At 41.5% G+C, this 144179-nt stretch overlaps 1 protein-coding gene across 1 annotated transcript; it reads left to right on the top strand.

Moving 5' to 3' along the window:
- The first annotated feature begins 69109 nt into the window (after window positions 1-69109).
- On the top strand, window positions 69110-138425 carry hcrtr2 (hypocretin (orexin) receptor 2). Its single transcript, XM_060855008.1, has 7 exons — window positions 69110-69308; window positions 97845-98023; window positions 109421-109664; window positions 116886-117001; window positions 117088-117311; window positions 119250-119371; window positions 138205-138425. Exons 1-7 carry the CDS (start codon window positions 69110-69112, stop codon window positions 138423-138425), a joined length of 1305 nt encoding a protein of 434 aa, XP_060710991.1.
- The last annotated feature ends 5754 nt before the right edge of the window (window positions 138426-144179 follow it).

The raw sequence follows: 144179 nt of genomic DNA, 5'->3' as shown, positions 1-144179 counted from the left end.
CTCAGTGGGTGAGGTGTTTTTGCTAGAGTAATATGATGATTCCAGCAATTAAGAAGGACACGAAACATCATCATCATCATTGCAAAACAACTTCAAGAAAAGTGCACACAGCAGCAGTAAACTGTATATGGCATTTTCAATGTCACACTCTGTCAACCAGAAGGAATTATGGAGCATAGTCCCCTGACTTGACTGCTCATGGAAATTCATCGTCATTGTCTCCTGCTGCACAATAATGTGGAAGCAGTGATCTTCACCAACAGATCCACCACATATCCAATATGTGTACAATCAAGTAAATGCTCTTTGCCGTCTTCCTTCCAGAGCACAGCTTCTGATAAGACAAGTGGAAACTGTTCAACTTTCATCAGCTCCAGATCCTAACCAAGACCATCCCGATGCCTGTCCTTGAGCTGCAGTATGTAATGCTTTGGCATGCATGCAGTCAGAGGCCAAGCTCCATACCATTGACAACATATTCACAGAGACAAGCAAGACAATGGTCCTCAGGCTCAGAATAGTTGGCATGGCAATGCTGGTTACCAGCTTTAGGAATACAGTGAATGGGCCAGCTCTCACGGTGGATCAATGCTTTCGGCATCAATTATTGTAAAAGTACTAACAGCACGAAGGTCAAAGACCTTGTCCAATGATTAGATTAGATTACTTACTTACAGTGTGGAAACAGGCCCTTCAGCCCAACAAGTCCACACCGACCCACCACCCATCTTTACATTTGTCCCTTACCTAACAATACAGGCAACTTAGCATGGCCAATTCACCTGACCTGCGCATCTTTGGACTGTGGGAGGAAACTGGAGCACCCGGAGAAAACCCACGCAGACACAGGGAGAACATGCAAACTCCACACAGTCAGTCGCCTGAGGCAGGAATTGAACCCGGGTCTCTGGCGCTGTGAGACAGCAGTGCTAAACACTGTGCCACCGCGCTGCCCATGTACTCTGAATCGTACCCAGGGGCACAAGTTTGAAGGGTACTGTCAACTGACCTTTTATTGGGCACACACCCTCTCCACATCAAAACTCTGCCCAGCCTGTGCTCAATCCCACAACCAGTTTCAACCAGGAATTTTCAGAGAGATGGTTGAAATAGTTAGCATTGTCTTGGATGCACATTGTCTAGTCTGGATCCCAGGATGGAAGATGCATCTAAATGGACGAAGGAGTGGCAAATGGAGTTTAATTTAGATAAATGTGAGGTGCTGCATTTTGGAAAGGCAAATCAGAGCAAGACTTATACACTTAATGGTAAAATCCTTTGGTGGTGGGGTTCCTTTGAGTGCAGGTTCATTATTCCTTGAAAGTGGAGTCGTAGGTAGATAGGATAGTGAAGAATGCGTTTGTTATGCTTTCCTTTCTTGGTCAGAACTTTGGGTATAAGAGTTGGGAATCACATTGTGGCTGTACAGAACATTGGTTAGTCCACTTTTGGAATATTGTGTGCAATTCTGTCAGAATGATGTTATGAAACATGAAAGGATTCACAATTCCTTGAAAGTGGAATCGCAGGTCAAAAGATAATGAAAAAGGCATTTGCTATGCTTTCCTTTATTGATCAGAGCATTGAGTACAGGAGTTGGGAGATCACTGCATGGCGGTACAGCACATAGATTAGGCTACTTTTGGAATATTATGTGCAATTCTGTTCTCCCTCCTATCGGAAGGATGTTATGAAACTTGAAAGGGTTCAGAAAAGATTTAGAAGGATGGTGCCACAGTTGGAGGATTTGAGCTATAGGGAGAGGCTGAATATGCTGGAGCTGTTTTCCATGGAGTGTCAGAGGCTGAAGAGTGATCTTATTAAGGTTTATAAAATCATGAGGGGCATGGACAGGGTAGATAGACAAGGTCTTTTCCCGGAACTGTAAGGCATAGGTTTAGGGTGAAAGGGGAAAGATATAAAAGAGACCTAAGGGGCAGCTTTTTCATGCAGAGGGTGGTGCGTGTATGGAACGAGCTGCCAGAGGAAGTGTGGAGGCTGGTATAATTGCAATATTTAAAAGGCATCTGGATGGATATATGAATAGGAAGGGTTTGGAGGGATATGGGCTGGGTGCTGGCAAATGAGACTAGATTAGGTAAGGATATCTGGTTGGCCTGGATGAATTCGATTGAAGGGTATGTTTCCACGTTGTACATCTGTATGAAGCTATGACTCTGAGCTCCTGTGAAGGAACCGAGTGGCAGGTTTAATAAATTTGATCTGGAGAAAATGCTGCAAAAGGTGACCACCCATAAAGATGTCCTGTTTCTTCAAGGGCCCAACTGCCTTGCAAGATGACTGATTAGTGAAGGTAGCAGAGATAGTGAACAGAGTAGGGGTGACATCTGAGCTGTCACGCAATGGTGAGTGAGATGGCGCTATGGAGCTTGTTGTCTGGCCCTACTGTACTGGCCCGGGGTGTACACAGGACCTGTGATATTCACCCATGTTGCACACACGTGGAGACAAATCCTCGCAGTGGTAAAAGCAGTGGCTGACTGATCCAGGCTTGGAGGTCGCAATGGAGTCCTTTGTCTGACAGCTCTGCAGCTGTGCTATGTGTGGCCTGTACAGACTCTTCTGTGCTCTCAAAAGCAAACCTTCCTGCTCAACCAGCAGATAACGTCTACCCCAGCTGGCAATGCTGACTTTTAAGTACTGGTCATTCTGCTATAACACGCATTTCATCAATGTGTGTTGGCTATAACACGATTGAATGGATTGGGGATGCTGTTTCTAAAGTGTGAACTTTTAAAATGTCTGTTGGCTGTAACGTGACTACGCCAATGCTGATTGGGCTGTTTCTAAAGCACAATTTTTCTATAATGCAGAGTTGTGCAAGAACACACCCATCACGTTGTAGAAGAACCGACTGTAGTGAAAAGCTGCCTGCAAACTTTTGTAAACCTCTTTAGTGTACCCTTCCCAAACTCTTACCCAGCTGGTGGAGGGAATCATGACTCCATGGTGGGGAGATGGTTAAGGTTTACAAAACGTGCTTGAGCAGATGGACATCTGGATTTGCTGCACATTTTATGACAGTGTAAGTGTACGGAGCCATGCATCATGATAAGTGTTCTCCCTAATGTTCTTCCTGCTTGGACACTGATTTTAGAGGGAATATTGATCATGACACAAGGGCCTCCTGACCGTTGAAAAGGCCTCGCAGACATTGTGCAGAATCATTTGATACAGGATGGGGTTGATGTTTATTTGATGTCTTCTATTTTAAAGTAGTTTGTGTTAATCACAGGTGGTTTAATATGGTCTGCCTTTGATTAGATTAGATTACTTACAGTGTGGAAACGGGCCCTTCAGCCCAACAAGTCCACACCGACCTGCTGAAGCGCAACCCATCCCCCTACATTTACTCTTTCACCTAACACTACAGGCAATTTAGCATGGCCAATTCACCTAACCTGCACATTTTTTGGACTGTTGGAGGAAACCGGAGCACCCAGAGGAAACCCAAGCAGACATGGGGAGAATGTGCAAACTCCACACAGGGAATTGAACCCCGGGTCTCTGGCTCTGGGAACAATAGAACTACATATGGCCTACAGATTGGTCTTTGATTGCCATCAAATAAATACACAAAAAAACCCTCACTTATTTAAACATGCAGGCAGTTGTTCAATTCTAAACTGCCAATTAAAAAATGGGTCAATGTCAACCAAGCCTCCCCCTGCTGCAGTTATAAAGTCAAACTTTGTAGGTTGCTAATGGTGCAAACTCTATCTCTTGATGCTATGTTGATTTCTCTGCGCATTGATGGAGAAGCTTCATTGACATTCCATCTGGAAAGGGTGATAACTGACATTATATCCCTCAAAAATATTTTACTGAGGTATTATCCTTTGTAATTGATAAGGAGGGTTGGTTAACTCATTTAGCTTGATGGTAGGTGCGCTTTACAGAATGATAACCACAGCATACAAAACCTCTAACAATTGTGGGAATTCGGGAAAGCAGGCTAACAGCGAGTTATAAGATCTCAAGGTACACACAGCCAGTTGTATAATGGAACAAGCAATCCATGGTTCTTTGTGAACTATAACTAAACACCTAAGTTATCGACATGGTATTGAAAGCTCCCATATAAATCTAGGCCAACCTCCAAATGGACGCTGTGGCTTATTTCTTTGAAATGTATCCTATATTTTGTCAAGTTTTGACAGCAGCTGCTTTGTTTAATGTAATGTTCCTTTGCTGTTCTTCAAAAACTGAATTTACACAGAAACCTTTTTGTAGTTATATCTGATCTGCTATGTGACCATTTCCATGGAAACTATTATTGAACAACGCTGTCAAGATCCAGGATTTTTGATTATTCGCCCTCACAAGATTTCACATAAATAAATTACCTTTAAATGTGATGTTCAGAAAGGGGACTGTATGCTAATTGGTCTTGTAGAGTTCAATGTGGAGTTTGCACGTTCTCCCCGTGTCTGCGTGGGTTTCCACCGGGTACTCCGGTTTCCTCCCACAGTCCAAAGATGTGCAGGTCAGGTGAATTGGCCACGCTAAATTGCCTGTAGTGTTAGGTTAGGGGTATGGGTGGGTTACGCTTCGGCGGGTCGGTGTGGGCTTGTTGGGCCGAAGGGCCTGTTTCCACACTGTAAGTAATCTAATCTAATCTAATGTTTAATTGATTTGTATTGATCTGATCATTCATCGATGTGCACTTGCTTGATTATTTAAACCTGGATGCAGTTTTAGAAACTAAACTAAACAAAAGACTCATGAGGCTGAGCTGTGAACATCTGCAGAGATATTGTGGAGAATTAAAGATAGGAGCACCGTAATTAAATTTACTATGGATGGAAACTGGTGTTATTCTTGCATTTCTCTGAGATAAATTGGATGTGTAAAGCATACAACAAAACCAGCAAATACCTAACAGTTGCTTAAATGCCAATGAGTTCTAACAAGCCATAATTAACAAACAAATCATTAAAATTGAATTTCAAAGAAAGGTTATATTGGACTCAAAATGTTAACTTTTTTTGCTCTCCAGAAAGTTTCTCCAGCACTTTCTGTATAATTCATATTAAAAATCTCACTAATAATATTAAAAAATCCTTCAGCTATGTTAGGCTGTGAACAACAGAGCATAAAGCACTTACAAGTAGACAGTGATGACTTAAATAAAATCTGGATGGCCCTTATAGAAGATAAAGGAAAGTGCTGATTGACAGTAAATATGATTTTCTAGGAGAAAGTGAGGACTGCAGATGCTGGAGATCAGAGCTGAAAATGTGTTGCTGGAAAAGCGCAGCAGGTCAGGCAGCATCCAAGGAGCAGGAGAATCGACGTTTCGGGCATGAGCCCTTCCTGAAGAAGAGCTCATGCCTGAAACGTCGATTCTCTGCTCCTTGGATGTTGTCTGACTTGCTGCGCTTTTCCAGCAACACATTTTCAGTAAATATGATTTAGACAGTAAATAATTATTCTATTTAAATGATGAAAAATGATCTACAGAACTGATGTGGAATGCTGGGCTGGTTATGTGGAAATGAAACAGACTGAATTATGTGAGTCTGATGCTGACTACAGTTCTTCATGCTTACCTTCCTGTGAAATAAAGCATGTAACTGATTTGTATCCAGCTTCAACTCTTCAAATGCCTGACACTTCCATCTCCAGAAAGATCAAAGAAGTTTATGGGCGGCACGGTGGTACAGTGGTTAGCACTGCTGCCTCACAGCGCCTGAGACCCGGGTTCAATTCCCGACTCAGGCGACTGACTGTGTGGAGTTTGCATGTTCTCCCCGTGTCTGCGTGGGTTTCCTCCGGGTGCTCCGGTTTCCTCCCACAGTCCAAAAATGTGTGGGTCAGGTGAATTGGCCATGCTAAATTGCCCGTAGTGTTAGGTAAGGGGTAAATGTAGGGGTATGGGTGGGTTGCGCTTCGGCGGGTCGGTGTGGACTTGTTGGGCCGAAGGGCCTGTTTCCACACTGTAAGTCTAATCTAATCTAATCTAAACTTCCAAAAGGTGATACTAATATTATTTTCCTCATAGATATTAAGTGCTGCTGACCTACATTAATCTTACAGTATCATAACTTTAAAACTTGCAACATGTTTAAAGTCCTTCCCTAATATCGCTCCCCCCTCCCTATTTCTGTAATTTCTTTTCACTCCGCAGCTCTTCCTAGAAGTATGGCAATTAGGCTAATTAGGAGACATCCTCTTCATTCTCTGTCCAATCAGGGATGCTGGGTGGCACTGGGATACTAGAGGGTCAATTGGAAGGCTGAAGAGCAGATCCATCGGACCAATAAGTGTTGCTCAGGCAAAGAGAACACGGGGCACCTCAAAAGAGAGACATCCATGAGAATGTGCAGTTGGTATGTTTCCAAAGAGGGTCCCAATCTGTCAGAGCTATCAATTGTGGTAAACATCTCAACACTAACCTGAGAATGCAACTTTAAAAAGAAGGGTTTTGTAATTTACGCATGAAAGAAATGAAATATCACTGTGTTCTAACAGATTAAAGGCTTAACAGACAATCAATTTTTCAATATATAATTTCAGTTACATCATATTGCAAATTTTTGCTATAAATTCTGTGTTACGATCGAGCTCTCCACAATCACCTGATGAAGGAGCGTTGTTCCAAAAGCTAGTGTGCTTCCAATTAAACCTGTTGGACTATAACCTGGTGTTGTGTGATTTTTAACTTTGTACACCCCAGTCCAACACCGGCATCTCCAAATCATGAACACTAACATGTTTATCTGTGGATGTATCACTGTTGGCCTTTGGGAGCATTCAGACCAATGTATGTCTAACCGATTGCCCTTAGTTTCCACTGTAATCAATGGGTAAGATCCACTCCCTCTTGCGTGGGCTCAACCACATTCAACAGTTCCTAGAACCCAGAAGGTTCTGGCTGGACTGTCACAGATAATATTTAGATTTAGAAGAATTTTGTCCATTATATCAACCATTTCAACTGGTTGAATTACTGCTGCAAAAGAAAGTTAGTGCTGGTGGTAGTAACAATAGCATTAATTCCTGATCGCTCCTTTGCTGGACTCCCAGTAGGATGAAAGGTGAAGTTAAATTATTACAGAAGGGCTCTGCATAGTTTGGACAATGTGAATTGGCATCCTCTGGCTCAAACTGTCACACAGTAAATTAGAATGAAGGTTTAATGCCTGATTTAAGTTAGCTGAAATCCATTTGTGAAAGCTGTTAGCAACATATTAAATGAAAAATACACAAGCTGTGAAGAAAATGTAACTTTGGCTAGAAATCATGACAGAATGATGCAGCAAAATAAATCTTGAATCTAAGTTCCTTGTAATGGAAAAAAAAATCTCATCATAGATTTGGCCAACTGAAATTATTATTACTGCAAGTATTTTGCAAGATGCTTAATATTTACATGATTGTTCTCAGTCTCAGAGTTTCTTTCAGTTTCAAACATCAGTCTGGAGCTAATACATTTGAGGTGGTAACCAGTTCATTTGTTACAGGGTGACTTATTTCTAGTTAAGGTGCTGAGCTTTGAATATCATTATTTTGCTTTAATTAGATTCCTAAAGTTAACCACCAGAGGTATTAGAGGGATTTCCAGTATTAGCTCATAATGTGATACTTAACAGAAATTGCATTGGAAACAAAATTCTTGAAATTGCACGGAACACAATACCATTGGACCCTTTAAGCCTCCAATCAATCAGATTGTGGTTGAACTGTATTTTAATTTCAACAATCCATCTTAGCTCCATGCCCTTGCCTAGCAAAAATCTAACATCTTTGATTTGCAATTTCAAACTGATTTGATTCAAAATAGCTTTTTAGACAGAAACTCACAGATTTCTAATGCTCTCTCTGTGAAGAGATACATTTAATCATCACCTCTGAATGATCTTAGCTCTAATTTCGGAGTTATGCCTCCTTAGTTTGGTCTCCTCCACCAAAATGCATCGAACAATGCAAGGATGCTATTATCAGTCTTGAGGTACCCTTGCGGTAAGCAGTAGGATGCCAAGAGTGGGCGATGATAACCATTATTGCTGATGTTTTCCTGGCAAGACCACTAAATCTGAAATCAGCTTAACAATAGAATTGGTAGTCAAAACAAAACCCTTACAGAAGCAACAGACATACATACCCATTGGACATCTGAGATAATCCTGTGTAAAGCTTGTGGGACTCAAGCTGATTAGACGATTGTGGATTAATTAACTTTCTCTTCATCATGATTTTCACTTAAGTGAATAGTTAAATCTTATAACTATGACAGATTGTGAATACATTTCAATTGTGCAATGCCTTTGAGTAGAAGTCAGAATAGAAGAGGCAATAAAATATCAGCACTGCCTTTGGGGGCTCAGTGATTAGGTTTGGACAAAGGTTCATTCACAGATTTAATTCACACTTCCTTGTAACTTTCGGCCCATTGAAAGAGTGTATTGTGTGGGCCTTTCCTTCCACCTGTAATAATCCTTCTCAATCATCTCCAAATCTCATATATAATGTAACCATGGCAGAATATAACTTAATACAGTGCTCTTAATAAATTAATCCACAGAATATAATTCATATGTATCAAGCAAGCTCATAAATGAGAGAGAAAATTAGAAGTGGAGAGAATGGAATCTCATCTGAGACAATTTCCTTGGCCTTTAATGAAGGGTTGGCCTACTGGTTGACTGAGACTGTGTTTACACTAATCGGAAATAGATTCCCATTTGTAGTGATTACATTTTGTTCTGATAGACTCCATTTCCAATACTACCTCCAAAGGCACGGTGAATCACATGGCAGCACTAGGTACATGCCAATCTTCCAACGTTAATGGCACAGTCTCTGTTTAATGCCTCAGTCAAACTGTTAGAGTTAATAGATGTGAAGCTGGAAGAACATGGCAGGTTAGACAACATCCAAGGAGCAGCAAGGTCAATATTTTGGCCTGAAATATTGATTTTCCAGCTCCTCGGATGCTGTCTGACCTGCTGTGCTCTTCCAGCTTCAGATCTACTGACTCTGACTTCCAGCAACTGCAGACATTACTGTCTCCAAGCTATTGTTTACCTGGAAATGTGTAGGCTAAGAGTGCATGAGATAGAATCTTATTATTTTATTTCTGACTTTCCCTTGCCATATCATAAAATTTTTATGGACACTCATAATGCTAGATAAGAATCCTTTACGTATGTAAATGAGTTATAATTAAACATGTATTTATTACTTGCTACTTGTGCTGGGAACCCAACTGAAAAATATAAATTCTTGAGATGTTTGACAGCGTAGATGTCAGAAATCTCCGTGGTTGACAAGTTGAGGACAAAGTGTCACAGTCCTTGAATATTTTCATAAGAGGAGACCTCTTAACTTCAAGTCTTTCGGAATCTGTGTCCCAGAGAGCTATGGTTGCTCAGTGGTTCAGCATAGTCAAGCTAGATGTTGATAGAATTTAGGATCGAAAGAAATGTAGAGAAGCTGGGCTGCATGGTGAAGTTGAGGTTGATCAGACATGATCCTGTTAAAATATGGAACAGACTTGAGGGTTTGAATCACCCCCCTAAACCTGATCATTCTAATGTTGCTCAGTTGGCTGGATGGTTGGTTGTGTTGCCAACAGTCAACAGCACAGTTCGATGTGTGTACTGGCTGAGATTACCACGAAGGTCTTGCTTCTCAACCTCACCTCTCACTGAAAATGTTGTGACCCTCAGGTTAAACTCACCACCAGTACCCTCTTCTATTGAGACCAAGCCCTCTAGTCATCTGGGACTATGACAATTTGATCCGTGTAGCTTTGCAAATAGGAAAAGATTAACAAAAGTAAATGTGAACCCATTACAAGCTGAGTCAGCAGTTTATAATGGGGAATTATGACATGACAGAAAAGTCAAGCAAACATTTTGTGTCAGTCTTTAGGAATGAAAATTCTAAAAACTGCTCAGAAATACTGATGGAACTAGGATGTATCTATTAGCTATGAATGAGATACCACAATCACAGAATTGTTAGGGTACAGGAGGAGACCAATTCAGCCCCACTATGCCTACAACAGCTCTTCAAAAGACCATCATCATCCAGTGCCAATCTCTTGCTTTTCCATCATATCCTTGCAACCTATATTTATCCAAAATCATCCAATGCCCCTTTGAATGCCTCAAGATATTAATAACACTAAAAAGAAAATAGCAATAGAGAAATTAATGGAATATATTTAAATAAATTCTTTAGACTCAATCTTTAAGGGGCACTTTTCTCTTTCTAGTTATCCTTTTGTCATTAATGTATTTGTAGAATCCCTTTGGATTCTCCTGAACCTCATTTGCTAAGGAAAAACATTGGAATATGTAATTGAGGATATGATAACATGAAATTTAGTTAAGAATGAAATGATTGGGCAGAGACAATGTGAATTTATGAAAAGAAAATCATGTTTGACAAACATGTTGGAGCTTTGTGACGATGTTATGAGCAGTACAGATAAGAGGAGACTGGCACATGCAGTATATTTCAATTTTCAGAAGGCTATTGATAAGGTCTCACACAAGAGGTTAGCAACAAAATTAGAGCACATGGGATTCAGGAGAACATACTGGAATAGTTGAAGAACTGGTTAATGAATAGAAAACAGAGAGTTGAAACAAATGTATCACTTTCAGGTTGGAAAGTTATGACTAGTGGGGTAAGGCAATCAATGATTTGACTATGGGATTAACTGAAATGTTTCCAAGATTGTAGATGACACAATAAGCAGTAGAAGTGGGAGCTGTCCTGAGGCTGAAATGATACTGTCTGCTGATTGGAGAGCCTAAGAGAATGGGCAAAAAATTAGCAGATAGAACCCAATGTGGAAAAATGATAGGTTATTCATATTGGTAGAAAAAGCAGTATTTTTGAAATGGTAAAAAGCTGGGGAGTGTTAAACCTCAAAGAGAGTTATGTACTCTTGTTCATGAGTCATTTAGCATGAACATACAGGAACGTCGGGCAATTCAGGAGGCAAATGGTACTTTGTCTTTTGTTACAAGATGATATGAGTTTAGGAATAAAGTTGTCTTACTGCAATTATGTACAGCCTTGTTGAAACCACATTTGGAGTACTGCGTGAGTTTTGATCTTCTTATCGAAGAAAATATATACTTGCCATAGAGGGTGTTGGGATCCATTATTAAGGTTAGGTAGTGTAAGAAACTTTATTGTTAGGTAGTGCTCACGTAAGGTAGTATTAGCAAGTCTGGAACTTGTTAGCTTCACTAGACAACAGTAAGCCATTATGTTACACTAAGAACAGACCGAAAAGCTGATGGCATAGCCTGAAGAGGCCCCAGGGAGGGTGAGAGATAACAGGACATTAGAGCCGTGTCTATATACACGTAGCTCAAACTGAGGTAATAGAACGTTATCAGGCGAGACCCAATCACATACGAAAATTCTGCGTTTTACCAAATAAGGATGTAACTCTGGAATGTGAGAGAACAAAAGGATAGACAAATTTAAAAAATAGTCAGAACGCCTTCTCCAGCAAGCCTGATACCTTGCTGTAACTCGATTCTCTCTCAAATAAAGCAGTCTGTTTCTTAGAATCTGACCCGGTGTCTCATTCCTCCGAAACGAACACGGGGACGGTAGAACCGTCTTAACAGATGGTGACCCCTGACGTGCGGAGGGAACGGAGACACGCTTGTTGGCAGGGGTTGAGAGCCGCCGGGCGGCCGGCCATTCTGAACCGGGTGCGGGGACGCCTTTTGCATAAAGGTCTCCAGTAGACATTGACCACTCTAAATTAGTAGTTGTTCCAACGTCTCGAATACCTTTGCCAACCTAAATTGCAGACGTGAGTAGACGACAGAGAATCGCTTGTTCTAAGTGCGAGTCCTTTAGGTGTGTTGGTCGTCCCGGAAAAGCCGGAGGTATTGGACACGGTGAGTTCTTTTTATTTGTTGCTTTCTATAGTGAGAAGAGTAAGTCCTCCAGGTGTGCTTTGGAACACCCCTGCAATTTCAAAAGTCCTGGAGACGGTGAGTGTTATATTTTGTGGTCTCTTATCGTTAGAGAAGTGAATTCTCCAGGTGTGCGTTGAAACACCCCTGCAATCCCAAAAGTCCTGGAGACAGTGAGTTATTTATTTTTGATCTCTTATGGTTATAAAAGTGAATCCTCTAGGTGTGCGTTAAAACAACCCTGCAATTTGAAAGTCCTAGAGTGGATGAATTCTCCAGGTGTGCGTTGGAACACCCCTGCAATTTTAAATTCCTGGAGACGGGGAGGCATATGTTTATAGTCTCCTATCGTTAGACAAGTGAACCATCTAGGTGTGCATTGGAACATCACTGCAGATTGAAAGTCCTGGAATCGGTGAGTAATATTTTTTTCATTCACTTTCTCTCCTGGTGGTGAGTCGGTGATTTCTCCAGGTGTGCGTGGAAACAACTTGGCAATTTCAAAATCCTGGAGGTAGGAGGCGAGGCGATTGTGTCTTACGGACCGCACGGCTCCTGGAACGGGAGTTGGGTCGGGGGATAGTGTAAGACGCGGGTACTGGGGTTACGGGAGTATAAACCCACGCGCTGACGGACTTGGGGACTGGGAAGCTTCCACTGCGCTGACATAATAACGGACGTAACGGTACGAGGGGACGGCGTATTACCTAACGGGACGGTTAGACAGGGTGGTTGACATGATTTTTATAACAGTCAGAGACAGAGACAGACACAGAGTTCCGGACAGAGCGACTGTGTGTGTGTGAGAGGGAGTCTGTTTATGAGAAAGATAGAGTCTCTGAGTGTGTAAAAATCTCTGTGTGTGTGTGTGTGTGTGTAAGTATTTCTGTGTTTGTAAAGGTCTGTGGGAGAGAACAGAGAGAGAGAGAGAGAGACAGTGCGAGACACTAACAAAGGACTGCTCGGCCAGCAGACAGTTTAACACTTTGTGTTCCGGCTTAAATTCATCTGCTTGTTAGTGAATGAATGTCTGAGTGCTATCACCTAGAGCTTGAGTCCCTGGATTTTTTTTTGAATGTGATTTTTTATGAATGCTTAACATGATTTTTTCAGGTTGGAGATTTTATTGACATTGAGTGGAGATGGGAAAGATTAGTTGGTAACTGATATAATAATCTGAGTGGGTCTGTGGAATTAAGAAATTGTGTGTCATATCCCAAGGAGAGAGAGAATGCGAATGCTGCTGAGCACTAGCAGACCGTGTCTGTGAGAGAGATAGATAGAGAGAGTAGGGCAGCACGTTTGAAGTAAACATTTCGGGAGTACAGCCTGCAAAGACTTTAACCCTTCGTGAACTGATTCAGATGCATCTGTTTGTTTGGTGATTATTTTCTTGGTTTTGTTTCTAGAGCCTGAGTTCCAGGACTGCTGTTTAAAGTGATTTCTTTTTATGTGAGCTTAACATGATTTTTTAAGGCTAATAACTTCTGTTCTTTTATGAGTCATGACTCCCTAACTACTTTTCTTACTAACCTCGTTTATTTTTACATAAAAGCAATATATGAAGGACAGTCGAAGTTTTGTTCGACAGTGGGTAGTTGTAAAAAACGAAAGTTTCCATGGTTATTATCTGTGACCTTGGATTCGACAATTGTGCATGCGTTAGAAGTTTTTAACTTGAATTGACAAACTGTTGTAAGACAGCTCTGATTATTTTTACGACCTAAAGTATTGTAATTGAGAAATGATTGGCCAGGAGTACATAAGAAAACTAATTTTGGATCTAAATTAGGGTACTAAATCTGGACGATTACAGTGGATTTCAAAATTGGTAACTGTATACATTTTACATTTCAAATATTAAACACTGAATAAATGGACGTAAATATATAAATATGTTTACAAGTTAGGAACAGGCCTTAAAGTTAGTCAAGCATGAATTGATAAATTGGTGTTTGAGCATATGGGAAGATAGGAACATTGGAAAATTTCTTAAAAGAAAGAAACAGGGAAGAACATAACGACTTGTCCCCTTCGGGAAGTGTTGATAGGGGACAAGGAGATTGGGTTTGTGTGTGACCCCCTCACCAGTGGGGAGGTCGGAACATTTAAAGGGAAATGACGGTCCTAGTTGAGAATCCGATAGGATTGTCAGAACAAATTAATTTATTTTTGAGGCCCAGTCTGTATTTGTGGGCTGAGTTAATGTCTATTTTGAATATACTATTTACTGCGGGAGAAAGGAGACTTATATGGGGATGCTGGATAGGGAAAGATACGGAAGATAGAAGGGTGAAGTGGGATAAATCCATTAAATGAATTGTTAGGAGGGGCACATAAAGTGTTTGTAAAGAGAGAAAGGGCGAGTGACAGGAGCAGAATGCGTAAATGATGGTAGCTGCGGTTGATGAGGTAATTAGGAGAAGAATGCAGCCAAAAGTGAGCAACCGGAGCGGCGAGTGATAGCATGTAGGGCAGAGAAGAAAGGGGATAGGGAGAGACAAGGAGGAGCTTTTGATAGAGAGTTTGAGCGACAGGGGCAGAGATGAAGGTCTCCACAGGCAGGATGCCATTATTGTGGAAAGATAGGGCATTTTGGGCGGGAGTGTCCTGATCTATAAAGGGAAGAAAGAGCCATTCCGCTTATGATTTTGATAACAACAGGGAGGGGAACAACAACTGGCATCATTTCTGAGCAGTCAGGGGTTAAAAAACCCAGTCATAGATTGGCTGAATAGCACATTCGGTAGATGGGGAACTGTGCTGGGACAGCTGGCCCTTGGTTTATGCATCTCTGTTGCTATCTTTATTACCTGTGGTTGTTGTTGTATACCATGTATCAGGACGCTTGTGACACGAACGATCGACCATGCCCTGACGGGAAAGGATAACCCCCCACCCGCATACCAGGCAGCGGGGCTGGAGGAGCCTGTGATGGGGGCATCCCAAGGAAAGATTACGGGATCGGTATCAGAGGGAATGGAGGAGATATGCCTGAGAGAGAAGCGCGGGACAACTTATGATTTTACTTTATAACTGTATCTCTCATTTCTAATCCTTCCCATTTCGGGCCTCAGAATGTGAGGGCTGAGGTGCAGAGACCCCCTAGTTGTGTATTTTTTTTTCTTTCCCATTCAAATTGACAACAGGTAAATTTGTGCTTTTATGCTGCAGTTAGAGATTGTGAAGTGCTATATGCCTCGAGACTCAAGTGACTATTGTTCACTCAAGAGATTCCTAGCCATCATCTGGTATTCCTAAATGGCTTCGATTGGTCTCGACGGCCACGGTTCACAATGATAAGCCAGTTACCACTGCCCGTGTCCGTACTTGACAGCTGTAAAATGGATGTGGGTTTTTATTGGTCAAGTGAAGGTGACTGGTTAGCCAATGACGGGTAAGATTCCTCGAGCGAGGGACAACCTAAGACAGGCACAGTCGTGCATTGACCTTCAGAATAATGGCCTGTGGTCATGTGGTTTTAACAGATGCCTGGCTTTTGTATCCGTGTCGGGAATCTGGTCAAGTTTCTGGCTTGCAAAGCAGCTTGATATAAGCAAAATCGTGGACCCAGCAGTTTGACATTGTATTCACTGTATTTTTGACAAAGGAAAATGCCAGTTTTGTGGCATCTTCCAGAACCGACTTAACAACAAACCTTTGGGAAGGAAGGAGAGCTCATTGAATCCTATTACAAAAAAGATTTGACACTATGTCAGTAGTTTGATGTCATGGTATAATACGACCGATTTTACTGGGAGGTTGTACAATTGGGTGTTCTTTGGACAGCAGACCTTCATCCTGCAGGCGTCCTAACTCATCCACTTTGTGTTTTCCTCTGGTTCTCTTCGCTTTTGTTATCATACTCAGTAATCGTTTTGTTGGTTTTGAGATAGCTTTTTGTAGATGTTTACGACTTTTGAGTGCTTATGTCTGTTATGTATTATTTCACTGCTTCTCGTGCCTTAACGATTGTATGCGAACTGGAGAGGCGCCTAGAGTAGGGATTTTTTGCGACACGGATTGCTTTGTGAGGTTGTATGCTGCTTAGGGACTCCTATTCCCTATAATTATGTCTCCCTAGAGTCAGACAAGCCGGGTTAAGCTAATTGGTCGGTCTTGCAAAGGAGCGACGGAGGGGCGCTCACCGACCGTCCGGGTCCTGACTGCTGCGTGCGAACTGCTGTATTTTGTGTGGCCTCTTTCGAGGCCAAGGGAGGGAGTGTTGGGATCCATTATTAAGGTTAGGTAGTGTAAGAAACTTTATTGTTAGGTAGTGCTTACGTAAGGTAGTATTAGCAAGTCTGGAACTTGTTAGCTTCACTAGACAACAGTAAGCCATTATGTTACACTAAGAACAGACCGAAAAGCTGATGGCATAGCCTGAAGAGGCCCCAGGGAGGGTGAGAGATAACAGGACATTAGAGCCATGTCTAGATACACGTAGCTCAAACTGAGGTAATAGAACGTTATCAGGCGAGACCCAATCACATATGAAAATTCTGCGTTTTACCAAATAAGGATGTAACTCTGGAATGTGAGAGAACAAAAGGATAGACAAATTTAAAAAATAGTCAGAACGCCTTCTCCAGCAAGCCTGATACCTTGCTGTAACTCGATTCTCTCTCAAATAAAGCAGTCTGTTTCTTAGAATCTGACCCGGTGTCTCATTCCTCCGAAACGAACACGGGGACGGTAGAACCGTCTTAACAAGGGGTACAATGAAGATTCAACACACTGATCCTTAGGATGAAGAACTTGCCATATGAGGGAAGGTTAAATAGTCTGAGCTAAAATTCTTTGGAGTTTAGAAGAATGAGAGGTGAACTCATTCAAACAGATCAAGTGTTTACAGGGCTCGATTGGGTAAGTTGGGCAGTTTAAAACCAATGGGCACAGTCTCAGAATAAGAGGTAAGTCATTTAAAACTGAGATGAAGAGGAATTCCTGCACTCAAAGATTGGTGAATCTGTGGAATCCTCTGTCCCAGAGGACTTTAGAGAGTCAGTTTCTGAATATGTTGAAAACTGAGCTTGAATATCTTCCTCAGATTAAACACGTCAAAGGATCTGGTGATAGTGCAGGAAAATGTTTTTCAAGCAGAAGCTAATTCATAGGCTCACTGAATGGCAGGGCGGGCTTGACTGGCTACTGTAGTAGGTGGACTGGACAGAGGACTCCTCACTTGTAACAACCATTTATTTCACATGTTTGTAAAGGAAAAACTTTAACACATGGGATTAACACATAATTATAACTCATACACTTCATTTGCTTCCCAAGTCTTTGTAGGTAATATCTGTTGCTATCTATAATTTTTACGAGCTATGAACCTCGACAGTGCAGATGTCTTTCATTGTTAGTTCCCATGTACTTTGCCTGTTTGTTTATTTCTGACTGCATCAGCTAAAGTTTGAACTGTTATTAATTTAGTCGTGTTACCAATTCCTGCTCCTATTCTTTATGTCTTTATTCCAGCTTCTTTTTCTGTAATAGGAGTTTTATTCAATGCTTTGAAACCATCTTCTCTCTCATGCTCACAACGCAAAGTTTACTCTATATGAATATCCTTCCATCAGTGTTTTACATGATGTGGTGATGCTAATGTTGTTCATCAATAATGTGAGAAACTGTGTGGCTGTTGTGATATTGAATAATCCATTTATTAAAGCCAACTATTATGTACAAATGTTACATTCATAGACATAAATGTCTGGGCCAACATTAAATGTCTAGAGTACAAACAGCAACATGCTTCCAGTGGAGAGTCATGCTTTAAATGATCACAGGCAAGATGGAGTATGAGATATTTATATACCCCGGTCAAATGCTAAGATACAGTGATGATATAATGAGTCTACCTCTTAACGGTATACAGACATACTGATCGTGAAACACAATACAATGTAACTAATCATATACAGGAAACAATCATAGACTCAGAGAGTCATAGAGACGTACAGCATGGAAACAGACCCTTCAGTCCAACTCGTCCATGCTGACCAGATGTCCTAAATTAATCAGTCTCATTTGCCAACACTTGGCCCAAATCCTTTGAAACACTTCCTATTCATATACTCATCTAAATGGTTTTTAAATATTGTAATTATACCAGTCTCCACCACCTTCTCTGGCATCTCATTTCAAACACTCACCACCCTCTGCATGAAAAAATTGCCGCTGAGGTCCTTTTTAAATCTTTCCCCTCTCACCCTAATTCTATACCCTCAGTTCTGGACTGCCCCACCCCAGGAAAAAGACCTTGTCTATTTACCATATCCATTCCCCTCATGATTATATAATCAAACATAAAAAAATTGAACAACAGAATACCACCCATAGTCTCGTGATTCACACCTGTGAACTGGATTTAAAATGAAATAAGAGAGATGCTGTTTTTCCCACATACTATAGACAGAGGCTAATGATTGGACACATTCTTTCACATGATCTTCTGCCTCACCTCCACACACCCACCATTGCTTGTCTACTATGTCCATTTGAAAGTCACTTGCCAACATCAACAGATATCACCTATTTTACAATGTCAGTTGGCAAGCACTTCTCCTACATTGTCCTCAACATCTGGAGATTCCATGACATTGCACAGGAAGCTGGCTATCTATGATATCGCATATTTGTGAACCCTGCACATTCCTTTCACGTTGTAATTGTGTACAAATCTTTGTCGCAGGCGTAAGGTTGTGGTCGGAATCCTATGGAGAGGCAGCTTCCCACGTGTAGCATATACATGAGATGCATGGATCAGTGCTCACAGTTCAGTGCAATCAGTAATGTTTGTCTGAAATGCGGGCGTGTTTGTCAGAAAGACAGGCAAGTTCATTGTAGCTTCAATGTGGGGCATTGACTGTTTGGTATTATTGTTGCGACAAATGAAATACTGTATTTCTGGCTTCAAATATATTTGCTATCAGCAACTATGTTATCACAGAGAAGCAATAATACAACTATTATTGTCATCCAAACGTGTGCAGATTAGGTGGATTTGCCATGCTAAGTTGTCCATTGTGTCTGGGGATGTGCAGGCTAGGTGGATTAGCCATGGAAAATGCAGGGTTACGGGAAGAGGGTGGTGGGGGTGGGTATGGGAGGGATGCTCTTCAGAGTTTCAGTACGGATTTGGTGGGCCAAATGGCCTGCTTCCACACAGTAGGGATTCTATAATTCTGTTATTTGTCAAGTGCATGAATTCATCACTGAGCATGTTACCTAGGGTGACCTCTGGCCGGAGAAGCCTCTCACACTGTAAGGATAAAATCAGGATATTTCCGCCATTTAAAATAATTTCAGCATTCCACGGAAAGTATGAAAAATGGAAGAAATACATCTTAGAAGTAAGTGCACTCTAATGAATTGTTGTCATTGCAGCCAGAGTAAAACATAGAGCACATACACCCAGAGTGGACACAAACTGAATATTTGAAAGAAGCAGACAATTATTTCTAGTAGTAGGTAAGTGTTAAAACAGCAACTTGCGACACAGCCTCTTTGTTGGCAATATGCTGAACTGGGAATTGAATAGGATTTTATAAAAATGTGTTACAACAGATGTAAGATGACACCTTAGAAATTAGTAATAAAAGTTAATACAAGTATATTTTAACAGGAATGAACCTTGAACTCCCCAAGGGTATACATCATCAGAAATGATTGAAGAGAAGTCTTGTACAAGGCATTGGAAGCAGACCAGAGAATATTAACCTCTGATTGCTGTAGGCCAAATAAGAGAAAGACCTCGAAAGCAAGATTGTCTATATTGTCCAAGAACGATATATAGACAGTGCTTGTGCATATGATCGAGGAGTATGGAGTTTGACGGTTTCTTAGGTGTATTGGACAGAGATAGGATCAGAAAGATATCCGACAGAATGGGACACAGCCTCCCGTTGAGTGTCTGAAGTTAGCCAGAATACCTGAGTCTTCCAGTGGCCTGTGTAAGAAATTAACCATAACGCTACAACTTAACAGACTACAAAAAGACCTTGGATAGTGTTTGCGAGTTGGAGCAGGTTACTGACAGATGTTCATGCTCCAGACGTGACTGTTAGGCCTGGAAATCCAGGGATGCTGCCTACAGTGAGCCCAACATAAAATCTGAAATGCATAGAGTCCTAGTGTCCTAGAGATGTACAGCATGGAAACAGACCCTTCGGTCCAACGGGTCTATGCCAACCAGATATCCCAACCCAATCTAGTCCCACCTGCCAGCAGCTCGCCTGTATCCCTCAAAATCCTTCCTATTCATATACCAATCCAGGTGCCTTTTAAATGTTGCAATTGTACCAGCCTCCACCACATCCTCTGGCAGCTCATACCATGCACATACCATCCTCTGCGTGAAAAAGTTGCCCATTAGGTCTCTTTAATACCTTTCCCTCTCACCCTAAACCTATGCCATCTAGTACTGGACTCCCCCACCCCAGGGAAAAGACTTTGTCTATTTATCTTATCCTCATGATTTTATAAACCTCTATAAGGTCCCCCTCAGCCTCCGACACTTCAGGGAAAACAGCCTTAGCCTACCCAACCTCTCCCTATAGCTCAAATTCTCTGGCACCATCCTTGTAAATCTTTTCTGAACCTTTCCAAGTTTCATAACATCTTTCCGATAGGAAGGAGAATTGCATGCAATATTCCAACAGTACTGTGATGTTTCTGTTAATTAAAATGGATTGTCAGAAAGTCTCAGGTTACCCCTTTATGATTTGTTGAAATGTACTTTTTTTATAATGCTCGCTTCTGACTTGTCCTTGAGCCCAGACTGTGGAGTTGTGAAGGCATTATCTTATGGTATTGATCTCCAAGGATGAATTCATATCTGCCTGAATTAAGCTTCAACTTTTATTGCTGCATTTATTCTTCACAGACTTGCTGCAGTGAGAATGCCCTAATAATAAAGAACAGTGCTGACCATGCAGAGGTGGACAATCCAATTGTGGTTCCATTCTTTACACTATTCAAAATGTTGTTAACTTTTTAGTGGTCAAGGTCTTGCCACTGAATGCAGCTTCAATAACTGTAAGTTGGGGCAAACATTCCTATCAACCTGGACTAAAACTGTCTGAACTTGAGACGTAAGTTTGTGGATTTCATATTTGAACTCAAAGTCACTGAGCCCTCAGGCTGAGACAGACTAGACAACATGCAAGCCTAGGGGCAGCTGGCTGCAATTGGAGTTTGGCTTTTATAGCTAAAGGAAGACCTCCACAAATGCCTCAGCTAAAAAACAATGAATACCAGCCTGCAGAGCAAACAACCAAGACGTTCTGCCTACAAAATTATGAAATTATTCAACTTTGAACTGAACATTCCACACCATTGTACAACATGCAAACCTGCTTGCCTTGAATGGGAAGGCCCTCACACTATCAGCTACACCTTAACCAACACCCATCTCAGAGGAATAATGGATATTCAAAACTATCAGAAACCCACTCACTTTAATTGGAGTACCATTTGCATCTCATCTAACATTCATTTTCTTATCGAAAAGACAGGGAGGTGGGCAGAGGGGGTGGGATTGCCTTGTTAGTTGAGAACAAAATTAAATCTATGGCATTGAATGACATAGCGTCGGATGATGTGGAGTCTGTGTGGGTGAAATTGAGGAACCACAAAGGCAAAAAAACCATAATTGGAGTTGTGTACAGACCTCCTAACAGTGGTCAGGACCAGGGGCGCAACATGTAACGGGAAATAGAGAAGGCATGTAAGAAAGGCAAGGTCACGGTGATCATGGGAGACTTCAATATGCAGGTGGACTGGGTAAATAATATTACTAGTGGATCCAAAGAAAGGGAATTCATGGAATGTTTACAGGATGGCTTTTTGGAACAGCTTGTGATGGAGCCCACAAGGGAGCAGGCTATTCTGGACCTAGTGCTTTGCAATGAACCAGACTCTATAAAAGATCTTAAAGTAAGGGAACCCTTAGGAAGTAGTGATCATAATATGGTAGAGTTCAGTCTGGAGTTTGAAAGAGAGAAGGCAAAATCGGATGTAATGGTGTTACAGTTAAATAAAGGTAATTATGAGGGCATGAGAGAGGAACTGACAAAAATAGACTGTAAGCAGAGGCTAGCGGGGAAGACAGTAGAGCAAAAGTGGCAGGAGTTTGTGGGTATAATTGAGGACACTATACAGAGGTTCATCCCCAAGAAAAGAAAGATTATCCGGGGAGGGATTAGACAACCATGGCTGACAAAGGAAGTCAGGAAATGTATTAAAGAAAAAGAGAGATCCTATAAAGTGGCCAAGAACAGTGGGAAATCAGAAGATTGGGAAGGCTACAAAAACAAACAGAGGATAACAAAGAGTGTACTAAGAAATGAGAGGATCAAATATGAAGGTAGGCTAGCCAGTAATATTAGAAATGATAGTAAAAGTTTCTTTCAGTACATAAGAAACAAATGACAGGCAAAAGTAGACATTGGGCCACTTCAAACTGATGCTAGAAGCCTAGTGATGGGAGATAAGGAAATAGCAGGAGAACTTAACAAGTACTTTGCATTAGTTTTCACAGTGGAAGACATGAGTAATATCCCAACAATTAAAGGGAGTCAGGGGGCTGAGTTGAGTATCGTTGCCATTACAAAAGAGATAGTGCTAGAAAAGTTAAAAAGTCTTAAAATTGATAAATCTCCTGGCCCCGATGGGATACACCCTAGAGTTCTGAGAGAGGTGGCTAAGGAAATAGCGGAGGCATTGGTTGAGATCTTTCAAGAGTCACTGGAGTCAGAAAAGGTCCCGGATGATTGGAAGATAGCTGTTGTAACCCCTTTTTTCAAGAAAGGATCAAGACAAAAGATGGAAAATTATAGGCCAATTAGCCTAACCTCGGTTGTTGGTAAAATTCTAGAATCCATCATTAAGGATGAGGTTTCTAAATTCTTAGAAGAGCAGAGTCTGAATAGAACAAGTCAACATGGATTTAGTAAGAGGAGGTCATGCCTGAAAAACCTGTTGGAATTCTTTGAAGAGGTGACAGGCAGGTTAGACCAGGGAAACCCAGTGGATGTAGTCTATCTAGACTTTCAAAAGGCCTTTGATAAGGTGCCACACAGGAGGCTGCTGAGCAAGATGAGGGCCCATGGTGCTCGAGGTGAGCTGCTGGGATGGATTGAGGATTGGCTATCTGACAGAAGGCAGGGAGTTGGGATAAAAGGTTCGTTTTTGGAATGGCAGCCGGTGACGAGCGGTGTCCCGCAGGGTTCAGTGTTGGGGCCACAGTTGTTCGCATTATATATTAATGATTTGGATGAAGGGACTGGGGGCATTCTAGCGAAGTTTGCAGATGATACGAAGTTAGGTGGACAGGCAGGTAGTACTGAGGAAGTGGGGAGGCTACAGAAGGATCTAGATAGTTTGTGAGAGTGGTCCAGAAAATGGCTGATGGGATTCAACGTGAGCAAATGCGAGGTCTTGCACTTTGGCAAAAAGAATAAAAGCATGGACTACTTTCTAAATGGTGAGAAAATTAGTAAAGCCAAAGTACAAAGGGATCTGGGAGTGCTAGTCGAGGATTCTCTAAAGGTAAATATGCAGGTTGAGTCCGTGATTAAGAAAGCGAATGCAATGTTGTCACTTATCTCAAGAGGGTTGGAATATAAAAGCACCGTTGTGCTGCTGAGACTTTATAAAGCTCTGGTTAGGCCCCATTTGGAGTACTGTGTCCAGTTTTGGTCCCCACACCTCAGGAAGGACATACTGGCACTGGAACGTGTCCAGCGGAGATTCACACGGATGATCCCTGGAATGGTAGGTCTAATATATGAGGAACGGCTGAGGATCCTGGGATTGTATTCATTGGAGTTTAGAAGATTAAGGAGAGACTTAATAGAGACGTACAAGACAATACATGGCTTGGAAAGGGTGGATGGTAGGAAATTGTTTCCATTAGGTGAGGAGACTAGGACCTGTGGACACAGCCTTAGGATTAGAGGGGGTCAATTCAGAACAGAAATGCGAAGACATTTCTTCAACCAGAGCGTGGTGGCCCTGTGGAATTCATTGCCACGGAGTGCAGTGGAGGCCGGGACGCTAAATGTCTTCAAGGCAGAGATTGATAGATTCTTGTTGTCTCGAGGAATTAAGGGCTACGGGGAGAACGCTGGTAAGTGGAGTTGAAATGCCCATCAGCCATGATTGAATGGCGGAGTGGACTTGAGGGCCGAATGGCCTTACTTCCACTCCTATGTCTTATGGTCTTAAGCTTATGCAACCCTGAAAGGAAGAACAACAGCTCAGTGATCAAACCCAGATTTGGCAGGAGATAAGGGAAACCGACAGTCAATATAACTGGGGACCCCTGATCTCTGGTGTTGTTTATAAGAGGTCCAGCCAGCATTAAGAGAATTGACCACAACTAGTCACAGACTCAGGAAAAGAAGGAGAACGAGCAATCTTCTCATCCATGGACCTCCACATACTGACGAGAAGTGATTAGAGAGCTGAGAGACTGACTGGGGGAAGTGCCAGTGACAATCACCACAGTAGAAGTCAACAGAAGCCACTTCGGAGATCAACATAAGGTCATTGAGACCCTCTGTCCCAGCTCAGTAAGATAGGTTTGGAGGGGTGGGCTTAGAGGCTGACGGTGCAGGGCAATCCCTAGGAAAGGGAAACAAGATAGGTCCCCAGGATTCGCATTTATTCTCTCTCTCTCTTTTCCCCTGTCATCCAGTAATTAACAGCTCTCTGTAATCCAAACCCCATTGTGCCAAGTTGGGGCTGCAAGGGTTAACTGGGTGTTAGTAGCTGTCAGACAAGTCTCATTTCACTTTGTGAGAGGCGCTTGCAAATGTTGTTTCTGCAAATATCACAAGGCTGAATCATGAGGGGGTGTATGTGAAGCTAGATATACTTGCACAAACAGCTACAAGTAGCTACATCTTGCTTCTGCAGAAATCGCAAGATGGAATCAGGAGGGTGTATACCAAAAAATAACTAACCGAAAAGGGAGGTGGTCAATTGGTAGAAACAGATGTTTGACATGACAGTTGCAATTGTCATGTACATAGGGAGTTAGTATGAACAAGATAATCAAATAAGACCCAGTGTTGCATCAGCAAAAGTAATAAGACCCAGCTATCAAGGGGTGGGGAGGGGGGGTGGGAGTTGCACGCTAACAACAGGCCACAAATAGATGTGGTAAACCGATTAGATTAGCAGCTGCACAGAGTAATACAACTGTCACATATGAAATAAAAGGGGAGTACCAAGAGACTCAACTGAACTGTATAAATTGTAATGTAACCTCCTGATTGGAATGCCTACTTTGTGCTCCCCCGGGCTTGCAAGAATGTATGAATAAAGACTGCTTCAGAATTTGACTCGGACTGAAATTATTGAACAGTGAGCTTTGTTTCTCACACTTGATGCAGAGCATTGTTTATTTCTCAATATTTATTCTCTTTCAGGAATTATATATGTTCTCAATTTTGTTTAGTTTTTAATTAAATCAGAGTTTTCTTTGCCTTTGAAGCACCTGCCTCCTGTGCTTTTCACCACATCACATCTCATGACATAAGCCTAGTGTCAGAACCAGGGAGATTTTGGACAATAAACCGACCAGCACTCCCTACAATAACAAAAAAACACTGATTCTGACATCCTTACTTTTGCCTTTTTATCACCCAGAGTTGAAGTGATCTCCTGCTAGCTAGCCTCCAGTTTTCCACTCACTCTCAAGACATCAACTCATTTAAAACTTCCTCCCTGATACACTAACCCATATAATATTCTGATCATGTCTGTCTTTGGTGATCTGAATCACTTCCTAGTAACTGCATTCAGTTTCAAATTCAAATCTCTAGATCTCTTCATGACTTTGTACTTTTTAGAATTCACTGGGGTGTGAATGTCACTGGCTAGTTCAACATTTATTGCCACCCGAATTACTTTGGTGAAGGATGTGCTGGGCTGCCTTCTTGAACTGCTGTAGTGTTTGCAGTGTAAGTAACTCATGATGCAGTTAGGGAGTGCCAGGATTTTAATTTACAGGCAGTGAAAGAACAGTAATATATTTCAACGTCAAGATTGTGTGTGCATTGGAAAAAATTTGCATGTGATAGTGCTCCCATGCATCTCCTGCCCTTGGCTTTCTAGGTGGTAGTATTTGCAAGGTTAAAGCAGCCTGCATGAGTTGCTGCATTATATCTTGTCAATGGTGCACATTGTGCATTGATGGTGAAGGAATTAAATTTCGAAGCTGGCAAATGTGGTATCAGTAAAGCGATTTGCCTTGTCCTGTATGGTGTCAAACTTCTTGAGTGTTGTTGAAGTGACACTCACTCAGGCAGGTCAAGGGTAATCTATCACACCCCTGACTTGTCCTTTGTAGATGATGGACAGATACTGAGGATACAGGAGGTGAGTTACTCACTTCAGAATTCCTAACCTCTGAGCTGATGTGTAGTTATTGTATGTATATGGCTGACCCTGTTCAGTTCTTGGTCAATGGTAACCATTAAGATGTTGATATTGGGAGTTTTCAGCAGTGGTAATGCCATTGAATATCAAAGGGATATAGTGAAATTGTATCTTTGTGGAGATGCTTATCATCTGGTACCTGTGTAGTGCAAATGTTACTTGCTATTTTTAAACAAAGCTTGGATATTGTCTAGTTTTGCTGCATTGAGATGTATCCTGCTTCAGTATCTGAGGAGTCACAAATGGTGTTGAAAATTATGCAATCATCAGAAAATCTCCCCACCTCTGACCTTTGATAAAGGGAAGATCATTGGTGAAGCAGCTGAAGATGTTGGGCTCAGACATAACCCTAATAAAATATTGCAAAGATATCCTAAAGCTGAGATGATTGACCTCCAACAATAATAACCATCTTGCTTTATGCTTGGTATGAATCCAGCAGTGTAGAGCTTCCCCCACATTTCCATTTACTCCAATTTTGCAAGGGCTTGTTGACACCACACTGCTAAATGCTGCATTGATGACAAGGCCAGTCATTCTCAACTCACCTGCAGTGTTCAGCTCTTTTGTCCATGCTTGGCTGTAATGAGATTAGGAGCTGAGTGGTCTCCTGGCAGAACCCAAACAGAGCATTAATATTGTTCAAGTGTGCTGATGACACTTTCCATCACTTTGTTGATGATTAAGAGTAGACTAATGAGGTGATCATTGATCATACTGAATTGTGGTGTTATCTCAAATGGTTTATTTTTGTACTTCACAGTATTTGCCACCTCCACTGGTTTGTAGTGCTGGGTAAAAGTTGGTTGTGATGGTTTCTTGCCATGAATCCTCCTTTGTTTTGCGTCTATCTATAGATTAGTGGGAGAGGATATACTACAGTGAAACATCTATAGAAGAGTTTTGTCCTGTAACTTCTGATTCTTCAGCTATGCTAATTGGCCTGTTGGATTCCAAAACCTGCTCCTGTATTCAGCCCTAAATCAATTGGAAATCCATTGACATGACCAGAGCCTGCATCTTCTGGCTTGACTGAATTAGCTACTTCCTCTGAAGCTGACACTGTTTTTAGCACAAAGTGTTTGCCTTGTCCTCTGTGTGTAGGCTTGGCATGCAAATTTTTAGAGTGTCAATACCTCATAGATTGAATAGAAGGCATTTTCCACTTGAGGTCGTGATGGTTTACTCTCTCAGGATCTGACTATGAATCTTTTTGGTTTCTGCCTCCAGTGTGATTTGAGCACCTTCCTCCAGTGCTAAATGAACCTTTGACTATAAGAAAGCTGGCAAAGATACATTAAGATTGACAACAATAATTCAATTTCTTAGGGATTCTGATTAAAAGACTTAACATTTGCAATTTCCCATTAATATGGTGAAATTATAAATGGAGGTCATGAAAGGACTTGTATGGAAGGTGAAGCCTTCTGCTACAATCACACTCATTTATGAATTTTATTGATTCATAAATAAAGATTTCACAAGGCTTTAGGGAACATTTAAGAGTGTTTGTATTCTCTTTGATATCTGTTAATAACATCAGTTACAACCAGACCCACTGACTATCATGGTGTGTTAATTTGCTCAACTTCAGTCTTTGTGCTTGAGGCAATAATATTTGAGATAAGACTGTTTCCTCTTGTCTCGAGTCCAATTTGATGTTCGTATTGTGATTTTCTGACCTTGAATTTGCTAAGAAATATAATATTGCTTTCAATTTCAGTTGTTTTCAATGAGTTAAATTAATGTTGTCACTGTAAATATATTTTAAATTTGTATCATTTCAAGATTGATTTAAATCTGTTGACCGCTGGAGCTTCTATCACTGTATTCCTCAACACAGATTTAAATCAAATGACAACAGGGCTCCTTGGGTTCTGTACCACAATAACCTTGCAATATTTATTTTATTTGCAAGTATCTTTAACTCTATACTTCTGTAATCTGTTTTGAATTGTTTGATTAAACTTCAATTTGCTTTACTGACTGCTCTCCAGTAATTTTCTCTTTTTATATATACTTGAAATATGTTTCTTTATGGAAAAGTGCAGCAGGTCAGGCAGCATCCAAAGAGCTTTTTGGATGCTGCCTGACCTGCTGCGCTTTTCCAGCAACACATTTTTCAGCTCTGATCTCCAGCATCTGCAGTCCTCACTTTCTCCCATATATTTCTTTGTAACAATATATCGCTGAATTGCCTATTGTGTTTCTCTCCATTTCAGACTTTTTATCAAAATAGTTGAAACAGAGAGTACTAGTTGAAGGGAGTTTCTCGAAATGGAGAAAGGTGGCCAGTGATGTTCCACTGGGATCAGTGCTGGGGCCACTTTTATTTGTAATATATACAAATGGTCTAGTAGAGGGCATTGGTGGTCTGATCAGTAAGTTTGCAGATAGAGTCATAGAGATATGCAGCATGGTAACAGACCCTTCGGTCCAACCCGTCTATGCTGACCAGATATCCCAACCAATCTAGTTCCACCTGCCAGCACCCAGTCCATATCCCTCAAAACCCTTCCTATTCATATATCCATCCAGATGCCTTTCAAATGTTGCAATTGTACCAGCCTTCACCACTTCCTCTGGCAGCTCATTCCATACACTCTGTGTGAAAGAGTTGCCCCTTAGGTCTCTTTTATATCTTTCCCCTCTCATCCTAAATCTATGCCCTCTAGTTCTGGACTCCCTGACCCCAGGGAAAAGACTTTGTCTATTTACCTACCCATGTCGCTCATGATTTTATAAATCTCTATAAGGTCACCCCTCAGCCTCCGACGCTCCAGGGAAAACAATTCCAGCCTGTTCAGCCTCTCCCTATAGCTCAAATCCTCCAACCCTGGCAACATCGTTGTAAATCTTCTCTGAATCCTTTCAAGTTTCACAACATCTTTCCGATAGGAAGGAGAGCAGAATTGCACCTAATATCCCAACAGTGGCCTAACTAATGTTCTGTACAGCTGCAACATGACCTCCCAACTCCTGTACTCAATATTCTGACCAATAAAAGAAAGCATACCAAACACCTTCTTCACTATCCAATCTACCTGCAACTCCACTTTCAAGGAGCTATGAACCTGCACTCCAAGGTCTCTTTGTTCAGTAATGCTCCCTAGGGCCTTACCATTAAGTGCATAAGTCCTGCTAAGATTTGCTTTCCTAAAATGCAGCACCTCGCATTTTTCTGAATTAAACTTCATCTGCCACTTCTCAGCCCATTGGCCCATCTGATCAAGATCCTATTGTAATCTGAGGTAACCTTCTTCGCTGTCCACTATACCTCCAATTTTGGTGTCATCTGCAAACTTACTAACTATACCTCTTATGCTCGCATCCAAATCATTTATGTAAATGACAAAAAGTAGTAGATCCAGCATCGATCCTTATGGCACTTCACTGGTCACAGGCCTCCAGTCTAAAAAACACCATCATCCTCTGTCTTCTACCTTTGAGCCAGTTCTATATACAAATGGCTAGTTCTCCCTGTATTCCATGAGATCTAACATTGCTAAGATTGATGGAGTAGCAGAAAACATAGGGGACTGTCAAGAATACAGGAGAATATAGATGGACTGGAGAGTTGGTCAGTAAATGAACCTTTGACTATAAGAAAGCTGGCAAAGATACATTAAGATTGACAACAATAATTCAATTTCTTAGGGATTCTGATTAAAAGACTTAACATTTGCAATTTCCCATTAATATGGTGAAATTATAAATGGAGGTCATGAAAGGACTTGTATGGAAGGTGAAGCCTTCTGCTACAATCACACTCATTTATGAATTTTATTGATTCATAAATAAAGATTTCACAAGGCTTTAGGGAACATTTAAGAGTGTTTGTATTCTCTTTGATATCTGTTAATAACATCAGTTACAACCAGACCCACTGACTATCATGGTGTGTTAATTTGCTCAACTTCAGTCTTTGTGCTTGAGGCAATAATATTTGAGATAAGACTGTTTCCTCTTGTCTCGAGTCCAATTTGATGTTCTTATTGTGATTTTCTGACCTTGAATTTGCTAAGAAATATAATATTGCTTTCAATTTCAGTTGTTTTCAATGAGTTAAATTAATGTTGTCACTGTAAATATATTTTAAATTTGTATCATTTCAAGATTGATTTAAATCTGTTGACCGCTGGAGCTTCTATCACTGTATTCCTCAACACAGATTTAAATCAAATGACAACAGGGCTCCTTGGGTTCTGTACCACAATAACCTTGCAATATTTATTTTATTTGCAAGTATCTTTAACTCTATACTTCTGTAATCTGTTTTGAATTGTTTGATTAAACTTCAATTTGCTTTACTGACTGCTCTCCAGTAATTTTCTCTTTTTATATATACTTGAAATATGTTTCTTTATGGAAAAGTGCAGCAGGTCAGGCAGCATCCAAAGAGCTTTTTGGATGCTGCCTGACCTGCTGCGCTTTTCCAGCAACACATTTTTCAGCTCTGATCTCCAGCATCTGCAGTCCTCACTTTCTCCCATATATTTCTTTGTAACAATATATCGCTGAATTGCCTATTGTGTTTCTCTCCATTTCAGACTTTTTATCAAAATAGTTGAAACAGAGAGTACTAGTTGAAGGGAGTTTCTCGAAATGGAGAAAGGTGGCCAGTGATGTTCCACTGGGATCAGTGCTGGGGCCACTTTTATTTGTAATATATACAAATGGTCTAGTAGAGGGCATTGGTGGTCTGATCAGTAAGTTTGCAGATAGAGTCATAGAGATATGCAGCATGGTAACAGACCCTTCGGTCCAACCCGTCTATGCTGACCAGATATCCCAACCAATCTAGTTCCACCTGCCAGCACCCAGTCCATATCCCTCAAAACCCTTCCTATTCATATATCCATCCAGATGCCTTTCAAATGTTGCAATTGTACCAGCCTTCACCACTTCCTCTGGCAGCTCATTCCATACACTCTGTGTGAAAGAGTTGCCCCTTAGGTCTCTTTTATATCTTTCCCCTCTCATCCTAAATCTATGCCCTCTAGTTCTGGACTCCCTGACCCCAGGGAAAAGACTTTGTCTATTTACCTACCCATGTCGCTCATGATTTTATAAATCTCTATAAGGTCACCCCTCAGCCTCCGACGCTCCAGGGAAAACAATTCCAGCCTGTTCAGCCTCTCCCTATAGCTCAAATCCTCCAACCCTGGCAACATCGTTGTAAATCTTCTCTGAATCCTTTCAAGTTTCACAACATCTTTCCGATAGGAAGGAGAGCAGAATTGCACCTAATATCCCAACAGTGGCCTAACTAATGTTCTGTACAGCTGCAACATGACCTCCCAACTCCTGTACTCAATATTCTGACCAATAAAAGAAAGCATACCAAACACCTTCTTCACTATCCAATCTACCTGCAACTCCACTTTCAAGGAGCTATGAACCTGCACTCCAAGGTCTCTTTGTTCAGTAATGCTCCCTAGGGCCTTACCATTAAGTGCATAAGTCCTGCTAAGATTTGCTTTCCTAAAATGCAGCACCTCGCATTTTTCTGAATTAAACTTCATCTGCCACTTCTCAGCCCATTGGCCCATCTGATCAAGATCCTATTGTAATCTGAGGTAACCTTCTTCGCTGTCCACTATACCTCCAATTTTGGTGTCATCTGCAAACTTACTAACTATACCTCTTATGCTCGCATCCAAATCATTTATGTAAATGACAAAAAGTAGTAGATCCAGCATCGATCCTTATGGCACTTCACTGGTCACAGGCCTCCAGTCTAAAAAACACCATCATCCTCTGTCTTCTACCTTTGAGCCAGTTCTATATACAAATGGCTAGTTCTCCCTGTATTCCATGAGATCTAACATTGCTAAGATTGATGGAGTAGCAGAAAACATAGGGGACTGTCAAGAATACAGGAGAATATAGATGGACTGGAGAGTTGGTCAGAGAAGTGGCAGATGGAGTTCAATCCAGGCAAATATGAGGTGATGCATTTTGGAACTCTAATTCTCGAGCGATCTATACTGTAAAAGGAAGAGCCTTGGGAAAAGTTGATGAGCACAGAGATCTGGGAGTTCAGGTCCATTGTACCCTGAAGGTGGCTGCACAAGTGTATAGAATGGTCAAGAAGGCATATAGTATGCTTGCCTTCATTGGGCAGGGTATTGAGTAAAAGAGCTAGCAGGTCATGTTAAGATTTTACAAGACTTTTGTTCGGCAGCATTTAGAATACTGTACAGTTCTGGTCACCACATTACCAAAAGGATATGGACACTTTGGAGAGGGTGCAAAGAAGATATACCAAGATGTTGCCTGATATGGAAGGTGCTAGCTACAAAGAGAGGTTGAGTAGGTTCGGATTGTTTTCATTAGATAAAAGGAGAGTGAGGGGAGACATGAGGTCTACAAAATCATGAAGGGTATAGAGAGGGTAGATAGAGATAAGCTTTTTCCCGGGGTGAAGGATTCAATATCGAGAGGTCACGCGTTCAAGGTGAGAGGTGAAAAGTTTAAGGGGGATGTACGTGGCAAGTACTTTACACAGAGGGCAGTAGGTTCTGGAACGTGTTGCCTGCAGAGGTAGTAGAGTCAGACATGATAGATTCATTTAAGGTGCGTCTGGACAGATGCATGAGTAAGTGGGGAGCAGAGGGATACAGATGCTTTGGAATTGGGTGATAGGTTTAGATTACATTACTTACAGAGTGGAAACAGGCCCTTCGGCCCAACAAGTCCACACCGACCCGCTGAAGTGCAACCCACCCATACCCCTACATTTACCCTTTACCTAACACTACGGGCAATCTAGCATAGCCAATTCACCTGCCCCGCACATCTTTGGACTGTGGGAGGAAACCAGAGCACCCGGAGGAAACCCACGCAGACACGGGGAGAACGTGCAAACTCCACACAGTCAGTCGCCTAAGTTGGGAATTGAACCCGGGTCTCTGGCGCTGTGAGGCAGCAGTGCTAACCACTGTGCCACCGTGACAGTGGATTTGGATCAGTTCAGGCTTGGAGGGCAAAGGACCTGTTCCTGGACTGTAAATTTTCTTTGTTCTTTGTTCTAAAATGTTGGCCATCCACTTTTTCGAGGGTTTCCCTACTTCTGAGGCAAATGTTTCCTACTTCTGCATGTTTTCTCACCTTTCACACTTGTAAACACTAAATACTAAATGGACACAAAATTTTAAATAAAGTTTTCTGGCTGCAGTTTTTTTTATAAATCTCTTTTTTTATTCTTTCCTGGTTTTCCTTCTTCTGGATTTCTTTAAATTTACATTCTGAATCCTTCCCAGTCCTCGTCAAAATTCCTTTTCTTGTCCTTTCACTTTTCCTTTAGTTAAGGGTCATGTAGCCTAACGTCAATGAAGGTAATGGTCATTGTGAGAGCTAAGAATTCTCTTTTAAACTCCCTTGTTTCCCTAAATGGTCAATGTGCCCTTTTCAGAAAGTTATCTCTTTTTTCCTTAGAGATCTCTAACTTTATTTGCTGGACACTTTAAGTTGTTCTTACACTGTCGCCTCAATTGGGCATTTGTATTTTTAAAGTGGTTTGTCTTTCTTTTCTCACATTCTTGACCCAGTACTATTTACCAGGTTCTGAATGAAATTCTTTCTCTCATGTGTGAAGCTTGCCTCGTTGCTTCCACAGCCGCTGCTATCCCTATCTATTTCTCTGTCAGTTACCATATTTTAGCTGCTGAAAGCCCCTCTGTATTTTTGAAATGGTTGTGTGCTGAACATGATAAGCTCAAATGGTTTTAACTTCATTTTCTTTTCTTTTTGGGCTCCCAGGTTTTTCCCCTTGCAGTGGGATCAGATCTGAACCGCCGTAGCCATGTGATATTTTCCCAGATGACCACACTTGGTACTTTGTGATATTCTCCATCTTTGATAGGTGATACTGGGTCAGCATTGTTTGAAGTCTCCTTTGTCTGTCCTTTGTCTTGGAGCTATGTGGAGATGATTGGTATAGAATATAGCATCTACAGAAGAGGCACTTTTTTTCGATAACAAGAAGGTTAATTGATGACAGCAATAAATGCAATGCTATTTGGTCAGATGTAATTATGAAGTCCTTACACAACTAGTACACATCGTATGCTTCTTCTGAAAGCTAAAGCAGAATTTCCTGTCTCCCCCCCACAGATGGCTGTGTTAAATCAGTAAAAAGGTGGCACCACTGTATCCTGACAATTAACCCCTTCAGAAACAGCTCTGTTGTGGACTGGATACGCCTGGTGGCTCTACCTGAACAGTTTGGCTAGGATGAAGCTAGTTTTGAAGCACAGGTCTTCAGTAGTCCAGTGGGAATATTGTTAAGAGTCATAGCCATTGGCTTTAGCCATTTCTTGCTCTGATGGTGCAGTGAATCCAATTGGCTAAGGCAAGAATCAGTCATGCTGCAGTCCTCCAGAGGAGGACCAGGTGGATCAGCCTTTATATCAATGTTCTGGGCTCCCTCATCATAATGATAGGAATATTTGTAGAGCCTGCTCCTCCACAAGTGAGTAATTTTGTTGTCTGTACGTGGCAGGACAGCAGAGCTTCGATCTGGTCTGTTGTTTGTTGGCCTTGGACAGTAATATTGTCTGTCATATCAATGATCATGACTCACTCTGGGCACTGTGCTGCATTTTAAGCCCACCATTCTGGAAGTCATCAGGAATGTGAAAATTTGATTAAGTCCCACAGTTCTATAAATTTATCTCATTATCTAATTTAGGTTCAAAGAATGTGCACACCAGGTTTTGATTTCCATTAACAAGAAAATAATTGTTTATTGCAATTAAACTGTTTTTAATTAATGGTAACAAGCAGTCAAATTGAATCATTAACTTATAACCACATAATTTAAACTTTAAATTTCCATTCACACAGGCAGAAAAAAGATGCACAGGCCATGAATACTATGAGTGGATAAAAGGAAAAATCAGGGAAATGCAGTTTGACAACATCAGTTTGGACTATAGACATCTACCAGTTTCTTTCAATTCCTTCCAACATTTTGCTGATGGCATGAAGTTTTGGATTTACTAATTTTCAGTCTTTCATTCACTGGTTGAAGATTGGTGTCTTAAGTGACTCTGAAGTTGGTTTCTCCCCTTTCCTTGTGACAGGAAATTTGTAGAGAGAGCAGCTCAAAGAAGAAGGTAACAAAGAACAGCAAGTTGCTAGAGATTTTCTTCTACTTTTGTACACAGAAGGAAGAGAGAGAGAGAGAAGAAAGAGAAATGCAAGTTAGACGTTTCTGCTATAATGTTCACATACAAGACAATAGTTACCTGCCCAGGAACCATTCAAGAAGTTTTAACTGTGATATGCATTTTAAAACCCACAACAATTACTAGCAACTGAAAAGCCAATGAAAAGACTGTCTTTGGGTAGAATTGCCCTGAACACATGCAGGTAGTGCTGATTTGTTTGGAATTCTCCTTCACTTTCCAATAATGCGACAGTGTGTATATATAATGTACTACAGTAACCTGTTTTTTAAAACTGAAAACACCTTTGTACGCAGCTTTAAAGCAGTATCTTTTCCCATTTTTGGTCCATAGTCCAAAAAAATTGATTTTTCAACACTAACTGCTAACTAAAAATAAATGATATCTTGTTAACTAGATGAGATCCTTCTAGTTATAGAGTCATAGAGATGGAAACCGACCCTTCGGTCCAACCTGTCCATGCCGACCAGATATCCCAACCCCAAGGTAGTTCAGCAGTAGTTTTCCTCCACCAGACTAGATCAAGCAGGGCCTGTAGTTTCCTATACGTGAAGGGGTTAGGTCAGCAATCTTCATGACGGACAGTCCATATGGTGTAGTGGGCTGGCATTCTGAGGCAAGAGCAGCCAGACTCCACTTCTACCTGTGTATGCCAAATGTTGTTAGAAATGAATGTAATTTGGCTTCTGCCTGATAACAATGCAAAAGAAAAACATAGGAGAAAATCAGCAAACTGGTGAATTGTAGAAGCAATTAAATCTCCCTTGGGATTTCAAAGTTAAAGTTTAATTCCATTTGTTTTGCTGGTGAGTGAAATTGTTCCTTCAACAAATGACACCTAGATTCAATATACTTTGCAATCAATTTTAGCAAAGGTAGTCATGCATTATTTGGAAATGATTCATGATAAACTGACAATTGAAAGGGTCAGTACTGACATTTGCAAGTTTGGAAAGTTTCCAGGGTTTTTGCAATGCCTTGTCCGATGCCGGGTGCATTCGTATTATCCAAGCAAAATATTTTTACAACGCACAATCATCAACTGTCCATCTGGGCTCCACCCCAGCCAGATGTTCCACATGCAGAACCATTTATCTTGCATTTTCAGATTTGTTTTCCTTCTAATTTATCAAATCTGTTTTAAATGATTAATGCATCTATTGTCTGCTACTCAGTGATTCATAATAGTAGCCTAAAGCTTTGGAGCTTTAAGCAGGATCAGTTAATTACAGTCATAGTTATATCAAAATTGCTGAACTGTGGCAATAAAGCATATCATAAATAATAATTTTACGTGATACCTGTAGGGAAAAAAATACCTTGAGCTGTTTCACAGAGATGCATGCATAAACGAATGCATGCCAGAGAAAGAGATACAAGGAATGGTGGCTAAGAGTTTGAATTAGTGGGTTTTAAGGGAAGTCTGAAAAGAGGAAGCTAAGGCCACAATGGTGAACTACAAAGGTCTAAGTTGAGAAGTTACTGCTTCTCAAACTTATCCCATTGCCTGTAATCACATTTTGAGTCTTGAAAATGAGCATGACCCTGAGTAAGGAGGTGTTTGGGGGTGAGGGGGTGGGTAGAGTCCTGTGGCAGTGGGTGGGGAGGGGTAATACATTGTTGGGGGGGGGGGAGGAGAGAAAGAGAGACCTGTGAGAGCAGTGGAGAGGGGAAGAGCCTCGAGCAGTCATTGGTGTCTCTGAGGTGGAAACCACAGAATTTCTCTCCTTGACCCCACCTGTGATTCTAAATACCTTCCCTCCCACCAACATCCCATTTTGTACAGCTTGGATTTAAGTAGCTAAAGTTGTAAGTGGTGAAATTAAGGCAAATGCATGATAGGGGACGGTGGGCCTGGGGGACACACAAAGACAAAAGAGCTAAGGCTGTGGTGGGTGGGGCAGAAAGGGATTTAGATAGTGAGATCACTGTCAATGTACAGTCACTTACTCCAATACCACCTTTACAATAGCAAATCAATTCACTCCAATACTAAACAAAAACAAAATTGTATACGTGCATGAGGTTATGTACAATTTTGACTTTTCATTCTGAAAAGAAGAACTTGAGTGATGAATATTTGGAGATGACCAAGACAAGACTGGAAATTAAATTCAAATTATTACTTTATATTAAATCCATGAGAGTGAGATAGGGTTCATGAGTTAAAAGTAGTGAAGAAATCATTTTAGGGATGATTAGGACACTCTTTTCTCTCACCATTGTGAGCAGAATTGATACTTGTTGGACAGAAAAGGCACAGACAGCGTGGATATACAATTAAAGAGTTAAATATGGGCAGAATAGTCCCTACCTTGGTGTGGTATGAGTAATGGTGAGAAAAGTATGAAAGTACAATGAAAGCAAAAGAAAATCAGATTCTTGTCATTGAGAAGCACTTTCCATTTTTGACTCCAAGCCTTTAATAATAACTTCAGAATCTCATCATTGAGTGGTGACATCTCTATTTGCATACATTAGCATCTCATTAAAGACCCAATCTGTCCTAGTTAACATCACACTTCTAATTCCACTCTCCTCAACTGAGAAACTAGATGCTGCAAGTTACTGACAAGTAAATTAGATTGGGGACGTTGTGGCTGTAACTTGCTGAGTGCTTGTCTTGGTAGTCATCCAACTGATTCCTCAGCATAATATCCCTACATGCTCTGTGGCCACTATCTTCCTCAGCTCATCATCTGCACTGACTAACCATCAGTCTCACTACATGATCACGCCAGCGGTTGGACTGACTGAACCAACACTTCAACCCTTCAACAGTCTATTTTGAAGCTTAAAGGCTTCCATGACTTGTGTGCTTCTGCCAAGTTGCTTTGCACTCAGGGACAGACCTGTACATCATGCAACTACACATCATGCTTTATGCTGATCTCAATACCTACCATTGAATAGTGGGGGCTGGTTAGCTGCAATGCAGAGTGCTGCCAAAAGTGTACGTTCAATATCTGCTCTGGCTGAGGTTGCCAGGAAGGATTTTCCTTCCCCACCTTTCCCCTTGCCTGGGATATGGTGACCCTCTGCTTATACCATCACCAGTTATCTCTCACTCTCTCTCTAATGAGACAGCAGTCTATGGTCCTGCCGAACTCTGGTAATTTTACCTTTTTATGACTCTTAGCTTGCTTTCTTAGTACCAACTCGCTGAACAACTTATTTGGAGGCAATTGCCTCTTCTTACTTCACATTGTTATCTTAGAACATGCTGAGTTACTTCAGCAATGACTGACAACTCTGTGAGACTCACAATGCTATCCTGATGCATTAGGTCATTAGTACTCAGTTACAGGCGACCAGCCTCTATGGTTTGCATTGCTTTTTAACGCAGATGGAGAGGCAGGTAGATTATCTATTCATCAGATATGGAGTGGCATGTCATTGTGGAGCCTCATACTACATCAATGTCAGACTTGAACTGTGTGCCAGCAGTTTAGTCCAACGGGTTTATTTGGAAGTACAGGTTTTCAGACCACTGCTCCTTCATCAGGTAACTAATGGAGCCGGATCATAGGACACAGAATTTGTCATAAAAGATCAAACTGTCATACAACTGATGCAATGTATTGAACACACCTAGATTGTTGTTAAGCCTTTAATCACTTAGAATGGAGATACAGGTTATGATTGATTAATATGTAAATTCCAGACCTTCTTTCAAATCACAATCCCAAGATAACTAGGTTTTCTTGAAAAAAGGTGACACTTCAGCTTAGACAATGCAGTAAATGTGTGAAGTTAGAATCTGCATGTATCCCAGCCTTGAGTCAGACTGGTTCTATTTCCAAAGTAGGAATTTATAAAATGTGACATGGACTGACTGCCTACAGATTGTGTGATTTTTTTAACAAAGTAGAGTGTATCTGCAGTAGATTTATATATGTGTCTGTGTTTGCAAGAGAGAGAGTATTTATGTGTATTTGGGAGAGAGGGAGAGAGAGTGTGTGTGTGTGTGTGTGTGTGTGTGTGTACGCGCGCGCATGTGCATGTGCGTATGCGCATGCTTGATAGTTTGTGCATGAGTGTGATGGAGTACATGCCTGTGAGAGAGTGTGTGTTTTGAGATAGAGCATGTGAATGAGAGAGAGTCTGTGTGAGTATGTGAGTGTAAGAGTGTTTGTGAGTGTGTGTGAGAGTATATAGTGTAGGGGGTTCACCTGTAGTGTGACATGAACCCATGATCCTGGTTGAGGCCATCCTCATGGGTACTGAAATTGGCTATCAGCCTCTCTGCGTTGTCACGTATCCTGAAGTTCACCTGGGAGAACAGTCACCCAAAGATCCAAGGCTGAAAGTCCTTGACCATGAAGTGTTCACCAACTGGGAGGGAACATCCCATCTGGCAATTGTTGTGTGGTGTCCATTCATCCATTGTCGTAGCCTCTGCTCGGTCTCAACAATGTACCATGCCTCAGGGTATGTCTACTGTGCGTCAGATAGACAGCGTTGGCTGAGTCACATGAATACCTGCCGTGTATATACTCAGTAATGTCCCACACGTAATTGTGTTATCTGTGTCAACACTCTGACACGTCTTGAAGTGGTTGCCAGGACAGGGTTGTATGGTGTTGTGGTTGATGCTGAACTGAAGGCTGGGCAGTTTGCTGTGAACAACGATATGTTTAAGGTTTGGCGGTTGTTTAAAGGCGAAAAGAGGAGGTGTAGGGATGGTCTTGGTGAGGTGCTCATCCTCATCGATAATGCGTTGTAGGTTGCATAGAACATCGCATAGTTTCTCCATTCCTGGAAACTTAACGTCAATTTAGGTTTGTTGAATACATCATGTCGGTTGTCTGACACTTTGATCTTTTAATATAAATTCTGTGTCCTATGATCCTGCCCCACTAGCTACCTGATGAAGGAGCAGCCCTCCGATAGCTGATACTTCCAAATAAACCTGTTGGACTATAACCTGGTGTTGTGTGACTTTTAACTTTCTCCACCCAGTCCAATACCAGCACCTCCACAACACTACATCTATGAAAGATTATGAGGAACTTACAGACTTGTACAACAGCAGTGGTTGTTTATGAAGAAACCACTCCCAGATATTACATCACATTATGAATGAGAGGAAACTGAAGCTCTGTAAGGGGGCATTGAAAGAAGTCACAGTAACTCCTGTCTCTTGATGGTGAGGGTGTAATGACAAAAACGATATTGAACTTCCAAACTCAATGACTCAGGGGTACAATGGCTACATTGAGAGTTATTTGAAAGAAAATGACTGAACTGCAGAGGCAGGAAGGTTATAAAGGCAACAGGGATAGCAATTTGAAAGAGAATATGAAGGATGTGGGGAAATCTTTGGGTCACAGGCAGAGCCTGCAACTCACACACACTGAAACAATGTTAAAAATCACACAACACCAGGTTATAGTCCAACAGGTTTAATTGGAAACATTAGCTCTCGGAGCGTTGCTCCTTCATCAGGTGGTTGTGGAATTGTGAAGAAGCGGCGCTCTGAAAACTAGTGCTTCCAATTAAACTGGTTGGACTTTAGCCTGGTGTTTTGTGATTTGTAACTTTGCACACTCCACTCCAACACCGGCATCTCCAAATCATGAACCAACGTTGGAACCTAGCTATAAAAACAGGAAGTGCTGGAGAAACTCAGTAGGTCTGGCAGCATCTGGGGAACTTCTTTGGAACTGAAGTAAAGTCATATCAGACGAAGAACATTCTGTTTTTATTGCTGATCTCCAGCACTTGCTTTTTTTTTTGCTTTTATTGGAATCTTGCCATTTTGGATTGAAAGTCAATTGCATGATAACTGAATAACACGGCTATCACCGAGTGCAAGGTGGGTAGTGAGAGCTACTGACTTTATCTACAAAATTCTTGGAATTGGAGGCCCTTCAGAAACAATTATAATCCTACCTCCACTGATTTAATCATACCACCATCTGGCTTCAATTAAACTTTATCAGAAGATCCAAGAATGCAATAAAAAAGGGTCTCAAGAACTCATAAGCATTAATTGTCTCCTTATCATGGCAGATAAATAAATGTAACTAACACTTCAACCAGGGCTATAGTGGAATAGACAATACACTTGGAGAATACTTCAGAAATGATACCACAATCACAGTGGGAAGCTGTGTCCCTCACAACTGGAGCCAGGAAAGGAAAAAGACTAGAGCAATAGCCTTCTGAGGATGAAGATAAGGATAAGAATTAGAGCATTGACTGGGAGGGCTGTCCAAGACAGCATGACAGAGCAATGTATCCCAGAGCCCAGGAGGTCAGAGAAAACTTTATGAAAACTTGCATCCAAGGTGGATGATGTGCTGGATTTGGACTTTGACTGTTTATGATTCTGTTGCTACTCTGGCAAGCAGCCCTTGCTGATTACAAATGACAGGTAAACCTTGTTACTTATACAGACCATGGACTTTTGTGTTCCAGAAAGCATGTCTCATTATCCATGTGATTATGTGCTTGATATCTTCCAGTGACCCCATTGTAAAGTAAATGTATTTAACTGATCCTTGAGGAAGAAACAGCAATCAGTGAGATAGTGCACTAAAATCAAGGTTAAGGTTAGTTCACTCTTAATACAGTCATCAGGAAATCATATCTGCGAGCTGTGTAGTTCAGTTCCAGGTGATAATGAGAAGGTTGAGAGGGTCCTTATGCTTGGTACAATTTTCCAAATGTAAGTAGACTGCTGAGTTGCCCTGAAATGTTTGATCTTCCTTTAGGACTGTGTGGAACCTGTGAGAGGTTTTGCAGCTTTTCTTGCAAACCAGTGAACTATGAGGAACCGTGGACAATAAAAACTACCCAGTGTAAGTCTCACAATCTTGCATACTCCTTTGAACAACTCATACACTCTCCCCTGAAGAGTGTGTGGAATTACCAATTATTCTATACTTTCACATAGAAGAGCGGGTGTAATTGTGGAATAATGAGTATAGCACAGGCCGGAGCATAGCCCTGCAAATTGTGTTTAGCTTGAATATCATTCAAATCAACATCTGCAATCCTCAACTTCATGATCCCAGCATCCCTGACATTTGAGATTCTCTTCAATGCAGGAGTGAAGGAGTTGCGTGTTTGTGAGAAATGAGGAATGTTGGAAATTAAAAATCCTTTCACGAAAACAGAATTTGCCAGAAAAAGTCAGCATGTCTGGCCACATCTGTGGAAAGAAACCAGCTAATGTTTCTGGATGTGAACATAGGAAGTATAGTTAGTAAGTTTGCAGATGACACCAAAATTAGAGATGTGGTGGATAGCGAAGAAGGTTACATCAGAGTACAACATAATCTTGATCAGATGGGCCAATGGGCTGAGCAGTGGCAAATGGAGTTTAATTTAGATAAATGTGAGGTGCTGTATTTTGGAAAGGCAAATCAGGGCAGGACTTAGACACTTAATGGTAAGGTCCTGATGAGTGTTGCTGAACAAAGACATCTTGAAGTGCAGGTTCATAATTTCTTGAAAATGGAGTCGCAGGTAAATAGGATAGTGAAGGAGGTGTTTGGTATGTTTCCCTTTATTGATCGGAGCATTGAATATATGAGTTAGGAGGTCATATTGAGGCTGTACAGGGCATTGGTTAGGCCACTTTTGGAATATTGCATGCAATTTTGGTCTCCTTCCTATTGGAAGGATGTTGTGAAACTTGAAAGTGTTCAGGAAAGATTTACAAAGATGTTGCCAAGGCTGAAGGATTTGAGCTATAGGGAGACACTAAATAGACTGGGGCTGTTTTCCCTGGAGCATTAGAGGTTGAGGGGTGAACTCATAGAGGTTTATAAAATCATGAGAGGCATGATTGGATAAATAGACAGTCTCTTTCCTGGGGTGCAGGAATCCCGAACGAGAGGTCATAGGTTTAGGGAAGAGAGCGGAAAAATTTAAAAGAGACCTACTGGGTGAAGTTTTCACATAGAGCGTGGTTTGTGTATGGAATGAGCTGCCAGATGAAGTGGTAGAAGCTGGTCCAATTACAACATTTAAAAGACATCGGGATGGTTATATGAGTAGGGAGGGGTTTAGAAGGATATGGTCCAAGTGCTGTCAAATGGGACTAGATTAATTTAGGATACCTGGTCAGCATGGACGAGTTGGACTGAAGGGTCTGTTTCCGTGCTGTACATCTCTATGACTCTAAGTCTGGTGGCGATTCATCAGAACTTAATTCATCCTTGGTATGCTTGAGGAGGCTGCTCATCACTCACGTGAGTATGATGCAATTGGGTCTAACAGTCATACCACAGCTAGTTGAACAGTATGAGTTAACATGCTGTCATAAAAGTGAAACGTTCTTTATGATGATGGAAACATCGAGCTCCCTCATTCCTCTCCACTACTTGCCATTGATACTAACCACAAATGATCAGAGCAATGGATTGCACGTCAGTTTACATATCTGGCATGCAGTGATAATGCTGGATCTAGCTAATGTGTCCACAGAGACAGTCAGATGCAGGCACACTGAATGTGGCACAGAAGAAATAATAGTGTTTGACCCCTCCATCCTTCAATTCAATTTACTGAGTGTCCCTGACAAACCTGCCAGCTGCTCCTGTGCCTGTCTGTGCAGGTTATCTAAGTCCTTAATGGTGGAGAATAGGGTCTTGTCTTTAGCCTGGGGCTGAACTGGTGCCTGGTCTTTGGCACTCCTCTGAGCATCAGACACCTGGGACATTTTTTTCTTCAACCAACTGCAGATGTATCAGTGATATGCTCATCAGATGCACTCCCATGTCTAAAGTAGAAACAATACCCACTGAGCTGAAAGCCTCGGAGCTGGTGGATGGAGTCAGTGAATGTCTTACTGGTGCATCTTCTCAGGGATGAGGTGGGGCCAGAGGTAGAGGTGAAGCTGAGAGTCTCAGAAATTGACCTTTTTGTGGAGGTTCACTGGATACTGCTAGTATTTGCATAAGACAAGAAATAGGGTTAGAGTTAGGGTTGCATTAGAATTAGGGGTAGATTTAGGGTTAGGATTAAGGTTGAGATTAAGGTTAGGGTTAGGTTTAGGATTAGGATTCAGATTAGGATGAGTGTTAGGCTTCAGATTAGGGTTAGTGTTAGGTTTAGGATTAGGACTAGGGTTTGGATTCAGTTTAGGGTTAGGTTTAGGATTAGGATTAGCTAAAGAGCTATAAAAGTTTGTGCTGATTAAATATACAGTGTTGGTGATGACAGGAATACAGTGCATTTCACCACAATACAGTTCACTGAGTTAGTTAGCTACTGAGGTCTTCCTGTCTCAACAGACTTGACCAGCAAAATCTGAAATTTTCTCCTCATAGACAATGAAGATAGTGAAGTCTACCAACTCCCTACGGTGACCTCACCCATCCCATCACCTCCCACCTCCACCAGTCCCAATCGTGCACCCTCAGCCTGTTTCTGAGCAAAGTTTTCTGCAATGAGACAAAAGGTGACGCAGTTGGCCGAAAGAACAATTAGTGGTGAAGCTGGATCAGATGAGATAGTGAGGTTTCCAGTGAGAGAATAGGAATTGCAGAGGGCTAGTTGTATTCGTAGTTTGGGAGGGTAAGGTTGTTGAGGGGACATAATGCACACAATTCTCATGGAGAATTGTAATCCATGAGTCTTAATGAGAGACAAGGGCAGTCAGAGTTAAAGTGAGGTGTGAGGTCACAGAGAGAGCATAGTGACACTTACTGTTGCGGAAACGGGAAGACCACTGACTTTCTTTCTATGATGCTGGGCATCTTACCTCATCCAGGCAATAGCACTGATGTGAGCTACAATCTGCACGAGTCTGGCTGTGTCTGGTAGCATAGATTCCTGTGGGGAAAGAACTATCCTGCTGTCTAACATCCAAACTGCCAGCGCCTTCAGGTTCTTACCAGTGAGGCGAGGAGCAAGCTTGGCTTCCTTCGGAGTCATGTCATGTCTTCAGTGAATTGGCTGAAACAACACCATATGAAATGAAGTTCCTGGCGTGCAGCATCTGAAGGTGGCTGGGTTTTAAGTGTGCTGAAATGCAAGCATTTCTACCTCTCTGACTGCACAATTCCATGAGACTGTGCCCAACAGCTTGACAATACATTCAATGAGGTGCAATTTTGCAGGTTTCAGGATAAGTTGATAAAATAATTGAAAAGCACCAAAGATTTTTGGCTGCGTAGATCATAGTAAGATGCATTCTGAATCCAAGAATAAGGAGGTTTTGCTGAATCTTTATCATTCACTGACTAGACTTGAGGTAATTTATTGTCAGCACTGCACTTTATAGATTTGGAAGGGTATGAAATGTTTTGGGGAGGGTGTAGAAGAGACTTCCTCATTTGTACCAAAGGTTAGTATATTCGGTTATGTGAAGAATAGCTAATAGGGCAGTTCTCTTCAGAACCATGAAGAGTAAGGATGATTAATATTAGTGCTCAAATTTAATTAGAGACTAAAAGGACAATCCAGTGGCTCGATGGATCTTAAATTAATGATCTTTGACAATGCTCTCAATTTCTGTCTCTATATTTTTGCAACTGTTTCTGCATGTCAGAGAAGTAAGAATTAATGAACCCACTTGAGATTTCATAGAAGAAGGATTAGATATTAATATTCTCTGATCTTCCTACTCTGCTACATCTAACTAGTCCACAAGCAAAATTCGAACAATGTAATCTTTCTAACAGAAGTGTAAGGCAAGAAATAGATTCACAGTTCCCACTTTGGTTAATAGTTGATCTAGATATCAATTGTTTTCAAGGGGCGCACTGAGACCCACTTGACCCTAAGCTAGTGAAGAAACAAACAAAATAAATGAAGCATCATATTTGAGGTGGTAGATTTGTGGCATACCCTAAGAGGGCAAAACACTTAGCCCAACGCCTCAGACCAAGATTATAAAATAGGAACGTATGCCAAAACAGTGAAATTGTGATGGGTCAAATCATAGGCAAGCCTGCAGCAATTGCTGAACGTGGTCTCGCCTATGTCCTGAATGAATATGCACCAAGAGACACCTTTTATGCAGATGGAACAGAACTGTTTGATTATCTCACACAAGATTACACATGAAATTTCAGAGACAAAACTTGTGATCATGGAAAGGAAAGCAAGGAAGTTGTAATTGCTGTGATCTGTGCGAAAATGGATGGCACCAAAAAAGCTACTATTTCTTGTGACAGGAAAATCATGGAAGCCATGTTGCCTCTGCAGTCTCTCACATCATACGAAGTTAGTGAAATCTCCTGGATGATCTGCAGAATTTTTTAAGCATCTTCTCTGTCTTTACCTTTGACTGTGTCTAAGTCAGTTTTATTCCTCAATTAAGATTGAAATCATTCCATCATGTCCTTTCGAAGCATCCTTTCATCCATTAATCCATGGGGCCAGACTTTCTCTAAGATTCCCTCCACGACAGCCAGTGTACTGTGCACAAGTAGATAAAGGGTGATTTGGTGACAGGATACCAGCCTCTGTGTGGTACTTCAGTGGCGATGAGAGTGGGAAGACAGTACGTGCCTGAAAAACATTCACTTGCAACAGTCATCCTGGAGTTGGAATAAGCATTTCTGGCATCATGCCTTTATTTGGGAAGCTTGTCTCATTCAATCCTGTTGTCGGAGACTGGGCCCAAAATGTGGAAAGATTGAGATTATTTTCCAGGAGAATGACAAGGGGAAATGTAAAGCAATGAGTAATCCTTCTAACTGCTTTCAGACTGGCAGCACTTTTGGTTATAAGGGGCTTAACTTTCCCAGAGGCACCAAACACTAAAACCTTCCAAGAGTTGATGGAGTTGGTTATGTTGGGCCTAGCTGCTTAGGCTGTTGGCCGCTTAGCCACTAAAGCAAACCAAATCAGTACAATAAAACGATTACAAACCCTGACTTTATAATATGTGAGGTCAATGGAAATACAAACTGATAATGGGTCAGACATGGAAGGGCAATCAAGACGGTAAAATAGGCAATTGAAAATGGACACTTATTGAATGACCATGAGGGGGGAAAGGAGTCAACTGTCTGTAATGGGAGTGAGGTATGGATCCACTATCCCAACCAGCCAGTCATTCCGTGGAGGTGTTAGCACATGGATAGAAAGACACTTATTGGATGTTATCATAGGGTAAAGATATCCCTGGTGTGTCTAGATGGGAACCACTGTTGTTTCTGATATATTTAATAATGTGGAGGAAGGTTTTGGTTGCCTGATTATAAGTTTGCAGATGAGACCAACATTGGTAGAGTAATAAATAGTCAAGAGGACTGTCAGAGAATACAGCAGAATATAGATAGATTAGAGAGGAGGGCAGAGAAATAGCAGATGGAGTTCAATCTGGCCTAATTGCAAGGTGATACAGTTTGGAAGATCCAATTCAAGAGCAAATTATACAGTAAATAGAAAGGTTCTGGGGAAAATTGATGGACAGAAGGATCTGGGTGTTCTGGTCCATTGTTCCCTGAAGGTGGCAATGCAGGTTGGTAAAGTGGTTAAGAAGGCATATGGCATGCTTTCCTTCATTAGACAGGTATTGAGCCCAAGAGTTGGCAGGTCATGTTACAGTTGTATAAGACTTTGGTTCGGCCACATTTGGAATACTGTGTACAGGTCTGGTCGCCATATTACCAAAAGAATGTGGATGCTTTGGAGAGGGTGCAGAGAAAGTTCACCAGGATGTCCCTTGGTATGGAGGGCGCCAGCTATGAAGAGAGGTTGAATAGATTAGGATTATTTACATTAGAAAGACAGACGTTGAGGGGAGACCTGATTGAGGTCTACAAAATCATGAAGGGTTTAGACAGGGTGGATAGCCAGAAGCTTTTTCCCAGAGTGCGGAACTCAATTACCAGGGGCCATGAGTTCAAAGTGAGAGGGGAAAGGTTTAGGGGGGATATGCGTGGAAAGTTCTTTACGCAGAAGGTGGTGGGGGCCTGGAAGGCATTGCCAGCAGAGGTGGTAAAGGCAGGAACGATAGCATCATTTAAGATGCATCTAGACAGATACATGTATGGGCGGGGAGCAAAGAGATACAGGCCCTTCGAAAATAGGCGGCAGACTTAGATAGGGGACCTGAATTGGCACAGGTTTGGAGGGCCGAATGGCCTGTTCCTGTGCTGTAATTTTCTTTGTTCTTTGTTGGAAAAAATACTGGAAAAAAAGGTAGAGTTGTGGATAAATGTGGGTCTGATGTATCAGACATGAAATGAAGTACAGAAATTGCATTTGATCTTGCTGATGTGATGACTGCTTTGCCTTTCCTCCAGCTTGTGTAACGCAAAATCTGCCATTACCTGTACACCTTCACATTGGACGGGGATTTGAAAGATGGAGCCCTAGAAACAGAACTCACGACAATTTTGTCTGTTCACCAAGTACGAATTGCAGGTGGTTGCTTATGATGTATACAGGCAACAGTACATGTATCCATCTAGTGGGACTAGTTAATTTGACATGGTTATTGTGCATTGAGGATACCCACGTTACCCTACAGATAATCAAGTGGAACATTATGGAACTTTTAATTCATTGCAATATATTAAATGAGACGAACACTGCTATCTGGAGTATGACTGGTTTAAAGCACTGGTCCATTGTCCCTCATAAAACAAGGAGGTCTAATGTAAAATTACAAAGTGGTGAATGGGTACTATGTCAAAATATTAGAGTTAAAGGGTCATCAGCCAAGGATAATACAATGGATGTGCCACATATGAGGGTCTATCAAAGAATGTCCTGTTATCCCATCTCCAGTGATTGTATCTTACATGTGTCTGAGTGTTTAAACTAAATAACATGTCAACCGTAACAATAGAAATAACTCATGGAACTAACTTCCCCTCCTATTTTGATTTCTATATACACTGTTAACATTACAGAGATGAAGTAGGAGAGATGTAGACATCACATTCTGGGTGGAGCAGGGATTGGGATCAGTGTGTTTAGTTCTGTGGATATTGAGACGTACAAAAAGCTTGCTAACTTGGCTAGGGAGCCTACTCAATTATCTGCTGTATGGATGAAACTATTAGTTTTAGCAAATTGGTTTTTACCAACATAGTTTGGGAGTTTGCTAATAGCACCACCTGAGAAACATATCACATCCAGGGATTTTAGTATTGAAGCTAATTGAATGCACTGTAGTTTGTTAGAGCTATATGGTTTGACACAATGGTATGAACTAACCACTTCATTACTATCCAGATACCTGCTGTCTTGGAAACGATCAATTAATCTCACACATGCTAATTTAACAGCTTAAGCCTGATTTATTACAAATTAACTGCAATGACGCACTGTGTAATCTTATGTTTCTGATTTTAAATTGTTCCCTGCGGGAAATATGATGCCAGTTTATTGTTCCTCCCATCATGTTACTTGTATTTTATGGTAAATGGCTAGCTGATGACAATTAAACCCAACAAATGGATGATTGTGAACAATGGCTAAAAGGTCTGGTATGACCTTCCATAACCCAACCTTTGAACCATATACATTGCAACCAAGCATGTGTACTTGAATATGGAGAAAGTTACTGTTCAATGATGCAAACGTTCACAAAATTGGTCCGAATCACTTGTTTGCATTCACACTGTCAGTCTTAATGACAAGGGAAAGGAACTATCTTTCAACTTATGTCAGCACAAAATTTATATTATCTACGATACAGTTAGAAATAAAACATACAAAATTAAAGAATGGTAGGCAATAATCTCATACAACATGACTAACCAATTAAGTAGGATAACTCCGCATGTGACACTTGAAAAATTGCAGACTTTCCTTGCACAGTACAAACAGGTTAGCTCACATTTGACAGCAGTGCACCATGACTTCTGTCAGCAAGAAACTGTCATGACTGACAGCCACAATGAATTCATTCATAAAGTGGACAACTTAGGGACTCTGTATTTTGTACCATCATGGGACATATTTAAGGCGTGGTCATCCAAAGCTTCAGCAGTAATCTCACTCTTCTGGCATTCAATTATTACACTATTGTTAATTACTTTCTGCTTGTTTTTATTTACCTATATAATGACTTGTAAACTTTGTCACCTGTATAATCAGCTTGCAGCCATCAAATCATATGTGCATGCTTTTATAAGGCTTTGATCATCTGCTTTAATGATATCAAGGGTGAATTGTATTGTATAACACCAATGACATCTCCAAACCATACCATTACGAGTAAATTGAACATAGCAACAAGCAATTGATAGAGAGTAGAACAGTATGTAAGAACAGGCTGTTTTGCTAGAAGGTGGACTAGGTAATAAACATGGTCTGGACTTATGTTTTGATCGCCAAGCACAGAGGAATGCTTGGGAAAAGTGCTCAGAAGGGGAAATACAGCATGTAACATCAAATCCAGTATATTATTAATATTGGGGACCTTTCACAGTTTATTGGACTTTACCATTGGATTGGGTTGCAACAGTGCTGTGGAAATGGAGATCGAGCTCTACGTGGCAGCTTTCGTTGAGGGGTCCCTGACAGGCGAAAGAATGAAAGACTCACTTGTTTGAATATACTTAGTCATAGAGATGTACAGCATGGAAACAGACCCTTCAGTCCAACCCATCCATGCCGACCAGATATCCCAACCCAATCTAGTCCCACCTGCCAGCATCCAGCCCATATGCCTCCAAACGCTTCCTATTCAAATATCCATCCAAATGCCTCTTAAATGTTGCACTTAAGTTCATAATTGTGTTCCAATATATTTAAGGTAGTGTTAAAACAGGGACGGAGGTTATGCTGTTTGGCAGGAAGAATAGAAAAGTTGAATGTTATTTAAATAGAGAAATACTATAGAAAGTTGTAGCAGAGGGATTTGTGCATTCTGGTGCATGAATCACAAAAGAGAACATCCAAATTAATTAGCAAGACAAATGGACTGTCAGCCTTTACTTCAAAGAGAATAAAAGTAGGAAGATTTTGCTAAAACTACACAAGGCACTGGTCAAACCAGACCTGGAATACTGTGAACAATTTTGATCCCTTTATCTAATGAAGAAGTATTGACATTGAAAGCAGTTCAGAGAAGGTTCACTAAATTGATTCTAGATATGAAGAGATTTTCTAATGAGGAAAGGTTGAGTAGGTTGGGCTAGTATTCATTGGAGTTTAGAAGATTAAGAAGAATGATATCTGCTGCTCTTGTATATCTGGTTTATTACGGCAGACATTTTGCTTGAAGAGCATTCTATTTTTATTGTTAGTTAAAAAATTTAGGAATTGTTATCTTCTCAATAGAATTTTTGTTTGGTATTCTCTGTGGGATTCCTTTCTTTATAATTTAGAATTGAAGGCTATGAATTTCTTTTGTTATCTGATATTGATTGCTTCACAATTTTATGATTTGAATATACTGGTTTGAAGCAATTGCACAGATTTTTTTAAAATATACTTTTCCAGTTAGCCTTACATGTGGATGCATTGTAAATGACACACCACTATTCAAACAAACAATAGAGGAAGAAATCTGGTAATTACAGACCAAACAGTCTAACACTTGTTATGAAAAAACTTTAAGAGACAGTGATCTATGAAAAAATCAACTGTCATTTGAAAAAAAAATGGCTTTGTAAATGACATTCAGCATAGACTTGTTAAAGACAAACAGTGCTGGATTATCATGGTTGAATTGTTCAATGTTGCAGTGGAGATGGTTCAGGAAGATAGTGTGGTTGACGTATATTTTGGTTCTCAAAAGTGCTTTGATAATAATTAGCTGACTAATTTTTACCAAAATCGAAATTTATTGGATTAGATGAATATTGACATCTGAAGAAAATGGCCTTGGAGAAGAGCTGAGAGCAATTGTGAGTAATTATAGAGCCATAGAGTCATACAGCATGAAAACAGACCCTTTAATCCAACCAGTCCATGTCAACCATAATTCCATACTAAACTAGCCTCACCTGCCTGCACTTGGCCCTTATTATTCCAAACATTTCTTATTCACAAACTTACCTAAGTGTCTTTTAAACATTGTAATTGTACCCACATCCATCACTTCCTCGGGAAGTTGATTCTACATATGAGCCACTCTCTGCATAAAAATACTAGCCCCATATATTATTACAATCGTTTTCCTCTCAACTTAAAAATGTGCCCCCCAGTCTTGAAAAATCCCATGTTTTGCTTTTTGAATTGAAAGGAAGTATTCAGAGGTGGTAAGCCTGGTATTACTCCCATGAGTCACAATGCAAATATTTGTAGATGGAATAGAACTCAGAAATAAAATAAACAGTAAGGAGAATGGAAACAAAATGAGGACAGACTTTTAGATTGGGCAGGTATGTGGCAGCTGCAATTGAATACATGTGGAGGATATGTTTTGTTGGGAAGATTGAGGAGAGGCAACATTACCTAAATGCAGTCATTCTAAAGTAAGCACTGGAACAGAGAGACTTGGGTTTATGTGAACACAAATCAGTGAAGACAACAGAAGAAGATAGGAAAGTTGTTGGGAAAGCATATGTCTCCTTGGCTTTGAAAACTGAAACAAAAAACATGTTCAAAAGCAAAAGACGTAATGCTAAACATTTGTAAAACACTTATTAGGTCTCAGCTGTAGTGTTGTGTTCAATTCTCAGGCAGCATTTTAAGAAGGGTGTCATCAAAGAGGGTGCAGACAAGATGTACTTGTAAGAGTTATATTCAAGAGTTGGTTATGATGATTTGTAATGTTACTTTTGCCTCAGGTTATGTTTAATATCAACCTTAAATTTGGAATCCTGGATCATCCTGAGACTGAAAGGGTTAGTATCTGTTGCTGGACAATCTCGCTGTTGAACCATATCAATTTATTTTCACTTTCAGGAGTCCATGATGTATGTGGGAGCCTATTGTACTTGTTCAAGAATTTGTCATTTAAATCTGACTTTTAAAGAGACTGGTCAATTGTTATTTATACTTAAAGGCGCATTTCTATAAGAAGGAAACTGTCATCCCCACTTTACCGTTTCACATGGCAATGTTAATTTGTGATTGCATATCATAATATCTGAGCATTTCTGCTCTGCATAAGTGCATAACTTATCAATAAAGTTGTAATTTTTGAAGTGATTTGGACATTCTTGCATTTTAATTTTAGGTGGATTATGAAAGAATGGTTGAAGATAGAGCAGTGTGGTATATCATGACAGCAGATCTTCTGACAGGTGTAGCTGTAATACAAGCAGCAGCAGCAACAGAATCTTGGTTAAATTGAATCTGATTAGGTAACGCTCATTCTTATGGAAATGTCTCCCAAAAATTTGAAAATATAACATCGTGTGGGTGATGTAAATGATAGACTGTCTCTATTCTATAAGAGCGATTTTGCCAATAATACTATAGTTGATTGGAGATATTGTTTGCACTGCTTTCAAGTATAAATTGAAGGAAGTCAGAGAAATTTAGAATTTCACTTGTATATTCTTTCCAGATTTTTTTTTCAACTTTCAGAAAATTGCTAAAGTGATCAATTGTTGCTCATGTAAGTTCCTTCTTTGTTTATTACTGGTTGTGACAGGAATGATCTAAGGGGTTATCAATTTTAAGCTGTAACATTAATGATGTAATAGGTTGTTTTATATTAATTTTGACCATAGTAATGTAATGGGTCATCTGTTATTAGTTGTGACAGTCATGATGCATGGTTGTGGGAATTGTCATTCACTGTCCTTCTTATTCCTTGGCTCTCAACATGCTCTACCAATGTCATTTTCATGTCCGGATGACTTGTGTAACTTCTTGTTGGACTAATCCATTTATTTTGACAGGAAACAATATTAATCTGACTAAAACCAAAATCCTCCAGCTAGAAACTTCCAATTGTAGCTCATGATAAACTACTTCATAGGAAGACACTAAGGACATTTGGTAAAAATGATGCATGTATGGACTTCAGGCATGCAACCTTTTGTCAAATCCATTATCACGGTGTGCCAGTCATGGAGTTAGTAAATGTTTAAGTGATTATTAGGGTGCTGAACAAGTGGGCTGTTTTGTCCTGGATATTTAAAAAGCTTCCTGAATACTGTTACAGTTGCAATCATCCAGATAAGTGGTACATTTGGACTATATTTATGACCTGTGGCTTTCGGATGCTGGAAGGATTCGGGGAGTTAGAAGCTGAGTTGTTCATAACAGAATTCCTAGCATCTAACATGTTCATATATCTACGGTAGGTAAAGGAGATGGTGGTGCAATGGTATCGTTGCTGTACTAGCAATTTAAAGACCCAGTTGATGTCTTTGGACCTGGGTTTGAATCCAGCATGTGTGGAACTTGAATAATTAACAAGTTGGAATTGAAAGTTCAATGATAACTGTGAAACCATTGTTAATCTTGTTATAAAAACCCACCTCGTCCATTAATACTTTTTACAGGAGAAAATCTGCCTGCCTCAGCAATGACTTTTGACTGCTTGTGGTCTTGTGACATCAGGTCATACCTGGGCAAGGAAACCTCCTGTTCCTGCAGAGCGACTACAGCACTAACATTAGATAAGATTAGATTCCCTACAGTGTAGAAACAGGCCCTTCGGCCCAACAGATCCAATTGACCCTTCGAAGAGCAACCCATCCAGACTCATTCCTCTATATTTACCCCTGACTAATGCACCTAACACTATGGGCAATTTAGCATGATCAATTCACCTAACCTGCACATCTTTGGACTGTGGGAGGAAACCGGAGCACCCGGAGGAAACCCACACAGACATGGGGAGAATGTGCAAACTCCGCACAGACAATTGCCCGAGGTGGGAATTGAACCTGGGTTCCTGGCACTGTGAGGCAGCATTGCTAACTACTGAGCCACCGTGCCGCCCCAACAATGTGGAAAGTTGCCAGGTTTGTCATGTACATAATACGTACAGGACATACCCAACCCAACAAATTACTGCCTCATCAGTCTACTCTCAATCATCAGTGATGAAGGGGAAGGTGTCAACAACAGTGCTATCAAGCTGCACGTCTCAGCAATGGTCTGTTCACAAACATTCAGTCTGGGTTTTATTGGGGTCATTCAGTTTCTGACCTCAGTACAGCCTTGGAACTGAATTTCAGAGGTGAGGTGTGAGTCACTTATGTTGACATCAAGGCAACATTTGACTTAATCTTGCAACAAGGACCCCTAACAAAACTGGAGTCAATGGGGATTGGGAGTGGTCTGAGGATATCTCTCTGCAGGTTGGAGTCATACTTGACACATGGGAAGATGGTTGTGGTTGTTGGAGGTTGAAAATGTGTTGCTGGTTAAAGCACAGCAGGTTAGGCAGCATCCAAGGAATAGGATTCCTTGGATGCTGCCTAACCTGCTGTGCTTTAACCAGCAACACATTTTCAACTGTGATCTCCAGCATCTGCAGACCTCATTTTTTACCCTTTGTTGGAGGTCAGTCATCTTAGCTCCAGGGCATGTCTGCAGGAGTGTCTCAAGGTAGTGTCCGAAAGCAATGACATTCCCTCCATCATGAGGCAGGAATTGGGGATGTTCACCAATGACTACACAATGTTCAGCACCATTTGCGACTCATCAGATTCTGAAGCAGTCCACATTCCAATACAATAAGACCTGATACTATCCAGACCTGGGCTGATAGGTGACAAGTGACATTCACACTGCATAAGTGACTGCAACCATCACATCCAGACAATGCCATTTGACATTCAATATCACTATCATAGCTTTATCCCCCAGTATCAGCATTCTCGGGGTTACTATTGACCTGAAACTGAATTGGACTAGCCATATAAATGCTGTGGATAGGATAGCAAGTCAGAGCTAAGGAAAATTGTAGTGACTAACTTGACCTCTTGACTCCCCAAGGCCTGTCCATTATCCCACCACACCTGTGAAGCATACGTCAGGAGAGTGGACTACTCCCCACTGGCCTGGATGTGACCAGCTCCAACAATACCCAAGAAGTTTGATACCACCCAGGTCAAAGCAGTCAATTTGGCACCACATCGGCAACATTCACTTCCTCCAACTCCAATGCTTAGTAACAGCAATATGGACCATCTATGAGTTGCACTGCAGAAATTCAGAAAGCTCCTTAGACTGTACCTTCCAATTATATGACTGCTACCACACATCATGAGATCAATGGGATGTACAAAAGAGAACTCAATTCCATGTGTTGGACTAAAAGCAGCATGGTGACTTCTGAAAAAATACATTCCCAGCATTATATCATTGTGTGTGCATGCCACTTGGTTACCTCTGTGACAGTACATGTTGTTATGTGTCACATGTAAGTAGCCATGCTTAAGTTTACTTTTTTACATACAAAAGTACATAACCTAAGCTCCATGTTTAAAGGTACATGCTCCGTGGTACATGTGTACTAGAACACGTACCTTGAATAAATGTGCAACAGTACATATCTTTGGTTACATGTAAAAGAGTATGTGTCGCTCAAGTGCATATGTAAGAATGCATACTCCCCAGGTTCTTATTTAAGATTACATGGGTAAGAGTATATATCCATCTCTTGCACACTCAACAGTATGCGGCCTTCAATTTTATGTCAAAATACATATGCTTTTCAGTCACCACTCCTTGGGTACTTGCATTTTATACGTTCTCCTCAGGTATTTACATATGAATCCATTACAACTGAGTAAGATTATACATTTCTTGTTTACATGGCTAGAATATGTACCCTACATATAGATGTGTTATAGTGCATGCTGTACTATGTCACAGTTCCAGCCACTGCTAAATACATCTTTTACATGGGTGAGAACACATATCCATTTTTTACATGGATAAGAATGTATGCACTTTGGTTAAGTACATGCTTATACATTTATATGCCTCTCTATTACAAGTGACATATGTATGTCTGTTGGTCATATATGTGAAAGTATATGTCGTTTATTTACATGTGTAATTTATTTGTCCCTGAGTTATATATGTAAGTGTATTTACCCCTGGCTATATGTAGGAGTACATGATCCTTTATTCAATGTGACTTAGAATCATAGACATTCAGATCAGAGAAGGAGGTCATTTGGTCAAATGTTTCACCAACCAATGACAAAGAGTCATTCAACCAAATCTCACTTTCCAACTCTTGGTATGAATTCTAAACTCTTTCATCATCTGCAGGCTTCTTAACCATACACAATGCTATCAAATTCAAATCATTGATACATTAATTAGTAACAGAGCTCCCTTAGTAATTATTGTGAAATCTCCCAGGGAACAGCAAAAACACCCTTTTTTTTGCCTCTGAGTTAATTTTAGATTCAATTTGCCACTCCCCCTTGAATTCTATGGAGTTCTACTTTCTTGAACAGTCAATCATGACTAGATTACCCTACAGTGTGGAAAGAGGCCCTTCAGCCCAACAAGTCCACACCAACCCTCTGAAGAGTAACCCACCCAGACTCATTTCCCTCTGACTAATGCTCCCAACACTATGGGCAATTCACCTGCACATCTTTGGACTGTGGGAGGAAGCCAGAGCATACCCAGGAAGCTATAGGGAGAATGTGCAAACTCCACACAGACAGTCATCCGAGGCTGGAATCGAACCTGGATCCCTGGCAGCAATGCTAACCACTGAGCCACTATGCTACCCCTATGGAACCTTACCAAAGGCCTTGCTGAAATCTATAGAAGTTACATCAGATACATTTTGTTCATCTACCCTCCTTGTTTCTCCCTCAAAAAATTTGATCAGGTTGGTCAGACATGATCTTTCCTTAACAAATCTATGATAAACCAACTGTGGTTAAATCACATCTTTTTAAATGAACATCTCATTGTCCTTGAGAGTCTTTTCCCATCTTTGAGATAAGGCTCACTGACCTGTGATTACTCAGATTACTTTCTCTCTTTTCAAAACATTGACACAATGTTGTTGAGTCTTCTGGCTCTACACTGACAACAAGTGAAGATTTGGAAATGATGGTCAGAGTTTCTGCTCTTTCTTCTCATCTTCACATCATAGCCCGTGATACTTTTGACCTGGGCCTTGGCTATCATCTGCTATCAAGTCCATTGACATTTCTTTTCTCATTAGGGCAATTTCACTGAGCATTTCACACTTTGCTTTTCTGTTTGCATGTGTTTGTCATCCATAAATTCATAAGATAGAAGAGAAGAATTAGGCCATTTTGCCCATCGAGTCTGCTCTGCCCTTCGATCATGGCTGATATGCTTCTCACCCCCATTTTCTTGCCTCATCCCCATAATCCTGCAGCCCATTACCAATTAAAAGTCTGTGTATGTCCTCCTTAAATTTACTCACTGTCCCAACATCCATCGCACTTTGGGGTGACGAATTTCACAGATTCACAACACTGTGGGAGAAATATTTTCTCCTCAACTTTGTTTTAAATTTACTACCCCTGATCCAAAGACTGTGACCTCTCAGCCTAGAATGCCCTGTTAGAGGAAGCATCTGCTCCACGTCTATTTTATCAATACTTTTTATCATCTTGAACACTTCAATTTGATCTCCCTCATTCTTTCACATTCCAGAGAGTCGAGGCCTAAACTGTTCAATCCCACTTCATACAACAAATCTCTCATCTCTGTGATGAATCTAGTGACCCTCCTCTGAACCTCCAATACCACTACATCTTTCCTCAAATAAGGGGATCAAAACGGTGCACAATACTTGAGGTGCGGATTCACCGAAGCCTTGTATAATTACAACAATACTTCCTTACCTTTATATTATATTCCTTTAGCTATGAAAGCCAACATTCCATTCACCTTTTTTATAATCTGCAACACCTGAATGCTAGTTTTCTGTGACTCATGAATGAAGACACCCAGATCCCTCTGCACCAGAGCATCCCAAAGTCTCTCCCCATTTGGACAATAAGTGGCCTTTCCAATTTTTGAATAAAATTCATGACCTCACACTTCTCCATGTTAAAATCCATCAGCCACATTTTGGCTCACTCTCTTAACCCACCTATATCCATTTGTAAGGTTCTTAATTCCTCATTGCAATTTACAGTCCTGCCTATTTTCATGTCATCCACAAATTTGGCTACAGAGCTTTCTATCTCTGTATCCATGTCATTAATGTAGACCACAAATAGTTGGAGATGAAGGACTGAACTCTGTGACACCCCACTAGTTACACCTTGCTATCAGATTCCAGCATCTGCAGTTCTTTTTGACTCTAGTCATGTATCCAAGCTAGTAAATTACCCCTAATCCCATATGATCCAACCTTGTAAATTAAGCTTTTGTGCGACATTGTGTCAAATACTTTCTGGAAGCCCAGATATATTATATCTACAGGATCCCCATTATATACTCTACTTATTATATAGAGTCATGCAGTTATAGATATGCACAATATGGAGAAAGACCCTTTGGTCCAATGCTGACCAGATATCCTCATCTCATCCAATCCCATTTGGAAGCACTTGGCCCATGTCCCTTAAACCCTTCCTATTCATATACCCATCCAGATGCTTTATAAATGCTATAATTGTACCTGCCTCCACCATTTCCTCTGACGTCTCATTCCATCCATTCATCACTCTCTGCATGAAAAAGTGGTCCCTTAGGTCCCTTTTATATCTTTTCCCTCTCAAACTAAAGATATGCCCTCTAGAACTGGACTTGCCTTCCTAGGTCTATTTACCCTATCCATGTCCCTCATGATTTTATAAGCTCCTATAAGGTCACCCCTCAGCCTCCGATGCTCCAGGGAAAAAAGCCCAACCTGTTCAGCCTCTCCCAATAGCTCGAATCCTCCAACCTCCAACCCTATTCTTGTAAATATTTTTTGAACACTTTCAAGTTTCACAACATCCTTCTGATAGGAAGGAGACCAGAACTGCATGCAATATTCCAAAAGTGGCCCAACCAATGTCCAGTAGAGCTGCAACATGACCTCCCAACACCTATACTCAATACTCTGACCAAATAGGGAAAGCATACCAAACACCTTCTTCACTATCCTATCTACCGGTGACTCTACTTTCAAGGAACTATGAACCTGCACTCCATGGTCTCTTTGTTTAGCAACACTCCCTAGGACCTGACCACCAAGTGTGTGAGTCCTGCTCTGATTTGTTTTTCTAAAATGCAGTATCTTTCATTTATCTAAATTAAACCCCATCTGTCACTCCTCAACCCATTGGCCCATCTGATCAAGATCCCCTTGTACTCTGCGGTAACCTTTTTCACTGTCTACTGCACCTCCAATTTTTGGTGTCATCTGCAAATTTACTAACTATACCTCTTGTGTTCACATCCAAATCATTTATATAGATGATGAAAAAGAGCAGCAATCCTTGTGCCACATCACTGGCCACAGGCCTCCACTTTGAAAAGCAAACTATCATCATTAATCTCTGTCTTCTACATTCAAGCCAGTTCTATATCCATATGGCTAGTTCTCCCTGTATTCCGTGAGATCTAACTTGGCTAACAAGTTTCCCATGGGGAATCTTGTCAAACGCCTTACTGAAGTCCTTGTGGATTACGTCTACTGCTCTGCCCTCATCAATACTCTTTGTTACTACTTCAAAACATTCAATCAAGTTTGTGAGACCTGACTTCCCATGCACAAAGCCATGCTGACTATCCCTAATCAGTCTTTGTTTTTCAAATACATGTAAATTCTGTCCCTCAGGATTTCCTCCAACAACATGCCCACCACTGACATCAGGCTCATTGGTCTATAGTTCCCTGGCTTTTCCTTATCACCTTTCTTAAATAGTGACACCACTTTAACCAACCTCCAGTCTTCCGGCACCTCACCTGTGACCATCAATGATACAAATATCTCAGCAAGAGGCCCAGCAATCACTTCTCTAGCTTCCCACAAAGTTCTAGGTTATACCTGATCGGGTCCTGGGTATTTTTCCATTTTTATGCTGTTCAAGACATCCAGCACTTCCTCCTCTGCAATATGAACATTTTTCAAGATGTTGCTATCTATTTTTCTGCATTCTATATCTTCCCTGCCCTTCTCTGCAGTAAACACTGATGCAAAATGCTCGTTTAGTATCTCCCCCATCTCATGTGGCTCCACACAAAGGCTGCCTTTTTGATCTTTGAAGGGCCCTATTTTCTCCATAGTTACCCTTTTGTCCTTAACATATTCATAAAAGCCCTTTGGATTCTCCTTAATCCTATTTGCCAAAGCTATCTCATGTCCCCTTTTTTCCCTTCTGTTTTCCCTCTTAAGTATACTCCTACTACCTTTATGCTCTTCTAAGGATTCACTCAATCTCTGCTGTCTATACCTGACATATACTTCCTTCTTTTTCTTAACCTAAACCTCAATTTCTCTAGTTATCCAGCATTCCCTACACCTACCAGTCATTTCTCTCACCCAAACAGGAATATACTGGACTCTTGTTCTCTATTTGAAGACTGCCAATTTTCTAGACATCCCTTTACCTGCGAACATTTGCCCCCAAGCAGCTTTTGAAAGTTGCTTTCAAATACCGTCAAAATTAGTCTTCCCCTAGTTTTGAACTTCAACTTTTAGATCTAGTCTCTCCTGTTGCATCACTCTTTTAAAACTAATAGAATTATGGTCACTGGCCCCAAAGTGTCCCCCCACTGATACCTCAGTCACCTGCCCTGCCTTATTTCCCAAGACTAGGTCAAATTTTGCACCTTCTCTCATAGAAACATTCACATACTGTATCAGAAAATTTTCTAGTACACACTTAAACAATTCCTCTCCATTTAAAACCGTTAGCACTATGGCAGAACTAGTCTATGTTTGGAAAGTTAAAATCTCTTACCATGACCACCCTATTATTCTTACAGGTAACGGAGATCTCCTTACAAATTTGTTTCTCATTATTATGGGGTTTATAATACAATCCCAATAAGATGATCATCCCTTTCCTATTTCTCAGTTCCAATCAAATAACTTCCCTGGATGTATTCCCAGGAATATCCTCTCTAAGTGCAGCAGTAATGCTATCCCTTATCAATAGCATCACTCCCTCTTCCTCTCTTGCCTCCCGTTCTATCCTTCCCAAGCATTTACATCCTAGAACATTAAGCTGCTAGTCCTGTCCATCCTTGAGCCATGTTTCTGTAATTGCTATGATATCCTAGTCCCATCTTCCTTACCATCCCCTGAGTTCATCTGCCTTCCCTGTTAGGCCCCTTGCATTGAAGGAAATGCAGTTTAGTTTATCAATCCTACCTTGTTTTCTGCTTTATTCCTGCCTGCCCTGACTGTTTGACTTGTTTCTTTTCCCAACTGTACAAGTCTCAGATCGATTGCTTTCCTCAGTATTTCCCTGGGTATCACCACAACCACCACCCCCCGCACCCCCGCCACCTTACTACTCTAAATCCTCCTGAGCAGTTCTAGCAAATCTCCCTGCCAGTATATTAGACCCCTTCCAATTCAGGTGCAATCTATCCTTCTTGTACAGGTCATTTCTACCCCAGAAAAGATTCCACTGATCGAAAAATGTGAACCCTTCTCCCCTGCACCAGCTCCTCAGCCACGCATTTATCTGCTCTTTCCTCACATTCCTACCCTCACTAGCTCGTAGCACCAGGAGTAATCCATATATTACTTACTCCGAGGACCTCCTTTTTAAATTCCTGTCTAACTTTCTATTTTGTCTCTTCAGAATCTCATCCATTTCCCTTCCTATGCCATTGGTTCCAATGTGTACACTGACCTCCTGATGGTCCCTCTCTCCTTTGAGAACATTCTGCACCCTCTCTAAGATATTCTTGATCCTGGCATTAGGGACGTGACACAACATTCTGATTTTTCACTGCTGACCGCAGAAACGTCTGTCTCTGTTTCTGACTAGCGGGTTCACTATCACAATCAATCATTGGAACCTGACATGCCCCACATTATAGTAGATCCAATCTTGGTTCCAAAAACTTGGCTGTTCGTGCTACATTCCCTTGAAAGTGCATCACCCCAACATTTTCCAAAACAGCATACATGTTTGAAATGCAGGTAGTTACAGGAGACTCCTGCAATACCTGTCTACCCCTCCTACCTTTCCTGGAGCTAACTATCCACCTGACTGTATCTGCGGCTTCTCTCCCTCCCTATAACTGTCATCCATCACACCCCCTAGCTCTTGTAAATTGCTCATTGCCTCTAACTGCCACTCCAACCAATCCATGCGATCTAATATGATTCTCAACCAAAGATACTTTCTGCAGATATAATCATCAGTAACATGGAATCTCTCCCTAAACTCCCACATCTGACAGGAAGAGCTTATCACTCTATGAAAGGCCATCTTTTCTCCTTTGCAATCTACAGACCCAGAAAATAGCACCGTCATTTTGCTCTAAAAAAATTGTGCTCCAAGCCAACTTAGTAGTTATGGTTTATATTTTTGAAATTGAATTCAATTCAATCAAATTGAATTGAATCTATTGTCATGTGTACTGAGGCACAGTGATAAGCTTTGTCTTGTGATCAATACAGGCAAATCACAGAGTAAGTTGCATAAATAAGTAAATAATAGGTAAACAGCAGCAAAAACAAAAACAGGTAGAGAGGAATGTTAAGAGTTTGTGAGTCCATTCAGTATTCTAACAACAGTAGGGTAGAAAAAGCTGTTACAAAACTGGCTGGTGCGTGTGTTCAGGCTTCTGTACCTTCTCCCTGATGATAGAGGTTGTGGAAGAAACATTGCCAGGGTGGGATGGATCTTTGAGAATGCTGGCAGCCTTTCCTTTACATGAAGCCTGGTAGATGGATTCTATAGATGGGAGGTTGGCCTTTGTGATTGTCTGGGCTGAGTTCACCACTCCCTGTAACCATCTCCGATCTTGAACAGTACAGATGCCATATGAAGTAGTGACACATCCAGACAGAATGCTCTCGATAGCGCACGTATAAAAGTTGGCAAGGGTATTTGCCAACATGCCAAATTTCCTCAGCTGCCTGAAGAAGAAGAGACATTGTTGGGCCTTTGTAACCAATGTGTCCACATGAAAAGTCCAAGAAAGCTTGTTGTGGATGACCACTCCCAGGAGCTTGACACTTTCCACCCGTTCCACCTCTGTGCTGTTAATGTGTGTGTGTGGGTGGGGGTGGGAGGGGGGGTGCATGAGTAACATCTTGCCGAAAGTCAATAATGAGTTATTTGGTTTTGCTGACTTTGAGAGCTAGATTGTTCTCAGCGCACCATTTTTCCAGGTCTTCCACCTCCCATCTGTAGTCTGTTTCATTGGCATCTGAGATTTGACTGACTATAGTGGTGTCTTCAGCGAACTTGTAAATGGCATTAGTCTGGTATTTGACGACACAGTCATGGGACGCAGTGAGTACAGTCGTGGGCTGAGTACACACCCCTGGTGAGGATGAAATATTGTCCCCAACCTTCACTGATTTTGACCTGTGGGTCAGGAAACTGAGGATCCAGTTGCAGAGACTGCGCTTATTCCAAGATGACTAAGTTTAGTAATCAGTCTTGAGGGGATAATAGTGTTGATGGCTGAACTGTAGTCAATGAGTAGGATTTTTAAGTAGCTACTCTTGGTGTCAAGATGTTCTATGGAGGAGTGAAGGGCAAGTGATATGGCATCTGACGTGGATCTGTTGGTCTGATAGGCAAATTGGAGTGGGTCATGAGTCGTGGGGAGGCTGGAGTTGATTAATGCCATAACCAGCCTTTTAAAGCACTTCATGACCACCAAGTTAGGGCCACTGGGCGGTATCCATTGAGACATGCTGCATGAGCCTTCTTAGGCATAGGGGTGATGTTGGCCCTCTTGAAACTGGCAGGGACTGTGGCCTGCTGCAGGGAGAGGTTGAAGATGTTCGAGAAGACCTCTGGCAGTTGATCTGTGGATGCTCTGAGTACATGGCGTGATATTCCGTCTGGTCTCATCACTTTCCTTGGATTCACATGAAGGAAAACTGATCTGACCTCTGATGCAGTGATTGTTAGAATAGGTATTACCTCTCTGCCGAAATTCTGTTCTAAGCAAGCATAGAAGGCATTGAGACGATCTGGGAGGGTTGTGTCATCTGCTATCTTGCACTGTCTCTTTTTAGAACCTGTGATGTCATTCAGTCCTTGCAATAGTCACCGGGTGTCTGACAGGCTGGCACACTTCCCCCACTTCCTCTCAAGTTTCTTACAGAGTGGTCTGGTGGTCTGATGGAGTGGATTGTGACTGCTTCCAGTTCCGTGATCCCTCCTAGGACCCTGTAGAGCAGGTAGGTTGCAGGTTAGTGTATTTTTGCAGAGGGTCTGCTTAGGACCCATGTAGCAGGTAATTTACTGTTTTTTTTACCAGAGGGAATTTGCTTAGGACCCAGTGGAGAAGTTCCTGGTTTCAGTTGCTGCTGGTTTACTGCCCCAGATTCAGCCATGTTTTTGGGCTGCTCTCCAGGTACGTTCTGATAGATTCCATGTCAGGCAGGCATCTTATAGGGTCGGGAGTGTTTTGTGTATGTTCTCTTTCCTGGGGCAGGTCTCTCGAGCCTCTCAATTTTTCGGCAGACCCCAAGCCTGGTGTTCATGTAGGCTGCCTCTGGCTGGCCTGGCCTTCTTGTGGGGTGGTCAGATGGGACATGGGCACCACGTGGTCTGCAAAGCAAGAGACAGATTTCAATAAAACATATAATCAAGAAAGAGCCCATTCTACTCACTACTGTTGACTTACAGCAAGGTTACACCTTAAAAACTATGCACTTATCTGTTCCTGTGCTGTAAGCTCTCCCATACAGGTTCCTCCAAGGTCAGCTGTGAATTTCACTGTTTGTCCTATCTTTGCAGAACTTTAGCAAATTAGTCAAACATGATTTACCCTTCACAAAATCATGCTGACTCTGATGGATAGTGTTTTGATTTTCCACTACTGTGTGAAAACATTTCTGTGAAATGATATCCATGCCCTCCATTTCTACACGCATGGTACCAATACGGTCCTTAATACTCTTTCCTTAGTTAGCCTCTTTGAAATTTTATGCATTGGGAAAACACCTGTAAGGTTTCCCTGTCAATAGTTTTCATAATAAGAAACAAAGAATGACAGATGCTAGAAGCAAAAACAGATACAAAAACAGAAATTGCTGGAAAACTAGAGCAGGCCTGGCAGCATCTGTGAACAGCAAGCAGAGTTAACATTTTGAGAGTGACCCTTCTTCATAAATGAATAGCTTTTCATGCCCCATCTTTATTTTCCTAATTTCTATTGTAATTTCATTCCATTTGTTTTTTTTTGTCTTCTTGCTTTTCTGCAGTATTGAGCTCTTGACACCTATCTCAAATGTCTGTTGCACCTTTTGCTCTTTCTTCTTTACCTCCCTGCAATTCTGGGCTAGGGGAGTGGTGATGGAGAGGACTGTAGATTTGTTTGCCTATCCCTTTTCAGAGGGGGGCATACTTGTTCTGTGTTCTCACCATTTCTTCCTTGACTGCTTTCTACTGATCTGGCACTAATTAACCTTCAAGCATTATTTACAGTCAACTTTATTGAAATCATATCTCAGCTTGTAAAAATTAGTTGATCCCCAGTTGAAAGTTTTATTTCGCCTGGTCCAGCTTCAGCCATTCCTATATAACCATTCTAAATCACAATGAATGTTGATCACTTCCACCAAAATTCTCCCCAAATGAGAGTCTTCCCACTCGCCCAGCATCATTCTCTAAAACTCAGGCTAGAAATGGACCCCATCATGATCAACTAAATAAGATTTCCCTGAATGCATCTTAAAACTCTGCTGTTTTGGTGTATTTCACATTAATTTCATCCCCAGTTAGTATTAGGGTGCCTGGTATTTCCCATTATTATTGCCTTAATGTTCATGGCCTTCTCAGAAATTTGTCTACATATTTGCTCCCCTAACCTCTTTTGACTAACTCTCCACTCCCATTGTGTGATTGCCTCTTATTTATTATCCTTCTACTGTGTTATACCTCCTCATAGCTTTGATTGCAACTTTAAACAGTACTGTATTCTCACATCTTTAATAACCACCTTGCTCTCTCCCTGGTTTTGTGCAAGAATATATTCCCCCTTTATACATAGTTAACACCACATACTCTCCCTTGCAAGTGTGAGAATATATGCCTCTTGGGTACATGTAAGACTATGTGCTTCATGGGTACATGTGTAACAGTGCATGAGCACATGTCTGTCAGTCATATGCACACATATGCATAGCCTTTGGTTACATGTGTGAGTACATGGTCCATGGTTACCTGTGTTTATGTACATAGCCTTTGTGTACAAGTATAAGAGAGCATGCCACTTGGATACATCCTTAAGAATACATACTGTTCAGGTACATATGTAAGAATACATGTAAAAAGGCATTGCATTCAGCACATTTGGAAGAGTTCATGTGTGTCAGGTACATGGAAAAGATGTATTTGTGTAAGAGAAGTGTCCCTTTTGGGTACATGTAGGAGTTCATGCCCCTTGGATATTTGTATATACTGCTCTGGTCTCTCGAGGTATGTATGTAAGGATGCATGCCTTTTTGATAAATGTATAAGAGAACATGCCCCTCTGCCCTGTAAATGTGTGAGGGCATATGCCCCTCAGGTACATAAGAATACATGCACTTTCAGTATATGTGTAAGAATGCATGCCACTTGTGTGTGTAGGTGCATATCCACTTAGGTATATATGTAGGGGTACATGCCTCTTGTGTGTAAAGATAAATACCCTTTGAGTATATTTATAAGGATATATGCCCCTTGGGGATATGTGTAAACCTCTGCACTGTGTTAGGTGGCACTACTGGCTTGCAGCCAACAGACTGCAAGCAATCTAGTCTCCCTGTTCATGTGTTGTACTGTTTGAGAGTTTTCGATCAGAGACCCCAGATATATTTGAGTATAAATCAGGAAAGAATGTCCTCCAATCTGGATCAAGTAAGGCTGTTTATGCTTTTGGACCCATGGCTTTCCAAAAGCACTCTCTGCTCTCTCTCTCCATCTCTCTCTCTCTCTCTCTCACACACACACACACTATACTGTGTATCTTCACAGGTCTGTTGAATGGTAGAGGGTCACTCCAAGTAGCAAGTACAGAGCCTGGGATAGTTAATCCAGCGATCCCAGTAGTAGGAAGTGGGCTGAGGAGGTGGGAAGTGGGGGACCACTCCCAGGATGATGAGGGGAATGAGGGTGGGGAGACTCTCAGGGTTGGGAGAGGGGATGAGTGCTAGATGTTTCCTAGCCTGGGGTGGGAGGGGATAAAGGAAATGGGGAATGGGGGAATCCCTGAGTAGGAAATGAGGATGAGAAGATCCTTGTCTGGGGGTTGGGGGTTTTGAGGGTGGACTGTCTCTCAGTCTAGGGGTTGTGGGGGCAGGGAGGTCTCCCAGTCTTGGGGTGGAGATTAGAATGGGGGGTTCCCCCAGGTGATTTGGGGGGGGGGGGGAGGGAAGGGGGGGATTGTGGAGGCTTGAGGAGTGGCTGGATTGATGCGTTCATTCCCTTTCCCATTGGAGAGACTGCGGGAGAGGGAAGTTGGTGGGGAGTGGGCACTGGGAGAACGTCAGCGAGTTGGAGTGAAACCTCCTCCCTGAGCAACTCCCTCCCACTCACGGAAATCCCTGGGCACCACCGCCGGGGAATGGAGCGGTCTGAGGGAGTGGGCATTCTGTGAGCACACTCTGCAATGAAGGAGATGGAGGAGGACCAGGCTGAGCCGCTCTTTGCACTTAATGAGACCAACAGCAGCGGCGCCCTCCTGCCCGGCGCTGATTACGACGATGAGTTTATTCGCTACTTGTGGCAGGAATATTTATATCCCGAGCAGTACGAGTGGGTGCTCATTATCGCTTATATTATCGTGTTCATTGTCGCCCTGGTCGGAAACATACTGGGTGAGTAACACTTTGCTGCCCTATGCACCATTCAGGAGCTGAGTTTTGGTGTTCCTGTAGCTGATGTATTGTTAAACCTTTACCTACCTCTATCGCTGCCTGTCTTTGCTCACTTAGAAACAGGCAGCAATTGCAAGAAGTCACTTTTAAAAACAACCGTCCGATATTAATTTTAAAAGCGCCTTGTCTTGCAGTAATAAAAGTGACACCTGGTGATATGAGCCCCCCACTCCTAGCCAGTTTTCCAATGCTAAATAGGTGTACTGGGAGAGAATATAAGGATGTCTTGGTTTCTCAGGAGTACATAAATATTAGCAGCGATTATCAAACCGACTGAAAACCCAAACTAGCTAAAAGTGTGTGGCATCAGCAAATTCCTGCGGATGCTGGGGATCTGACAGTTCGGGTATGTTCTATGGGCAGAGATAAGGTTGCAGGTGCCTGACTTTACATGCCATGTCATTGCCGAGCAAGGCCAACTCTGTTTGTAATTTTCTAGGGTGAGAAAGGGTCCTTGTTTGCAGAGAACTGAATAAATGCCTTCAATATCGTTTTTAGCGTTTCACATAGTGAGGGAGCTGGACTGTATCAGAGAGCTTCGCTAGTGAGAGATTTATCAGAGTGCACATTGGAAGAGCAGCTGGCGCTCCCTTTGCCCTTGCGTGAACAGAGATCTTAATCCGGTTGTGCTTCCTCGACCCATTCTTACTGTTTGCACAAGTGGGCTTTTCAATGTTTATTCCCGATTCTCCCAGAACAACAGTTTAAGGAGACATCCAAGGAGTCCCAAAACAAAACCACACCATAACTAATGAATTCTGAAACCTGGCGTCACTTTCATTACAAAATGCTACACAGTTACATCATGGAATTCTGACTGAGGTGCCTTGATTGAACAATGGCATTGGGAAAGCCGGGGAATGAAATCATGAACTCTGATACCTTCCTGAATCCAGACCTCTAACCCCAAACTCCCTTTCATATTCTTCCAGTGCCCACAATTGAGAATATCGTTACAGCATGATCAAACTGTTATCAAAATATTTCAGAAATTGTTTTCACTTTTGAATTCTGTTCCTGTATTTGTAAAGTCCTTTAAGAGCACAGGTTTCAGTGTGATACACTTTATAACCAGAGCTTTGTCAGACAATTACATACAATTGTTCATATCATGCATCCATCTCCACTTCTTGAACCTGACCCTGACCTGGCAACATCCAAAAGACTTGAGCCTGTAAACAACCATCCCATGGACAACGGAAAGTATGTTGAATGAACGGTGACATACTCCATTGGTATTTGACTCCTGGTTTCACTTCCAACTTTAAAGTAGCAAAATGTTTGAATAAATTAGCTCCAACCCATACCATGCAATAATGTGCAATTTCTATCCACACGGGAACTTTGTTAACAGAAAAGATGCATTTTGCATTTGCCTGGTTTGGGAGAAACAGTGAATGTGCGAGTAGGGAAATACACCTATTAATGGGACAGGAAGGCTGACAACGACTGTCATTTTCATAGAGTAGAGTTTGCCATTTGGAATAGGACCTTGGATAAACTGCCAGAACACTCCTCTATTATCATCGAAAATCTCATGACATGACACTTCAGTCATTACCAATATGCTACTTTCATCACTGGTCTTTAACTGGATTATAACATTAAATACCATCTAGATTGAAAGCTTTTTTAACCTCACTCGCCTCCATGTCAAAATTAAATTGACTTCCATGATACATGATACAAATGGCTACAGTGTTGTTACCCACTTTGCTCAAAATTTGCAAGCTGCTCTCAGTCTCTCCAATTTTGCAAGGAAGAATCTCACTTTACATTGATTGTTGGTAAAAAAATATCCTTCAGTCAACCCATACCTGGTCCGCTAATTCCACTTCCATATATGTTGAAGGAGAGGCTCTGTACTATATTGAGCACTTCCCACACTTTGGCAGCCATCTCTCTTTAATGGCCATCATTGATGAGTGCATTGCAGTGAGACCTGGACTATGTATCAGTCAGCAACACATACGTGCAATGGAGAACTTACATCAGGAATATCTCTACTGCATCCTGGATAACCATCAAACACTGCTGTTTATTTTGAGGTTAGAGCTCTAAGGATTCAGGCAAACTTCATGCACAATCAATCGACTGGATTCGGTGGCCTAGTGACCAAAAAATGGCTTCCCTGCAGACCCAGTTTTTTTCTAACACTGAAATGGGCAACATTCCAGGGGAAGACAAAGAAAATGCTCCAAAGGTTTCTTTTACATTTAACAGCGTTATCATAAATGACTGGGAGGTGCTTGTCTTGAATCTTTGAAAATGAAGGCAACCTGTCCATCAAGCTGCATCACACTTTGAATCGCATCATCCTAATGATGAGGAAAGTGGCAGCAGGGAGGGGAAAGACAAGTTAAAAAAAAATCCTGCACTCCAAATCCCTTCTCCTCACAGAATGTCCTTCCTCATATGTCCAATGATCTGTACCTTGAAAATCAATCCATTCGTACAGATGGAGAATCACAATCCTGAGTAGGCACTATCTGTGAATTGAGAAGCGGTGATCATGATAAGGATGGGGTAAGGTGATGGGGTGAATCCGAAGAACTACCTCAGACAGAGTGGATGTTGAACTTGTCCTGTTAGCATTATTCTACACTGCACAGTGAGCTGAATGAAATGACTATCTACACACACAATCGTTTGAGTACTTGAAATTCCTATGTAGACTGAAAGCTTCTTTTGAGATCAATGCTCATGCTCATCCCTGACCAAAGACAGATGAGAGTATTCAAGAACTCCTACTGAGTTCTACACAGAATGCAGTGAGGTAGATCTGCCAGCATATGTTCCTATGTGCTGTATTCTACAAATACTATTAATTTGACATTAAAATTACATCACAGTATCCACTGACAGATAAAATGGTTTAGCTTTGATTCTTCATCATTTTAGAGTACAGTGTATATACATAATAGTGGGTGCTAATCTGCATGGGCAGCAGTTGTTTGATGTTTGTGTCCTTTCAGAAACGTTGAGGAGGGGCTGGGTGGGTGAATGATTCCATCTGACTAATGGAAAATGACAGGACCAGACATTCCAACCACATCAGCCAAATCTAGCACAAGAACCCCAATTTCTTATTTGCTATTGTCACAGCTGGAATTAGAACTCAGTGAAGCTGTCATTGGGCACCTTGCAGACACAATGGATGGATTTCTTGAGGAGTGTCAATCACACTCAGATTGCTGCTCGCATTTTTTCCATTGAGCAAGAATTCCATATATCTGGCAGGAGATTCTGACTGGGTCCTTTCAGAAATATGGAGCTGTACAGGTTCATTCTATAGTTGGGGCAGGGCAATCAGGGGAGATGGATAGTGTCAGGTCTGGCAGTGGGGAGGGAGGTGTAGAGTCCTGGGGAAGGTGGCAGACATTGGGTTCCAGGCTTGATGGGGCAGTGGGTAGTGAAGGTTTGCCAGGTCCAGTGACAGTGGGAATGGTGTCAGGTTCTGGGCAGTTGGGAGGTGTAAGTGAAGGATCCTGGATGAAAAGAGGATGTGTCAGATCTGGCAGTGTGGAGTGGAGTATTGTAAGGTGTCGAACCCAGGAAAAAGGGGAAATGTCAGGACTATAGGGGTTCAAAGGGGGGTGAGGTCCCAGGGTAAGCGGATATGGGATGGTGTAAGGTTTAGCAGCAGGGGTTGTTGAGTTCTGGGAAGTGGGAATGTCTGGTCAGAATCTGAGGGGCATAAGGGATCTGGGGAAAGTGTGGTTGAGGAAATGTACAGTAAGTTGTGGAGTCAGTTTAATATTAACCAAGAGATAGACTGTGTTGTTAATTGCCTCCTTTTTCTTGGATAACTATTTGATTAACTTCAGCAGAACGATCTGAATTCTTCAATTTAAGTTAATACTGTTTGGATAGAAATGCATCACGTTAGATTAGTCATGTGACCTGTACCATGAGGCACAGCCCTTGTAGACAGACAACTTGACTTCACTTCAATAAAGTCTATGTATTGAACACACTGCTACACTATCCACTCAAAACATGGCGTTAGAAGAGGCCGCCCTGAGGTGAGTATTACAAAGTTGTACAAAAACACAGCTACTGACTGGGAGACACAGATACATGCTGATGATGAGTGATCTGCAGATCTTTTTAAAAAGTGCATTTCAACAAAGCAAGTCACAGTTGTTATGATCGTAGCTGATGTTACTATTGGACAAGTCAGATCCTAGACTGAAGTATGGCTTGATGGATCTTATTTTCTTTTTTGTTTGTTTTTATCTCAGTGTCTTTCACTGAAACATAATTACATACTGCTGCAGATTTGGTCTTAATAATAAAATAGAAATTTATATGTAAAATAAATAATGAAAAATAGAATTAACCAAACTACTTACATTAAACACAAGTTTAAAGATTTTGAAACTCATGATAAATATACTCCTATTAATCTTAAAAAAATCCTTAACAATATTCATATCATAGAGAATTCCTTCCTCTATTCCCTCTGTAGGGCTTAATGTAACTGTACCTGCTTGCTTCTTGTCTTGAGAATATGATAATTTTTTTTTGAATCTTCATATAACCAACTTAGACTTTCTCTGTTTAAAGCAACCCGTTCAGCATTTTAACCAAACACTTCTGGTCTGGAACTTTCAAACTGAACTCCTTGCATTGAGATAATCTGTTTCTTAACAGTATTAAATTATCTCCCTTCTTTAGGAGCAGTTGTTTTACATTTCCGGTTTCAGCCAAGATTTTTGCAAATGATCAAACTGAAACTAAAAAGCTTTTCCAATCTATTGGCAATTCCTCTAAACTAAAACTGACCACCCCTGCCCCCACATTTCCAGAGTCTTCTACATCAAACCTGATAAACTACACTGTTTACTTAGTGCTCATAAAATTCTCTCAATAAATAAATTCCCATTAACCTCTAAGAACTATTCAATTTCAATATTATTTTTTTTTTAAAAATAAGTCATCATGACTTTAAAAATACATAGAAGTTAATCATTGAACCTCTTCACACACAGAGAAAAAACACATGTTGCTAGTTCAAAATCCAAAAATCCAAAATAGATGATTTTGAAATATTGATGAATTGCATACCTCACATCATACAGTTTAAACGCTGGTTAAAAGAAAATGGTTACAGCTTTTCTCCTGGATGAAATCATAGGGAAGATGAAGCAAAATTGGGAGGTCTTGCATGCACAAAGGAAGAATTATGTAATAGTTATGGACTTGTTGACTAGAGGTTTTAAAATCATGAGGGACATGGATAGGGCAAATAGCCAAGGTCTTTTTCCCAAGGTAGGGGAGTCCAAAAGTAGATTGCATAGGTTTAAAGTTAGAGGGGAAAGATTTAAAAGGGACCTAAGGGGCAATGTTTCTGTGCAGAGGGTGGTGCATCTATGGAACAAAATGTCAAAGGAGGTGGTGGAGGCATATACAATTACAACATTTAAAAGGCATGGGTAAATAAATAAAGTTTAGTGGAAGTGGGCCAAATGTTAGCAAATGGGATAAGGTCAGATTGGGATGTCTGGGCTGTGCAGATGTGTTGGACCAAAAGATCTGTTTCCATGATGTATAACTCTATGACTTTATGACTAAAAGACTTTCAAAATGTATTCCATGCTAATGTTTTCTGAAGTACAGAAAAAACACATGCAAGGAACTTTAAAACATTTTGAAGACACATTATGAGCTCCAAGTGCATGTTATTGTCTTGGGTTCAGCATTCGGGACCAAGGGAGAAAAAGGGTCAAAAAGTGTGGTGCTGGAAAAGCACAGCAAGCCAGGCTGAGGAACAGGAGAGCTGACACTTGTGGCATAAGCCCTTCATCAGGAATCTAGGGGGTAGGGGGAAAAGGGGGCAGAGAGATAAAAAGAGGGGTGTGGCGCTGGGGGAAGGAGGTGGAATGTAGCTAGGAATGTGATAGGTAGATTGAGGTGGGGGTTAATGGTGATAGGTCAGAGCAGAAGGTGGAGTGGATAGGTGGGAAAGAAAATGTACAGGTAGGATAGTTCAAGAGGGCTGTGCCGAGTTGGAGGGCTGGTTCTGGGATAAGGTGGGGTGAGAGGCATGAGGAAACAGATGAAATCAACATTGATTCAGTGTGGCTGGAGAGTTCCCAGGTGGAAGATGAATTGTTCTTCCTCCAGTCTTTGGTGGCTAGGATTGAGCGGTGGATCAGACCCAGGGCTTGCATGTCCTTGGCAGAGTGGGAGGGGGATTCGAATTGGTCAGCCACAGGGCTGAAATGTTCGGCAAGTTGGCGTCCTGTCTCCCCAGCATAGAGGAGACCACACCGAGAGCAGCAGACACTGTCTACTATGCTGTTTGGTACCTCTGAATTTATGGAACTAAAAGATGAGTGAATGAAAGATCGAATCATCTTAGTCCTATGAGATCCTACCATGGCATTGTAATCATTGAGAGAAGAGAATCTGACTTAGTGCTATGTTGGTAATCAGCCCAGAGCTGTGCGCTATATTGATAATCTGCTGACATTTTACACATGTAACAATGTAGAAAAAAAAAGCACCAAGCCAACAGAAAGATCAAGCTTGAAGGACAAGTTGTAAATGTTATAGAGGTAATCATAAACAACAAAAGAAAGCATGTCCATTTTGTGTGGAAAACTGTGTTTTAAGTGCATGAAGCTAAACCACTTTGGTACAAAAGTGTTTAGCTCGGAATCAGACAAACAATGCCTATAAAGACGATTGCTACAAAGATATCAGACAATGATTCAGGTCAACCAAAAGTGACTACAAGGGGTGTCAGATGAAGATTTGGATGGTTTGACTTACATATGAGTGCAGGTTGGGAATGTCAAGTCTAAAGAGAAAAATAGTTTTTAACCATTGCGATGAGAATTATCCGCACACAAAGTTTCAGACAGACCCTGCTGCCTCTTGCAGAGTGGTCAGAGGCAATCTAAAAGTGGACTGAAGGTAAAGTTGAGGCTCTGTGTTAGAACAATGCTCACTCTGAGGGGGCAAATTAACCTGAGACCTGATGGCTGTGGCAGATCCAATGCTAAGACACTCACCTCAGCAGAAACAAGTCACAATCTAATCCTAAACAGTCCAGAAGAGATTCATAGTGTTTCACAGGCCACATCAGCTAACAAACAAGAGAAACAAACTGTGCAAGATTAGATTAGATTAGATTATTTACAGTGTGGAAACAGGCCCTTCGGCCCAACAAGTCCACACCGACCCGCCGAAGCGCAACCCACCCATACCCCTACATATACCCCTTACCTAACACTACGGGCAATTTAGCATGGCCAATTCACCTGACCCGCACATCTTTGGACTGTGGGAGGAAACCGGAGCACCCGGAGGAAACCCATGCAGACACGGGGAGAACGTGCAAACTCCACACAGTCAGTCACCTGAGGCGGGAATTGAAGATGCACAGGGTCTGACTGCAGGGACACAAAAGAATATTGATGCTTAAGTTGGAGAATTAAAAAATTGCTTTCCTGGAAGGAAAAACAAATCACATAAACTGGTAAGTGAGATAGACTTGTCCATCCTATCTTGTATTCTTTAAAATGGAGGGTTAGGAAGACCAGTGTATTCATTTTCCAGCATGATTTCTTTTGTTGACTATCTCTTCTAGATTTTCAGACAGAGTTAATGCAACGAAAGGAAAAATATATCTAAGCCAACAGCATAAATCAGCCGTGTTAACTGGTAAGGTTTGGAAAGCAAACCAGAGAGCACATCATTCCAGCCAGCAGATGTTGGAAAAAAAATCCACCAATCTGCATATGTTCCATCAAAAGACACAAGCATTTCAAAGACCATGGGTGCTCTGCATGTAAATAAACAAAAGTGGGACGAGCCAAAATAACAAACAGTGGCTATTGAGAGCTGTTGTGTGTATGATTTTTTATATCTATTCTTTCATAGGATGAGGGCATCACTGCCTAGACCAGCATTTATTGCCCATCCCTAATTGCCCAGAGAACAGTTAAAACTCAACCACATTGCTGTGGGCCTGGCCAGGTAAGGGTAGCAGTTTCCTTCCCTGAAGGACATTAGTGAACCAGATGTATTTTTCCCACAATTGACAATGGATTCATGGTTATCTTTAGGACTTCTAATATCAGGTTTTTATTGGATTCAAGTTTCACCATCTACCATGGTCGGATTTGAATTCAGATCCTCAGAACATTCTGGCCATTCTGATTGGTAACTTGGATAACTTGAACCTACATGATAATGGATGCAATATACTTTCTTTGTTTTATATAAAAAACAGCATGTACAAAGGTCCTTCCTAATTTGCAATAATCATGTGACCCCTATCAGGGGACTCTATTGAACCACACCCCTGTAGGCAGACATCTTGACTTCAGTAAAATCCTCAAATTGAATATACTGCTATATTGCACAACCAAAACAGGAGTAGGGGAAGTTCTGATCAGAAGCTTCAATTTCCCAGGTAATTCCCTCAGAGTCAGAAGAGATACAGCAAGACTCCACTAATTCTATGATTATTGGGCCATTGCAAAATCTAGATCATGACTAGAGTTTCTTATAACCACCTTCTAAAATTTGTAGATCTGTTCGTAAGTCTGGAATATGTGTCGTTCACCTAAGAAATATATTTGAAATGATTTTTAAGTGACAATGGTTAAACTGATGGTGTATCTGTTTTTAATCCTTGTCAATGTGAAAGTCAATCTGATATAAAATCACATTATTAGCCTAATAATTGAATAAAAGTGACTGGTTTGAGCTGTAGAAGCAAATACTTCAATATTATCCCTGAATGTACTAGAACTGTCAAAAAGGCACTACTGAATGAAGCTGTTAACGTCATTTACTCCAGTCCTATGGATTTTGGAACCACTATTCCATTTGAATGAATAGGCATAAAATTAATCCCCATTGTTATGTCCGGGGTAAACCCCTCTGTTAATTTAAGCCAGCAACACAGAAAAGAGTCACCACCATGCTGTAATCTGTTAAAATTTGAGAGGCAAAGAACTATCCCATAGGTGACTGTTTAACATAAAAATTGACAATTTTATTCTTTAAGTTCAACAGAGAACATTAAACCAACAATTATTTACAACTCCTTTTTCTTAAACCTATCTTTTACTTCCCATTCTATAATACTAGTTTGATAAAAAAATCACGATTAAGATTTACGAAAATAAGTTCACGTTTCAAAACCACTCAGCTTTGTTGAGTGTCCTTTATAGATTTTCATCTGTAGATTCTCTCCAGGTTGGTTTCAGTGTTCTGCTGTGCAAACTTCTTATGGACAGATACCTTTTCAGAGAGCTCTTCAACTCGCAGTCAATATTTGTGGACGTCCTTGGCAGTTCTCATTCTACCTGATCAAATGTCTAGTTTTATACTCCCAAACATTGTTTTGTTTCATTGGTTTTAATATTATCAAAATACTAAATTCACACTTGATTGGAATTTGGTATCTTGGGGCATGATTTAAACTGGCTGAATTTGAATTTGTTTTTGTTTCACATAACCCATGTGCTGCTATTTGTTTTGATCAAGTGTTACATTATTCCCTTGTTCAGGACATTCTACGCTTTCAGTCCTTGCTAGCTTTTCAACTCTCTTAAAGGTACAGTACACCTCTACAACTTCATAGCACCATGCAGTTGCTGCTTGTAGGGTACAGTCTGTTACGTACTGTCACTGGAAAATGAAAAATGAACTTCCATTCTCCCTAACCATTCAGGCATTAGATCTTGCTGCAATATAGATGACAAATGTGAATACAGAATTCTCCCAGGGGCCTGGAACATTCAGAGGTGTCTACAGTGAAAACTGGATTGCAAGATGCAGTCTTGTAGAGAAGGCAGATTTGGGAAATTTGGAAATTGTTGTCCACTTCTCAATAGAAAATTAAATCATTGTTGTCTGACTGGAGGAGATCCTAAAGAATAGGTGGTGGCAATAGGATTAGTTCCGTAATTGTTGATGCCTATGGTGACAGGGTTAGGTGGAATAAAGTAGAAGGAGGATCATATGGAACGTCAATACCACTGTCAACCACTTTGGGCTGGAAAGCCTGCTTCTACACAGTACCTATGGTATCACTGGGGCTAAGGGGCCTCATCTATGCTGCATGACTCGATGACTTTATAAACTGGGCTGTTGTGTACAGTTTTAAATTCTGTTGCTAATGAATATTTGGCACATAATGGGCATTAGGTTATTCCAATATTCCCAAACATACACGCTATCCACCTGCAAGATGCATTGCAGAATTTCACCAAGTCTCTTATAGACAACACCATCCAAATCCATGGCCATACAATCTAGAAGGACAAGGAACAGCAGATAATTAGGAACACCACCATCTCCAAGTTCTCTTCTGAGTCAAGCAACATTCCGATTTGGAAATATGTCACTGTTCCTTCACTGTCACTGGGTTAAAATCCTGGAACCCCTCCCTAACAGCATTGTGGGCCTATCTGTACCAAATGGATTACAGCAGTTCAAGAAACAGTGGCCATCTTCTCAACTGCATCAAAGGATGGCCAAAAAAAAGGTGGTGCAGTCAACAATGCCCACTCCCATGAATGAATAAAAATAAACATACTAGTACTTATCATTAATCAGATTACTGTTGCAAACATACAGGTTCCATGATGTGGTATCCAGTGCTTGTCCATTTCCACAATAGAAGGCAGGAAGTGACGGGAAGTTGGTGTCTGTAACATGACCAACATTTGAGAAGTTGCTTTTGAATGAGATAATTTGCAAGATCTCAGACTGGAAGAGACAGTGACTGTGAGTACCATAGGTATGAATCACTATCCTGGATAGCTTATGTTCTTGCATGGTTTAAAGGTTATACTACCCCCATCTTGTGCACTGTCAGCAACCCATGGTAGGCAAAAGTGAGGATTGCAGATGCTGGAAACCAGAGTGTAGATCAGAGTGGTACTGGAAAAGCACAGCAGGTCAGGCAGCATCCAAGAAGCAGGAAAATTGACGTTTCGGGCAAAAGCCCTTAATCAGGAAGCCCTTCTTCATTCCTGATGAAGGACTTTTGCTTGAAATGTTGATTTTCCTGCTCCTCGGATGCTGTCTGACCTGCTGTGCTTTTCCAGCACCACTCTGATCTCAGCAACCCATGATGTCAGACTGGAATGGCATAGGAACTCCTGATGTTCTTTTCTCTTGACAGATTTTTAGAGGAAGATCAGCACAGTCCCATAGTCTACAGCCCAAATATTCTACAGTATCAAAGACATTATTAAAAATAACACCATGAGAGACACTCGTATTGGCCATTAACTTAGCGATGAGATCGCAAGATGCTGTCAGGTTAAGGAAGGAAGGATGTGGTGATGTGACAATCAGTCAGCAAGACTCAGACATTCAAATATCACCTTTGCCACTTCAATTAAAGAGAATGCTGCTTTTGCCATAACTGCAACAATAGGAACTATTCCTCTGCTACATTGTTCCTCCATCTTTAACTGAACATTGCTGTTACCAACTTTGGCACCAATATGCCCAGCATATAGACTGTGACTTTCGCCATATCACTACCCATGACAACTATGCTGGAGCTTTCCACACCTAGAATAGATGAAACCTCTCATAATGACCATCCATTTATTGGCAATATTAGATGGGACAGTTTTATACAATTGGAACACTGCAAACCAGTATTATGAACAAGAAACCTCAGGCAGATGCTAGAAACCAGAAATAATAACAGAAAATGTTGAAAGTCCTTAGCAGGTTAGGCACCATCAGTGGAGAGGGAGAGAAAGAGAAAGTTAACATTGGTACTTCTGTCAGAAGTGGAAAAAGTTAAATGTATAACTAATTTTAAGCAGGTGTAGAGACAATGAAATGGCAAATTCTAGAATAAACAAAAGGAAAGGATTATGATTGAGTGGAAACCAAGAGAGGTTATAAGACCTAGGAGACAAAGGTCAAGGGTGAGAAAGAGTGGTGCTGGGACAAATAAACAAACAAATATTGTGAGATTTAAATAGCAGCCACGGCATCATTAATAACGATTACTCACTAAAAAGGGGAGCAATGGTTATGACTTGAAATTATGTAATTGTATGTTAAGTCATAGAATCATATAGCCGTACAGCGTGGAAACAGACCCTTTGGGTCAAACAGTCCATGCCAGTCATATTCCCAAACTAAACTCATCCCAGCTGCGCTTGGCTCATATCCCTCCAAGCATTTCTTATTCATGTACTTATCGAAATGTCTTTTAAATATTGTAACTGTAGCTGCATCCACCACTTTCTCTGGAAGTTCATTCCATGTGCGAACTTTGAAAAAAGGTTGCCTCTCATTGTCTTTCTTAAATTGTTCTCCTCTCATCTTAAAAGTATGCCCACTACTCTTGAACTCCCACTCACTGGGGAAAAGACACCTGTCAATCACCTTATCTGTGCTCCTTATGATTTTATAAACCTCTGTAAGGTCACCACTCAACCGTATACACTCCAGCGAAAGAAGTCCCAAAATACCTAAAGATAAGCTGCAGTTCGTCAAAGGTTTGTTGAGCTTTCTGAGAACAGTGTAGGACAATTATGACAAAGTTGAGAGTGAAACTGAGTATTGAAATGACAGGTAAACATAAGTTTTAGGTCATGCCTACAAAGTGAGCATACAGTTCTCTAAAAATGATTCCCAATCTATCTTTGATCTGCCAAAGTCGTGGAAACTGTATTGCCAATGGAGTGAGCTGCTAGAGGAAGTGGTGGAAGCTAGTACAATTGCAACATTTCAAAGGCATCTGGAAAGGTTTATGAACAGGAAGGGTTTGGAGAGATATGGGCTGGGTGCTGGCAGGTGCAACTAGATTGGGTTGGGATATCTGGTCGGCATGGGCAAGTTGGACTGAAGGGTCTGTTTCAGTGCTGTACATCTCTATGACTCTAAATAGAAAATATTCAGTTCAATGACATACAAATATACAACTTCAGCTTTGAGTAGTATTTGAGGCATTGGATAGTGCATAAGGAAGAGACAAACGAACAGTTGCGACATTCTCTGCACTTAGATGAACGATGCTGTGGGAAGAGGTGTAGGATATTCGGATAGATTGAGGGTGGGCCAGGTGCCACAGAGGGAATGGCCTCTTGGAATGCTGGACAGGGTGTATAAAGGAGCGGAAGCAGGTAAGCAGTGTTTAGTGGAGCACAACTTTGGAGGCAATGGGGGTGGTCAAGAGAATCCATTGAATGTGGGGGCAAGTGGAATCCTTTCATTGTTCTGGGAATGGGGGAAGGGTTGACAGCAGAAATGTGGGAAGTGGACAAGCACAGGACTGGGAGGAGAAAGTGAGGTCTGCAGATGCTGGAGATCAGAGCTGAAAATGTGTTGCTGATGAAGGGCTTATGCCAGAAACGTCGAATTTCCTGTTCCTTGGATGCTGCCTGACCTGCTGCGCTTTTCCAGCAACACATTTTAAGCACAGTACTGGGCCCTATCAGTCACAGTGGATGGGAGTCCTTAATTGAGGAGCAAGGAACGCAGATGAGAAAAGCTGGTCAGGAAGATTACACATTCAGACCAGATGCAAAGCCAGAGAAATCAGAAAATTGATTCGAATTCTCAGAGCAGCAGGAATCTGTTGATTCTTATCCCACTTGTGGTTAGATTATGATTAGATTAGATTAGATTACTTACAGTATGGAAACAGGCCCTTCGGCCCAACAAGTCCACACCGACCCGCCGAAGCGCAACCCACCCATACCCCTACATTTACCCCTTACCTAACACTACGGGCAATTTAGCATGGCCAATTCACCTGACCCGCACATCTTTGGACTGTGGGAGGAAACCGGAGCACCCGAAGGAAACCCGCGCAGACACGGGGAGAACGTGCAAACTCCACACAGTCAGTCACCTGAGTCGGGAATTGAACCCGGGTCTCAGGCGCTGTGAGGCAGCAGTGCTAACCACTGTGCCACCGTGGTCTTCCACAGTTGATACATTTAGTGACGGGGAGGCTCCCCTCCCACCAAATTCAAGTAGTCTACTTAATGTCAGCCCAGGATAAAGTGTACAACCACTCTGGAATAGTTTTTGTGCTACCTACTTTCTGATCAAAATGTGGGAAGCCAAAGGAAAAGGCTCTTTCCATTATCCAAAGGCAAGAATACTGTATATATAATACGTTCAATCAGGACAATCCCTCAAATGGAATAATGTTTCTCTGAGATTTATTAGCTCAGCTGGTTGTGGGACTATCTCGTCATCAACCTGTCTCACTGCACTTGTTATTGATGAATTGAATTTATCTTTGCATTGTGAGATTTTGCTGTCTGTGCACCTACTGACTTGCCAATGTGTTCTGAGCATACTCCTAGTACCCAGCCCATGCAGTCATTTCACTGAAGTGGAACTTCAAGACATCAACTGAATGAATCAGTCCCATTTGCCTCATGATGCTCTGAGCTAAGCTGAATACCCAGAGTAACATACCTAGATGCACAGTAAGCTAGGGTTGTACTGATTAAGGGAAGACTAACCAATTCTAACTTTGTAAATCTCACATAATATTCTAAAGGTATTGGCAATCATTTAACCTGTTAATCCCACCTCTCCAAATTATGTAGCAATAAAAGATTGAAAGTCATTTCTCTAATTTGAGCAACTTCTAACTGAAATGTTGACAGCACAGCTCAATCTTGCTATCACTAGAGTATATCCTGTTCAATGTGAAAAATGTGAAAGGAGACTGTGGAAGCATAAGTTATTCAGAGAAATTGAAAAGCAGTTGACGATTAGTCAATATATATAGTTTTGATAACTCAGTATTTTGCGAAAAGGATTGACAGTAATTCAATGTGTTCTGAATGAATGAAATATTTATTTCAAAGAAAGTGGTCAGAGCATTGAGTATAGGAGTTGGAAAGTCACACCTTGGCTATACAGGACATTGGTTAGGTCTCCTTTCGAATACTGCATTCAGTTATGCTCTCCTTGCTAGAGGAAGGATGTTATGAAACTTGAAAGGATTCAGAAAAGATTTACAAGGATGTTGCCCGAGTTGGAGGATTTAAGCTATAGGAAGAGGCTATAAGCTGGGGCTGCTTTCCCTGGAGCGTCAATGGCTGAGGGGTGATGTTACAGAGGTTATATAAGATCATGATGGGCTTGAATAGCCAAGGTCTTTTCCCCAGGGTAGGGAGTCCAAAACTAGAGGGCCTAGGTTTAAGGTGAGAGGGGAAAGATTTAAAAGAGATCTAAGGGGCAACTTTTTTCACACAGAGAGTGGTGAATGAATGGAATGAGCTGCCAGAGGAAGTGATAGATGCCAATGGAAACATCTTCTCAATGTCCACTCTGTCCAGACCGTTCAGTATTCTATAAAGTTCAATCAGATACCCCTTCATACTTCTAAACTCCATCAAGTACAGTCCCAGAGTCCTCAAATGTTCTTCGTATATAAGCCTTTCATTCCTGGGATCAGTCTCATGAACCTCCTCTGGACACACTCCAGGGCCAGTACATCCTTCCTGAGGTATAGGGCCCAAAATTGCTCACAATACTCTAAATGTGGTCTGACCAGAACCATATAAAGCCTCAGATGTACATCCCTGCTTTTATATTACAGTCCTCTCAAGATGAATGACAGCACTGTACTTGCCTTCCCAACTACCTGCAAGTTTACCTTAACAGAAATCTGGACTGGGTCTCCCAAGTTCCTTTACACCTCAAATTTCTGAATTTTCTCCACATTTTGAAAATAGTCAATGCCACCATGCTTCCTACCAAAGTGCATGAACTCACATCTTCCAACATTATATTTCATCTTTGCCCACTCTCTTAACCTATTTAAGTCTTTCTGCAGCCTCCCTACCTCCTCAATACTACCTGCCCCTCCACTTATCTTTGTATCATAAGGGTGGGTGCTAGGAAATTGTTTCCGTTAGGCGAGGAGACTAGGACCCGTGGACACAGCCTTAGAATTGGGGGGGGTAAATTCAAAACAGAAATGCAGAGACATTTCTTCAGCCAGAGAGTGGTGGGCCTGTGGAATTCATTGCTGCAGAGTGCAGTGGAGGCCGGGATGCTAAATGTCTTCAAGGCAGAGATTGATAACATCTTGATGTCACAAGGATTTAAGGGCTATGGGGAGAATGAGGGTAAGTGGAATTGAAATTTCCATTGCCATGATTGAATGGCGGAGTGGACACGATGGGCTGAATGGCCTTACTTCCACTCCTATGTCTTATGGTCTTATGGTATCATTTGTAAACCTAACCAGAATGCCCTCATTTCCTTCATCAAGATCATTAATGTATAAAGTGACCTGTGGAGGAAGGGAGTTGCAGGTCCAACAGATGTTAGGGATCGTAAAAAGAATGAACAAAACATGTACATCCATGTACTGTGTAGGATCTAAAGCCATGGGGTCCTTAATCCCGTGACTATCTTACTGCATTACCCTTTGTGATGTACCTTGCTGCTGTAGACACTGCTAGTTGACAAGCAGGAGACTGGTAGAACACAGCAGGTCAGGCAGCAACAAGAGGTGGAGAAGTCAATGTTTCAGGTGGGTGTTTCAGTCAGTGTTTCTTCAGGACTTGGGGTGGGTGTAAGGGGTGCTGCAGAGACATTGCTGAATAACTCAATCACACCAACAGTTTTGGACCCAATGGTTAGGAAAGAATAAGGATGTTGTAAAAGGAGGGCCATTACTTTCTATTATACCTTGTTCCTCTTGCATCTAGATGCTGTAGCAGGCTCTCACCACAGATATCCATCCATGGTACACGGGTTGTTGCCATGACGTTATGCCTAATGCTGGAAAAATTACATCTGGCACTACGCAGAGAGACAAATAACCAGATGTCAGATGAAAATAGTGCATTTATTTTAAAAAGTACAAAAAGAATGTAAAATCACCTAAGACCTAAAGTGTCCTAAATACATTTTCTTCCTCCTCCAACTAAGTATTAATATACTCCCTGATACTGCCACTGGGAAGGGAGGAAGCCCACTCAGTAGTGGAGCCGGTTGGCCATAGGTGTTTGTTCAGGTGGTCTTGAATACACTCTGGTCTGCATGGGCCAGACATGCTGAGGATCTTCTTGCCAGATGCAGGTGACCCTTTGAACTTTCAAGAGTCAGAAAGGAGCTGGCCAGATGGAAGGGAAGACCCTGACTACCTCAGGAGTGTTCTGAGTTGATATCACTGAGGGGGCTGTATCTAGTTCCACTTCTGGCTGAGTGCTCCCGGCACTACCCTATCTGTTTATGAAGTTGTGGGACTCAGTGCTGTTTGGAATGATGTACTCTGGTTCAGTTCTGGAATCAGCTCAGTTGACTCTGCTGATTTCCACTGTTGCCTTCAACACCTATTTCATGATCATGGCAATTTTTGGATTTTGTCATCGGGCCTACTTTGTGGTCCTGGGAGAAAGTGAGATCTGCAGATGCTGGAGATCAGAGTTGAGAGTGTGGTGCTGGAAAAGCACAGCAGGTCAAGCAGCATCCGAGGAGCGGGAGAATCAATGTTCATGGAGGCTTCCTGATAAAGGACTTATGCCAGAAATGGCGATTCTCCTGCTCCTTGGATGCTGCCTGACTGGCTGTACCAACACCACGCTCTCAACTCTACTTTATCGTCTTGTCATTAGACCATCTGTGACTCACATTGTTTGCTAATCTTCATCAGTCAATGTGATGACCGAAACACTCTTCTGGCACTTTCGTGACTACTTATTTGAGCTTTTGATTTGCTTCTACTGAGCTGAGTGGGTTTCGCTTCATGTTTTGTATCTGGGATTTCAATCACAAATAAAAACAAACTGCTGAAAAAAACTCAGCAGTTCTGGCAGCAGCTGTGGAGAGAAATCTGAGCTAATGCTTTGGGTCCAGTGACACCTCTTCACTGGAATTTCAAGACTTCATTCTTGCCATTACCTTGGGCCCTGAGTATTATGTCCTCTTAGGGTGAGCATTGCTCTGACACAGAACTTCACATTTCCCATTAAAGAACTCACTTTTTGATTGCTATCTGGTGTAACTTTACATAGTTGCAAAAAATTCAGCGTTATGGAAAGGTTTGCAGTCTGTATGACCCTTATTAGTCATTTGAAGCTCTTATACTGCTGTCTTTGTTGCAATAATTGAAAACCATTTTTCTCCTTTCAGCTCAATGTCAATGGTGTAGATTGAATCATTTGTATCTTCATCTAGCATCTCTCAGTTCCACACTTGATTGATCAGAATCCTCATCTGATTTGGCTGTAGCAATAGTCTTTCTGGTCTTTGTAGGCTTGATTGTCTTCGTTCAGGTTAAAGGTTTGCATGCGAAAAGACTTCATTTCTTGCGATTAAATCACTGGGCATGCTTTCTTGTTTTTTTTGCTGGTCTTTCTGTGAATACTTACTGATTTTCTCCACCTTGTGATGTTTGAACTGTCAAGACTGCTTTTCAACAGAATGGATAGGTCTGAGCTCCCTATCAAAATAATACACAGCCTTGGGTTGATTCTCCACCTGTTCTCGCATGTGCTAAAGCTGTTGATTGACAACCTCAGAGCCTCTGCATATGTGTAAAACCTAATAAAGAGTCAGATTCTCTTCTCTTAGCATCCATGCTGCCTTCGTAGGTAATGTCATGTCAAATAGTATTCCATCTTGAATTAGATCATTTTCAAGTGACTGAATTCATTGGGTGCTGTAAGCTGTGTTAATGCAGTAATGTATTTAACAATAGGTTCTTGTTCAACTTAAGTTTGAACATTTGGACATTTACCATTCATATGCGGTTCTATTGAATCATCCTGATGAAGGGCTTATACTCGAAGCGTCGATTTGCCTGCTCCGTGGATGCTGCCTGAGAGCATCACACTCTCCACTCTGGGCTCCAGCATTTGCAGTCCTCACTTTCTAATAATTTACCATTCATATGCCATGTTCAACTTCAGTTTAAAACGCTTCTAAAAGTTCTGTCATCCTTTATGTATTCTTCAGAGAGAATTTAGCTTGAAATGCAGTTTATAATAGTCTCTCCCCAGCAGTGTTGTCCACGTTCTTTATCACCATTATCTGATATTGCTGTATATGAGAAACTTACCCGATTGGTAATGGTTTTGTATTATGGCGCAATGGTCTGGGGTGTAGTCAGCCATCACTGGATAACCAGTTTTGTATTAGAGGCTTCAAGAAGTGTTACAGAAATTCTTTCAGTCAGATATTTTCAAATGCCAGTATGGCGATTGGTAGCTGCTCTAGCTGATAGGTAAATACATTGTTATTTTGTAATTTTGTGATTTTGCCATAACATTTGGAAAGGCTGCCATTCTCTTTCATATCCATATTTCTATCTCATGGGGACTGGCATAGGAAAGTTAAAACCATTGCATGACTCATTCAGTACTTTCAGCTGTGGCTTGAGTCTTTCCTGTAGCTTCCGGTGGATTTTAGTATCTCTGAAAGTCTTGTTAAATTGTGAATCTGTTGAATACTTTAATCATTTGACAATTTTGACTGAAAGTATTTCTATAACACTTCTTGAGGCCTCTAATGCTAAACTGGTGTGTCTGGAGGTTAAGGGTGATGATAGCTCAAACCATGGCACCATAATACAAAACCAATACCAATCAGGTAATCTCTGATATACAGTAATATCATTGGAGTAATTCTCCGACTCCACATAAAGACATAGAGATGTACAGCATGGAAACAGAACATTCGGACCAACCTGTCCATGCCGACCAGATATCCCAATCTAATCCAGTCCCACCTAGCACCCGGCCCATATCCCTCCAAAGCATTCCTATTATATACCCATCCAAATGCCTGTAAAATGTCGCAATTCTACCAGCCTCCACCACATCCTCTCGCAGTTCATTTCATACACGTACCACCCTCTGTGTGAAAAGGTTGTCCCGTAGGTCTCTTTTATATCTTTCCCCTCTAGCCCTAAACCTATGCCCATTAGTTCTGGACTCCCCGGCCCCAGGGAAAAGACTTTGCCTATTTACCCTTTCCATGCCCCTCATAATTTTGTAAACCTCTATAAGGTCACCCCCTCAGCCTCCGACCCTCCAGGGAAAACAGCCCCAGCCTATTCAACTTCTCTTTATAGCTCAAATCCTCCAACCCAGGTAAATGCTGGTAAATCTTTTCTGAACCCTTTCAAGTTTCACAACATCCTTCCGATAGGAAGGAGACCAGAATTGCATACAGTATTGCAAAAGTGGCCTCACCAATGTCCTGTACAGCTTCAACATGATCTCCCAACCCCTGTACCTAATACTTTGACCAATTAAAAAAAAGCATACCAAATGCCTTCTTCACTATCCTATCTACTTGCGACTCCACTTTCAAGGAGCTATGAACCTGCACTCCAAGGTCTCTTTGTTCAGCAACACTCCCTCGAATCTTACCGTGAAGTATATAAGTCCTGCTAAGATTTGCTTTCCCAAAATCCAGCACCTTGCATTTATCTGAATTAAACTCCATCCGCCACTTCTCAGCTCATTGGCCTATCTGGTCAAGATCCTGTTGTAATCTGAGGTATCCTCTTCGCTGTCCACTACACCTCCAATTTTGGTGTCATCTGCAAACTTACTAACTGTACCTCTTATGCTTCCATCCAAATCATTTGTGTAAATGACAAAAAGTAGTGGACCCTGCCCTGATCCTTGTGGCACTCCACTGGTCACAGGCCTCCAGTCTGAAAATCAACCCTCTACCACCCACCTTCTGTCTTCTACCTTTTAGCCAGTTCTGTATCTAAATGGCTAGTTCTCCCTGTATTCCATGAGATCTAATCTTGCTAATCAGTGTCCCATGGAGAACCTTGTCGAATGCCTTACTGAAGCTCATACAGATCACATCTAGCACTCTGCCCACATCAATCCTCTTTGTTACTTCCTCAAAAAACTCAATCAAGTTTGTGAGACATGATTTCCCACACGCAAAACCATGTTGACTATCCCTAATCAGTCTTTGTCTTTCCAAATACATGTACGTCCTGTCCCTCAGGATTCCCTCCAACAACTTGCCCACCACTGAGGTCAGGCTCCCTGGTCTATAGTTCCCTGGCTTGTCTTTACTACCCTTCTTAAACTGTGGCACCACGTTAGCCAACCTCCAGTCTTCTGGCACCTCACCTGTGACTATTGATGATACAAATATCTCAGCAAAACGCCCAGCAATCACTTCTCTAGCTTCCCACAGAATTCTAGGGTATACCTGATCAGGTCCTGGGGATTTATCCATCTTTACCCATTCCAAATTTAAAGAATGTGGGACTACACTATTCTCTGAGAGATCACCGTCACCATCATTGCCAGTTGCATAAGACCATAAGACCATAAGACATAGGAGTGGAAGTAAGGCCATTCGGCCCATCGAGTCCACTCCACCAATCAATCATGGCTGATGGGCATCTCGACTCCACTTACCAGCATTCTCCCCATAGCCCTTAATTCCTCGAGACAACAAGAATCTATCAATCTCTGCCTTGAAGACATTTAGCGTCCCGGCCTCCACTGCACTCCGTGGCAATGAATTCCACAGGCCCACCACCCTCTGGCTGAAGAAATGTCTCCGCATTTCTGTTCTGAATTGACCCCCTCTAATTCTAAGGCTGTGTCCACAGGTCCTAGTCTCCTCGCCTAATGGAAACAATTTCCTAGCGTCCACCCTTTCCAAGCCATGTATTATCTTGTATGTCTCTATTAAGTCTCCCCTTAATCTTCTAAACTCCAATGAATACAATCCCAGGATCCTCAGCCGTTCCTCATATGTTAGACCTACCATTCCAGGGATCATCCGTGTGAATCTCTGCTGGACACGTTCCAGTGCCTGTATGTCCTTCCTGAGGTGTGGAGACCAAAACTGGACACAGTACTCCAAATGGGGCCTAACCAGAGCTTTATAAAGTCTCAGTAGCACATCTCTGCTTTTATATTCCAACCCTCTTGAGATAATTGACAACATTGCATTCGCTTTCTTAATCACGGACTCAACCTGCATGTTTACCTTTAGAGAATCCTCGACTAGCACTCCCAGATCCCTTTGTCTTTGGCTTTACTAATTTTCTCACCATTTAGAAAGTAGTCTATGCTTTTATTCTTTTTGCCAAAGTGCAAGACCTCGCACTTGCTCACGTTGAATTCCATCAGCCATTTCCTGGACCACTCTCCCAAACTGTCTAGATCCTTCTGTAGCCTCCCCACTTCCTCAGTACTACCTGCCTGTCCACCTAACTTCGTATCATCTGCAAACATCTTTCTCTTGCTTTTCTTTATTTCCACTCAAACTGATTCTATATCATCATCTGTTTCATTGCATACCACTGCACTGATACCTTGACTTTCTTTAACAAAGCTACCCTTATTTTACCTGAACGTTGAATACCATACTTTTGGATATTAAGTTCCGAGTCTTGGTCACCTAGCAACCATGTCGCTGTAGACATCAAGTAATTTTCATTTGTTTTGTTTCTGGCATGCGACTCTTAAACCTACCATGTTATTCCAGTCCTTTCGCTTGCCTCCAGCACCACCCTATTTTAATTTTTTTGTAATGATCTCTCTGCCACAATTTAATCAGATTATAGGTCACCTCTTCGCTTGTTATTTAGCTGTTGACGCTTCGCTCACACCGTCCGACACTCTTGATCACCTGCAGAAACCCATTATTTAGCTTGTTGACACTCCACCCACACTATCTGTATGACCTTTTGATCTCTCTGAGTATACATTCTGTGCCTCGTGCTTCTCTCTCACCTCACTTGACAAAGGAGTAGTGCTCCAAAAGCTTGTGATTTCAAAATAAACTTGTTGGACTATAACCTGGTGTCACATGACTTCAGATCTTGTTTTATTTCTCAGCATGGGTCATGGGTCTTGGCCTTGGGGACTGCTGACAATATTTCTTGGCCTTGGGGTGCTGCTAAATATGATTCCATACTCTTGGGGTTATCAAAGTTCACTCTGATCCTTGGGTTGCCAAGTTCCAGGTTTTGAGGGGTGCCTAACACTGTTCAGGGCCTTGAATATTGTTGCTGATCAGGTCTGGGAAATGTTACTTGAAATCAATTTGGATGAGGGGGTGATGGAGGAGGCTACAAGGACTAGAGGCAAGGATGGAAGACTCCAAAAGACATGGGGAGAGGACGACGCTACAAGGGGCAATGAGAGATATTGGAAGGCTGCAAGAAGTGTGTATGAGAAGCAAAATACTGAAAGAAGAAAAGGAAAATGAGTCTATAAGGTGGAGAGAAGATGACTGGAAAGAGGTAGGTGGAAGAGAAGGCTACAAAGGAGAGATAACAATTTCAAATATTTCACCAAATGGAGCATTGAACTACTTGGGCCAGGAAAAATCAAATTCACAGAGATATAGAATTCTTTGAAAGGGGAAACATCTGTGCAGAAATATAATGGATGCTCTTATAAGACTGTCGATTGTTAAATTTAAATCTGTGATTATGATCTGCGATACAATAAATAGGATAGTGACTGCCTGATCAAACTTTTTTAAGCCTGTGCATATGCAACGGAAACATACCTCACCATTATACAGAAGGTGTGTTTAGGGTAAGGCTTTTTTTTGTGTAAAAGAGTCTGTCACTTACTTCAAAAATAACTTTTATTCTTAACATATGCCTATTGATCATGCCAATTTAAATACTGTGTGTGACTAGAAAATGAATGCTTGACTTGTTGTGTTGTGGATTGAAGTTTCACAGAGGGTTAATAATTGAGATTGATGAATTCTTCTAACTTTGCTTCTGTGTGTGTTGAAATACCCCATAAGCCTACTCAAACACAAAAGATATTGTTACCACATGACAGCCTTATTTAATAAATCTGTAGTGACAGTGAAAAAGGCGACACTGAAAAGCAAAACATAACTGTTAAAAGTTATTAATTAGCCCTAAAAAAAATCTCAAAATGAGCTCTACAAAAAGGTTTTTCTGATTCAGGTTCAAGCACAAAGAAGCAAAGCCGTCTGCATAATATGAATGGCCAAGATGTGTCTGACTAAACCATCATTTTAGAGTTCATTGCACTGAAACTGAGCTGTCAATAAACTTCATAAATAGAGTACAAAATGAGAAGGTTTTGTTAAACTTTTGCAAAACAGTTCAACTCCTTTGTGACTGCAATTTCAAATTCTGGACAGCAGAAGAATGTAAAAGTTTTGTCAAGGGTTCGGAAGAGATTAACTTGGCTGGCTCCAGGGAAGAGGGATTATAGAGAAGCCTAGGTGATCTTCTTTAGAGCCAAGAAGCTCTAAGGAGATATCAGATTACAAAGAATTTAAGTGGATCAAACAGAAACTATTTCCGGTGTCCAAAAGACCGATAAGTGTGACTTCATCTAAATTGTTTGGTAGAAGAACCAGTGATAGCGTGACAAAAAAAAAACCCTTTTCCACAAACATTGGTTATAATTTGGAAGAAATTTGGCAATAAGCATGAGCGTTCATAATACAAACAAAATGGTACAGTTTTAAAGAGGATGCAAGAGCAGTGAGACATAGGGTTAATTGTGCATGGATCTATGAAGGTGTCCGGTCAGATTTATAAAGTATATGAGATCTTTGTTTTTAATTATACGTGTGGAGTTCAAAAGCAAGCAAGTTATGTTTTTTTTTAAATTCATTCATGGGATGTGGGCATCACTTGCGAGGCCAGCATTCATTCCTCATTAGGCGAAAGTGGGTCCTGCAGATGATGGAGATTAGAGTCAAGGTTAGAGTGGTGCTGGAAGAGATACCTGATGAAGGGCTTTTGCCTGAAAGGTTGATTTTCCTGCTCCCCGGATGCTGCCTGACCTGCTGTGCTTTTCCAGCACCACTCTAATCTTGATTCATACCTAATTGTCCAGAGGGCAATTAAGAGTTAACCACACTGCTTGTGGGTCTGGAGTTACATGTAGGCCAGATCAGAAAAGGATGACACATTAGTGAAGCAGGTGGTGTTTTTCAGACAATTGACGATTGTTTCATGATCATCAGTACACCCTTAATTCCAGATTCTTGTTTGAATTCAAATTCCACCAACTGCCATGGTGAGATTTGAGCCCAGGTCCCCAGAACATTAGCTGAGTTTCTAGAATAACAATCCAGTGATCATATCACTCGGCCATTACCTCTCCAGAATGAAGGAAAATATTAGTAAGGTCCATAAAGACCATATCTTTTTATATTTCATTATTTTTATTATGGGCCAAAATATGAAATGGACTGTTTTAAACCAAGATTGTGGAAGGATATGCTGTACTTTTTAAAAGTAGTTTACTGGAACTCACTGTGAGTTGTCTTTGCACAGTCACTCTTTCAACCAGTGGAGCAGATGTCTGAGACCCAGCAGCAGTGTGGGTGAGGGCTCAGAGCAAGCTTCATCTAGAAACAGTTGGTCAATTGTTTTCTTTTTCAATTAGGACCAATACGCAATGATTGAAGAAAGACATGAGTATTATGCAGTGAGAGGTTAAGATTTGGAATGGATTGCTTGGCAGGGTGAAAGGTATGATTTCAATAGCAGCCTACAAAATGGTGCTGAATATTTGCTGGAGAAAAGAAAAAAGTGAGGATATGCGGTTAAGCCAAAAAGTGGGACTAATTGGGTTGATCTTTGAAAATACACGGACGGACTTGATGCATTATTCAATGATTCTTTGAAGTAATGTGAACTTGCATAGTTTTATAAGCTACATGCTGCAGCCACGAAAATAGAGAGTGAGTGTGATGTGCGTGTGATCTATCAATCCTTATTCTATTTGATGTGGCTAAGGACTTTTAAATCTCATCTCAGATGGTCTAATTAATGCACATGATGGTGGCAATTCTACTAATATATGAATTATCTTGGGCATGGGAATTGTCAAGTCAATTGATGGGTCTGCTCATAAATCCATGAATGGGAAAGGTGACGACGATTTATTTTCTGTATGGGATAAAAGTGTCGAGACATTCTCAAACAGGAGACCAGAAAATAAGAAGCGGGAGAGTCATTCTTCAACTAGAAATAAGGTTTAATATTCTACTCATTTGTCAAAGAGAGAATGAAAATGAATTGAAGATGATCAGGCTTACGGGCAGCCTATCTTACAGGTTTGTTTTTTGTGTGTAAATTAAAGGAGCTTTACAATTCATTATGATTGAGATTTGCTGCATTGAAATATTTCTTAATCCCCCCACTGAGAGATTGGACAAAGGAATGACATGGTATTAATTCCAATATCATAAGATGTTGTTATGGGTCATGCAACTGCATTATCGAAAGTTGGATTGTTAAGCCATCTGGCTGTGTACAAGATCCCATGGGAGTGACCAGCCCTGTTACATTAAGAGACTTTAAAAGGCAGACCCAACATTTGTAACACTGAATTGTGTGAACACATGAAGAGACAGAGGGCTCGGCACACCTCATCTCCTGAAAGCGTGAGTACTAGTGGGCAACATTGCAAAATGATCAAGAGTTTTATAAAGAAAGTTACTAGAAATTTACACTAAAAGTAGGAAGCCACATTCAGAGACTTGTGTTCAGTTTTTTTTTATGCCTATAACAAAGGACAATAAACGGAATGGTAAAGATTCATCAAGATGCAGACGGGAAAGGGAAACTGCAGGGGAATGATCTCAGATACTTACTACAGCAGAGAAAGTTAGGACATTGAAAAGGAAATTGGAGTCTTTTGATAGTAGAATGGAAAAGATTATTTCACTGAGAGTCAGAGGATATATTTGATTAAATTACTTACAGTGTGGAAATGGACCCTTTGGCCCAACAAGTCCACCCCAACCCTCCGAAGAGCAACCAACCCAGACCTATTCCCTTACATTTACCCCTTCACCTCACAGTATGGGCAATTTAGCATGGCCAGTTCACTTAACCAGCATATAGATTTAGATTAGATTACTTACAGTGTGGAAACAGGCCCTTCGGCCCAACAAGTCCACACCGACCCGCCGAAGCGCGACCCACCCATACCCCTACATTTACCCCTTACCTAACACTACGGGCAATTTAGCATGGCCAATTCACCTGACCTGCACATCTTTGGACTGTGGGAGGAAACCGTCTTTGGACTGTGGGAGGAAACTGGAGCACCCGGAGGAAACCCACGCAGACACGGGGAGAATGTGCAAACTCCACACAGGCAGTTGCCCGAGACAGGAATTGAAACCAGGTCTCTGGCGCTGTGAGGCAGCAGTGCTTGCCACTGTGCCACTATGCTGCCTAATCGGAGACTGCTAAAGGCAGTGGATAAGTATTTGGAGGAGAATATTTTTGCAGGAATTTGGGGTTAGAGCAAAAACATGAATTTAATTGGATTATTTTTGCAAAGAGCAGAGAGTTACTCGATGTGAAGTTCAATCATTCTTCTTTAAAACAATGTGAACGTCCATCATCTTAAAAACCATATACTGAAGCCACTAGATAGAGGGTGAATTGCTGCTGAGGGGAGATCTAATTCCTTTATACAGCAAGTCATTAGACTGTGGAGTACATCATCACAAGGTGTGGTTAAAGCATGTAATATTGCAGCTTTTAAGCAAAAATTGGATTCAGGGAATAGACAGTCAAGATGAGTTGAAATGTACCCTTCTCTGGCTCCATCTCCACTGATTATCCTTTAGTGATTGAGGCTATTGCAGCCAGCTGCTAGCTGCCACATCGCTACACAGCACGGTGGCTCAGTGGTTAGCACTACTGCCTCACAGAGCCAGGGACCTGGGTTCAGTTCCCACCTCAGGTGACTGTCTGTGTAGAGTTTGCACATTCGTCCTGTGCCTGTGCAGGTTTACTCTGGTTTCTTCCCACAGTCCAAAGATGTGCAGGTAAGGTGAATTGGCAATGCTAAATTGTCCATAGTGTTAGGTGCATTAGTCAGGGGTAAATGTAGAGGAATGGGTTTGAGTGGGTTACTCTTCAGAGGGTCAGTGTGGACTTGTTGGGCCAAAGGGCCTATGTCCATACTGTGGGGAATCTAATCTAATCATACGCTAATTTGTTTCCTTGGATGGAATTCAGAGTTTAATAGAATTATGATGGCCTAGAATGCTGCACTTTGGCAGTTCAGTGGGAAAGAAAAGTTAAGTCAAAAACTCTCCAAAGGGAGTTGAACAAGAGTGCCTTTGGGGCACAGAAGGAAGAATCGGTTCTGGACTCTCCCACCAACGCAAACCATAAAACGACCAAGTTTCACGCCTATTCTGAGCTCGCCTTCACGCAGCCTAGTGGGGGGTGGGGGGGAGGTCCTGGTTGTCTGCCTGGCCAAAACAAGCTTCATGTATACAGCTGGCAAATGGGATGCAAAACACGTTCACCCATTAAAATAAGCCTTTGCTTTCTCATCAGAGTAAGAGATGTTGTCTTTCACTTTCCCTCCTACCTGCCACCTACATTCTATCGGCCTGTTTCCCAGCCAAGCAGTTAAAACCTAACCAACAGAAAGGACTAAGGACCATGCAAGCAGTGAAGGGACTGGCTTTTATCTCGACTCTTTCTAATCTTGTTTTTTTTTTCCCTTTTAGTTTGCATTGCAGTTTGGAAGAATCATCACATGCGGACAGTCACAAACTATTTCATAGTTAATTTATCATTTGCCGATATCCTTGTAACAATTATCTGCCTTCCTGCCAGCCTACTTGTTGACATAACTGAGACATGGTTTTTTGGGCCAGTTTTCTGCAAAATAATTCCTTACCTGCAAGTAAGTACGTTATCATTTCTGACTCTTCAATGGCTAAAAATGCAAGTTCTAAATGGGGACTCATAATAAAAAATAACTTGCAGTTATAGAGTGCCATATGCAAACATTTGATGCGTCAAAGTTGGTTTGAAATAAAACAAACAAATTTACACAATGCAACTTTAAAAATTTGAGAGCAAAAATATGTTGTGAATCTTGCAAATGGAAGCCGAAAATGACTGGAAGAATTGAATGGAATTGAATTAGCTTTATTGTCACATACGTACAGTACCATCTTAGTTACAAAAGTTACTAGGTATAGATTTTTGAGTACAAATGCTTAGCAAAATAGTTAGGAAAGTAAATTAAAAAGTCCAGACCTTCAAAAGTTCAAAACCATAGGAATAAATTAGAAAAATAAAGAAATAAAAAGCTCATAATATCAGTCATTCCACAATAATATAAAAAAGAAATGTTACAATAAGAAATTTAAGGAAATTATATTAATTGCTGATAACTGAAGCATCATTATTCTGTTTAATTAAAATAATTCAATACAACCTTAGAAGTTATTTAATTTAAAGATGATTCAACCAAGGAGAGGGATTTACATTGAGGCTTCCTTTTCCTGTGAAGTGCAGGAGAACCATAAATCGTTTTATTAAAAAAAAAGCACATTTCTAATTGGACTTCATGCAGTACATAGAACAAAGCTTACTGTCTAATAGTGAAAATAAATTATCCTGATTGATTCACTCTCAAATTCCTTTGATCACACAGTTGGTAATGTGTTGCATTTGTCCATCTTGGACCTGATTCATAGAGACCAGACAGACTTATGCATCCAATTCTGATTTTGTTAATTGTTGAGTATAGGAGTTGGGAAGTCACGTTGAGGTTATACAGGACATTGGTGAGGCCTCTTCAGAATACTGTGTCCAATTCTGGTTGTCTGGAGTTCTGGAGATAATTAAGGAGAGATTTACCGGGATGTTGCTGGGTATGAAGGTTGGGTTATAAAGAAAGGCTGGATAGGTGGGGTTGTTTTACTGGAATGTAAGAGGTTGAGAGGTCATAGAGTCATAGGGGTGGACAGCACGGAAACAGACCCTTCATTTCAATTCATCCGTGCTGACCAGATATTCCAAATCAATCTAGTCCCACCTGCCAGCACCCAGCTCATATCTCTCCAAACCTTTCCTATCCATTTTCCCATCCAGATGCCTTTTAACTGTTGCGATTGTACCAGCCTCCACCACTTCCTCTGGCAGCCTATTCCACACACGCACCACCCTCTGCATGGAAAACGTTGCCCCTTAGATCTCTTTTATATCTTTCCACTCTCACCCTAAACCTACGCCCTCTAGTTCTGGACTCCCCCACCACAGGGAAAAGACTTTGTCTATTTACCCTAGCCATCCCCCTCATGATTTTATGAACCTCTACAAGGTCACCCCTCAGCCTCCAACATTCCAGTGAAAACAGCCCTAACCTATTCAACCTCTCCGTAAAGCTCAAATCCTCCAACCCTGGCAACATCCTTATTAATCTTTTCTAAACCCTTTCAAGTTTCACAACAGGACCTCCCTGTTCTCAATACTCTGACCAATAAAGGAAAGCATACCAAACACCTTCTTCACTAATCTATCTACGTGCGACTCTACCTTTAAGGAGCTATGAACCCGCACCCCAAGGTCTCTTTGTTCAGCAACACTCCCTAGGACCTTACTATTAAGTGTATAAGTCCTACTAAGATTTGCTTTCCCAAAATGCAGCACCTGACATTTATCTAAATTAAACTCCATCTCCCACTGCTTCGCCCTTTAGCTCATCTGATCAAGATCCCATTGTAATTCAAGTAACCTTCTTTGCTGTCCATTATACCTTCAATTTTTGGTGTCATCTGCAAACTTACTAACTTTACCTCTTAAGCTCACATCCAAATTATTTATATAAATGATGAAAAGTATTGGACCCAGCACTGATCCTTGTGGCAATCCACTGGTCATAGGCCTCCAGTCTGAAAAACAACCCTCCACCACCACCCTCTGTCTTCTACCATTGAGCCAGTTCTGTATCCAAATGGCTTGTTCTCCCTGTATTCAATGAGATCTAATCTTGCTAACCAGTGTCCCATGGGGAACCTTATTGAATGCCTTACTGAGGTCCTTACAGATCTCATCTACCACTCTGCCCTCATCAATCATCTTTGTTACTTCTTCAAAAAACTCAATCAGATTTGTGAGACATGATTTCCCTCGCACAAAGCCAAGTTGACGATCTCTAAGCAAACACATGTACATCCTGTCCCTCAGGATTCCCTCAACAACTTGTCCACCACTGATGTCAGGTTTACTGGTCTATAGTTCCTTACCACCACTCTTAAATAGTGGCACTATGTTAGCCAACCTCCAGTCTTCCGGCACCTCACCTGTGACTATCGATGATACAAATATTTCAGCAAGAGGCCCAGCAATCACTTCTCTAGCTTCCCACAGAGTTCTAGGGTATACCTGATCAGGTCCTGGGTATTTATCCACTTTTATCCATTTCAAGACATTCAGCACCATTTCCTCCACAATATGGACACTTTATAGAAGTTTTTAAAATAATGAGTATAGATAGAATTAACCGTAATTGTCTTTTCCCTCAGATGGGTGATTTCAAGACGATGGGGCACATTTTTAAGGTAAAAGGAGACAGACTTAAAAAAGAAATCAAAAGCAAATTTTCTACCCGGAGGGTGGTTCACATGTAGAATGAACTTCCTGAGGACGTGCTGGATGTGGGTACAATTACATCGTTTAACAGACTTGGATTTATACATGAATTGGAAAGGTTTGGAGGGATGCGGGTCAGGTGCAGACTAGGTTAGTTTGGGATTATGTTTGGCATGGACTATTTGGACCGAAAGGTCTGTTTCCGTGCTGTATGACTCTATTACTCAGCCGGTGCAGAAATTAGTATGCTACTTGTTGGATGCTGAGCTCAGTATCCCTGTTCAGGGAGGACAGGGAAAGATGAGCAAGCATTCCTATTCCTGGTCACAATCTGGTGACTGTACTAAAAGGTGGGAGTGTGTGGATACTAGTTGGAAATAGCATTGTTCCTTCTCTTCACTGTCCAGTAAAATAGCCTAATGACAACTTAGTGTCTTGACTCACAAAAACCCATTGCTACGACCAGAACCTGGGTGAGATTCTGTGATGTGACCAGACGGATATCTCCTGGGCAAGTAGAGTTGAGCTGGCTCTCCTTCCCCAGTCACCTGCCCCCTCAGTTGATCACAACAAGGTTAAAGAAGTATCCTTCAGTTGTGGCTGCCTTTTTGAAGAGCAAATGAATTTGTGTTTAAAAAGGAATCAATTTATCCAAGCTTTCTTGAGTTCTTTAGTTATTAAGCCTGAAAAAAAATTATTGCAAAAACACAAACACACAGATTCAGATTAAGATTGTATCCAAAAGTCAATAACTATATGAAACGGTTTCCCTGGGTCACTTGTGAAAGTAGATAGTGGAACATTGTTGGTTGAACAGTTGATTTTGTGATTCTTAGATCTTGCAGGTTAGATCTAATCCTTTTGTCATGTTTCTTTGGTTAGCAGCCAGCACTCAGAGCAAAATAATTTTTCTCTTTGCATTTCATTTTGACTGGCTTGAAGTGTAGTTTGCTTTTAGCACTCAGTGCACAGGTAAAACTAGATAATTCTTTGACTTCATAGCATACAGGCATTTGGACTGTGGCTAGTACACAGGGACCTCATTTCACCAGCCCATCTTCTTCAGCTAAAGCACACACACACGCACACACACACTCTCTCTCTCTCTTTCTCACACACACACACACACACACTAGGATGGCTTTTTTTTCTTGTATTTCCCTGCATGGGACCAAAATAAAATATGTTGCTAGAGGTAGCTTTCTGTTGTCTCTTCCTGTTGCATCTCTTTCTGTCTTTCTCTCTGTTTGAAGTTTTGCGGATGCTTTACAAATAACACATTCAATGGGTCCCACACAGACAGCACCAATTTATTTTCACAGTCTTTTTTTTGTCTGTAATAATTCTCTTTCCAAAATCATGGCTGCAATTTAATGTACTTTGGGATTTTGATTTTGATTCATTGTCATGACACAGTAGCCGCTTGGTGAGATAGGTGGAGCACCTAGTTCAGATAAACAGGATCCTCTATAAAAACCAGTGCCTTCTAAAGAAACAGAGCAAACTTTCAATAGTAATTTCATGTACTCTTATGTAACTGTGTCTCAGAGTAAAATAAAACCACCAGAAGAAATAAAAATTTCGAATAAACTATTCTTTGCTCAGTCATGCGAGGTACATCTATTAGGCAGTGGGGACAAGTCTTGGCCTTTTGGTAGCATCAATGCCTGGAGGTTCTATTACAGTTTGAACGTTCACTCCTTTACTCCTTCGACTCCTGACTTTTAATCCAGTTAGTTTCAGTTTCATGAACAACAGCTTGCATCCACATAACATAAATTGTGGTCAAACACCTTTAGGTAGCTTAACAGAAGCAGTTACGACTTCCATTTACTTTGGCTTTTAAATTTGCACTTCAGAGTTATTGGTGTTATTTTAAAACCCTGCTGGTTAGCGAGTCATAGAATCCACTTAGTTTAATTTTTAATTAACAGGATGAAAATTAGTCAGGCTCATATAATACAGATTAGGTTACATGACCACAAGCTTAATGAAAGAGTGAGCTTTGCAGAATGCCTTGAAGAAGAGGAAAGAGGTGGCGAGTTTTAGGAAGGAAATTTCTGAACTTAGGACCCAGTCCACCAATAGTGAAGCAGTTAACATTAAGGATGTTCAAGAGCCAGCTTTGGAGGAAAGTGGAGATATCGGAAGGAGATTGAGGAGATTCCAGAGATAAAGCAAGGTGTTCATTATAGAGAAATTTGAAAACAAGTGTGAGAATTTTAAATTTGAGTGTTCGTGGAGCTCTGAGCCAATGTAGATCGTTGAGCATAGAGATGGTGGCAAATAAGATGAGCCTGCATCCTGTGGCCAAATGGATAAAAACAGGACTGTCATCTTGACACCATAATTAATTAAGGTATATGCTGGAAACATTGACTCTCCTGCTCTTGGGATGCTGCCTGATGTGCTGTGCTTTTCCAGCACCACACTTTTTGACTCCATAATTAATTATGTTATTAATCAAATATGTTTTGATTTCAAGCAATAACACAAGAAAGCTTTTCTCTCTTAACTGTATTGTTTCTCCCTCAGATGTTGTCATCCAGATCTCATCTTCAGTCCAACTCATCTATGCTGGCCAGATATCCTAACCCAATCTAGTCCCATTTGCCAACACTTGGACCGTATCCCTCTAAACCCTTCCGATTCATATACACAACCAGATGTCTTTTAAATGCTGTAATTGTGCCAGCCTCCACCACTTCCTCTGGCAGATCATTCCACACACACAACATCCTCTGTGTGAAAGAGTTGCTCCTTAGGTCCCTTTTATATCTTTTCCCTCTCATCTTAAACCTATGCCTTCTAGTTCTGGACTTGCCCATCCCAGGGAAAAGACCTTGTCTATTTATTCTATCCATGAGCCTCATGATTTTTTAATCCCCTGTGAGATCACACCTTAGCCTCCAGTGCTCCAGGGAAAAAGCTCCAGCTTGTTCAGCCTCTCCCAGCAGCTTGAACCCACCAACCCTGGCAACATCCCTGTAAATCTTTTCTGAATCCTGTCAAGTTTCACAATATCCTTCCGATAGAAAGGGGACCAGAATTGCATGCAGAAGTGGCCTGACCAATGACCTGTACAGTTGCAACATGACCTCCCAACTCCTGTACTCAATACTCTGACTAATAAGGGGAAGCATACCAAACAGCTTCTTCACTATCCCATCTACTTACGACTCTACTTTCAAGGAACTATGAACCTGCATTCCAAGGTCACTTTGTTCAGCAACACTCCTCAGGGCCGTACCATTAAATGTATAAGTCTTGCTCTGATTTGCTTTTCCAAAGCGTAGCACCTCACATTTATCTAAATTAAACTCCACCTACTACTCCTCAGCCCATTGGTCAATCTGAACAAGATCCTACTGTGCTCTGTAGTAACCTTCTTCGCTATCAGCTACACCTCTAATTTTGGTGTCATCTGCAAACTTACTAACTATACTTCCTATGTTTATATCCAAATCATTTTTATATATGATGAAAAGTAGTCACCACTGATCCTTATGGCACACCACTGGTCATAGGCCTCCAGTCTGAAAAACAACCCTCCACCATCACTCTCTGTCTTCTATCTTTGAACCAGTTCTGTATCCAAACGGTTAGTTCTCTCTGTATTCCATGCGATGTAACCTTGCTAACCAGTCTCCCATGAGGAACTTTGTTGAATGCCTTACTGAGGTCCATGTAGATCGTGTCCACCACTTTGCCCTCATTAATCCTCTTTGCTACTTCTTCAAAAAACTCAATCAAGTTTGTGAGACAAGATTTCCCACACACATAGCCATGTTGACTATCTCTAATCAATCCTTGCTTTCATAAATATATGCACATCCTGCCTCTCTGGGCTCCCTCCAACAACTTCCCCACTACTTATGTCAGGCTCACCAATCTATAGTTCCCTTGCTTTTCCTTACCATTCTTCTTAAATAGTGGCACCACGTTAGCCAATGTCCAGTTTTTCGGCACCTCACCTGTGACTATCGATGATATAAATATCTCAGCAAGGGGTCCAGCAATCACTTCCCTAGCTTCCAACAGAGTTCTAGCGTACACTTGATCAGGTCCTGGGTATTTATCCACTTTTATCCATTTCAAGACATCCTGCACCACCTCCTCTGTAATATGGACATTTTTCAAGATGTCACCATCTATTTCCCCACATTCCATATCTTACGTGTCCTTCTCCACAGTAAACACTGATGTCAAATACGCATTTAGTATCTCCCTCATCTCCTGCAGTTCCACACAAAGGCTGCCTTGCTGATCTTTGAGGGGGTCTATTCTCTCTCTAGTTACCCTTTTGTCCTTAATGCATTTCTAAAAACTCTTTGGATTTTCCTTAACCCTATTTGCCAAAGCTATCTCATGTCCCCTTTTTACCTTCCTGATTTCCTTCATAAGTATACTTCTACTGTCTTTATACTCTTTTAAGGATTCATTTGATCTCTTCTGTCTATACGTGACATATAGAGTCATAGAGATGTACAACACGGAAACAGACCCTTTGGTCCAACTCGTCCATGCCGACCATTATGCTTCCTTCTTTTTCTTCACCAAAGCCTCAATTTCTCTCATCATCTCACATTCCCTACATCTACAAGACTTTTCTTTCACCCTAACAGGAATATACAGTCTCTGGACTCTTGCAATCTCACTTTTGAAGGCTTCCCATTTTCCAGCTATCCCTTTACCTGTAACCATCTGTCTCTACTCAGCTTTTGAACATTCTCACTTAATACTATAAAATTAGCCTTCAACATGCAGGACCTGCAAGCAGTCAATGCAGGCAGTGAATCCATCTAATATTGTAAATTCCACTTTGGAAGTAGAACCAGTCTGACTCAAGATTGGTCTGACTCACACCTTTAAAGCATTTTCTGAGCTGAGAAGTCACTTTTTGTTATAAAATCTTAAATTATCTTGAGAAGGTGACTTAAAACAAGTTCTAGGATTTACGTATTAAAGAATCAAAACCAACAAATCCATTCTAAAAGAAGAAAGACTGAACAATCTAAGTTTGTTCAATGTATCATTGTAGCACTGCAATCTTTTGCTGTAAATTCTGTGTCTTATGGTCCAGCTTCACAACCTCCTGATGAAGAAGCAGTGCTCCAAAAGCTCGTGCTTACAAATAAGCCTGTGGACTATAAACTAGTGTTGCTTGATTTTTAACTTTTTCCAACCCAGTCCAACACTTCAGATCATATCTTAAAACTAACAGAATTATGGTCACTGGCCCCAAAGTGCTCTCCCACTGACACCTCAGTCACCTACCCTGTCTTATTCCCCAAGAGTAGGTCAAGTTTTGCACCTTCTCTAGTAGGAGAAAGTGAGGACTGCAGATGCTGGAGATCAGAGCTGAAAATGTGTTGCTGGAAAAGCGCAGCAGGTCAGGCAGCATTCAAGGAGCAGGAGAATCGACGTTTCGGGCATGAGCCCTTCTTCAGGAACTAGTGCAGGGAAGAAGGGTTAACCTTTTTAGGATCAGTGGAATCTCTTCTGGGGTAGAATTGACCTGTACAAGAAGGATAGACTGCACCTGAATTGGAAGGGACTAGTAGGTGCATTCTCTAGTAGGTACCTTCTCTAGTAGGTGCATTTGCATACTGAATCAAAACATTTTCTTGTACACACTTAACAAGTTCCTCTCTATCTCTACTCTCTACACTATGGCAGTCCCAATCTGTGTTTGGAAAGTTAAAATCCCTTACCATAACCACTTCTATTATTCTTACAGATAACTGAAATCTCCTTACAAATTTGTTTCTCAATTTCCTGTGGACTATTAGGGGGTATGTAATACAATCCCAATAAGGTGATCATACCTTTCATATTTCTCAGTTCCAACCAAATAACTTCCCTGGATGTATTCCCAGGAATATCCTCCCGAAGTATCCCTTATCAAAAACGCCACTCCCCCTCCTCTCTTGCCTCCCTTTCTATCCTTCCTGTAGCATTTGTATTCTGGAACATTAGCTGCCAGTCCTGCCCATCCCTGAGCCATGTTTCTGTAATTGCTATGATATCCCAGTCCCATGTTCCTAACCATCCCCTGTGTCATCTGCCTTCCTGTTAGGCCTCTTGCATTGAAGTAAATGTAGTTTAATTTATCAGTCCTACCTTGTCCTCTGATTTGTTCCTTCCTGCACTAACAGTCTGACTGGCTTCTTTTCCCAACTGTACCAGTCTCAGATTGATCTCTTTCCTCACTAGTTCCCTGGGTGTCTCTTCTCCCCCCCCCCTAGTTTACTAGTTTAAATCCTCCCAAGCATCTTTGGCAAATCTCCCTGCCAGTATATTAGTCCCCTTCCAATTCAGGTGCAATCTATCCTTCTTGCACAGGTCAATTCTACCCCAGAAGAGATTCCACTGATCCAAAAATGTTAATCCTTCTTCCCTGCACCAGTTCCTCAGCCACATATTCATCTGCTCTTGCCTCCTATTCCTACCCTCACTAGCTCATAGCTCCAGGATTAATCCAAATATTACTCCCCTCGAGGACCTCCTTTTTAAATTCCTGCCAAACTTTCTATATTCTCCCTTCAGAATCTCATCCTTTTCTCTTCTTATGTCGTTGTTTCCAATGTGTACAATGACCTCCTGCGGGTTCCTCTCCCCTTTGAGAACATTCTGCACCCTTTCTGAGATATCCTTGATCATGGCACCCAGGGAGGCAACACACCATTCTGATTTTTCACCGCTGGCCACAGAAACATCTGTCTGTGTCTCTGACTAGAGAATCCCCTAACACAATTGATTGCTTGGAACCCAACATACCCCTTATTACATTAGAGCCTGTCTCAATATCAGGAATTTGGCTGTTCGTGCTACATTCTGCTGAGAGTCCATCACATTTTCCAAAACAACATACTTATTTGAAATAGGGATAGCCACAGAAGACTCCTGCACTACCTGCCTACCCCTCCTACCTTTCTTGGTTCTTGAATTTTTAAAGCTCATGTTAAAGTAATCACTTGTGAGGTTGTGTTCAAAGTTAATGTGTAATTTTACTCCAGTGTTAAACAATTCCAATGGTAACAGAGATGAAAATTCCTCATGGCTTGTCCCACTCCACACATTCATTTTTAATCACTAAAATTGGTGATTGTACCAAAACTGTAGTGATCGAATAAGTAGGTAATTGTTTCACTGCACTTTATAATTATTCTAATCAATCTGCAGACGCATTATGATGCAACCGCTGGAGGAGATTGGATGTGATCCTGGATCCTCTAGTCCAGAGGTAGGGACAACGCCATTGCACCACTGTAGTTATGTAGTGGTCTAACACTGGCAGATTGATGACCGGTTTCAGCTGAGAAGCCCCAGTTACAATGCAAACTGAGGTTGTGCAATGCACAGGAAGGCAGCAATGAGCCAAACAGCCTCTCGAAGCTCATTTGCCTATCACTATTGGAAATAAAGGAATTTTGTGTTTTTTCACACACCTCGATGTGCGTTCTGACCAATGAAGTACTTTGAATTGTAGTCATTGATGTAGGATAGGTAAAGCAGCAATCAATTTGCAGCCAGCAAGATGATATTGACTAAATGTCCATTTTGGTGCAGTTGACTGAATCAGAAATATTCGCCAGGGTATCAGTCTTCCTGTTGTTTGAAATGAGGCTCTGGTGTCTTGTTTGCTCCAGTTGAAAGGGGATGAGCTTCAGTTTTGAAGTCTAATACAAAAGATGGCATTTCTGAGAACAACATGGAGTGTCAGCCTTGATTTTGATCTCCAAGTCTTTGACTGGAATGTGAACTGTGGCTATGTGGTTTGAGAGGTACTGCTACTGAGTCATAGCTAATGCCAAAGGGAATTTCTTCTGAATTGTACCAAATCCTTTTAGAATCTTATAGGTCTTGATTCATTCCATCTTCCAGCTTCTAGGTTCAGAAATGTAGTGAATACAAGCCTCAAAATTTAACACAAAAGCAAAAGACTCAGCACGTCAGGCAGCATCAGTGAAGACAGAAGCAGGGTCAATATTTCAGGTGGATGATCTTGCATTAGAATCAGAAATTCATAAATTAACATTTTGGGCCCAATATCATTCTGTCGAAACAGTGCTTTATATTATCCAAGGATAATATATCATTCTCAAGGTTCAATACTGAGAGCTGCATGCAGTGTCTGCAGTTTGACCAAGGGCTCCGAACAATAAAGTTTCACTTGCTCTTATTTGTGTTCCACCTCTCATTTTCTTCAGATAACCTTCCATTTCTTTGCCCATGTGTAAAAGCTTTTAATGTTGGGTGTGCAAAGATAAACAAATCCATTTGATGTCCCAAAGCTTCAAGTCTTTCCACATTAAGAAAATATGCTGATTCCTTGGATCTAATTGATTTTACACTTTCTCAACAAATGCCTAACACATATCCATCCAGGGAATATGCAATGACACTTCCCTTATCTCAAAATTAGTCATTTGTTTGATGCTTACAACTTGCTTAGGAAGTTCTGAAAGAGGTCCAGGCTCTGACTTCACCGAGTCCAAAACATTAGAATAATTTTTTAGCCCAGTCATGTCAGCAGGGATTGGTTGGAATACAAGAAGTTAATTTATACAAGGAAACAGATTTAAGGCAGAGGAACAGGAGTGGTCTTAATAAAATCACTTCAAATCAGTTTGTTCTTTTGTGTAGTTAACATTTGGTTCTAGAAATGAAATGTAATATTTTCTTTTTCTTTCAGACTGTTGCAGTGTCTGTATCTGTACTGACATTGAGCTGCATAGCACTGGATCACTGGTACGCAATATGTCATCCACTTCTGTTCAAAAGTACAGCCAGAAGAGCACGAAACAGTATAATTGCAATATGGATTGTCTCCTGTGCATTAATGATTCCCCAGGCAGTTGTAATGGAATGCAATGTCATGGTGCCAGAGTTAGCAAACAAAACACTTTTGTTCACCATCTGTGATGAGCACTGGGGAGGTAAAAGCAATTTTATACTGTTGTACACCTTACATTTATGAATAAAAAAAAAACAAAAAATGATTACAGGTAGATAGTATAGTGAAGAAAGTGTTTGGTATGCTTTCCTTTATTGGTCAGAGCATTGATCTCTTCACCCTGCAGGCACTCTGCCTCTATACCTGATGAAGGGCTTTTGTCCGAAATGCCGATTTTCCAGCTCCTCGGATGCTGCTGTGCTTTTCCAGCACCACTCTGATCCAGAATCTGGTTTCCAGCATCTGCAGTCATTGTTTTACCTGGTCAAAGAATTGAGTATAGGAGTTGGGAGGTCATGTTGTGGATGTTCGGGACATTAGTCAGGTCACTTTTGGAACATTGCGTGCAATTCTAGTCTCCCTCCTATCGGAAGTATGTTGTGAAACTTGAAAGGGTTCAGAAAAGATTTGCAAGGATGTTGCCAGGATTGGAGGATTTGAGCTATGGGGAGAGGCTAACCAGGTCTGTTTTCCCTGGAGCATTTGAGGCTGATTGGTGACTTTAAAGAGCTTTATAAAATCAAATGGGGCCTGGATAGGGTAAATAGATAAGGTCTTTTCCCTAGGATATGGGAGTCCAGAACTAGAGGGCATAGGTTTAGGGTGGGAAGTGAAAAATTTAGAATATAGAATATAGAACAGTATAGCACAGTACAGACTTTTTGATATGCCAACATTTTATCCCACTCTATGATCAAACTAACCTACAAACCCTTCATTTTACAATCATCCATGTGCCTATCCAAGAGTCATTTAAATGTCCCTAATGTCTCTGACTGTACCACCATTGCTGGCAGTGCATTCCACGCACCCACCACTCTCTGCATAAAGAACCTACCTCTGATATCTTCTCTCAACCTTCCTCCAATCACCTGAAAATTATGCCCCCTTGTGATAGCCATTTTTGCCCTGGGAAAAGGTCTCTGACTATCCACTCTATCTATGCCTCTCATCAGCTTGAACACCTCAATCAAGTAACCTCTCATCCTTCTTCACTGCAATGAGAAAGCCTAGCTTCCTCAACCTTTCCTCATAGGACATGCCCTCCAGTTCAAGCAGCGTCCTGGTAAATCTCCTCTGCACCCTCTCTAAAGCTTCCACATCTTTCCGATAATGAGGTGAGCAGAACTGAGCACAATATCCCAGGTGTGATCTACCCAGTCTCAATAGAGCTGCAGCATAATCTCACAGCTCTTAAACTCAATCCCCCTGCTCAGGAAAGCCAACATACCATACACTTTCTTAACAATCCAACTTTAAGGGATCTATGTTCCTCCACACTACCAAGAATCCTGCCTTTAATCCTGTAAACTGCATTCAAATTTGACCTTCCAAAATGAATCACTTCACACTTTTCCAGGTTGAACTCCATCTGTCATTATTCAGCCCAGTTCTGCATCCTGCAAATGTCTCATGGCAACCTGCAATAGCCCTCCACACTATCAACCACTCCACCAAATTTTGTGTTATTGGCAAACTTACTAACCCACCCTTTCACTTCCTCATCCAAGTCATTTACATCACAAAGAGTAGAGATCCTAGAATCGATTCCTGTGGAGCACCACTGGTCACCGAGCTCCAGGCTGAATTCTTTCTATCTATCACCACCCTCTCTCTTGTATGGGCCAGTCAATTCTGTATCCAGACAGCCAGATTTCCCTGTATCCTCTGCCTCCTTATTTTCTGAGTGAGCCTACCATTGGGAACCTTATCAAACACCTTGCTAAAATCCATGTATGCCACATCCACTGCTCTACCTTCATCAATGTGTTTTGTCACATCCTCAAAGAATTCAGTAAGGTTTGTGAGGCATGACCTGCCCCTCACAAATCTATCTTCAATCAAACTATGGTTTTCCAAGTAATCATAAATCCTGTCTCTCAGTATCTTCTCCAATAATTTGCCCACCAGAGATGTAAGACTGACTGGTCTGTAATTCCTAGGATTATCGCTATTCCCTTTCTTGAACGAGGGGATAACATTTGCCACCCTCCAATTGTCTGGCACTACTACAGTGGACAGTGTGGAAGCAAAGATCATCGCCAAAGGTGCAGCAATCTCTTCCCTCACTTCCTGTAGTAACCTTGGGTATATCCTGTCTGGCCCAGGAGATTTATCTATCCTTATGTTTTTCAAAATTTTCAGCACATCCTCCTTCCTAACATCATCCTGTTTGATCATATCAGCCCGTTTCAGGCTGTCCTCACAAATGACAAGGTCCTTCTCAGTAGTGAATACTGAAGCAAAGTATTCATTAAGGACCTCCCCAACTCATCCGATTCCAGGAACAAGTTTTCTCCACTTTCCCTGATTGGCCCCATCCTCACTCCAGCCAACATCTTGTTCCTCACATAAATGTAGAATGCCTTAGCATTTTCCTTAATCCTACTCATTAAAGCTTTTTCATCCCCCCTTCTAGCTCTCCTAAGTCCATTCTTCAGTTCCTTCCTGGCTACCTTGTGACTCTCTGGAGCCCTGTCTGATCCTTGCTTCCTCAACCTTAAGTAAGGGATGTTTCACATCCCTTGTCACCCAGGGTTCCTTCACCCTACCATCCCTTCCTTGCCTCAGTGGGACAAACCTGTCCAGCACTGTCAGCAAGTGCTCCCGAAACAAGTTCCACATTTCTGTCATGTATTTTGCTGAGAATATATGTTCCTAATTTAGTCACCCCAGTTCCTGCCTAATAGCATTGTAATTCGCCCTCCCCCTATTAAACACTTTACCATACCATCTGCTCCTACCTGTAGTAGAGGTCAGGGAGTTGTGATTACTATCACGGAAATGCTCTCCCACTGAGAGATCTGACACCTGGCCTGGTCTGTTGCCAAGCACCAAATTCAATATGACCTCCCCTCTAGTCGACCTATCTGCATATTGAATCAGGAATCCTTCCTGGACACACTTGACAAAAACTGCTCCATCCAAACTATTTGAACTAAGGATGCTCTAATCAATATTGGGGAAGTTGAAGTCACCAATGACAACAACCCTGTTACTTTTGCACATTTCCAAAATCTGCTTCCCAATCTGCTCCTCTGTGTCTGTGTTGCTATTGTGGAGTCTGAAGAAACCTCTCAATAAAGTGACTGCTCCTTTCCTGTTTCTGACTTCCACCCATATTGATTCGGTAGACAAATCCTCCTTGATGAGTTTCCTTTCTGTTGCTGTGATACTATCCCTGATTAACAATGCCACTCCCTCATTTCTTTTACCTCCCCGCCTGTTCCTTTTGAAATATCTAAACCTTGCAACATCCAACAACCATTCCTGCCCCTGTGATATTCAAGTCTCCATAATGGCCACAACATCATAATTCCAAGTACTCATCCATGCTCTGAGTTCATTACCCTTATTCCTGATACTTCTTGTTTTAAAATAGACACACTTCAACCCATCACACTGACTGCAACTTTGCCCTACCAACTGTCTATCCTTCCTCACAGGCTCTCTGCATGTATCTGGCTGTTCATTAGCTATTCCATCCTCAGATCTGTAGCTCCAGTTCCCACTACACTGCCTAACTAGTTTAAACCATCCCAAAGAGCTCGAGCAAACCTTCAATCCAGGATATTGATGCCCCTCCAGTTCTGGTGCTTGTAGAGGTCCCACCTTCTCCAGAAGGTATCCCAATGATCCACATATCTGAAGCCTTCTCCCCTCCCCTTTGTCTAGCCATTGAATCTCTTCTCACTTTTCCTCTTCTATTCTCTCCCCTTCTCTTCTGAGCCACAGAGACCTGGTCGCTGAAGCTTTCCCCTCGTAGGTTCCCCACCCCAATCCCCAACAGTATCCAAAATGGTATACTTATTGTTCAGTGTGAGATAGCCACAGGAGGTCCCGGCACTGTCTGCCTATTCCCTTTCTCTCTCCTGACAGCTACCCAGCTACGTTTAGTCTGTAACTTAGGGATTCCCAATAACTCCTGTCTATCAAACCCCCCACCCAGCCTCCCGAATGATCCAAAGTTCACCCAGCTCCAGTTCGTGTTCTCTATCATGGTTTGTGAGGAGCTGGAGTTGGATGCACTTCTCGCAGGTAAAATCAGCAGGGACACTGGTGGTGACCCTTACCTCCCACATTCTGCAACAGGGCCATGCAACTGCCCTAGCTTCCATCCCCTCTGCTGTAAATTGCCAAGAGAGATTGAATAAATAAAAATAAGCCTTACCTTACCAGCCCTCCATGCAGGGTATTTTTTTTTCAAGGAAGAGGATGGGTGGGAGACACTACATGTTCAGCCACTGCCAGAGTATATCAGTTCATGTACCCTGCAATCTCCAAGTCCCCTTCCGCTCCTGTTGAGCCTGTGCTCCGCCAGTTCATGAGATAAGTATTTAACTGGAGAACTTCCCTTCCCAGCAGCCCCCTAGTCCATGCTCTCACCACTCCCGCTGTGGCAATGGGGCCTAAAAGGGACCTAGGGGGCAATGTTTTCACACACAGGGTGGTGCGTGTCTGGAATGAACTGCCAGAGGAAGTGGTGGACGCTGGTACAATTACAGCATTTAAAAGGGATCTGGATGGGTATATGAATAGGAAGGGTTTAGAGGGGTATGGGCCAAATGCTGGCAAATGGGACTAGATTAGGTTAGGACATTTGTCAGCACGGACGGGTTGGACCGAAGGATCTGTTGCCATGCCATGTATCTCTGTGACCCTAATCCAGACTGCCTGCAGTTAAGTAAGCACTGATAGTCATGCTGATTGAAACTGAGCATGCTGAGCCAATATTTTCTGGGGTTTAGAAGTTTGATGCACAAGGATGTTTCCCCAGGCTAAACAATCTGTAACTGGGCGACACGTCTTCAAATGAAGTAGGCCATTTAGGATGAAGATGAGGAAGAGTTTCTTCACTGGAAGGTGGTGAATCTTTAGAATTCTGTATCCCAGAAGGCTTTGAAGGCTCAGTTATTGAGTATATTCAACTCAAAGATTGATATATTTCATATATTGAAGCCATCAAAGGACATGGGGATAGTGCTTGAAAATGGTATTGAAGTAACACAGTCATGATCTAGTTGAATGGCAAAGCAGATTGAAGGGGCAGAATGGCCTTTTCCTGCTCATTTTTAAAAATATTCCTATACATATATTAAGTTCCACAGAGCCAAGCCCCTAGCCAACACTACGCTTTTTTTTGTTTGAATGCATATAAATATCTGCCTTTCTGCTATCACAACAGTGACATTATGACCATTGTCCAACCAAGCCTGAAACAATGTTGGAAAACACAAGATGTTTTTAATTATCTGGAGAATTGTAATTTTCCTACAAATACAAATGAGAACTTAACATTAATTGCCATTGTGCAATGACTGTGCTATGTTTTTACAAGATATTAATTATATTGAAATTAAATACTGCTGGAAGTGAATAACAAGCAGTGAGATGCTAAAAGTGTCAGTTAGAACAAGCAGGGTACAAAGTACAGGCAGAGTCAATTGCTTCTGATAAACTCTTTATTTATATTAACGCTGCTCCTTTTGATGGGACAGGCAAAGATGGATGGGGTATCATTAGGCACAAGACAAAGTTTCCCATTTAGTCCGTCCGAAATTGAGAAATACAAATAAAGGCGAAGACAATGGAAATGTCCACAAACCAACCTCAAAACCCTGGGTAGAAATGTAAATGTGTACTCAAAAACTCATCTCAAACAGAAATTCAACAGTCAGGGAATTTCCAGACTCTGGCCTTAAGATTTGACTGTGCACTGACTGAACATGGCCTCCAAAGTCTCTGATGTGGCAGCAGTGAGCAGCGAGTGCACACTTACTGGGAGGCAGTAGTTTAACACTTGCTACATTGATAAAAGCATCAGTGTCCAGGGCTCACAGTTGAAAGAGACATCGAGCTATTTGCAAATTCAAATAGGTCATTGAGCATCTTTAGGAGGTTTGTACTGCAAGGTTGGCTTGCCTTGAACACAGCCGCTGTTGGGTGGACTGTACACTGGAAAATTACACCTGTACATGCCAGCAGTCATTCAAGGGAGCAGTTCAGGAATCAACAGGCTAACCATTGTGAACAGGCATGCCTGATCGTTGAGTCATGACAAAAAGAATCCTCCATTAGAATCACACAGGCTGCTCCTGGCCACTTTTATCCCACTATTGCATCCTTGAGCCATCTCCATTGGCCACCGACTGATATCTAGTCTTACTGATTCACTTATATCCCTCACTTTCTCCCTAGGTGGCAAATGGTATCCACAATGTTGCGCCTTGATAATAAGAAGAGCCAATATCAGTATGCCTTGAATCATCATTTCAGAAACAGCGGTCATTCTTGCTCCCTCTACCTGCTCATTCATGGATGCACTTTCTTGGCCTTTTTGTTTTATAAGTGGCCAGTCAACGGAATACATGTGAGCAGACTGAACAAGTTTGGAGGCATTTAGCTGGAGAAGTAACATCATCAAACAAGGCACTTAAAATAATTCCAACCAGTTGTTGGCCATGGCTGTATATTTAGTGATGATTTATCAATATACTAACCAGATCAATACTGCAAGATCCTCTTGTAGTTCACTAATCTATTCCTGAGGTTCTAGTATTTCAGGACATTTTTTGTTATTCATTCAGGAAATGTCAGCATCACTAGCTAGGCAGCATTTTTCGCCCATTTCTAGTTGCCTTTGAAAAGCTGACGGTGAGCTGTCTTCTTGAACTGCTGCAGTAAGTATAGTATAGGGTCATCATGTTGGCATCCAGTAAAAGGATCGTGGGCAGTGGGGTGATGACGGGGAACCACTGGTGTGTTGGAGCTTCTATTTAATAGTTACCCAGGAACTAGATTAAGTTTTTGATCCTCCAGTTTTTTTTCTACTAAGATTAACTGAGTCAAAACTGTCTGAATTCTTTAATCTTGAGAGGGTTCCAATTGCAAGGAAATTGTCCATTTGAAGTTTTAGTTTCCTAAATAATCCCCTTGGAGTCAGCTGCACCATGGTTTCTTTATGGACCTCATGTACAATTCCGGCCTAAGTTGCTTCAACAACTACCTGACCATTATAATACTTAGGGCCATCTTCAACTTTCCAATCCCCATTAATATTAACTGGAGGAATGTAACATTGAAGTTTAAACCAAGTAGTGGGTCAATATTATGTTCAACTACTATTACCTGAATAGAATAACTCTTTACAATGTTATTGAATTTCAATGCCCAGTTTTGTTTCTGCTTTCTTTGTTCATTTCAGATGACATTTACCCCAAGATCTATCATATTTGCTTTTTCATTGTTACATATGTGGCCCCTTTGTGCCTGATGATTTTGGCCTATTTTCAAATATTTCGGAAACTTTGGTGTCGACAGGTAAGTGTGTGCCAACACCTTGCACAGAAAGATTATTTTTACCTTCATGTAGGTTGCCATATACTTGACTTTGCAATTAATTACAGATACCGGGGACTTCCTCGGTAGTGCAAAGGAATTGGAAGCCTCTTGCCCTGCAGTGTTCATCCCAGAAGGCTGGCAGAGGACAGGTCAAATCACGAATAAATGCTGTTGCTGCAGAAGTCAAACAGGTTCAAACAAGACGGAAGACAGCAAGGATGCTTCTGGTGGTTTTCATTTTTTTCACACTTTGCTACCTTCCAATAAGTATTCTGAATGTTCTGAAAAGGTGAGCTTGCTATTTCCAGAGACTGTCACTAAATTAAATGTGGACAGTATCAGAAACCTTCACAAGCTTCACTTGTTTCCTTAATTGGTTATTGTTGGAATGCTGTCTTATGACTTATCTTCTCTGTTCACGAGGCTGGAATTCTATTCAGTTATCTTTCTGTACTTATTCATTTGTGTGGGTCAGAGGGAAATGGGTCTGGGTGGGTTACTTTCCAGAGGGTCAGTGTGGACTTGTTGGGCAGAAGGGCCTGTCTCCACATTATAGGGAATCTAATCTAAAAAAAACTCTCTGTTTTCAACTGTGTTGTAATCTTTGCTGTTTTTTGAAGACGTTCAAAATAGGATCAAAGAATAAATCTGCCATAACTTTTGCAGTAATGGCATCTGAGTCACTCCCAAATTATTGTACCCCTTCATCTTTCACAGTTGAATTAAATTCTGCTTTTGATATTTCCTTTCTTCCCTCTTCCTGCTGTTGCACTTCCTTTAAAATCTGTTATTATTTCTGAACATTTTTCCAGTTACGATGAATGGTTGTTGTCTTACCTGCAATTCTGTTTCTCCCTTCAGAGATGCATTCTGAGTATTTCCATCATTATCTATTTTTATGCAGGGTAAAATATGCACCGTATAGTATGTCCATAGTTTTGAAAAATGACTGACTGTACAGGGTTTGCTGTGAATCTTGTTATCACTTCCTTCCCATATATCCTCACAATCCACATTGCAGATGAGAGCCATTTTGGATTTTGCAGTGACGTGGAGGTGCCGATGTTAGACCGGGGTAGACAAAATCAGGCGGTCACATGACACCATGTTATCGTCCAACAGGTTTAGTTGAAATCACCAGCTTTCAGAGCGCAGCACCATTGTCAAACACTTCAAAAACATGTAATTTCAAATAAGCCTGTTGAACTATAACCTGCTGCTGTATAACTTTGGATTTTATTGGGCCAGTGATATCATGACCAGATAACGTGACTCTGTGTAAAATGTAAGAATTCATCCCTGACACAAAATGATGCTTGGCATATAGCTTTCTCAAACTTTGCATTCAAACATGTCATTAAAGTTAAACCATGCTACTGCACTCTACATCAAATGTGAGATAGTGTTCTCTTATAGTGCAGTTGTTATTGCCCCGGTATACATGACATAGATGAAAATGAGTTAGTCAGGATTGAATGCCAGTGACAGAGCTCAATTTTTACATCTAAATAAAAGAGCTAGAAGCAGGAGTTGGCAATTCAGTCCCTTAAACCTGCTCTTTCATTCAGTACAACCATAGCCAGTCAACTTGGTTTCAACTCTATCTTCCTGCCTGCTCCTCATTACCTTTAAGTCCATTGCTAGTTAAAAATCTTTCTATCTCCTCCTTAAAGTTATTCAATGGTCAGGTATCTGCCATATCCCAGGGTAGTAATTCCACAGATTCTTTGAGAGAAGTAATTTCTCCTCATCTCCGTTGGAAACCTGCTACCTCTTACCCTGAAATATTGACCCTTCATTCCAGATTGCCTCACAAGAGGAAACATCCTCTCATTGTTTACCTTGTCAATCCTCTTTAGCAGTTGCAGCTAAACTTCCTGACCTTTGTACTCCATTCCGTTAACAATAAATGCCAAAATTCCTTTGCAATTATTTGCTCCATCTGAATTAATGGTAGAGATTGAGTGGGCTTCCTCATCCACATGGGATCCTCTCTGCTATGTTTTTGTCTCTAACAGCCACTATGGTGAAGCAGAGCCTCAGGTTTTCAGAACAAGCAACAGAGGAAGCAAACTAATTTAAAGTCCCCTGACATAGATCCTGCCCTTTAACTCAGGTCACACTATAAGTACAATTATGAAGCGATTAAGATTATATTTACAGTTGTGGTGTATTTCTGTTAAATGGCCATAGGGACTGATACAATTTTCCTTGTTCACTTCCTCAGGGTGTTTGGAGCCTTTGACAATGTTAACAACAGAGCAACGCTCTATGCTTGGTTTACTTTCTCACATTGGCTAGTGTACGCCAATAGTGCTGCAAATCCTATTATTTATAACTTTCTGAGTGGTAAGTTGTCTTGTTTTTTAATTGATACAGAAAGGCAAGTGTAACCAAAGTTATTTTTGCTCAAGGAATACGAAGTGCTTGACCTGACAGGATGCATCTAAAGATCCTGCAGGAAATGGAGGAAATGAAAATTATATTTCAACATTCTATATAGAGTGGATGTAAGAAAACAATAAATAGACCTCACAGCCCCTTCAGCATGCTCTGCTTTTCAATGAAATATTCTACCTCAACTCTTTTCCTGCACTATTCCTGTATCCCTTGATGATTTAAATGTCTATTGATTTCTGTCTTGAATGCACTCGATGATTGAACCTTCACTGTCCTCTGGGACAAAGAATGACAAAGGTTCACCATTTTCTCAGTGAAAAAAATTCCATACTTGCCTGTGTTCTCAATGTTCTGTCCCTTATTCTGAGACTAGGCACCACTTTGCCCTGCTCAGCCAGGGGAAATATCCTTCCTGAATCTACCATGAGAATGACCAGGAACTGGAAAGTAGCAGACTCAGTTGGACTGAATGACTTACTTCTGCACTATATTATTGTCTGACTCTTTGATAATATATCACCTATGGTCAAGCTTAGAGATAGCAACTTTAAGATTTACTTATAAGTCAGTTATAGAATCATAGAGTCATAGAAATAGACAGCATAAAAACAGATCCTTCAGTTCAACTTGTCCATGTCGACCAGATATCCTAAATTAATCTAGTCCCATTTACCAGCATTTGGCCCATATCTCTCTAAACCCTTCCTATTTATATACCCTTCCAGAAGCCTTTTAAATAATGTAATTGTATCAACCTCCACCACCTCCTCTGACAACGTGTTCCAAATTTGTCCCACCCTCTGCATGAAAACGTTGCCCTTTTAAATCTTTCCCCTCTCACCTTAAACTTATGCCCTCTAGTTTTGGATGCTCCTTCCCTCAGAAAAGACCTAGAGTATTGACCCTATCAATGCCCCTTATGATATTATAAGTCTCAATAAGGTCACCCTTCAGCCTCTGGAGCTTCAGGGAAAAAAGACTAGCCTATTCAGTGAGACAATGCTGTCACTTTAAAAAGGTTATTTTTTCCTGGTTTTTTTTTAAGAGAGGTTGTAAAAGCAAAGGTGCCAAAGTGGCTACTGGAGCTGGCCTAAGTTAATAGTTTAGGAAGCTTTTAATTTTTTGCAAAAGTGTTGTAACTATGGAAGGGGAGTGGCCGGTTCTCACAGATCAGGCTTTCTGGTTTTGTTAGCTGTCACAGTCAGAAGCTGTTTGGGTCCTAAAAGAGTTAGAGCTTCAGTACAGTGATTCCTAGCTGCTACATTCTCTGAAATTTCTCTTGATGTTGTTTCCTCCTGGATTGGAGGATTGCCTGTAAGAATCTATGTCTGGATTTACCTTTTTGCCAAGGGGTGTGTTTATAGGATGTTATCATATTGGAACAGTTACTTAATCATAGGTACTGTATCTATTATTCAGCTAAGTTTTCCAATAGTTAAGTTATTCTACATTCCTCTTTCTTTTAACAATAGTGTTTAAATAAATTGTGTTTTGCTTAACATCAAGTGGTTTTGGCCAGTTGCATCTCATCTTGAACATACATTTCACATCTACCTTTAAAATAAGAAAAATATAGGGTCTAGGTTGCCTTCTTAAAATACTTTGAGAGGGTCTGGTCTGGTCCATAGCATCAGTCTCTTCTTATTGGTCAAACCCTCCAACCCTGCCAACATCCTTGTGAATCTTTTCTGAACCCCCTTTCAAGTTTCACAACAGCCTTCCGATTGCAGGGAGATCGGAATTTCACACTGTATTCCAAAAGTGACCCAATCAATATCAGTTTATTTGTGTTAAGGAAAATTTGGGGTGGGTGAGGTACAGAAATTCAGCCACACCCAGTTTGGAGATGCATGGGCACAGCTGTGGGAAGCAATCCCCAAACCTTTGGTGAAGTCGAAGGCGCCTCGAACATTGGGTCTTGGGTCTCATTTTAATTAAGTGTAAAGCATAAGCATCAAATCTGGGTGGATTGACTGGAAGCTGGCTTTCTAGTGGCTTCCAGTTTAATAAGTTGAGTAATCAGAAGTCTGGAGGAGCAAAGTCATCAGATTGATGATACAGTTGAATAAGAGATGACATTATTTGGATGATGGGTCAAGAGGAAATCACAGATAAATGGAATTCAAGTTATTGGTCCCAACTGATTTCAATATTTAGCTTTCCTGAATGTAGCCCACCTTGGCTGCAATATCTATTCATATGAAGGCATGATCCGGGGAACAATAACAACAAATCTGCTTGCACCTGAATCTTGCAAGTAATTCCATGGATCATTCTGCAGTTTTCTGAGAGATGGATCAATTAGCCATTCCATGTGTTAGGGAGATGCAATCAACAAACTGCTTTACTTTACAACTGTTATTTGAGGAAGTAATATTGTATTCCGAAAAATATCCTGTGGTGTTTTGAGTTCATTAAGTCTCCCTCTTTTTAATAACTGTAAATCTTTTCTGAACCCTTTCAAGTTTCACAACATCTTTCCGATAGGAAGGAGACCAAAATTGCACGCAATATTCCAATTTCTCGAGTTAGTACTGCTCCCAACTTTTCTATTTCTTAATAAATGAGTTTATTTTGGTTATCCAATTCCTTATGCATAGTGGTGGCTAGATGTTTATACATTAACAAAAGGAGAAGGAAAATATAACATAAATGGTGCAAATTGCACATCAGAATGGATACTTTGTTAGATGTTGCAAGTAAAATGCTGAGTATAAAGTACTAGGAAAACAAATTGAGTTATCAGGTATTGTATTTGCATTATTCTGTTGTCACACAAATTTAGCATACTACTCAATCTTGCAACACTGCTCTTCCTGATTCTGGCTGTTGCCAATCTTTAGCAGCATTATATTCTCCAATGTGTTTATTGTGTTCTCCCCATTGCACTCTTTTCGTGAGAAGTTTAAGTAATATTGTGATAATGTATTGACCTGAAGAGTATGACAACACCAAAATGTTGTACATTAAAAATGCACAAAAATCTGATGACTTTAGCTTAATTGACAATTCTTCCATCAACATGTCACCATTGATAGAATCTTAACTGGACAAGCCATACAAAACGTGGGGCTACAAAAGTAGGTCAGAGGTTGGGAATTCTGTGTCAATTAACTTGCTGCCTCCCCAAAGTACGTCTGCTATCTACAAGGCAACATGCAGGAATGTGATTGAATACTGTCCAATTTATCTAGATGTTTGCCTCCAACAGCTCAATACCATTTAGGACAAATCAACCCTCATGATTAGCACCCCATATACCACCTTAAAGATTGGCTCCTTCTAACGGTGGAAGGAGTGTGTAACATCTCCCACGGTGGAAGAAGTGTGTAACATCTACAAGATGCATTGCAACAATTTATCAAGGCCTGTTCCAAATCCAAAACCTTTTCCACTTTGAGGAATGAGGGTAGCAGATGCAATGGGAACAGCACGATGTACATGATTCCTTCCAAGTCCTGCACCATCCTGATATGGGAATATCATTGAAATTATAGAATCCCTACAGTGTGGAAGCATTCAGCCCATCGAGTTTACACTGACCCTTGGAAGAGCGTCTGATCCAGACCAATACCCTCTAATGCAACATTTACGAGGATGTTTCCAGGCCTGGAGGATCTGAGCTACAGAGAGAGGCTGAACAGGTTGAGGCTGTTTTCCCTGGAGTGTCGGAGGCTGAGGGGTGACCTTATAGAGGTTTACAAAATTATGAGGGGCATGGATAGGATAAATAGACAAAGTCTTTTCCCTGGGGTCAAGAAGTCCAGAACTAGAGAGCATAGGCTTAGGGTGGGAGGGGAAAGATATAAAAGAGACCTAAGGGGCAACATTTTCACGCTGAGGGTGGTACATGTATGGAATGAGCTACAAGAGGATGTGGTGGAGGCTGGTACAATTGTAACATTTAAGAGGAATTTGGATGGGTATATGAATAGGAAGGGTTTGGAGAGCTATGGGCCAGTTGCTGGCATTGGGACTAGATTGGGTTGGGATATCTGGTCGGCATGGCCGGGTTGGACCGAGGGGTCTGTTTCCATGCTGTCCATCTCTATGACTCTATGACTCTATGTGCAGGCTGGGTGAATTGGCCATGCTAAATTGCCCTAGCGTTAGGTGCATTAGTCAGGGATAAATATGAGGAATGGGCCTGGGTGGTTTACTCTTCAGAGGGTCGATGTGGACTTGTTGGGCCGAAGAGCTTGTTTCCATACTGTAGGGAACCTAATCTATTCAGCCTATTCCTTATAACTCAAACCTTTCAGTCCCTGCAAGTTTCTGGTACATATTTTCTGACCCCTCTCTAGCTTAATAATATCCTTCCTACAGCAGGGTGACAAGAACTATACACAGTAATCCAAACATGGCCTCACAAACATTCTGTACAACCTCAACCTGATGCCCCAACTCCTGCAGTCAATGGTCTGAACACTGAAGGCAAGTGTGCTAAATGCCTTCTTATCTACCTGGTATACTTGTGATCCCAATGTCAAAGATCTACATACCTGAACCCCTCGATTTCTCTGTTCAATCACACTACCCAGGGCCCTATCATTAGCCATATAAGTCCTGTCCTTGTTTGCTTTATCAAAATGCAATACCTTGCATTTATCCAAATCTCTATTTGCCACTCCTCATTAGTCCATTTGGCCCAATGGATCAAGAACCCTTTGTAATCTTAGATAGCCTTCTTAATTGTTGACTATACCACCAATTTTGTTGTCCTCTGCAAACTTACTGACCATGCCTCCTAAATTCTCATTCAAATCATTTATATCAGTGACAAACAAAACTGGACTCAGCACTGATCCCTGCAGAACACCGCTAGTCACAGGCCTCCAGTCTGAAAAACAACACTCCACCACCACCCTCTGTCTCCAATCATCAAGCTAATTTTGTATCCAATTGGCAAGCTCTCCCTGAATCCCATGTGATCAAACTTTTTAAATTAGTCTCTCATGCAGAACCTTGTCAAAAGCTTTACTAAAGTCCATGTAGACAATGTCTACTGCTCTACCCCCATCTATCTCTTTGGTTTTGTCCTCAAAAACCTCAGTGTAACATGATTTCCCATGCACAATGGCAGAGAGCATGAATTTGACAAACTCACCATGGTGGCTCAGTAGTTAGCATTGCTGCTTCACAGCACTAGAGACCCAGGTTCGATTCCCACCTCGGGCGACTGTCTGTGTGGAGTTTGCACATTCTCCCAGTGTATGTGTGGGTTTCCTCCGGGTGCTCTGGTGTCCTCCCACAGTCCAAAGATGTGCAGTTTGGGGGAATTGGCCATGCTAAATTGCCCTTTGGTGTCAGGGATATGTAGTTTAGGTGCATTAGTCTGGGGTAAAATACAGAGTAGTGGGGGAATGGGTCTGGGTGGGTTACTCTTTGGAGGGTCAGTGTGGACTTGTTGGGCCAAAGGGCCTGTTTCCACATTGTAGGGACTCTATGATTCTGCACCTGCCTTGAGAAACACTGACTTCAAAGGCAGGATCTTTATTGTACTCGGTGCCAACTGAAGCCTAGAATACTTTATTGAGAAGTCAACTAGCCATTAGACAGCTGCAGCACCTCAGCCCCTTACTGGGCTGACAGCTCTACATGCCTGATTTCAGTTTTAAATTTCACAATGTTTATTTACGCAAGCTTAAATGATATAAAGTGCCTTGCCATTTCAGGTATTGAAACTTTAAATGATTTGGATAATTAACACTTTCATTGGAGAGCATTGAATGGAATTTTCTTAAACACGCTGATGTTAATTGTGAAAAATCATAAATGCATCTTTTTTCAAAAGCTTTTTATCCATGTCCAACTATAGAGTCACGTACAGTTCCTTAATTCTATACATTGTGTATAGTGGGTGAATGAACATAGAAATGTTGTGCCTTGGTGTGGAGGTCTAATGGCCTAAGGAGGCGGCATGGGAGCCTTGGCAATGAGAAGCACGACAAGGACCTTTTTAACTTACCTTTCAAAAGCTTTCCATGAGCTTGTGAGGGTCTGAACTGCATTAAGCATCACTCAGTATGATGGTGTCATATAGACTGGGAAAGGATAACAACTTTGAATCCCAAAGCAGTAAGACCTTTAAGTCTCCTTTATAATCTTTGTAAAATTAGATTCTGTTCCAATAAAACTTGTTTTGTAAGGGCTTCAGGACCCTGGAGGAACCTTGCAATGATGTCACAGAGCTGCATAGCACTGAGCATAAATTGCACAGTGTGGGTGGAGTTGGAAAGCACAAAAAGGAACAGTCTCGAACATATGCTAGAATGAGATGCTTTCGAAGAGAGAGAGAGAACATTGACATATTAGATTCATCCTTACCCGATGCACTTATAAGTTAAAGTCTGGTATATCTCTTATAATGATTGGAACAATCCAACCAGGTGGATCTCATAGAATATGAGTTCCCTGATTGGCTGTTAATCTGGTCTAGTCAGGGAATCCTGCCTGACGATATAAAGGGGAGAATCAGAGGTTCTGCTCACTCTAGGAGCCGGATCTGAGCTAGCTGGGTCAGTGTCATGTACTGTGCACATGAAAAAAAGGATGACTTGATGATGGGATACCAGCCTTCGTGGAGTTATTTCTCAATGACTACCATATATTGTGGCATTTAGCATGATGTGTGATACGGAGTGTTACTTTGAAGTCCAAGCTGTGGTGAGGATCCATTATACAAAAGTAGGCAGGATTGTTTTGAGAGGAATTGTCAGATTAGACAACAGAACACATTACTAAATGCCCCAAAACAGCAAAATCTGACTTAATATTTTTTGGATTTTACTAATTTGGAACCTATAACTGTAACAAAACAGTACAGTTAAATTGTTAATTTCTTTGGTCTCCATGTCAATTTTTCAGTTGGCTGGTTAGAAAATGTTTTTCTGAATTCGGTGTTGCTGGATAGAGCTGCTTCATGCCCCAAGGAAGTTGTGAGTTTAGATTATTAAGGAGTTGTGTTGATTTTTTTCTGTGCATGATTCATAACATCAAACCATAGAGGAGAAAACACAGCTGATGGTGATGTGATAAAACAGTGTAATTTATTGGTATTCCCATTTCCTGTCTGATAAATGGTTCAAAGTAAATATTGCAGAATCAAATTGTGCAGAAAACAGCGTTGCTTAACACTTTCTGGTCCATTCATTTTTGTGGTTTTTCAACTGTGATCCGCCACATGTTGAGATTTAATTTACTCATTAATGCAGGTGATCTCATATTAGCTATTTGTGTGGAGGGCATAATTTCATTAAAAGCTTATTCAAATTTTCAATTGCTTCAGTGTATTGCCTGCCTGTTAGTAGCTACCATGGCCCAATAATACCAATAAGGATTTGCAAATATCTTTGGCCCTCCAATCCTCTGCTAAAAGTGATCACCCAGCACATTTTAAAAATTCTCTCATGGGATATGGGTATCACTGTTGAAATTGTTTTGGCCATTTCGATTAAAAGACAACCACATGACAAAGGGCCTAGAGTCATGTAGGCCAGACCCAGTAAGGATGGCAAATTTCCTCCTCAGTGAAAGAGCTGGATCTTTCCAACAATCAATTATAGTTGCCTTACCTAGTGCTTTAAGCCAGTAGTGCTACCAGCTTATTGTAATAATAATCTGGAGTATCTCAGGTTGAGATATATTGTACCTGAGGCAGCTTGCTCTCTATCTCTAAATAAGGCTCTTCCACTATATCATTCCTTATTTACAATTTTAAATTCAGGTTATGGGAAACAGTTCATTAGCAATGTGCCTAAGACCTCTCTCTCTCTGTCTGTCCTGTCTCCAATTGTCATCTGCGCCATATCATTAGTTAATTAATTAGACTAGATTACTTACAGTGTGGAAACAGGCCCTTCGGCCCAAAAAGTCCACACCAACCTGCCGAAGCGGAACCCACCCATACCCCTACATTTACCCCTTACCTAACACTACAGGCAATTTAGCATGGCCAATTCACCTGACCCGCACATCTTTGGACTGTGGGAGGAAAGCGGAGCACCCAGAGGAAACCCACGCAGACACGGGGAGAACGTGCAAACTCCACACAGTCAGTCGCCTGAGGCAGGAATTGAACGCAGCAGTGCTAACCACTGTGCCACCGTGCCGCCCACACAAAGTATAATAAATCTTGTTATACTACACGTCCACCCAAGTTTCTCTCTACTTGGTCTATATTATTTCAGTAGTGTTTTTTTCCTTACTTACATGATCTTTGTAATCGCTAGCGCCATTATTAACATCATTATTTCCATTACCAATGTTATCACCATTATCAGCATGTTCCCCTCGCTCACCAAAGTCTGAATCTCAAAGGTCGAGATAATCTGGAACTCTGCCTGGATACTCTGATCTGAATTCACTTGTGTTCAGCACTAAGAGTGATGGTGTTTGACTCGGGAACCATTCTGTACACTGTTTGTAGTAAAACTATGACTGTCCCACATCCTGTGATCATCATACACATGCTTGGCCAAGGTCAGATCAATGCAGTCCTGTTGCTCCTCGCTATCCTTACACATGTTCTGACACTATGGCAACCAGGTTGATCTGTGACTGGTGACTGTAACTTCAACTATCATGTCCCTTAACCAGACTTTGTGTTCTGGCTTTATAGTTGACAGAGTTTTCATCTTGTGTCTATAATTGTACTATCTCTGCTGCTTTTTAGCATGGCATTTTGTTAGTTATTTATCTCTCTTGCAGTTTTGGGAAGTTATGTTTGATCCGAGTTAAAAATCACACAACACCAGGTTATGTTCTAAACTGGTACTGTTTTCGATTTTCTCTCCATTTACAATAAGTGCCCATTAATGATTAGTGTTGCTGTGTAACTACATAGAGCTAATTGCCCATCTAGACTCTTATGCATCAGTGACTTCACAATTCTGACTGTTCTTTTTACACCTCTGTTTGACTGAGGGTAGAGTAGAGAACTTGCCAGCTGCTTGATGTCTGCCTCCTAACCTTCAATCCTCGTTCACAAATGGAGGACCACTATCTGATATTAAATCTTCTGGGACACTGTGTATCACAAGGAACCTTTTCTGTCCTCTGGTCACTGAATCGAGAATTGTCACTTCAATCTGTCTCTAGTTGACTAGGACCAAATGCACTTTCTCTTTAAAATTAAATGAATATGTTTTTATAAACTTCAATAAGGTCACTCCTCAGCCTCAGGTGCCCAGGAAAGTAACCGCAGCCTAGTCAGCATCTCCCCATAGCTCAAACCCTCCAACCCTGGCAACATCCTTCTAAATCTTTTCTGAACCCTTTGTTTGGCATAGACAAAATATAATCCTGTATGTTTTTCAAAATGCATAGCTACCACACTGATTGCTGTGCTCTTGCTCAGCATTTCATGACAGCTCACTGTTCCCTCAGGAGTTTCTGTGAGATTTCTTAAAGCATTCTATTGTACTCCAACAAATCTTTTTCAGCATTTGGTCTCCTGGGCTATATTTCAACCATCTCTGCAAACTGAGTCATTCTTATAAAATTATGGAACTGCACAATTTATCTGAGTTTTCCCTCAGTTGCTGGTAAATTGTTGGTCGTTCCTGTAGAATAAGATTTTTCTGCAAGAATAAAAGCTTCTTTTGCTAATCCATTGCTGCCCCCAAGAATGTACATACCTTTACTTGTGTTTTGTCTAGAACACAGACTACATCTAGTTCTGTGGTTTAGGGACAGGAGTAAGCCACTCATCCCTGGAGCTGGTTCTGCCATTCAGTAAGATCATGATTAGTCCACATTCCTGCCTCTCTCCTAATGACCTTTCATCCTTTGCTTATCAAGAATTAATGAATCTGCTTCCATTGCCTTTCAAGGAAGAAAGTTGCAAAGATTCACGACCTTCCAAATTCTCTCTTAACAAATTAACCTTGAAATATTGGGAGATGTTGAGTGAAAGGTTTACTCCAGGATTCAATCCCACCTCAATTCTGCAAGGCATGGAATAGCTTTGTTTGTATGGGCCACTTTGGAAACATGCTAAAGTTACAATGAAGCAGTGCATATGGCATTTAGTATGCTCAACAATAATCCTTAAAGAGGACCTTACAGAAGGAAAACTATATCCTTATGTTATAGCATCCTGAAGCTGTGTAGCTATTGTTACATTTCATGAATAAAGGACTTTGTTCAAACAGGTGATTTCCAATAATCCAGAAAAAAAGCCAATCATTCAGCTTGTGTTTGATCTCTGAAACAGCTATCCAATTACTTTTCACAACAAATTATTCCTATGCAAGTACAGATTGAATTCCTTTTCTAAAACTATTATTGTATCCCCTCCCTTTTGAGGCAGTATTCCAGTCTATAATGATATGCAGTGTGGTAAATAAAATATCATCTTCCCTCTGGTTACAGACGATTATCTTAAAAATCGCTCTCTTCTAGTTATTGTTTCTCTGCAGGTGGAAACATTTCTTCCTTATCTGCGCTATCAAATCTAATAGAACTGATGCTTGCTGTCAACAGTCAGTGGCCATCTCGTTTCTCACACAGAAACACTTACCCAAAAGGGGGATAGGCGGCAGGCAGCTCAGACAGGTCTCAGCAGAGAGAGAGTTCACATGAAAATTCACATAATGTACAGCTTAATGAGGTTAGATATTGTAACTAATCTGCCAGGATCAAAGGCTGTTGATTTTGATAAATCTGACTGGGGTTAAGTAAATGTCTCACAATGTGATATATTTAAAGATATTTAACTCTTTAAGCATTTGTTCTGCAGTTTGTACTGAGAATGTCTTTGATGGTTGCCCTAGGCTTTGCACTTATTTAATCTGTACTCATACGCACCCCCAATTATTAATTGTTCCACCTTTAGGCCTTCAGCTGCCTAGGCCCTAAGCTTTGGAATCCCCTCCCTAAAACTCTTCCCCCTCTTCTTTCACAATCTGTCAGTCTGTCTGTCTATCTTTTGGAACTCTGTGTTCACTGCTGGTCTCCCTGCTATACGAAAGGGTGCAGAAACGACTTACAAGCATGTTGCCAGGGTTGGAGGGTTTGAGCTGTAGGGAGAGGCTGCATAGCCTGAGGGGTGACCTTATAAAGATTTATAAAATCATGAGGCATGGATAGGGTGAATAGCCAAGTTTTTTTCCAGTTTAGGGGAGTCCAAACTAGAGGGCATAGGTTTAAGGTGAGAGGGAAAAGATATAAAAGGGATGTAAGGAGTAACCTTTTCATGCAGAGGATTGATGTGTGAATGGAATAAGCTATCAAAGGAAGTGATGGAGGCTGGTATGCTTAGAACATTTAAAAGGCATCTGGATGGATATTTGAATAGGAAGGGTTTAGAGGGATATGGGCCAAGTGCTGGCAAATGGCACAAGATTAATTTAGGATATCTGGTCAGCATGGACAAGTTGGACCAAAGGGTCTGCTTTCTTGCTTATCTATCTGTCTGTCTGTGTCTGTCTGTCTGTATGTCTGTCATTCTGTCTATCTATCTGTCAATGTCTATACCTTCCTCTGATCCTGGCCACTTATCCCAATATTGCTTTTTGAGGCTCACTGTCTAATTTTGCTTTATAATGCTTGCAAGAAGGATCTTAGAATGCTAACTCCATTAAAGATGCTACACTAATGCAAGTTATTGAGTTTGTCAACATCAGAGCTCCTTGTATTGACACTCAGATTTCCCTCATGACTGCCATGCTATATGCTGAGCTCAACACAGTCGTTCCACTCGTTGAGGAGCTGAATACTGACCTTTATGGGTTTTAAGCAGAGATCACAGACCAGCTGCACAATGAAAGAATAGAATAATTTGCCATTCATGTTATGTAACAGCAACATGAACAGAGAATCAATTAATCAAGTGGATGGAATTACTCAGGCTTCAAGAAAATGAACTGTGATTTGACATTGTCCAGGAAGGTTCTTCCTGATCAGCAATGAATATTAAGAAAGCATTTAGTTTCATGAAAGAAATATTTGTTACCTTATGACACATGCGTGGGCAGCAAATTAATGGCCCATGAGTTCACTGCCTCTCTGTTCCATCCTCCGTCACACTCAGCCACAGCTGGGTGGCCGTCCTTCATTTGTAGTCAACTGACAGCTTTGGAAAGGAGGGTAATAGCTAGAATGGCAGCCACATCATACTATGTTGAGTTGTTCTGTGGACTGACAGGAAACCTATTTAAAGCAATGGCTCAAGTATTTAGTTATACCCCTGTGTTTGTTGAGGGGTCGCTATGTGATATTGGAATACCATGCCAGGAGCTGGTCCAAAACCCCATGCTGGTAAACACAATGGGTCTTTTAGCATGTCATGTAATGGAATAGTGCAGTTAAATATACGGGTTAGTGGGTGATTTGATCTTTCTGGTTATTTCTGGACATTTTTTAAAATGTCTTTGGACTCTGGAAATTTAAAGGGAAATATTGAGAAGCAGATTTGACTACATTCCAAGCTGTTTTCAATTAAGGATGGTCTGACAGGATTACCTTTGGAGCTGTAGGGTACGATGGACAAAGATAGAGATGAGAAGAAGGAGGATTCTGTTTACACTCCCAGCATATGCTGAGAGATTAATATTCAGTGAATTTCAGTCAAGAACAATGTACAAGCAGTCTTCACTTGCCAAAGGAATTTGTTCCTGAGCTCGATTAACTGCTCCACCAGAGCTTGAGTTGCAGACCTTGTGATAAGCAACAGTGCCTGAGACTATCAGGATCACTGTGTCTCTTAAACGTTTGTACCAAACATGAGCTGTGTGAGAGTGCTAGGCAGTCAGTACGTAGGGAAGAGGAGGTGGAGTGAAACGATTGTGGAAAAGTGAAGCGAAGATGATGGGAGAGTATTGTGAATAGAAGGACAGAATATGGCAAAGGTGTGAACAGAGGAGATCATTGAACATCTTTGAGCATTGCAACTATGTAGTGGCAACCATTTACCTCTGTAATGCTTTCTCACTGGTTTTGGAGTTATTTCCTGGAAGGCTTTCTGACCCCTTTGAGGGAAGAGTATTTCTCTCCTCCAGTTCACTGCTTGCCCTGGGGTCTCCAGGAACCTACAGCACTAACTTTAGGATCAATATCAATTTCTTTCCTTATGTGGCTTCCTTTATATGCACCACCAAGCATGCATTTCCCCTTTAAGAGGTATTGGGTGCCTATAAGATGACAGATCCCACATAGATGCGTGGTCAACAAACAGCTGTTGTGACTGCAAGTTTGGTTCATTACAATAACTATAGAGCAAAATTGCTCCACGCTCTTTAATGTAACAGTAACGAATAGGCACAGTACATTCTGCTCCCTGATGAACATTGCTTGGCACAATTTAATATCTAACCATAATTCGCTAAGTTATGCAATGTACATAGGAAGATGATGGTGGTTGTTGGTCAGTTATCTCACCTCCCAGGCACTCCTGTAGGAGTTCCTCAGGATAATGTCCAAGGCCCAACCATCTTCAGCTGCTTCATCAATGACCTTCCCTTCATCATAAGGTCAGAAATGCGAATGGTCGCCAATGATTGCACAATGTTCAGTAACATTCGCAACACCTCAGTTACTGAAGCAGTGCATGTTCAAATGTGACAAGATCTAGAAAATATACAGACTTCAGATGAAAAATGGCAAATAACATTCACTATCCAACAAATGCCAGGCAATGACCATCTTCATTAAGAAAATATCTAAATGCTGATGTTCAATGGTGTTATCATCACTTAATCCCCCAATTCAACATCCTGGAGGTTACCATTGACCAGAAAATGAACTGGACATGCCGTATAAATATAGTGGCTGTAAGAGTAGGTCAGAGGTTAGGAATACAGCAGTAAGTAGCTCACATCCTGAGTCCCCAAAGCCTGTCCATCATCCACAAAGCACAAATCAGAACTGTATAGAATACTCCCTTATTTGCAGCTGAATCAACTTGACACCATCCAGAACAAAGAAGTCTATTTGATTGGCATCACATCCACAAACATCCACTACCTTCATCAATAATGCTCAGTAACAACAGTGTGTAGCATCTACAAGATGCACTGTGGAAATTCACCAAAGATCCTCAAACACACCATCCAAGTCCATGCTTGCTACCATCTCGAAGGACATGGAGAGCAGATCCATAGGAACAGCATCACTTGCAAGTTCCCCTCCAAGCCAGTCACCATCCTGACTTAGAAATATATTGCCATTCCTTCATTGTCACTGGGTCAAAATCTTGGAATTCCCTCGCAGACAGCATAGTGAGTCAACCTAAAGCATATGGACTACAGTGGTTTAAGAAAGCAACCAATCACCACCTTCTCGGGGGCAACTAGGAACAAGCAACAAATGCTGGCCAGTCAGCAAAGCGCATGTTCTCTGAGTGAATGAGAAAAAAATCCAGGATCTGCGGTGATTTGTGCCTTTCGACTGTGTTGCTTGATTCATTTGAGCAATGAGAAGGTATATCATGTGGCATGTGGGAAGTGTCAAGTTGATTCATTGAACCTCCTCATCCCTGTGGAGCACTAATTACTGCTGCACTAATAAGATTCATTATACTTGCAAACAGCAAAAAGTCTTCATAGGTCCATCAATTTACACCTCAGTGCTCAGCTGGCAGAGAAAAGTTTTCTGCACACATTTGGTGGTCAGTTATGTTGTTGCAGTGTTTATGGCTGCGGTTATGTTAATGATTGTACAATCATAGGCTCTAGTGCCTGTTGTGCATACACCAGCTCTCTAGCCTTAATCCATTGCCTTTGGCTCTGAACATATTATCTTCAGATAGTTGCTCAATTCTGTGTGAGAGACATGATAAAATCTGCCTTTCAGGAAGCACATTTCAAACCTAAATTACTCACTGCATTAAAAAAAAGTCCACATGCTGCTGTTGTTTCTTTTGGCAAGTCTGTTTAATTTAGCTTCTTAACCCTTTTCCCTTTGTGAACAGTTTCTCCCAGTCAATCCTGCCTAAACCCGTCATTGTGGTGGCTGCTGATGGAGATGGAAAGGTGCTGCTGACTGAGTCAGGATAAACTGCTGTCCTAATTATGATGAAAATTACACCATTTACATAAATTTGTCTATTTTAGATTTCAAATAGAGGCATATGGGTTTTGGTCATTTTTATGAATGGTTTGCTTTTCAAAAGAGAAACGAAGGGCCAGATAGTCCTTCCAGCACAATTTTCACAATTACTCCTCAACCTCCCCCCCCCGTGCTTTAATTGAAAGATGTTCATAATGGTTTACGAATGGTTAACCTTGAAGACTGTTTGCTTTATTTTCAGTTCGGAAGAATTCAAGATTGAAAAAGTTTTAATCCAGTTCAGATGACAATAATGTGGCATTTGCACATTCTCCCTGTGGCTGCATGGGTTTCGTCTGGATGCTCCAGTTTCCTCCCGCAGTCCAAAGATGTGGGGATTAGGTAGATTGGCCATTCTAAATTGCCCGTAGTGTCCAGGGATGTGCAGGCTAGGTGGGTTAACCATGGGAAATGCAGGCTTACAGGTAAAGGATAGGATAGGGGGCATAAGGGTAGGTCTGGGTGGCTGCTCTTTAGAGGGTTGGTGTGGACTTGATGGGCCGAATTGCCAGCATCCACACTTTAGGGATTCTTTGACAATTGCCTTTAGCTCAGAAGATAAGTTTAGTTTATTTCCTGGAAGGGGTATATGGCAGTCGAAGGACAAGTTAACTCAGCAGAAAGGTTTACCTTATGAAAATATCAAAGCAGGAGAGTTTGGCAAGAAATCGGAAGGTCAGTAGAAATGATAAAGTTTAGGTGCTCAGATCTGAGAAAGGTTCATAGAGTTTGACTTGGAAAGGACCCACTAATTGTCTTCACAATCCACAGTGAGGAAACTGTAAGGAGTTGGTTAATTAGAACGATCAAGGTAGGGGTATAATTTCCCTGGGCTTGAGTCTCTGTAATGGATAGTGTCAGGAAACAGGTTGAAATTCTGTTGTTTTGTATGTATAAATCTTGCTCGCTGTCTTTCATATATCGATTAGCTTGCTTTATTTTAATTCTTCCTTGATGTATTACCTCATGTAAAATGCTTCAATAATAGAGCATTCACTAAACAAAAAAGACATAAAAATGTGATCTAGAAGGCCAGGGTTCATTGTGCAATCTGACATCCAGTTGGTCCATCAACTGAGGTTAAAAACATAATTCAAAATTCATAATCCATCATTCCAAACAGGACAGTCAGCCACTGAAGACTACATTGAAGAAGAATCCCCTAGTCCAGGAAGCAGTTAATGCTCAGTCTTTGCGTATTTTCAAGTTTGGGTCTTTCAATACTGAGGAAATGAAGGGATGTGAGGAGTGAGCAAGAGGTGAAATTGAGGCAGACTATCAGCAACGATTTTGTTAGTCATGTGGATGTACATCACAGAAACAGACCCTTTAGTCCAACTCATTCACGCTGACTGGTTATCCTAAAGTCCCTGTACACCTCCATCCCCCATCACGAAGGACTCAAAGCCCTCCGCTTCTTCCTTTCCCGCCGCACTAACCAGTACCCTTCCACTGACACCCTCCTTCGACTGACTGAACTGGTCCTCACCCTGAATAACTTCTCTTTTCAATCCTCCCACTTCCTCCAAACTAAAGGAGTTGCCATGGGCACCCGCATGGGCCCCAGCTATGCCTGCCTCTTCGTAGGATATGTGGAACAGTCCATCTTCCGCAACTACACTGGCACCACCCCCCACCTTTTCCTCCGCTACATCGATGACTGTATCGGCGCTGCCTCGTGCTCCCACGAGGAGGTTGAACAGTTCATCAACTTTACTAACACCTTCCATCCCGACCTGAAATTCACCTGGACTGTCTCAGACTCCTCCCTCCCCTTCCTAGACCTTTCCATTTCTATCTCGGGCGACCGACTCAACACAGACATCTATTATAAACCGACTGACTCCCACAGCTACCTGGACTACACCTCCTCCCACCCTGCCCCCTGTAAAAACGCCATCCCATATTCCCAATTCCTTCGTCTCCGCCGCATCTGCTCCCAGGAGGACCAATTCCAACACCGCACAACCCAGATGGCCTCCTTCTTCAAGGACCGCAGATTCCCCCCAGACGTGATCGACGATGCCCTCCACCGCATCTCCTCCACTTCCCGCTCCTCCGCCCTTGAGCCCCGCTCCTCCAACCGCCACCAAGACAGAACCCCACTGGTTCTCACCTACCACCCCACCAACCTGCGCATACAACGTATTATCCGCCGCCATTTCCGCCACCTCCAAACGGACCCCACCACCAAGGAGATATTTCCCTCCCCTCCCCTATCAGCGTTCCGCAAGGACCACTCCCTTCGTGACTCCCTTGTCAGATCCACACCCCCCACCAACCCAACCTCCACCCCCGGCACCTTCCCCTGCAACCGCAGGAAATGTAAAACTTGCGCCCACACCTCCACACTCACTTCCCTCCAAGGCCCCAAGGGATCCTTCCATATCCGCCACAAGTTCACCTGTACCTCCACACACATCATCTATTGCATCCGCTGCACCCGATGTGGCCTCCTCTATATTGGTGAGACAGGCCGCTTACTTGCGGAACGCTTCAGAGAACACCTCTGGGCCGCCCGAACCAACCAACCCAATCACCCCGTGGCTCAACACTTTAACTCCCCCTCCCACTCCACCGAGGACATGCAGGTCCTTGGACTCCTCCACCGGCAGAACACAACTACACGACGGCTGGAGGAGGAGCGCCTCATCTTCCGCCTGGGAACCCTCCAACCACAAGGTATGAATTCAGATTTCTCCAGTTTCCTCATTTCCCCTCCCCCCACCTTGTCTCAGTCGGTTCCCTCAACTCAGCACCGCCCTCCTAACCTGCAATCCTCTTCCTGACCTCTCCGCCCCCACCCCACTCCGGCCTATCACCCTCACCTTGACCTCCTTCCACCTATCCCACCTCCATCGCCCCTCCCCCTAGTCCCTCCTCCCTACCTTTTATCTCAGCCGGCTTGGCTCTCTCTCTCTTATTCCTGATGAAGGGCTTATGCTCGAAACGTCGAATTCTCTATTCCTGAGATGCTGCCTGGCCTGCTGTGCTTTGACCAGCAACACATTTGCAGCTGTGATCTCCAGCATCTGCAGACCTCATTTTTTACTCGAATAAATTAATATAGTCCCATTTGCCAGCACTTGGCCCACATCCTTCTGAACCCTTCCTATTCATGTACCCATCCAGATGCCTTTTAAATGCTGCAATTGTACCAGCCTCCACCACTTCCTCTGGCAGCTCATTCCAAACATGCATCACTCTCTGCATGAAAAAGTTGCCCCTTAGGTCCCTTTTAATCTTTCTTCTCTCATCTTAAACCTATGCCCTGTAGTTTTGGACACCCCATCCTCAGAAAAAGACCTTGATTATTTACTCCATCCAAGCCTCTCGTGATCTTAAAGCTCTGTAAGTTTACTCCTCATCCTCAAACGCTCCAGGGAAAATCACCTCAGCCTTTCAACCTTTCCCTTTAGCTCAAATCCTCTTATCGAATTCTAGCACATACTTGCATTGTTTCACTATTAATTGGCTTCAAACTTATTTTTTCTCTTTGAAACAACACTCAAATTTTGCTTGAAGGGATTTTAACAAATAATGAGAAACAAAATAAAAGTGAATGTGAGGACCATATTGAATTTGATTAGTTATGCATTCAATCAGTAGGAGTTTTGTCTCCTTTTCAAACATATTTGTATAAATTGTCTTTTCTCTGGTCCAAATGGCACTAATAATATCAGTTAGCTCAGCAGTGGTCCAAAGCAATTGAAATATGCTTGCTTTTCCCCAAGGCAAATTCCGGGAAGAATTTAAAACTGCCTTCTCTTGTTGTTTCCGGATGGACCGTCAGAATGGTGAGCATCTGAACAGAGCCCGGTTGAGCACAGAAAGCCGCAAGTCGTTCACCACACAGATCTGCCATTTTGATAACGTTTCCAAAACTTCAGAACAAGTAGCGCTTACAAATGTAACTACATCACAGACCAGTAACCGCACTGCAAACAACATCTGATGACAGCGGCAATACTTGAAGCATTCATCTCATCGTTGGCCTGACCTTTATTATTTCCTGTAAAATGTTGCTGCTGTAAGATTCAAGAGCAAAAGTAATTTGTCTTGCACGAGGTAACTATTTTTGGACTTGTAAATAAATTCATTAAAATGACATCCTACTGGTAGAGAATGACATTATGCCTTTACTTAATTATTATGTGTTTGCAAACTAATCTCTCATGTCCAACCTCCTTTTCTCCTTGAAAATCCCAAAGTTGTTGCCTTCCATATTTATCCTCATCTTTCCCTCCCTGTTTGAAGGTAAATAATTGAGTTAAAGCACTGACGTGGCTCTTACCAAAGTTAGAAATGCCATCGCCTGTGACTGTGAACATTGATACCTATTTCACTTCGTCCTTCTCAAATTTGCATGCACATTTTAACACTGTGGAAAACCATCGATACCTCTCCACTGTCAACCAACATGGATGGAGCACTCTCGCATGGTTCCATCCTTATCCATTTGACAACTGCTGGACAGTCACTTACAATGCATTCTCTTTCTGATCTTGCTTTCTGTTACCTCTGGTGTCCTCAAAGGATCCATCGTTGTTGCCCTCATTGATTAGTTTCCACATAAATGCTAACGATCTGCTTTGTCTGCTTCACCTTCACATCTCTTGTTCCCTTCCGCTGTCTTTGTGCAGTCAGCCTGTTTGTAATACCAGGTAAGCAGAAATTGCCTTAACTAAATATTGATAAGACAGGTGCCGTCATTTTTGGTCAATGCCACAAACTCTCTTCCTCTGCCTCTAAATCCACCCTTGTCGCCAGCAAAATCTGCAGCAGAAGCAGTTTGTTCGCACTCTTGGTATTTCTCTTTTTGGATTCCTTGGTGAAAGTTACAACTCACACAGCTTCCACGCCTGTGCTTTCTCACTTCCCCAACAGTACCATTCAAAAACCCAATGGGATCACATATAAGCTGTGATCACATCCAACTCAAACAAATCTTCATCTTCCTTGGCTCTGTCCCCTGTTTCTAAGTTGTCAGACTCATGGAGTCATAGAGATGTACAGCACGAAAACAGACCCTATGGTCCAATCCGTCCATGCTGACCAGATAGCCTAAACTAATCCAATCCCATTTACCAGCACTTGTCCCATATCCCTCTAAACCCTTCCTACTCATGTACCCATCCAGATGCCTCTTAAATGTTGTAGTTGTACCAGCCTCCATCACTTCCTCTGACAGCGCATTCTATATATGCCCCATTATCTGTGTGAAAAAGTTGCCCCTTCGGTCCCTTTTAAAACTTTCCCCTCTCGCCCTAAATCTACGCTTTCTAGTTTTGGACTCCCCCTATCCCAGGGAAAAGACTTTGTCTATTTACCCTTTCTATGCCCCTCATGATTTTATAAACCTCTATAAGGTCACCCCTCAGCTTCCAATGCTCCAGGGAAAACATCTCCAGCCTATTCACCCTGTTCCTCTATCATATCCACTTGTACACTCATAGAATATATTCTAGTTCATTCCAACCCACTGTTCAAAACATTCTCATTCCTCACTCATACCTGGTATCATTTTAGTAATTCTCCTGTAAATCATCTCCAAAGCCTTGACATTCTTTGTGAACTGTGCCAATAATTGGGTGCATCATACTGGCTGAAACCTAATCAGTGCTGTGTATAGCAGCCTTTCCTTGTTTTAATATGCTTAACTAAGAATATCATACAGATATTTTTTAACACCCCTAACAATTCACCATACACATGTACAATGATTTGTGAATCACAAGCTCTTTGTTCCTATATTCTCCTTAAAACTTTATCATTGTATTGCCTGTCCTCATACTTCATTCCAATATGCATAACTTTACATTGTTCATAAAATCTCTACAGTGTGGAAACTAACAATTTGGTCCAAACAAGTCCATATTGACACTCCAAAGAGTAACCCACCCAGATCCTTTCCCCTCCCTTATTACCCCTAAGTAATGCACCTAACCTACACATCCCTGAATACTATGGGCAACTTAGCATGGCCAATTAACCTAACCTCCAATTCTTTGGACTGTGGGAGGAAACCCATACAAACACCACGCAAGCTCCACACAGACAGTTGCCCAAGGCTGGGATTGAACCCATGTCCCTGGCACTGTGAGGCAGCAGTGCTAACTACTGAGACACTGTGTTCTGTTTGAAGTCTCAGCTGTCACACAACAGCTAACTTCACTGAACTGTGCATACGTCCTCCAAATGTCTGCTACTTTCCTCTTCCTGCTATGGTGTTTCCAAATTTAGGGTCATCTTCAGACTTTGAAATTTTGCCTGAGGTCCAGATAGTTAGTAAATATGAGAAGTGGCAGGGTTCCTAATGTGGAGCACGACTGCATAATTTCCTCCAGCCTGAAAAAAAAGCCAACTATTCACCACTACATCCAAATGATCAGAAGAAATAGAAGTAGGAGGTTGTCAGCTGATCAAACTTGCTCCACCATTCGATAGGATTATGACCAATCGGACTGGGGTCATTGCTTCACCTTCCTGCCTGTGTCTCCAGACCACCCCCTACCTGGCAGATCAAAAAGTGTCTAACTTAAACTTGTTTTCTGTCCCTTAGCCACCTTTGTATTCTTGCCCCTTTAACATGTGCAATGTCAATTGCATGACATTTATCAGCACCCCACCCTCTGCATTGCAAACACTCGAGCACGTTGGTCAAATAAAACTTGCTTTACACAAATCTGTGTTGGCTGTCAATTCTAAATTCACATCATCCTGTGTGACAAGTAATTTTGTGGCTCACTGCAATTCCTAGAAGTTTCTCCACAATTGACATTAAGCTGTGTGACCTGTAGTGATCAGGCTTAACATCCTCCCACTCTTAAACGAGGCTATAACATTTGAAAATCATTTTAACATCATTCAGGAAAGCTGGGAGGTTGGAAACATGACTGTCAGTGGTGAGGATGCAATCAACACTGGGAGGTGGTTCAACATAAGTGTCTCAAGTTAAGACTTTGCCTGTAAAGAAAAAGTACTGTTGAATAAGAGGTCATATTTACCTATGGCCCAGCCTTGTGCACTCTCCATAAACTCCAAATGTGAATACAATTAAACAACAGAGATACACACCGATGATAGGGATTGAAATGGTTGGAAGTTTCCTTTTTGGTGACCGATGTAGAGTCCATCAGAGAATGAAAGTTGGAGAAGGTGATCCTGAACATGGTAGTAGAGTTCATATGGAGGGCAAGTGTTAAGGATGTCAAGAGGACGATGTAACAAGAAGAAAGGCAAGGGGTAGCTGAGGACGTGGGGCTTTTCAGACTCACATAGTGATAGTGTCATACAGCATTGAAATAGACCTTCCGGTCCAATTAGTCCTTGCCGAACATAATCCCAAATTAAACTAGTCCCACCTGCTTGCTCCCAACCCTCCAAAACTTTCCTATTCATTTACTTATCCAAATTACTTTTAAATGTTGTAATTGTACCCACATCAACCACTTCTGCTGGAAGTTCATTCCACATACGGACAACTCTCTGTGTAAAATATTTCCCCCTCATTTTTTTTTAATCTTTAGCCTTTGACCTTAAAAGAATGCCCTATACCCATGAAATCCCCCATCCTAGGGAAAAGACAACTACCCCCCATTAACTGTATCTATATCCCTCATTATTTTATAAACTTCTCACCTTTCAACCTCCTATGCTCAAGGGGAAGTAAAACTGCTGAATCTAAAGCAGCAAGGTTGAGAAGGCACACCATTGGCTCAAAGAAAACCATAGATTAATATTTCAAGTGTGACTGGAATATTTCATCCTCAGCCAAAGCTGCTGAATATTTCTAGCATTTTTTATTTCAGCCTCTACAGGAATTTGCTCCTGAAACATTCTAAGTTTCTAATCATTATGGACTGCGAGAAGATTTACATCAGCCAGTGTGTGATGAATTGTAAGCTCCTTCATTTTGAGTTGATGTTTGATGTTGTTCCACACAGTGGCAGCAACAATATGAGGAATTCTTCTGTAGTGAAGCTGGAGCAATGTACTACAAGGAACACTAGAGGGCACTCAGCTACCACCTCAATGTCTCAAATCACACAATACCAGGTTATAGTCCAACAGATTTATTTGAAATCACACTCTTTCGGAGCGCTGCTCCTTTGTCAGATGTTCACTATAACTGATGTCATGTTACTTCTGACATTGTCCACCCTAGTCCAACACTGGCACCTCCACAGCATCTTAATTGCTATAATACACTTACTAATAATTCATTTTTATCAAAAGACAGTGCCTGAAAGGGATGAAGTTATCTTAAACTTGCTACTGATCTTATTATTTTAATGACAACTTTGATAAACACACACATTAAAAGCCAAATAGCACAAAGTATGGAATTGAAACCTTTGGAAAGCCATTGTGAGGGAAAGGTCAAAAGGGGTCATTCAGGGAAATGGGACACAATGCTCATGTGGGCCCTTCCTCAGGAATGTTGCCCACTCTGCTCCTCTTTCATTAAAATTAAACAATGTTTCTCAGAGGCCCTCAGCTCTACTGAAAGCACCAACGCAGGTGAAATCCAAAAATTGTTAACTTCTATTTTTATTCTCATCTGCCCACTAGGAACAATATGGTCAGAGCAAAGTGAAGAGAGGAAGATAGAATGGCTTTCCCAGGACCAGAGGGAAGATGAAGCCAATCAGAGTTTGTCTAGTACAAGTTGTAATTTGCAATGGCACTTGATAAGAAATCAAGAATGAAATTCTGTTTTCTACCATGTACCAGACCTCTCAATCTTTGCCTCACTGGAGATTGGGTGTAGAATCCAAAATGCATGTTGAGATCCCACAATAGTGAGTTGGTTTGATGCAATGACCTCTGTGTCCAGGAAGTTTGAACTTCTGACATGACACTCCCCAGTTTCCTTCCTTAACTGCATAGTTTCCCAGGGAATGTTAAGAAGACACAATCGCAGTCTAACTCCTGGATATCTGCTGAACTGCTCTTTCCCCATCACTACACTGACCCTCAACAATTTCTCTCAATTCCCACTACCTCTTGACCCCACAAATACCCCCCGACTCTTTGCTCTGGCTCCCCCATGAATCCTGATAACAACCAGATCACCGCCACCATCAATTCCCTCTGACTACCTGACAACCTCCATCCACCCCCATCAGCAACCTGACCTTACAAACCCTCCTGACTACACTAACCCCTGATCACCTGACTACCCACCCACTTCATAGATGGAGCCTGCCCCGGCCAAACCTGACTACCCTTCGATGGGGTGGGGGGGGGTGGGGGGGTGGGAGGGGGAGGGGGAGGAGGGATGGTAAATCCAAACCGGTATCTTTGTAATCCTCAGAACATCTTAAACATCTTACATCAAGGTATTCCTTTTGAAGTGTTGATGCTACAGCTTTATAGAGAAATACAGTGGCTAACTTGAATAATGCAAGGTCCAAACAGTAATGAGATAGATGACCTGTTCATCTGTTTTATTAGTGCTGATTGACCGATAAATGTTATTCATGGCATTAGGAAGATTCCATGATATTTTAAGAATTACGAAGTGGGATCTTTTCACTATTTCCAACTGAGAAAGCAGACTAAGCTCCATTTTAATGTCCCATCTAACACTATCTCTGTGCAGCACTGAAGTGTCAGCCTAATCTATGTTGCTCAGTGCCCGGAGTGTGGCCTAAACCCCTTGACTTTCATGGAAGCTCATTGCAGTGCAGAGTTGACTGAAAGA

This window comes from Hemiscyllium ocellatum, chromosome 3, assembly GCF_020745735.1.
Source record: "Hemiscyllium ocellatum isolate sHemOce1 chromosome 3, sHemOce1.pat.X.cur, whole genome shotgun sequence".
In the NCBI taxonomy this organism is placed as follows: domain Eukaryota; kingdom Metazoa; phylum Chordata; class Chondrichthyes; order Orectolobiformes; family Hemiscylliidae; genus Hemiscyllium; species Hemiscyllium ocellatum.
This window is presented reverse-complemented; position numbering and strand designations above follow the sequence as displayed.

Coding starts and splice junctions, on each gene's coding strand:
- hcrtr2 (XM_060855008.1), top strand. CDS start 69,110: ATGGAGGAGGACCAGGCTGAGCCGCTCTTTGCACTTAATGAGACCAAC. Junction 69,309..97,844: donor CCTGGTCGGAAACATACTGG/GTGAGTAACACT, acceptor TTTCCCTTTTAG/TTTGCATTGCAGTTTGGAAG. Junction 119,372..138,204: donor TATTTATAACTTTCTGAGTG/GTAAGTTGTCTT, acceptor CTTTTCCCCAAG/GCAAATTCCGGGAAGAATTT.